Below are 139,806 nucleotides of genomic sequence, written 5' to 3'. Positions count from 1 at the left end.
CAGCCTCATTAAGATGGGAGAAGTCGTTTGGTTGCTGCCAGGTCTCGGTGAGGCAGAGAATGTCTAAGCTCTGGTCAACAATAAAGTCAGCTATCAGCAGGGCCTTATTACTGAGGGATCTGGTGTTGAGTAGACAGAGTTTCAGACAGGTGAGTGGAGTGTAACAGGTTGCTTTGAGCACAGGGGACAGCACACTGTGATTGACAGGACTGACAGGGCGGGCTGTACGAGGAGGGGGGCGGGCCCAGTGGACCAGAAAGAGCGGATGTTTGTGTTGCTGTTGTGAGTGACCTGAAAGTTCCGTCCAGAGCCTCGGTGGATGTATCTTGGTCGTTTCAGGATGTAGTGGTGGCAAGCTCAGGTGGGGGGGTCCTTGAGAAGATCCGGAGACGTAACATCTCCGTTGCCGAGTAACGGAGCGGCAGAGATGCGCTCGTGAGAGCCGAGCAGCGCGAGCCAGAGGAACAGGTTGAAACTCCACATGATGAGAAGTCGGCGGCGACGTAATCCAGCGCTAGATGATGATCCAGGTGGTGATGGTGAAGCCACAGAACCAGCACAGCGGAGGCAGAGGAGTGGAGCGTGCTGGTTGTAGCTTGTAGCGGTAGCGGTAGCTTGTAGCGGTGTAGCAGGGAGGCGGCGTCCTCCGCGTTGACAGCAATCCGCGGGCGCAGGTAAACGTCCGGGAGAGCTGGCAAGGTGGCGGCGGACCGGTCCGAACTGGCGTGCTTCGTGGGGCACACCGGCGCGGGCTATCCAGCCACAGAGTGCGGAGAGGAGCCCTGTGTCGGCGGAGTTAGCTTCTGGCTAGCGGAGCTAGCTTCCGGCTAGCGAGTCAGGCAGGCAGAGACTAAAACTGCTGTTTCAGTGTCGCAGAGTGGAAGATCGAGCGGGCCGAATCAAGCAGATGGGTTCGAGGACCAACATTCATAAAAGACTAAGCTTGATAAATCAATATGAAACGTCAAAATAGCGAAAATAACGAAGACCAGGGGAGGCGCGGCAGCAGCTTGCCAGCGGACCCTCCAACGGTTAAAACCTTAGCTCTTTAGTTTTAAATGATGGTTCCTCGCACACGGTCCAGGACCAGAGGAGAGAAATCCTTCCTGGCTGTTGCTCCTAAGCTTTGCTACGATCTTCCTCTCCTTTAACTGTGTATTGTTTTTGATTGTTAAAGCATTTTGTGACCCTGGTCTAGAAAGGCGTTTTATAAATAACTATTACTTACTTACTTACTTACTTATCAATAGCAAAACTCGGTTAGGGGGCTGTGCACCATTCCTAGAACCTGAATTATATTAGATGATACAAAGGTTTGGTTCGTATACGGATGGTTAAATTAGGTTAAAAATGTAACTTCCCTTAAGAGCAGACAGACCACTAGCATACTGGTTGTCCTCTTAAAGTAAATATAGCTTGCTGAAATAAGAAGATATTCATCAATTTCAGTAGATTTTCCTTATTGTAATATATCGTTGGGAAATTCCTAAATATTTGGTTTCTCCCAAGACATCGGCATGAATGCATGGGGTTGTGAGACAGGGAGAAGCTCTGAGGCTATCTTCTGGGCACGATGCCCTGCCTCCCTTCTCCCGGCCCCATGGCACTTAGACTGGCAGCAGCCTGCTGTATCTCCATCCCAGCAACAGTGTCACAGATTTTGGCCAACAAGCACACTTCTTCAGCCAATCGCTGTACAAGCCGTTCCAGATCACTGCAAATGTGGCCAATCGTCTAACAGTGTCATCCCTCCCAGATGTTTCCTTATAAACCCACCACGAGTGTATATCTGAGACAAATATGGCGTGTTGATGTTTCCACATGCAGCTGTATATGCATAACCCGAATTATACAAGGGTTGGTTTATTCCAGATGATAGTTGTGCTCAGTAGGATGGAAACGTGGAAAATGTCACACTCTTGTGGACAGTTATGACAATAACCGGTTGATGAATGTTTGATAGAAGCCATTATTTTAGCGCTGTCAAGCCCCACCCAGTGGGAGTCGACGAAATATGTCGTGCGCGCACACTTTTCTTATTACTGTAATTCCGACTCCTCCCAGATTCTCGTGCGTGAGCCCAAAATATAATGACAATTTTACACGAAATAACAACAGGTATTTACTATTTAACCAGAGTTTGCCATTCACGAAACTTGCAGTGACAAACCCGGGAAGTTCCATCAGATTATATACAAACTTTCATCATAAAGGTCATCTGAAAAGGCTAATATACATCGTAATTGGCGCTGTTTTACATATTTTTTTATATATATATAAATTCTAAAACAGAACACAAGAACACAAACTAAAACACATTAATGTTTATTGAAAATAACTTTAGTTGGGCAGATATTGACTAATAGTATTGTAGAAGTTATTATTTTCTCTAAAAATAGTAAATAATTCTTATTATGTTCATTTGACGGCCTTTGGAAAAGGCACTTTATAAATGTAAATTACTTAATTTCTTGTGATGATCAAAAATCCTGCTAGAACAGCTTTACCGTGATATTTAATGTATGTGCGCACGACATATTACTGCGTTATTATACTGACGGTTTAGCGCAGAGCGATTTTAACCCAACTTTGATGTACGATCGTCTTCCAAATCCTGATCCTTTCTTCCTGAGCCTTGGCTGGGACTTCATAATATAGAAATGTATTAGGATACCGACACTGTGTCTGGTGTCCCATAGTGGAGAACATTCCTGCAATTATTCTTACTAATACATTTAAATGTGGACCAACTAGGACACATACTTACTTACTTACTTACAATAAATCAATCATACTTGAATATTTGAAACAATTTATTTCTTATTCACAAGAAAATAGGACATCGTGCATATATCCAAAAAGACCTAAAACATACAGTAAGTCGAACATAATTACTATTATTTTTCACTCACTAATTTGATAAATATTGTAAACAAATTTAATTAAGTTAAACTTTATTCATACTGTTTATTTGTGTCATTAAAGTGTGTTTTCTCCTATAAAAAGTTCCTGTTTAACGTCCACTTTAATCAAACTTGTATTGACAATCATTTTGGATTTAATGATGTAATCATATGATCTGAAATAAAAAGAACACATTTATTTGTACGAAATAGTTAATAGGTTTTATAGTTTTAACAGGGAAAAATATAACAATGCAGATTTGTTGTCTTGTTCTTTGTTCAACATCAACAACATTGACTATAGTTTAGATTTAGCAGTTAACGCTAGATTGATGTCTGACCTTGATTAAAGTGGCAGAGGCCGCATAGATGATTGAAAGGATGAAAAGAATGAGGAAGGCAAGCGATGTGTACCAGGCTTCCCCTCCAAGGTCTTGGCTTACAACCACATTAACTAGGCCATCCATGAAATCACAGTCCTGCATGATCGCTGTGGACAATAAGATGTGTCAATGACTCATCTGACAATCTGACAATATAGTCGGTACAGGGTACCTGGTCTGGACACGTTCAGGATTGAGGTGCCGGTCACATGTTCCACCATACAGGTGTGGACAACCCCAGGCAGCCAGTGGGACGGTGAGAGGCGAAGCCGACTTTGGATGCTGTATTTTCCATCAAGGCCTCGGCTAGGTTTACTTGTGTTGAAATCTAGGAGCTCTTTGTTGCCGTCAAACATCCAAGTGAAGTTGATAGAGGCAGGACTGAAGCCAAACACCAAGCACACAAGTTCCCCAGAGCCCGCAAGCAGTGCAACTGTGGGCTTGGTGTGGCTAACTGAAGCTGAATAGTGCATAGTAAATATTTATCATTAAATCAAATTCTGCTTTTTAACACATTTTAGGTTATACACAATTTAAATAATGAAACATTAACCTGACCTTAATATATATTTACAGTACTCTGATCCAGTAGATAGAAGCATGTACAGTATATTGACATTATTGTGTCATGTAAACCTCTTTAATTAAAGTTTCTGTATGCAATTTTCAATTACGCCACTAGATGTCGGACTCTATTCACTCAACTTCCTTTTAAGGTTGACTAAAATGATCTTCCCTTAGTGCTTACGAATTGAATAAATATCTTCTCACCAAAAATATCCTTGATGGAGTTTTGGAAAGGCGTCCTGGATGAATCATGTCTGGCAACACATGAGTAGGTGGACGCCCGGTCTTCAGCTCTCGATACATTCATTCTACTGATCACAGTGTACTCTTCTCCGCCTGTGTACCTCCATGCTGGACTGTTGGTGAAGGCATTTGGTGGACATCTTCCATCATCTTTCTCCCAATACACCAGAATGTCAGCTGGGAAAAATTGAGAAACTTGGCAAACAAGCGGGATGAAGTCAGCGTGCTCGGAGGGGGAGGGTGGGATTATTACCACTGTGGGCGAAGACAGATCTTGGGAGGGATAGAAGGAACACACAGGTGATGTTAGTTTTATAGCTCAGTCTTTCAAGGGACCAATTCTGTGATCTTACCTTTACTTTTGCTGATATACTCCTCATGACCGTTAATGGAACAAATGTGTTTTGCTTTGCAGGAGACCAGTTTGTACGTGTCCCAGTCTAAACTGGACACATTGAGGAAGCTTTGACGAGTCTCTGTTCCATTTCTATGCTTCACTAGCGGCTCAAGGTAAGAGTTCATTGTTTGTTCACTTCCATCAATTTTCCAAGTGATGGAAAATCCATCAAGGTCAAAACCGGTTAAAAGGCAAGTGACTGTGATTGGTCCCTTATTCTTATGTTCCAGAAGTGACGGTCCCCAAACATACACACCAACATGCTGCCTCGATGGTGGCATTGCTGGGAAACATAAACAAATCTAGATCTTAGGCAGGTTACTTGAGTGTATAATAAAGGTTCTTTGGACTTGAGATTCTCAAGAGTGATCAACATACCTGAGCAGATGCTGATGGTGGATTTAACTGTTTTACTCAAAGATTTATCAGCCACCTCACAGGTGAAGCTCTCTCCTGATTCCCACTCTGTTTTGGTGATGTATAGCTCACTAGTCACTTTCAAGCGTCCGTCTGAGCCAATGCTGCTGTCAAAGGATGATGGTGTTTTTTCCTGTTCCAACCATTTGATGTGAGGGTTGAAGCCTTGTCCGATACAGAAGAGTCTCTGTGATCCTAAATCTCCACTGGGAACTAGAATCAGTTCCATGGATGGGTCCTCTGAAAGTGAGAAGAATTCTCTGATAGAAGTGGAAGTTGAATCATATGAGAGATAAGAAGGTCGGCTCACCAAAGAGTCTGCCTGTTGGTTCTGAACTAAAGCTGGCGGAGAAGCCTTGGTGCAGCACACAGCTGAACGTTGTGTTCCTTACCCAGTGCTTTTGTGGGATTTTAAAACGTCTAGTGATGGAATGAAGACTCTGTGACTTAGGAAGGTCAACAAACTGTTTGTCGGATATGTCAAGTTTGTTGGCCTTGAAATAGATGTATGAATCAATGGAGGAGAGGCCATACACCGCACACTCCAACACAGCTGCCTCCCCTTTTAGGAACTCGGAGAGGGATCGTCTGATCTCCACTGATGGAGCTGCAGCAGCAGCAGCACCTTCACAAACAACCAAAATGTTAATTCAAATCTACAAACACATCTTTTACCATCTGTTTCTACCGGCAACACTGATGCTCTCTTCCGTCCCAGGGAAGCACGGATGTTCTGCTCTACACTTTAACTGCTTCAACACTTTCCAGGCATCAGTGGACACATCCAGGCGACTTATGACGTAACTTGTGTTGCTTATCTGGCTCACTTGGCTGCTCGTGGGGTGCTTGTCATCCATCATCCAGGTCACAGAGATTGCAAAGATGGTCTGGACCAAACATGTGGCTGTCACTATAGAGTTCCCCATCATCACTGTCCGGAAGCTTGGAATGTGCACACGAACTGAAGGAGACATTCCTCCGTGCGCTGCAGAAAAATGGTTATACACAGTCCTTATTGCAGCTCTATTGATTCTTCATTGGTTTGTTATTTATAACTAGTTAGTTTTAAACATTCACAGTGAATGCATTCAAAGTAACAACAACTTAACTTACTGTTATTAGACACTTTTTTTATTTTAACCACTTTTAACCAAAGTTGTCACATGGTGACATCAGAGTAACTTTATTTTATAAGAGATACTTACCTTTACAAACACTTGCTGACTCAATGAATTCTTGGCCCTTATGGGTTGAATTGCACGTAAAGATGGAACCCTTCTTCCAATCTGACATATTTGGCTGAATTTCACTACTCAGGCTGAAGGTTTTGCTCTCAGCACCAACACTTTCAAACTTCCTGTGTGTCGCCTCAACATCGGAGATTACGCGGCCGTCTTTTTGCCACTGGAAACTCAGCGTGTCTGGAAAGAAGTCACTGAGTGTGCACAAGAGTCTGACAGTAGAGTTCTCCGGGCTTCCTGCCCAAACAGGAAGCAGTGTCATTTTTGGATGGACAACCCGTTCTTCTGTAGAAAAGAACATATTATCAGTATAATTGGCTCTGATCAGCTTTTCAAATGTTACCTCATACCTCGCTTTCTTTCTAAGTGTGATAGCTCAGTGTTTGTCCTAGATGGCGCTCTGACAATGCCACATTAAGTAGAGACAAGGCTGAAGCAAGTGATGTTGAAAGGAGAAGTGAAAGAGAAGGAGCAACAGTGCGTTACGAGCGGCAGGTGTGAGGCGTGTTACAAACACACATTTACATTTCATCTTATTTTAAATGACCACATTCATAACTCACTATGGCTGAAGGCTTTCACTTCAAGATTGATTCATTAAAAACAAACTCTTTTGCATTTTGGCTCACCTCGTTTATTCCAGCTGCATGTTCAGAGGGACACAGTACGCACACTCTCACACACACAGGCAGACCTGCTATTTGATACATAATATTTCACAGATTTTAAGCGAGATTAAAATATGGCAATGATCATAAGAGATTAACATCATACAGAAATATGTGCAAGAATAGGTTTTTCAAACGCAAAACCTTTTTACACCACATATGTAATACAACATTTATACACATTTAAATCTTTTAAATCCTATGATTCAGGGACTGATGGTGAAGTGATATACTTCTTCTAGTCATTGTGACGTGTCATTTAATCTGTGGAAAAAAGATACAAAATTAACATTTTAAAAATGCTAGTTATATAATTAGGCATTGAGCATGAATTGAACAAATAATGTTACTGCTATATTCACAGTGGAACATACCTTCACCACAATGGTTCCGATGCTGAACAGTAGGGTGATGAGGAAGAGGAGGATGAAGGTGAACGCAATCCGGCCTATGTGATCTTGCTCTGCCTCAATGAAATTGTTTCCGTGGCAACTGGTCTCAACAAGGAACTCTGGAGAGAAAAATGAACCGAGAATGAACATGTTGATTACAGGTGATCAATCTCCATTAAACCTAAAACAGGAAACTTTCTGTTAAAACTGAATCGCAGAAATGGGTCACAAAGTTCTACTTCTACAAAAATGTAACACACACACACACACACTATACATTTGAGCTAAAACATCAACGTGAAATTCACATGAAGGTAAAAAATACACCATTATTGGAATTCCAAATGAGGTATTACAGTTTGTATGCAATACATCCAACTTACAGATTTTAAATAACAATTAGTCACATGACAACAGAACTGGGAGTTTCATAAATAATAATTTGGCAACTTCAAAATGACATAAAACAAACAGTATGCCACTCATTTTTTTTTTAAAGTGAGAAAGTACTATTGAGAGAAAAATAATAAAAATATAATTATAATTGAATCTTTAATATCTAGCGAAGACAACAAATGTTGAGAAAATGGTAAATAATTAAACAAACATTTATTATAGCGAACTCGTTAACGATAACAATATTTATGAGATGATTTTTGTTTTTACAAAGCTCCATCGCTTGTTGAGACTGCCCTACTTGACCATGTCATTAAAAGTCCCTTTAAACTTCGGCCACATTACTATAAGTGTTTAAAGTGCTTGTTCTATGTAAACAAAATGATTCTTGATTGTGAGCTACTGTTAAGAAAATGTTATTTTTAAGAGAAAAATCAAAACCTGGTGATCCAACATTGCTTGTGAAAGATTCTGTTAAAAGTCAATTTGTATTTCAGTTGGGGAGTAATTGTGCGATTTTCAGTTTGGAGTAGGTGCAAGACTCAGTGGGGGAAACACAAAACAAGTGTACACAAATACGAATCACAGAAGCTGCCAAATCAATTTGTTTTAACTATAAGTGCTCTGTTTTCAGACAAAATGTTCGACTTCTTTTGACGGTGACGAAGCACAAGGAAGAGACAGGAAGCTCAGAATAAAGACTACACCAAGCAATATACATCTTATTTTTATTTTTATTTTTTTCATTAAAAAGATAAAGACAGTATCATGTCAAAAGCAGCGAACATGGAACAACAAACAGCAGACGGCAAAACAGAACATTTACTGGGACTTGCACTCATCGGGGAGGTCCATGTTCAGGTTGACCATGTTGACTTGCTCGTGGGATTTGGACACAATGGACCTGGAGATGGCTTTATTTGTGTTGACCACAGATTCGTGGTAAACAGTACAACTAAACTGAATTCCGCTAGTGTCCCATTGGTCAACACTGAACGATAACTGAGAGTAGGCTGAATACAGGTCATTGTTCAGCACTGGTTTGGTTGTGCTGGACCGGTAGTACATGGGCTCTGCTTTAACGTCATCAACCTGCCAAGTAACAACGAGGTCCTGAGGAAAGAAGTCTTTCACAAAGCAAGTCAGGGTCACCATGCCTTTTAGACTCTGCTTTACTGGAGGAAGCATGAAAATGGCTGGACGAATGGCTTTCTCTGAAAAATAACACGTTGCGACATTAGACGTTCAAGAAGCCAAGTTTAGAGCAATAATGACTTTTCTTACCAGCCATTCTTTTGTACTCCTTTGTCACTTCTGGCAGTTGAGAATGCTGAACGACACATGTTTGGTGGATGCCCTCGATCCATTCGTCCAAGGTTATGTCCATCAGTAGGGTTATTTTCCCGGTTTTATCTTCACCGGGGATCATAGTGGAGGCGGCCACGTTTTTCCAGGAAATGCTGGTGACCCCCGGAGTCTTGACATGGACCTCACAAGTTAAACTTCCTTTCTTATCAATAAACAGATCTTCTAGATTTGGCGGGATGATGTTGATGTATAGATCTCTCTGCTCCCTCTCAGGACAATCAGTCTCTGTGTGACGCATTTAAAAAGCTATTAAAACAATTACTTACACTTTGTTCAAGGTGTAATTTGGAGTTTGAAATCCAAAAAGGTGACTTGTTCAGTAATCCTGATTCCAGCAAACAAAGCTTAACAGAATTAAGTTAAGACATATTGGTCACCTAACAACAACCCTGCAATGATTTTTGATTGACGTCTGAACCATTGGAAACATTGCATAAATCAACATATTCCTATTGCCACATGGCCAGGCTCACTCAAAAGCCAATATCTTTATGAAAACACAATTATTATGCAATATATTCATAAACTCACCGTCAGCAATGGTGGCGTGAGTCAGTGACGCGTTCACGTATTGATCCCCTGTTGCACTTTTTCCTTTAAACTCGCAGGTGAACTTTGCATTGTCAGACCTCTCGGTGTCATTGACCTTAAGGAAACTGGCCGCACTGTACACCTTTCCCTCCGCAGTGTCTCTCTCCGTGGGCGCGGTGGTGATCTCCGATATTGAGGAGATGATTTCGTTGTCGTCCTTCAGCCAATTAAACTCGAATGTCTTTGGTGAAAAGTCATTGGCAAAGCAGACGAAGAAAGCCTCATGAGAGGAAGCCAACAGTTTAAGAGTTGGCAGTTTAGAGTACGTCTCTGAAAGACAAACAAAAGCAAAAGCAGTATTTATACCTACAAGCAGAAGCAAGACGAACACCATCCATGCGTTTGTTCAGGCACGCACACAGATGGAATAATCGTTGGTGTTTTATTCTAACACAAAGCGTCAGCAGAAAGACAACACATTTTGTGCAGGCTTAAAAGCAAACAGTTACCTCAGAGTTTCAAGGGTCAGAAAGCAGTCAGACGCTTATTGTCGGATATCATTTGATGATATAAACAGAAAATATCTATTATACCAACTGTAGGTTGTGTGAATGTTTATATGCTTTAAATGTTTATAGGTCTAAATTCAATATGAAACTAATTAAGCTTCACTCTATATAGATTGAATTGAACACATTATAATAGAATTCAACATTCATAACATGCACTCTAACGTTCTCATTTTGTTTTGAAAGACACTGTCAAATTATTTTCTGAATAATATTATCATGACTTTATTGTATCAGATGTCACATGTTTTGTTTTTTGTCTGAAACAATTTAACACTTTTCTGAAACTGTGTAAAACTTGTAATGAACACTTTCATTTCGTTACACTGCAAAAAAAATGTACGTTTAGTAATTATTAGGAATTTATCACAAATAGAAGTTAAATTATTGAGAATATCAGGAGAATTAATTGTTCAAAATATTTGAAACACATGAATGAGAATATATTTTCTTTAAATGAATTACATTTAATTAATGTGTATTAAATTATGTAAAAAAGTAAAAATAAAAACATTCTTAATACATGACTGACCATGATTATATAATTATCTTTCATGTTTTTATAATTAACTTACAAGTATATGAATTATAAAAAGGTATTTATTATAACAAGACAACTTCGATTTTTAACATGATTTAACATTGATAAAATTGAATTAAAAAGGCATTACCTTGTTCAACTTTTTGGAAAGAAGTTGGTCCATCACCATCACCTCCGCTGTGAACGGCTTTGCAGTGAAACTGCGCTTTGCTGTCCCAGTCCTGTCTGGACACTTGAACTTGACTGACCGCGGTGAAAACACTGTTCGTCTCGACCGATGGATACTGGAGGAAGTCCGAGATAACCGTTCCTTCTTTGGTCCATTCGAAGGCCAGTGTGGATGGAGTAAAATCTCTAGCGAGGCAGCTCAGTGTGACCATGTCTCCCGTGTCAGAGCCGCAAGGCAGCAGAGGAAACACAGTTGGTGCCACTAATGCAGCTGGAGGAAGAGAGAAAAAACTAAATTTGATATATCGTCAACAACTATAAGATGAATAAACACTAATACTTATTTTCATAGGCAGTAACACTGATCAACAGGTTGATAACATACAATCTGACTAAAAAGTACTTTTATATGAATTGGGTAATATAGCGAAATACATCAATAAACAGTTCCTGTAATTGGAAGAATATTCGTTTTACCTGATGTTACGGTCACAGACGTTCCTTGTCCCCAAAAGTCAAAGCCATAATAACACACTGATGTATGATAATTGACCTGATGTCCGAAAACCTGAATTCTCTTCTTTCTTTCACATTTTTATTAAATAAACAAATAAACAGGTTTTTTTTTCTTACCTGATGAAACGGTAACTTTTGTGCCTTGTCCCCAGTAGTCAAAGTAGTCACACAGTCACACAATTGAGTTCATCTACGTGGCAATATCTTTGCATTTTTTCCTGTCGTTTTTAATGAAACACGTATGGTGATCAACTACTGAGGATACGTCTGAATAACAACCACAGATAGCTCTAACCCATTAAGAAATGAGAAAATTGTGGATAGTTCCAATACTTGTCCTCCGCTCAGTTCCTTTCTCTGGTCTTGGTCTTGCTGCTGACGGTGTCTGGCAGCTTCCTCTTTGTTAAACCATGAAGGAAATGCAGCTGAACTGTTGAAAACAGCATTAGTATGGTGTTTCTGGATTCAAAACATTTTCTAATGTAAAGATTTCAATTAAAAGTTTTGTACAAACAGACACATACTGATGATTACAATAGAGGTCCAAGATCTATTTAAGAGACACTTAAATCATTTGTTGCTCTTTAATTACAATACAGATTTTCATCAGCTCTCTTTGAAGAAGTAGTTATGTGAAACTTAACAATGGATAATGTTATGTCTTACACATCCAAATCTGTCTTGAAATCCGGAAATCCCTCAAAGCCGTGAGCAGCTGCATCGCAACCATAGCAGGTTTTTGTACAAGCATTTATCAATGTGGTCCATACTCCCATATATACACAGTGTAACATGTCAACACAAAAACATGAGTCAAACGCTGACAACGGCTACACCCCTCAGAAGTATATTTTAGTTACAGATACAGTGACAAAGCACCACCAAATCATCATGCAGCAGCTTATTTAGGACATTTTCTTTTTGTAAATCTTATGTTATATGATGCATTTTCACTTCAATTTTAAGCTTTAAATTCTGTCATTCAGAATTTGATGCGCCTTGTGATGCAAGCACTGTTCCAAGAGCAAGAGCCTAGGTGCTAAATGGTCCACTATAACTTAACTTAATGAAAAGTATGCTTCAAGTAATGCATCTTGAAAATGATTTATATAGTTTTTTAACGTAGACATCATGAGGGCCATCTTTTAGAGTTGTTGTGGCACAGCTGTGAAGGTTATTGTTGAAATTATTTGATTTAAGTTTAGAATAGGTCAATTACATTTATTAATTGTTTATTTTCAGCTAAATTTGTTTGATAACTGTTAGCAATATAAAGGGACTTGGACAAAGTTTAAAAAAAATTGTTTTAGCAAAATTAGCAAAAAATGTGGAGAAAAGGCAGCGAAACCTAAAATCGGTCACTTTTATTGCCAGTGTAAAGAATATACTGTAGCTGTTGGAACATTATATGCTTGCCGTTAGGAACTTTGTCTTGCACCAATTGAGCAACTCTGAATACATCATTATAGGACCCGTTTAGAGGTGACAGAGAGATTAGATAACAAATGCTAAGGTGTCAGACAGGACTAGGCGTGACAGGAAACAGGCGCTTGATGCAAGGAGCTGGATGCAAGAACAATGGAGGCAAAGAGCCATGAGCTGCAAATGACAGGAAACCGTTAGCGAGGGTAGAGTGGAAAAGAACATTTATCATAAGTTCATTAAAACCACGATACATCTAGTTTTAAAATTATGTTGAAAAGGCAGGAAAGAGAGTTTCAACGTGCAACACCTTCAACAGAATGAAGTGTTGAAATCTAGAATGGAGAGTGAAGGGTTTGCACACCTGCTGAAGGAACGATAAGCCCTGAGGAAGCCAACCGTTGAGGAGGGGTCCAGAAAACCAGCATAAAGGGACAGAGCTCAGGGACAGTGCCTTTCTCGTTCGTGAGCTAAAGCAACCTTTGTCTGATTGATACGGAGAAATCGACCCAGAGCTCTGCATCCCCACGTTCAAACCAACTTGTAAGCTTTCTGTAACTGTTCTACTAATTCTACTACTACTTCTCATACACAATGGCCGTGTAAAACTTTACAAGCATTGTCTTGGCAGGTGCAATTTTCTTAGCCAACGCAGGAAGTACATCACCTTCTGTTAATCTCCCACTTCAGATCTCTAGTGAAGATGGATAAGTTGGGGGTGGATGGAACTCTCCTTAAGTACACGATTCACAGTTTTCTGAGAACTAAGCTGCAGGTTGTTCTCACTGCACCTGGCCACCAGTCGATCCACCTCCTATCTGTAGACTGACTAGTCTCCGTCTGAGATAAGTCCAATCAGAGTAGTGACTTCCGCAAAATTGAGGGGAACAGAAGAATGATTTGAGGTGCGGCTGTTGGAACAGGAATAATAGAAGTGTTACCAGCCTTAAAGGGTACCAGTCCTGATGATATGTCTGTGAACATTGGATAGTAAATTGTCAAATTTGCGACGCATCATCAGTAATGTTCCTCTGGCTCATTGGGTGGTTCGGTCTTTCACACTATACACCCTCACCAGAGGCGGCCAGCTACAGGCTGATCAGGCCCAAGCTTGCGTCCCATGTCCAATCAGGGAGCTTTGGTCATGTGGCAAACATCCCATGGGATGTATGGCTTGCTAGCTGGGCCCCTGCATCCAACCTTCACTGGGCGGACTTCTGTATTCCAGCCGCGATTTCGTTCTTCAGCGGCCAGCTCTGTATAGCGCACATGTTTTTGCTCATAGGCCTCGTCCACCTCTTAAGAGAAGGGGACCAGAGCACTGCGTCATGTCGTAGGGTGGTGGTGGCTACCTCTGGAGGGAAAAGTTCATTATTTGTGAGGGGTTAGATGTTGGCAGTGGTAAGGAGTTGGTGCTAGCTCGTTTTCTTTCCAGTGTATCCATGAGGTGCTTCAGTACTTGGTTGGGGCGCCAAGTATATCGCCCCTGAGATAGACTGGTCCTAAGCCCTGTGTGAATGTGCTAGTCTGGAAACAGACCAAACCCGGATTCTACTCCAAACCATTGATGGAGATTTGTTGGTGTTGGAGGGACGTTGTAGTTGTACCTGATGATGAAGCTCATATTCCTTGCTTCCATGGCCCACACATCCCTCTAGCTCAGTCTCCTCCTTTCAACCTTCTCCCACCATGTCCACTGCCCCTGTTTGCCAAGGGAGACTGCCTTGACTTCTTCCACCACCATCTTCTGCCGTTCCGGAGCAGTGGCCTTCTTCCAGACTGGGGTTCTAGTTGCCAGCCCAAGGCCTCCTCTTCCTTGCTGAACATTCCCCACAATTTCAGCATGTCTGAGAGCGGATGTTGCTTCTTCCACTGCCCTTGCTGGTTTCCACTTTCGTCAAGTGGCCAAGGTTGGAGCATTCTCCCTCATCACACTGTCTTTGGACTTTTAACCACTGAGATGCTACGAGACTTGGCTGGTTTGACCTTCATGCGGGCACAACTGATGTTCTCCTCCAGTTTCTTGAGCAGTCCCCTGGTTCATGGGAGGGCGGTAGTCAAGGTGGTGATATCATCCATATAGGCTCTGAGGGGAGGGAGGCGTAGACCAGAGCCAGCTCTTTGTCCACCTACAACCCATTTTGAGGCTCGAGTGATGATCTCCATCGCAATAGTCAATGCCAGGGGGGAGATGGTGCATCCAGCCATAATGCCAAACTCCAAGCACTGCCATGAGGGGATAAATTCAGGTGTTGATAAGCAGAAATGGCAGGTCTTGAAAGTAGGCTTTAACCAGGGTTTTGATGGTGTCCGGGATGTTAAAGAAGTTGATGGCGGTTTCAAATGAGCTCATGGGGCATAGAGGCGAAGGCGAAGCCAGATCCAGGAAGATCACATGAAGGTTATTTTTCTCCAGCTTTGGCTGTTTGGATCTGATGCCAGATCAGGCTGGCATTGACTTGTTGATTTCTGTCTGAAAGGAAGTCGAAGTAAAAACCTGCCAGGATGATTTAAGTGAACTTGCGAATTAAATAAAAGGGTCTGCAATTTAAAAAGAATAATTCTACAACCGGGGAACAGTGCTGTAGGATCACAGTCACACCTTTGTCCGGGACGTTCTTACACAACCAATGCTCTAATGCTTAATAAAAACAAAGTTTAACATGTTTGCGGTCAAAATTTCTAAAGACCTTTCCAGTGGAGTTACAAATAGAATAAATAAATCCTCAGAAGTTGTAGACCTGCTATTTATAAGCTCCTCTCTTGAATGTGACTCACAAAAAACAGTATTAACACAACAATAAATAATTAAAAATAGAACCAAGCCAATAAGTCTTCAGAGATTGGAAATAAAATGGCGCCCATTAAGGCAGGTGCCTAGGCAGGTAAATCAAGAGTCAATAACTGAATCTTTAGTGACAAAGATCGATCAATCAAGTTAATGTTATATCCTAAATCTACAATGAGCAGTGTGTCCTGATTTTGAACAGAAAGAGCTATTGTAAAGCTTGGTGTAGTGCAGTAAGTTGCTGTTCTAGCAGTCTGTGCTCTTGTGCTCTTATGGTGGCCTTTAACATGCCAGCCTCGGCATGATCCATGGTTAAAAGAATTGAACAAAATGATTTTCACAGAATGTGGAATCCAAAACAAACAAAGAAAAAAAACTAAAGAAAGAACACATACTAGTAATGATAGAAACAAAAAGATCTTCACAATATGTGGGATCAACACTATAAAAGCTTTTACAAAAACAATTAACTCATAAACGACGGAACAAAGGGTCGGCACGAGACATGGAATACACATTGGCGAAAGACAAGAGGCTTGGAGAGAATAAGAAGGAATCAGGATAACTAGCATCAATTGCAAACACTTGGGTAATCAAGGAAGACACAGATATAGCTGACAAAGAGACAAGAAACCCGCATTTTACCATAAAAAACGAATTAAAACAACAGACACAAACTGACCACAATTGACAATGGAACATTGAAGGTTTTATTTTAATTTTTGACACTGAAACTTCTGACACTCCTGGACTTAAACCAAAAACATTTTCAGGTAGATGAGCAACACACTGACATCAGCGACTTCAGCATTATTCCACTCACTCAGATTACAAATCACTTTGATTTGGGTATTTGTTCCTAATCTAAGTACATTTTCAACTCTATTTAGTGTTTCAAAGACCACTGCAATAAACTGATGAAATGTACATTCAGTGCAAGTCTTCAGAATAAACTTATGTCATGACAAAAATGCACATTGTTTATTGTGTTGTGTTGTGTTATATAATAAAAGAACTATGCATGAGAGTATCGACCCTATGACATCTTTTTTGGGAGCAACCAGCTAAGAAAACAACTTTTTCACTTCTCTTTTCTTCTGGTTGTGCTGTAAGTGTTTGTGAGTTAACAGTAAACATGGTTGTGGTGTTTTTGTCCAAGTGGGGAGGTGTTTGTGTTGCTGTGTACTTCTAGCACAGTAATAGACGGCAGAGTCTCCAGGCTGCATGTTCTGACCGGTCAAAGTCGCTGTATTGCTAGAAGATTTTAGATCAATGCTGAATTGGTTCTTCAGTGAGTCTTTATAATACGAAGTAGAAGAAGATTTCATTCCGATCCACTCCAGTGTTCCTGCTGCAGGCTGTCTGATCCAGGCTGTGTAGTAGCTGTCAAAAGAATATGACACCTGACAGGGAATGGTCAGACTCTGACCCGGCTGTATGTTCATTAAGGAAGGCTGGGTGAGCTGCTCACATTCGACCCCTGTGGAGGAAACAAAATGGTTAATAAACGTTAAGATCATGTTGTTTCTCAAAGAGACTCACAGGATCCAGCTGTAAACAGCAGCAGCACAGCAACAGAGAACATGGTGACGGTGGTCTGATGAGAGCTTCTGCTGCCCCCACAACATAACCCCGACCTTTTATAGCCATCTTCATTTGCATGAAAATGAACACCAGCAAATCAATTTGGAAATATAATTGATGAATTGTTTAGATATGGAAAGTTTTACGGCTGTAAAATGTTTTTACTATAGCATTTTTCAACAAAAGTGTCTTGATTGTATTTTCATATTGTTATTGTATAATTCATCCTAATCCACATATCCTCTCATTTAATGATTTTAAGATGTTCACAATGTTAAAAACACTTTTAGAATAAATATAAACAGTAAAATAGTGCCACCATTATTGGCTGAAAGTTTGGTATTGTCGAATGGGACTGTTTTATCTTATATTGAACATGATCATTGTTGTCATTGTTTACGGCTGTAAGATATCAATGACAAGAACACTTTTGGCTCAGCATGCCCAGAACATTTAATAAGGTCTTTAATCCGCTGGTCTTTAAATCCAATCCTTTCACTTCATCATATGAAAATATCCGAAGTTATCTTAATATCTAATCAGAGTCAGAAACTTTTACTTTTATGTAAATACAACACAGGATTTATTTTAACAATGAAATAAAAACAGATTATCGTAATGCAATAAATTCAAATAAAATCAAGATACATGTGGTGATGGGTAACAAACAAATAAAATAAAATACATTCAATTTAATTCAACAATATTCATGATCAGGACAGCAGACGGATAGAGAGAGTGAATCAAGACGTTCGGGTCCGTATTGATCTCGGTTTAATTTCGGATTTTAACAATTTATGTAATGTCATTTAGCCAGTTATTTTAACGATTTGTATCTTCAGAGAAAACTTTTTTTTAATTTTTTTTTAGAATCCCTTATTAGTCCCGCGAGGGGAAATCCAACCATTCACACATACTGATGGGAGTAGGCTGCACACTTGCGCCAAGTTCACCATCAGGAGCAATCAGGGTGAAGTGTCTTGCTCAGGGACACAACGACACAAGCTTGTCTGGAGCTGGTCTTGTCTTGGGAAATAATATAGAAATGAGTGTGAGCGTGTAAGATATGAGGCAGGGAGAAGGTAAGTAAGTAAGTAAGTAATTTATATTTATATTTTTTTAATAGCGCTTTTCTAGACCAGGGTCAGAAAGCACTTAAACAATTTAAAAAAAAAAATATATATACTGTATATATATATATATATATACTAAAAAGATCAGCGCTTTCCCAACTGCTTTGGTTCTAATGTTTGTTCTACTTGTACATCATCTTTTCACACCACTCCTGCCTCCAAACTCAGAATTAAACTATCTAATAGCACGAGGAATGAATGAGTCCCTGAGTCTATTAGTGTCGCATCTGGGAAGAAGCATTCGAGCTCAATCTGCTTCTCTGTTCACTTGTGACAGTGTTCAGAGGATGACTGTCATCATCCATGATGGACAGTAGTTTGTTGAGTGATGATCTCCTCTCTGCAACTGTCACCAGTGAGTCCATCAGTGGTCTTTTTCAGAGAAGTAACCGTTATCTCTGTATTTACGGTTATAGAGAGGAAGTTATCAACCACTACTGCAGCTGGTTCTCAGTATGAGTCTGGGTCTTTCCCTTCTTCACACTTGAAAGGTTCTGTGGTGAATGCAAAAATATACTTTATTGGACAGAAATGCAGATCTGATATGCAGCTTATGGGTGTTAAGTCAACTCATCATTTGGTGTCAACTACAGCCAGTTCAAATTGGAGTATTGTCATGTTGAAATGTTCTGTTCCCCTGCCGACCTTTGGTTATTGGGGCACCATCCCTGGAAAGATCTGGCTCACCTGAGGGGTAAGACAGGCATCAAGGACAGTCAACAAGACGTTATAATGTCCTTGGTTTGACCCCTGGGCCTACTCCATTCCAGGAAGAATTCTTCCTCCTTTAGCCTGCAAAAGTGATTGCTTCATTCATCTCACACAAACGATACTTTACCTAGCATGCCATGTGAGCGTACAGGCTTCTCCAAAGGTTACATAACGCAGTGATGAGGTTTAGTCTTCTTTAATGAATCACTTTGCAACTCTTCAAAGTGCTTCATAATCTCAACACACGCACAGACTAAGGACCCTCATAGTCTTTACTTTCATATATTATTCAAAAGGAAATCTAATTAAACAAGACTGAACTCCCTCATAAATCCAATAATTGTAATTGAAAGTAAGATAAACAGCAATAAACGGTGTCTTGAAGTAAAAAAAACATTTGTCATATATGTACATCTGTATACATATGCAGCATTAAGCCTATCTTTCTTTTCCACACCAAAGCTCTTTCTGCGAGGAGGAACCAGGAGACCAGTAAGTTCATCCTATAATATACTATACTATCTATATTTTAAGCATACTTTTTGTTCGTTTTTCAGTTGTTCAAACAATATGATGATTTTAGGCGGATTATAAAAGAGTGAGATTAAATGTTTGCTGTAGAAACAGCTGTTTTATTTTACTCGCTCCACATATTTAAAAATGGAATCAGAAGATCCAGTCAGTACCTTTTGTCATCTGTGGTATTCAAAACAAGACGTTAACGGAATAAGGTTTTATATCCTGAGGTCTCATATTTCATGATAAGATGTTTTTTGATCTCTTTTTTTTTAATAACTTACCACAGCGTTAAGTTATTATGTGACAAAAACTCTCAGGGAAGTGAAAAACCTCACATCGATGTCCTGCCCAACCTGCCGTGAAGTATAAAAATAATCCAGAAGTTTGAATAGAGCAGATGTTTGTGCTTTCATATGTGTGTCCACTTCCTCATTCCCATGCTTCACAAACCCCTGTTTTGTTTTAAATAAAAAATATATTTATTTATTAATAAGTGTGACGGTAGTTTTACTTTCTGTTTTTTTTATGTGATTGTCTACCCACAAATAAAGTTCATCATTATTTTTCATCGATTAAGATAGTTCTTCTTAAAAAAGGAAAATAGCCACAATATTTGGAGTCAAACTAGTAAAACTAGAATCTACAATGATGGCTTAATTAGAAAAAATGATTTTGAGTATAATAGCTTCAACAACACGTTCATTTCAGATACGATATCAGAATTTGAAGTAGTAACATTATTTCTCATTAAGTCATTAATTTGAACCCCTTTTCTATTAGATACTGGTATAGTCTTTCTAATCTAACAATTTTATTTTATCTTATTTACGATTTAATTTGTGTTTTGTATGTTTCTGTGTTTAACACTCTCTAACTTAACTTTTTTTTCATTATTCATTGTTACATATTTGGTTTGAGGTAAAAATAAATAAATAAATAAATTGTGCTACAGTGTTGTGGGCTACAGCCAACACCTTGGGTCTAACATTGTTCCAAATTTGACATTATATGATACTGCACTGAAGTTGCTTCAAGCGTCTTGTTTCTCTGACACTTGTGTGGTTGTGTTCTAGAGCTACGTGAAGCCTTTGTTGAGTTTGACAAGGACAAAGACGGCTTCATAAGCTGTAAAGAGTTGGGGAACCTGATCAGGACAATGGGCTACATGCCCACAGAGATGGAGCTCATAGAACTTAGCCAGAACATCAACATGAACTGTGAGTCGTCATGCATTTCAAACCAACCCCTTTAAATCGACCCCTGACCAACAGACCTCAAATAACATCACAGATTTAATATGGTTGTTAACTTTCTTTGACATTCCATCCACTTCATAAACATATCTTGTTCTGTCTTTATAGTATAATGTATTGTTCATCGTGATGGTTGGTCAACATCTACTAATGTTTGTTGGCTTGTAACCTCTGATGGCCCATTCATGAAGCTTTAACTCATGACGTTCTATGTTGTCTAGTTATCATCTCATTTTTCTCATATCAGTGGGAGGGCGAGTGGACTTTGAGGATTTTGTCGACCTGATGACGCCCAAACTTCTAGCCGAGACTGCAGGCATGATCGGCCTGAAGGAACTGAAGGAAGCTTTCAGAGAGGTTTGCCTTGTCTTTTGTTGCTCTTTTGCTCCCCTTGGTGGACATAAGATAAGAAAACATAGGTTGATGTTTCTAGATTTCTAACTAACCTCCCATCTCTCACTGCAAAAGCATGACACAGCTTTTCATATTTTGCTCTCTCATTGTCAGCACTGACTTTTGGTTAGAAACATTTGCATTAATAAGGTCTATTACCATCTTTCCCTTACCTCATGTTTGATGATCTCAAACTTAGTCCAGACATTAACACCACATAAGAATGTGGCAGACGGGTCTCCATTTCTGGGGTTCCCCTTTCCTTTCCGTGTTGTGACGCATTCACAACACGATCAGCTGGACTGAATTTGGCGCGAGTTTTGCCGCCATGAACACCAGCAAAGCGGCCGCTATAGTCCAATTCCGCATTCCAGCGTCAGAGCAGCATCACAGCTGATCCTCTCATTGAGCAAATGTACAACCTAGCCTAGCACGATGATTAGGAGTTATCGCTAAACACCTTAATGACTTGAGGAAATAAAAAGGTAGTTAAATATTTAATTTGTTAAAAATAAAAAATAACTTCTTCTTTTTACACCCTATTAGTTATAATGAAAGAAGTAGTTCACTATTATTATTAGCATACACAGCATACATCTATTAATAACGTCTTAAAGTGAACAAAGCTTGGTAATTACTCAAAAATAAGTATTTATAATTGTGTTCTATTAACACCATCCTATTGGTATTATTATATTATAGTATTTTTGTTATTGATAGATAGATAGAAACTTTCTGACAAAAAAACTAGTATATATTTTTACTTTTTTATTTTAAAAGAGACAGTATTACTTTAAGTTAATTTCTTATCTCACTGTACTTGCACCTAATAGGGGTAAATAGAGAGAATCATCTTTAAATACTTATTTATCAGAAATTAAGGTGTTTTCTTACTTGAACTCCTTTTTATCGTATATATATATTAAAGGTAGAATATATGTTGTGGTCACAGCAGTCTGCTGTGTTTTCCTCCCCCTGTCGTCTCACCTCACACCTGGTCCTCATCTTCAATCATGCTCACCTGGTCTTGATCCCAAATCAACCCCCTTCATAAACCCTTGGATTCCCCACGGTCGTACTACGCACAACCGTGGTAACTATACGTGCCTGGCTCAGTGTTATTTGCTACCTGGCTCCCTAACTCTAGTCTCTTGTTGTTTTTTGAACCACATCTAACCTTTTGTTCCTCTACCAGCAGTAACCCGATCACTCACTCCAGCTCGCCCACCTCGCTCTCCCTCCGGCTTCCTCATCCACCACCTGCTCCCCTCCTATTCAATAAACCCTTTTTGTATTCCCTTGAACATCGCCTCTGTCTACTCTTGGGTTCAGCATCGTTAAACGTAACAATATACAGTATACAGAGTGAACAAGGTGTGAGATAGTACTTTTATAATGGTTAATAAGTGGTTAGATTTCTGTGATAACAGATATAAATTGTTAGGCTGGGACACAAAACAGGACTCGGGCTCAGAGAAAGAATGTTAGGCAGTCTTTTAATCACCTTAAAAATACCAACAGAAAATAATTCCAACGGAGGAAACCTCAAAGACTACAGAACGGTTAACAAAGGCAAACTCGGCCCTCAAGGGCCGCAGAGGGTGCAGGTTTTTGTTCCAACCGATCGAGCATGCACAGTTTAACCAATGAGGTTTCAGCTAAAACAAGCAACACCAGACTGACCATAGACATATATACATAGACACAGCAACAACTGTAGACTGTATAAGGTGCCGCCATCTTGGTACAGTGCCATCAGAGGCAGCGGCGCATTAACAACTAAAGGGAAAGAGGTACTTCTCAATCTTAAAATACAATTATTCGCTGAATTCTAGACCAATTTTGAAGCGGTTTGGTCCGTATTTGATCTGAGGTTTAAAAATCCAACCCCGTGAAAAAAGCTTGACAAATGTGAGATTTATGATCACTTTTATAGTGTAAACATAGCATTCCTCTATAGATGTAATGCACTGTAGGAGCGAGTGGCACTGTACCAAGATGGCCGCCCTGTATACACACCTCTCTAGTGGGCGGCAGCAGTCGATGCAGTGTCTATGTATATAGATGTCTATGAGACTGACAGTCAACTGATTACACTCCTAAGACACCTGATTGGTCAAAAGGTGTCCTCTTGATAAGTTGGAACAAAAACCTGCACCCACAGTGGCCCTTTAGGATCGAGTTTGCCCACCTCTGAGCTAGAGAAATAACAAAAGCTAAAGGTTTCCAAACTTAACAATTCCAAAAAACAAAAATCACTCATACGTGGTCGAACAAAGCTGTGGCCGAGACAAGGAACGAACAAGAAAAAACACTCTGATACATGACAGGGGAGACAGAGACTATTTAAACACATGAGGTTAATGGGGTACAGATGGAAGCAACCTCACCACGATATGACATACATAATTGATTATTAATAGTTACTGTGTTCCTAATTCTGAAGTGTAGCATCATTTTCTTACAAATACATTCAAGAATTACTTAGGCTGCAGAGAGTCATGCTGTTTAACAAACATTTCTGTAAAGTCCCATATTGGCGATATTTGAGCGAAGGCAACAGAAACACGTCATGTGTCCCAGATAGTTGGCTCTTGTAGTCACAGGTGAGCGGTGCTTTACCCAGAAGTTTCTGCCCTGTACTTGATCGGGGACTTGCTTCGCGGCCGCACTGGCTTTTCCGTCAGCGGGTATTTGGCTTTTTTGTGAAACCTTGAAAAATATTATCCCATTTGGTGAATACAATGAGGTTTTTACTACAAAGATTGTTGTTAACGAGTTTAACCTGTTAAACCTTCAGAATAACAAGGAGAGGACAATAGCATTACTTGTAGAGAAAATTACATTCATAAAATCTTAATGGCCTGCATCGGGTACTGCTAGTTAATAAAATATGAATACTTTTTAAATGCTACAACCTTTACTGGAAACTTGGCGTAAAATGTTTAGGAATGGGGGGATTAGAGAAATTATTCAATCTTCTTGACAATTTCTAAACTTTTCTTTGATCATTGCCATTTGTTGAAAGAATATAGTGCTGATGATTGATGAGGTAGTTTGGGACAATGTGGCAAAAAGATATCACGCAATAAGCTTAACATACTTGTTCATGGAAGGACACAGTAAAGGTAAAGGGAGTAAAATATTAGTCATTTAACTACAAAATGACTAATGATAACTTTTTCTCCTCCTCTGCCCTTTTTCATGTTCAAATCAAGCTGAAATTCTATAAAACCTCAACAAGATTTCCTAAAATGTGGTTCAGTCGATCTTTTTCTTAGTGGTCATGATTTTTCTTTGACAGTTGTCAGTGATAAAATTCTATGTTGCTGGGTATTGATCTCTGCGAAGCTGTCATGGTGCTGATGGATTCTCTACTATTCTTATCAACAGAAAGTGGAAATGAGGCTTAAATGCTTTAACAGATTGTTGTTGAGACTGAAAACTGAAATCACACTGAGTCATAAGTAAGTAAGCAAGTAAGTAATATTTATTTATATAGCACTTTTCCAGACCAGGGTCACAAAGCGCTTAAACAAACAAAACAATACACTTTAAAGATCAAGATAATACTGAGAACAACACAGGAGTTCCAGAAAATCAAGGAAAAGCCTGAACAAATAGAAACGTCTTAAGATGTTTCTTAAAGGAGTCAGTAGACTCCATCAAGCGCAGAAAGAGAGGAAGATTGTTCCAAAGCTTAGGAGCAACAGCCTGAAAAGATTTCTCTCCTCTGGTCCTGAGTCGTGTGCGTGGAACCTTAAGTAGATTCTGATCCACAGACCTCAGGGCCCGAGCTGGGGTGTAAGGCTGGATCAGATCAGTGATGTAAGGAGGAGCCCGACCATGAATAGCTCTGAAAGTAAGAACCAGAATTTTAAAGTTGATCCTGAAAGAAACTGGAAGCCAGTGAAGAGTTTTAAGGATCGGAGAAATGTGAGTTCTTCTACTAGAGCGGGTTAGAATTCTTGCTGCAGAGTTCTGAATCAACTGCAGGCGAGACAGCTCCTTCTTGTTAAGACATGAAAACAAACTGTTACAATAGTCCAGACAAGAAGAAACAAACGCATGGATTACAAGCTCCAGATCATGTTCCGACAACATTTTCCTAAGTTTAGAGATTTTTCTCAGTTGAAGGAAACAGTTTCTGGTCAGTTTTCTGCATTGTTGAACAAGAGACATGTCTTTATCAAATACAACACCCAGGTTTCTCAGGCTCAGTTTGACAGACTGACCTAAGTCACCCAAGTACTGACTCAACCCTGGAACCTTATCATCAGGAGCAATCACCAGTGTTTCAGTTTTGTCCACATTTAGCTGTAGAGTGTTTTCACTCAACCATTGTTTGATTTCTATAATGATATGATAATAGTCATTATATGAATGTGAGAAACACATGGTAACAAACTTGAGGTGTCTCAAAAGTACAAATTGTAACACATTAAGAAACTATTTAACTACCTTAGTGAATGTCCAATGATCAGCAGTGTTGTCTTTTCATGAGTATTTTCTTTCTGTCTTTGGCAATGTCAATGCTTGAAAAGAGTCTAGCTATGATCACTGGTATAGTAAAGCTTTACACTTTGTTACATGAAGTTGGCTTTATTTCATTGACATCCTAAATGATGACATCAAATGAAGTCTGACTGTGTTTCCTTCATGATGAGACTGAGGGGCAGTGGTGTAATAGTCCACAAGATGAAAAAACAAATGAAGACAGACTGAGTAAGGAAGCTGTAATGAAAAGCCATCATTAGGAGCTCTGTGTTCTCATTAAATTACCAGAAATAATTAAATGTTCATGTTCTGACCTATATTAATGTCAGCGTTTATGTTGAACTAAGAAATTGATTTTATCTGTGAACATTCCAAAAATTAAAACTCTTATGTGAGAAGACGGGAATTTGATGGAAAGCAAGTGGGGGTTTTTGCGTCAAGAATAGTGCCTATTAAAATGTTCTGTAGAGAAGAGCAATGTGTGGAATCTACTTGGTTAAACAAACAGTATATAGGTCAGTCGAGTATAACAATCAGATTCATAATTCCTGTTAAAAGGGTTATAAACAGTTTGGTAAGTAATGAATGCAGCAATGAGTGCATAAAAGTGTTAGTATGCATGACATTCTAACTGATGGTTGCCTTGAGAAGTCAGAATTCCTTGCTAAACTAATCCCAACATTTGATGAAAATAGGTTCAAACTCATGGTGCTGTGCACTCTAACCAAGCTTCAGTTTTAGATAATCCTTGTTTCTATCTGTACATGTATTCTCCATGTGTTTACAGATTGTGTGGCCTGCGAAAGACTCCACCGGCCTTCTGAGTGCAGCGTAGAGTTTTTGAGGCCTGGCGAGCTGCGACATCCCTCAATAGTTTGTGGACTACGATGAGGAGGACTTTTATGACATGGAAGGGATGATTCCTTTGTGGTTTGGTGTGAGAGTGTTATTGGCAAAGGAGCACACAGCTTTCCGCCTGTGAGAGTCATTTATTCCCAAGCTTCGTTTGAGGCCATCTGGGTCGCTGTTTGCCTTCCCATCGCCATGACTCTTCCTTGACCTATTCAGAGCTTGAGGCAGGGGATCTGAAGGTGTTGTAGTGGCTCGTAATTCCTTGGGTCCCCTTCACTCCTAAAACTGCTGGGTTAAAAATAACCCAATTTATAACCCAACGCTGGGTCGCAAAGGTACCGAGCCAATGCTGGGTTTTTTACCCAACAAACTATTGACACGGGTTAAAACTACCCAGAATTGGGTTATTAGTATATTTCTGGTTAAATAACAACAACCTTGGTTTAAAAAGTTTTTATTAATTCCTAAACAATGTAAACTGTTTTTAACATAGAACAAACGGACACATACAATACAATAAAACTTTTAAAGTAATTTGTAATGTAAAACATGACAAAGTATGCAATATATACAAAGATGCCATTTTACCTAGAAAAGACACATTTTCTGACCAAAAACATTATTATATTGATAATGCACTCTGATCTGTTGGTCGTCGTGTAAACTTCACTCACTTTATCTTAAACAAGTCATTATATTAGTCTTATTAGTTGTTGATCAATGCTTACTACAGCAGATAATGCTAGCTGTCTCTATGCTAATGATACCTTTTTTGTATGCTAACACTAGCTGCATGTATGCTAATGAACAACACTTACAAAGCAGATATTTGGTTGTTAATATTGTGACTTTTATAAGAATTATAACGGAAACTAACAGACAAACAGTAAATTACAACACATGATGTCATGTTTCAACTGTAATGGCCATAACTTGCCACCAAACAGAAAGTGGGATGTAAACATAGGAATCCTTCCTCCTCCAGTCATTTGAGTAGTAGGAGAAGTTATCTGGTGTCTAATTCTAAACATTTTTGTTACCACTGTTTGGGTTTTATCTGTCTGCCTTGTCTAGTACTTTTCTCAAATAATTTATTTTTTAAAGGTTAATTTGGGAAAATTGACAATACACACAAGCACACAAATTAAAATCCCTCAACCCGCTATGCTGGGTGAAAAATTGTTGACCCAACCTAAGGTAAAAAAAATATAACCCAATCAGGTCAAAATCGACAGCAACCCAGCAAATGGGTTATGAAAATAACCTAGCATTTTTAAGAGTGTTCCTGATTCGGTGTTGATAGCGGTAGGGCATGTAGGTCATTCCTTGTTCTCCTGGTTGTGTATCATGCAGATGGAGCATCACCACCAAAACTAGGTTAACTGCTCAGGAAGTCATTTTTACACAAGCTGAGTGGTACCCTGGATCCAGGCGTTTGCTGGGGAATACCTAGGCTCTGTCTTCACAAAGGCTGAATGCCTCCAGGGGCGCTGTTTTGCTGGACTGCTCCTGTTCGGGCTCTATATCCTCTATTGGACCTCCTATCTGGTTAGTGGACGGTCTGTTGCCACACTGAGGGTGTTTGCTTTAGCCATGGTGGCGAGGCTGCTGGATTAAGGCGTCACGGATGTGTTAATACAGATGTCGACTTGAGCCTCAGTTGACTTGTGTCATGTGCTCAGGGCTCCATGTGATGCTGCTGTCAGGAGCAGTGTTCAGCTGAGGGTATAAGAATCCCTCTAACAGAGCTTTGCCTTTGGGTTAACCAATAGCAAAGCTCTGTTAGGGGGCGTAGCACCATGAAGTAGAACCCCTATTATCTAATATAGTACGGGTTCCATGCCATTCACGAAACTTGAAGTGACAAACCTGGGAAGTTCCATGAGATTATATACAAACTTTCATCATAAAGGTCATCTGAAAAGGGTAATATAAATCCTAATTGGCGCTGTTTTACATATTCTTTATATATATATATAAATTCTAAAACAGAACACAAGAACACAAACTAAAACACATTAATGTTTATTGAAAATAACTTTAGTTGGGCAGATATTGACTAATAGTATTGTATAAGTTATTATTTTCGCTAAAAATAGTAAATAATTCTTATTATGCTCATTTGATGGCCTTTGGAAAAGGCGCAATTAATCTTAAAAATACATTTAAATGAGGACCAACTAGGACACATACTTAATTACTTACTTACAATAAATCAATCATACTTGAATATTTGAAACAATTTATTTCTTATTCACAAGAAAATAGGACGGAATAATCGTGCATATATCCAAAAAGACCTAAAACATACAGTAAGTCGAACATAATTACTATTACTTTTCACTCACTAATTTGATAAATATTGTAAACAAATTTAATTAAGTTAAACTTTATTCATACTGTTTATTTGTGTCATTAAAGTGTGTTTTCTCCTATAAAAAGTTCCTGTTTAACGTCCACTTTAATCAAACTTGTATTGACAATCATTTTGTATTTAATGATGTAATCATATGATCTGAAATAAAAAGAACACATTTATTTGTACGAAATAGTTAATAGGTTTTATAGTTTTAACAGGGAAAAATATAACAATGCAGATTTGTTGTCTTGTTCTTTGTTCAACATCATCAACATTGACTATAGTTTAGATTTAGCAGTTAACGCTAGATTGATGTCTGACCTTGATTAAAGTGGCAGAGGCCGCATAGATGATTGAAAGGATGAAAAGAATGAGGAAGGCAAGTGATGTGTACCAGGCTTCCCCTCCAAGGTCTTGGCTTACAACCACATTAACTAGGCCATCCATGAAATCACAGTCCTGCATGATCGCTGTGGACAATAAGATGTGTCAATGACTCATCTGACAATCTGACAATATAGTCGGTACAGGGTACCTGGTCTGGACACGTTCAGGATTGAGGTGCCGGTCACATGTTCCACCATACAGGTGTGGACAACCCCAGGCAGCCAGTGGGACGGTGAGAGGCGAAGCCAACTTTGGATGCTGTATTTTCCATCAAGGCCTCGGCTAGGTTTACTTGTGTTGAAATCTAGGAGCTCTTTGTTGCCGTCAAACATCCAAGTGAAGTTGATAGAGGCAGGACTGAAGCCAAACACCAAGCACACAAGTTCCCCAGAGCCCACAAGCAGTGCAACTGTGGGCTTGGTGTGGCTAACTGAAGCTGAATAGTGCATAGTAAATATTTATCATTAAATCAAATTCTGCTTTTTAACACATTTTAGGTTATACACAATTTAAATAATGAAACATTAACCTGACCTTAATATATATTTACAGTACTCTGATCCAGTAGATAGAAGCATGTACAGTATATTGACATTATTGTGTCATGTAAACCTCTTTAATTAAAGTTTCTGTATGCAATTTTCAATTACGCCACTAGATGTCGGACTCTATTCACTCAACTTCCTTTTAGGGTTGACTAAAATGATCTTCCCTTAGTGCTTACGAATTGAATAAATATCTTCTCACCAAAAATATCCTTGATGGAGTTTTGGAAAGGCGTCCTGGATGAATCATGTCTGGCAACACATGAGTAGGTGGACGCCCGGTCTTCAGCTCTCGATACATTCATTCTACTGATCACAGTGTACTCTTCTCCGCCTGTGTACCTCCATGCTGGACTGTTGGTGAAGGCATTTGGTGGACATCTTCCATCATCTTTCTCCCAATACACCAGAATGTCAGCTGGGATAAATTGAGAAACTTGGCAAACAAGCGGGATGAAGTCAGCGTGCTCGGAGGGGGAGGGTGGGATTATTACCACTGTGGGCGAAGACAGATCTTGGGAGGGATAGAAGGAACACACAGGTGATGTTAGTTTTATAGCTCAGTCTTTCAAGAGACCAACTCTGTGATCTTACCTTTACTTTTGCTGATATACTCCTCATGACCGTTAATGGAACAAATGTGTTTTGCTTTGCAGGAGACCAGTTTGTACGTGTCCCAGTCTAAACTGGACACATTGAGGAAGCTTTGACGAGTCTCTGTTCCATTTCTATGCTTCACTAGCGGCTCAAGGTAAGAGTTCATTGTGTGTTCACCTCCATCAATTTTCCAAGTGATGGAAAATCCATCAAGGTCAAAACCGGTTAAAAGGCAAGTGACTGTGATTGGTCCCTTATTCTTATGTTCCAGAAGTGACGGTCCCCAAACATACACACCAACATGATGCCTCGATGGTGGCATTGCTGGGAAACATAAACAAATCTGGATCTTAGTAATAAGTAAGTAAGTAATATATATTTATATAGCGCTTTTCAAGACCAGGGTCACAAAGCGCTTTAACAATCAAAACAATACTCAAAACAGTACATACTTCAAAGATCAAGACAACACCGAGAACAACACAGGAGTTCGAGAAATTCAAGGAAAAGCCTGCACAAATAGAAACGTCTTAAGATGTTTCTTAAAGGAGTCAGTAGACTCCATCAAGCGCAAAGAGAGAGGAAGATTGTTCCAAAGCTTAGGAGCAACAGCCTGAAAAGATTTCTCTCCTCTGGTCCTGAGCCGTGTGCGTGGAACCATAAGTAGATTCTGATCCACAGACCTCAGAGCCCGAGCTGGGGTGTAAGGCTGGATCAGATCAGTGATGTAAGGAGGAGCCTGACCATGAATAGCTCTGAAAGTAAGAACCAGAATTTTAAAGTTGATCCTGAAAGAAACTGGAAGCCAGTGAAGAGTTTTAAGGACCGGAGAAATGTGAGTTCTTCTACTAGAGCGGGTCAGAATTCTCGCTGCAGAGTTCTGAATCAACTGCAGGCGAGACAGCTCCTTCTTGTTAAGACATGAAAACAAACTGTTACAATAGTCCAGACGAGAAGAAACAAACGCATGGATTACAAGCTCCAGATCATGTTGTGACAGCATTTTCCTAAGTTTAGAGATTTTTCTCAGTTGAAGGAAACAGTTTCTGGTCAGTTTTCTACAGTGTTGAACAAGAGACATGTCTTTATCAAATACAAGACCCAGGTTTCTCAGGCTCAGTTTGACAGACTGACCTAAGTCACCCAAGTACTGACTCAACCCTGGAATCGTATCATCAGGAGCAATCACCAGAGTTTCAGTTTTGTCCACATTAAGCTGTAAAGTGTTTTCACTCAGCCATTGTTTGATTTCTAGCAAACAATTGACTAAGCTGTTCAGCCTTTGGGGCTCAGTTGGGTCAAAAGAGCAGTAGAGCTGGATGTCATCAGCAAAAATGTGATAAGAAACATCTGGAAATCTCTGAATGATTTTACCAAGGGGAATCAAGTACAGCAAAAACAATAAAGGACCCAGAACAGAACCTTGAGGGACTCCACACAACAGATCTGCCGATTCAGACCTCATTTGATTGGCAGATACACTAAAACTGCGCCCAGAAAGGTAAGATGAGAACCATTCTAACACAGACCCAGACAGTCCCACTTCATCCCTTAGTCTTCTCAGCAGGATCTGGTGATCAACTGTGTCAAAGGCTGACGACAGATCCAAGAGAACCAGAACAGTGAATTTACCAGAGTCAGCCGACATCATGATGTCACTGGACACTTTCAGTAAAGCTGTCTCCGTAGAGTGATGTTTACGGAAGCCAGACTGAAACTTCTCATGGATGTCGCTCTGATCCAAGAACAAAGACAGCTGCTCGGACACCACCTTCTCCAAGATCTTGGACAAGAAAGGGAGCTTAGAAATAGGCCTGAAATTACTGAGGTCAGTTGGGTCTAAGCCTGGTTTTTTGAGCAGAGGCTCCACAATGGCATGTTTAAATGCATTGGGAAAAACCCCTGTGGAAAGGGAGAGGTTCACCATATTGGTAACCCAGGGGCCAATTACATCAAATACTTTGATAAAAAGCCTACAAGGAAGGACGTCATCTGAGCAAGAGGAGGGTTTCATCTTGTTCACTAGTGCTGAAATATCACCCAAAGATACAGCAGAGAAGGATGACCAAGAGGAGGAGATGGGCTCAGAGACAGTAGGGGTTCCCAACAAAGGGGGAGAGATTTTCTCTTTGATCAATTTAATTTTGTCAATGAAAAATCTCAACAATGCATTGCTGTCAGCTTCACAGAAGACCGGCGTGATTTGAGGAGCAGGAGACACGAGAGAATTAATCGTGTCAAACAAAACTTTGGGGTTTTTCCTATTTGCTGCTACCAGTTTTCTGATGTAATCAGATCTAGCAGTTTCTACCATCTCATTGTAAGAAGTCAACAGATCCCTGAGGTGAAGTCTGTGCACCTCAAGTTTAGTAGACTTCCAGAGACGCTCAGTCTTTCGACAAAGTCTCTTCAGACTCAGGAGATCTTCATTTGTCCAAGGGCACCGTTTTTTCTGAATTTTCAAGTTCGATTTAACAGGTGCCACTTGATCTAGTATTTCAACACAAAACTTAGGCAGGTTACTTGAGTGTATAATAAAGGTTCTTTGGACTTGAGATTCTCAAGAGTGATCAACATACCTGAGCAGATGCTGATGGTGGATTTAACTGTTTTACTCAAAGATTTATCAGCCACCTCACAGGTGAAGCTCTCTCCTGATTCCCACTCTGTTTTGGTGATGTATAGCTCACTAGTCACTTTCAAGCGTCCGTCTGAGCCAATGCTGCTGTCAAAGGATGATGGTGTTTTTTCCTGTTCCAACCATTTGATGTGAGGGTTGAAGCCTTGTCCGATACAGAAGAGTCTCTGTGATCCTAAATCTCCACTGGGAACTAGAATCAGTTCCATGGATGGGTCCTCTGAAAGTGAGAAGAATTCTCTGATAGAAGTGGAAGTTGAATCATATGAGAGATAAGAAGGTCGGCTCACCAAAGAGTCTGCCTGTTGGTTCTGAACCAAAGCTGGCGGAGAAGCCTTGGTGCAGCACACAGCTGAACGTTGTGTTCCTTACCCAGTGCTTTTGTGGGATTTTAAAACGTCTGGTGATGGAATGAAGACTCTGTGACTTAGGAAGGTAAACAAACTGTTTGTCGGATATGTCAAGTTTGTTGGCCTTGAAATAGATGTATGAATCAATGGAGGAGAGGCCATACACCGCACACTCCAACACAGCTGCCTCCCCTTTTAGGAACTCGGAGAGGGATCGTCTGATCTCCACTGATGGAGCTGCAGCAGCAGCAGCACCTTCACAAACAACCAAAATGTTAATTCAAATCTACAAACACATCTTTTACCATCTGTTTCTACCGGCAACACTGATGCTCTCTTCCGTCCCAGGGAAGCACGGATGTTCTGCTCTACACTTTAACTGCTTCAACACTTTCCAGGCATCAGTGGACACATCCAGGCGACTTATGACGTAACTTGTGTTGCTTATCTGGCTCACTTGGCTGCTCGTGGGGTGCTTGTCATCCATCATCCAGGTCACAGAGATTGCAAAGATGGTCTGGACCAAACATGTGGCTGTCACTATAGAGTTCCCCATCATCACTGTCCGGAAGCTTGGAATGTGCACACGAACTGAAGGAGACATTCCTCCGTGCGCTGCAGAAAAATGGTTATACACAGTCCTTATTGCAGCTCTATTGATTCTTCATTGGTTTGTTATTTATAACTAGTTAGTTTTAAACATTCACAGTGAATGCATTCAAAGTAACAACAACTTAACTTACTGTTATTAGACACTTTTTTTATTTTAACCACTTTTAACCAAAGTTGTCACATGGTGACATCAGAGTAACTTTATTTTATAAGAGATACTTACCTTTACAAACACTTGCTGACTCAATGAATTCTTGGCCCTTATGGGTTGAATTGCACGTAAAGATGGAACCCTTCTTCCAATCTGACATATTTGGCTGAATTTCACTACTCAGGCTGAAGGTTTTGCTCTCAGCACCAACACTTTCAAACTTCCTGTGTGTCGCCTCAACATCGGAGATTACGCGGCCGTCTTTTTGCCACTGGAAACTCAGCGTGTCTGGAAAGAAGTCACTGAGTGTGCACAAGAGTCTGACAGTAGAGTTCTCCGGGCTTCCTGCCCAAACAGGAAGCAGTGTCATTTTTGGATGGACAACCCGTTCTTCTGTAGAAAAGAACATATTATCAGTATAATTGGCTCTGATCAGCTTTTCAAATGTTACCTCATACCTCGCTTTCTTTCTAAGTGTGATAGCTCAGTGTTTGTCCTAGATGGCGCTCTGACAATGCCACATTAAGTAGAGACAAGGCTGAAGCAAGTGATGTTGAAAGGAGAAGTGAAAGAGAAGGAGCAACAGTGCGTTACGAGCGGCAGGTGTGAGGCGTGTTACAAACACACATTTACATTTCATCTTATTTTAAATGACCACATTCATAACTCACTATGGCTGAAGGCTTTCACTTCAAGATTGATTCATTAAAAACAAACTCTTTTGCATTTTGGCTCACCTCGTTTATTCCAGCTGCATGTTCAGAGGGACACAGTACGCACACTCTCACACACACAGGCAGACCTGCTATTTGATACATAATATTTCACAGATTTTAAGCGAGATTAAAATATGGCAATGATCATAAGAGATTAACATCATACAGAAATATGTGCAAGAATAGGTTTTTCAAACGCAAAACCTTTTTACACCACATATGTAATACAACATTTATAAACATTCAAATCTTTTAAATCCTATGATTCAGGGACTGATGGTGAAGTGATATACTTCTTCTAGTCATTGTGACGTGTCATTTAATCTGTGGAAAAAAGATACAAAATTAACATTTTAAAATTGCTTATATAATTAGGCATTGAGCATGGATTGAACAAATAATGTTACTGCTATATTCACAGTGGAACATACCTTCACCACAATGGTTCCGATGCTGAACAGTAGGGTGATGAGGAAGAGGAGGATGAAGGTGAACGCAATCCGGCCTATGTGATCTTGCTCTGCCTCAATGAAATTGTTTCCGTGGCAACTGGTCTCAACAAGGAACTCTGGAGAGAAAAATGAACCGAGAATGAACATGTTGATTACAGGTGATCAATCTCCATTAAACCTAAAACAGGAAACTTTCTGTTAAAACTGAATCGCAGAAATGGGTCACAAAGTTCTACTTCTACAAAAATGTAACACACACACACACACACACACACTATACATTTGAGCTAAAACATCAACGTGAAATTCACATGAAGGTAAAAAATACACCATTATTGGAATTCCAAATGAGGTATTACAGTTTGTATGCAATACATCCAACTTACAGATTTTAAATAACAATTAGTCACATGACAACAGAACTGGGAGTTTCATAAATAATAATTTGGCAACTTCAAAATGACATAAAACAAACAGTATGCCACTCATTTTTTTTTTAAAGTGAGAAAGTACTATTGAGAGAAAAATAATAAAAATATAATTATAATTGAATCTTTAATATCTAGCGAAGACAACAAATGTTGAGAAAATGGTAAATAATTAAACAAACATTTATTATAGCGAACTCGTTAACGATAACAATATTTATGAGATGATTTTTGTTTTTACAAAGCTCCATCGCTTGTTGAGACTGCCCTACTTGACCATGTCATTAAAAGTCCCTTTAAACTTCGGCCACATTACTATAAGTGTTTAAAGTGCTTGTTCTATGTAAACAAAATGATTCTTGATTGTGAGCTACTGTTAAGAAAATGTTATTTTTAAGAGAAAAATCAAAACCTGGTGATCCAACATTGCTTGTGAAAGATTCTGTTAAAAGTCAATTTGTATTTCAGTTGGGGAGTAATTGTGCGATTTTCAGTTTGGAGTAGGTGCAAGACTCAGTGGGGGAAACACAAAACAAGTGTACACAAATACGAATCACAGAAGCTGCCAAATCAATTTGTTTTAACTATAAGTGCTCTGTTTTCAGACAAAATGTTCGACTACTTTTGACGGTGACGAAGCACAAGGAAGAGACAGGAAGCTCAGAATAAAGACTACACCAAGCAATATACATCTTATTTTTATTTATATTTTTTTCATTAAAAAGATAAAGACAGTATCATGTCAAAAGCAGCGAACATGGAACAACAAACAGCAGACGGCAAAACAGAACATTTACTGGGACTTGCACTCATCGGGGAGGTCCATGTTCAGGTTGACCATGTTGACTTGCTCGTGGGATTTGGACACAATGGACCTGGAGATGGCTTTATTTGTGTTGACCACAGATTCGTGGTAAACAGTACAACTAAACTGAATTCCGCTAGTGTCCCATTGGTCAACACTGAACGATAACTGAGAGTAGGCTGAATACAGGTCATTGTTCAGCACTGGTTTGGTTGTGCTGGACCGGTAGTACATGGGCTCTGCTTTAACGTCATCAACCTGCCAAGTAACAACGAGGTCCTGAGGAAAGAAGTCTTTCACAAAGCAAGTCAGGGTCACCATGCCTTTTAGACTCTGCTTTACTGGAGGAAGCATGAAAATGGCTGGACGAATGGCTTTCTCTGAAAAATAACACGTTGCGACATTAGACGTTCAAGAAGCCAAGTTTAGAGCAATAATGACTTTTCTTACCAGCCATTCTTTTGTACTCCTTTGTCACTTCTGGCAGTTGAGAATGCTGAACGACACATGTTTGGTGGATGCCCTCGATCCATTCGTCCAAGGTTATGTCCATCAGTAGGGTTATTTTCCCGGTTTTATCTTCACCGGGGATCATAGTGGAGGCGGCCACGTTTTTCCAGGAAATGCTGGTGACCCCCGGAGTCTTGACATGGACCTCACAAGTTAAACTTCCTTTCTTATCAATAAACAGATCTTCTAGATTTGGCGGGATGATGTTGATGTATAGATCTCTCTGCTCCCTCTCAGGACAATCAGTCTCTGTGTGACGCATTTAAAAAGCTATTAAAACAATTACTTACACTTTGTTCAAGGTGTAATTTGGAGTTTGAAATCCAAAAAGTTGACTTGTTCAGTAATCCTGATTCCAGCAAACAAAGCTTAACAGAATTAAGTTAAGACATATTGGTCACCTAACAACAACCCTGCAATGATTTTTGATTGACGTCTGAACCATTGGAAACATTGCATAAATCAACATATTCCTATTGCCACATGGCCAGGCTCACTCAAAAGCCAATATCTTTATGAAAACACAATTATTATGCAATATATTCATAAACTCACCGTCAGCAATGGTGGCGTGAGTCAGTGACGCGTTCACGTATTGATCCCCTGTTGCACTTTTTCCTTTAAACTCGCAGGTGAACTTTGCATTGTCAGACCACTCGGTGTCATTGACCTTAAGGAAACTGGCCGCACTGTACACCTTTCCCTCCGCAGTGTCTCTCTCCGTGGGCGCGGTGGTGATCTCCGATATTGAGGAGATGATTTCGTTGTCGTCCTTCAGCCAATTAAACTCGAATGTCTTTGGTGAAAAGTCATTGGCAAAGCAGACGAAGAAAGCCTCATGAGAGGAAGCCAACAGTTTAAGAGTTGGCAGTTTAGAGTACGTCTCTGAAAGACAAACAAAAGCAAAAGCAGTATTTATACCTACAAGCAGAAGCAAGACGAACACCATCCATGCGTTTGTTCAGGCACGCACACAGATGGAATAATCGTTGGTGTTTTATTCTAACACAAAGCGTCAGCAGAAAGACAACACATTTTGTGCAGGCTTAAAAGCAAACAGTTACCTCAGAGTTTCAAGGGTCAGAAAGCAGTCAGACGCTTATTGTCGGATATCATTTGATGATATAAACAGAAAATATTTATTATACCAACTGTAGGTTGTGTGAATGTTTATATGCTTTAAATGTTTATAGGTCTAAATTCAATATGAAACTAATTAAGCTTCACTCTATATAGATTGAATTGAACACATTATAATATAATTCAACATTCATAACATGCACTCTAACTTTCTCATTTTGTTTTGAAAGACACTGTCAAATTATTTTCTGAATAATATTATCATGACTTTATTGTATCAGATGTCACATGTTTTGTTTTTTGTCTGAAACAATTTAACACTTTTCTGAAACTGTGTAAAACTTGTAATGAACACTTTCATTTCGTTACACTGCAAAAAAAATGTACGTTTAGTAATTATTAGGAATTTATCACAAATAGAAGTTAAATTATTGAGAATATCAGGAGAATTAATTGTTCAAAATATTTGAAACACATGAATGAGAATATATTTTCTTTAAATGAATTACATTTAATTAATGTGTATTAAATTATGTAAAAAAGTAAAAATAAAAACATTCTTAATACATGACTGACCATGATTATATAATTATCTTTCATGTTTTTATAATTAACTTACAAGTATATGAATTATAAAAAGGTATTTATTATAACAAGACAACTTCGATTTTTAACATGATTTAACATTGATAAAATTGAATTAAAAAGGCATTACCTTGTTCAACTTTTTGGAAAGAAGTTGGTCCATCACCATCACCTCCGCTGTGAACGGCTTTGCAGTGAAACTGCGCTTTGCTGTCCCAGTCCTGTCTGGACACTTGAACTTGACTGACCGCGGTGAAAACACTGTTCGTCTCGACCGATGGATACTGGAGGAAGTCCGAGATAACCGTTCCTTCTTTGGTCCATTCGAAGGCCAGTGTGGATGGAGTAAAATCTCTAGCGAGGCAGCTCAGTGTGACCATGTCTCCCGTGTCAGAGCCGCAAGGCAGCAGAGGAAACACAGTTGGTGCCACTAATGCAGCTGGAGGAAGAGAGAAAAAACTAAATTTGATATATCGTCAACAACTATAAGATGAATAAACACTAATACTTATTTTCATAGGCAGTAACACTGATCAACAGGTTGATAACATACAATCTGACTAAAAAGTACTTTTATATGAATTGGGTAATATAGCGAAATACATCAATAAACAGTTCCTGTAATTGGAAGAATATTCGTTTTACCTGATGTTACGGTCACAGACGTTCCTTGTCCCCAAAAGTCAAAGCCATAATAACACACTGATGTATGATAATTGACCTGATGTCCGAAAACCTGAATTCTCTTCTTTCTTTCACATTTTTATTAAATAAACAAATAAACAGGCTTTTTTTTCTTACCTGATGAAACGGTAACTTTTGTGCCTTGTCCCCAGTAGTCAAAGTAGTTACACAGTCACACAATTAAGTTCATCTACGTGGCAATATCTTTGCATTTTTTCCTGTCGTTTTTAATGAAACACGTATGGTGATCAACTACTGAGGATACGTCTGAATAACAACCCCAGATAGCTCTAACCCATTAAGAAATGAGAAAATTGTGGATAGTTCCAATACTTGTCCTCCGCTCAGTTCCTTTCTCTGGTCTTGGTCTTGCTGCTGACGGTGTCTGGCAGCTTCCTCTTTGTTAAACCATGAAGGAAATGCAGCTGAACTGTTGAAAACAGCATTAGTATGGTGTTTCTGGATTCAAAACATTTTCTAATGTAAAGATTTCAATTAAAAGTTTTGTACAAACAGACACATACTGATGATTACAATAGAGGTCCAAGATCTATTTAAGAGACACTTAAATCATTTGTTGCTCTTTAATTACAATACAGATTTTCATCAGCTCTCTTTGAAGAAGTAGTTATGTGAAACTTAACAATGGATAATGTTATGTCTTACACATCCAAATCTGTCTTGAAATCCGGAAATCCCTCAAAGCCGTGAGCAGCTGCATCGCAACCATAGCAGGTTTTTGTACAAGCATTTATCAATGTGGTCCATACCCCTGGATATACACAGTGTAACATGTCAACACAAAAACATGAGTCAAACGCTGACAACGGCTACACCCCTCAGAAGTATATTTTAGTTACAGATACAGTGACAAAGCACCACCAAATCATCATGCAGCAGCTTATTTAGGACATTTTCTTTTTGTAAATCTTATGTTATATGATGCATTTTCACTTCAATTTTAAGCTTTAAATTCTGTCATTCAGAATTTGATGTGCCTTGTAATGCAAGCACTGTTCCAAGAGCGAGAGCTTAGGTGCTAAATGGTCCACTATAACTTAACTTAATGAAAAGTATGCTTCAAGTAATGCATCTTGAAAATGATTTATATAGTTTTTTAACATAGACATCATGAGGGCCATCTTTTGGAGTTGTTGTGGCACAGCTGTGAAGGTTATTGTTGAAATTATTTGATTTAAGTTTAGAATAGGTCAATTACATTTATTAATTGTTTATTTTCAGCTAAATTTGTTTGATAACTGTTAGCAATATAAAGGGACTTGGACAAAGTTTAAAAAAAAATGTTTTAGCAAAATTAGCAAAAAATGTGGAGAAAAGGCAGCGAAACCTAAAATCGGTCACTTTTATTGCCAGTGGAAAGAATATACTGTAGCTGTTGGAACATTATATGCTTGCCGTTAGGAACTTTGTCTTGCACCAATTGAGCAACTCTGAATACATCATTATAGCACCCGTTTAGAGGTGACAGAGAGATTAGATAACAAATGCTAAGGTGTCAGACAGGACTAGGCGTGACAGGAAACAGGCGCTTGATGCAAGGAGCTGGATGCAAGAACAATGGAGGCAAAGAGCCATGAGCTGCAAATGACAGGAAACCGTTAGCGAGGGTAGAGTGGAAAAGAACATTTATCATAAGTTCATTAAAACCACGATACATCTAGTTTTAAAATGATGTTGAAAAGGCAGGAAAGAGAGTTTCAACGTGCAACACCTTCAACAGAAAGAAGTGTTGAAATCTAGAATGGAGAGTGAAGGGTTTGCACACCTGCTGAAGGAACGATAAGCCCTGAGGAAGCCAACCGTTGAGGAGGGGTCCAGAAAACCAGCATAAAGGGACAGAGCTCAGGGACAGTGCCTTTCTCGTTCGTGAGCTAAAGCAACCTTTGTCTGATTGATACGGAGAAATCGACCCAGAGCTCTGCATCCCCACGTTCAAACCAACTTGTAAGCTTTCTGTAACTGTTCTACTAATTCTACTACTACTTCTCATACACAATGGCCGTGTAAAACTTTACAAGCATTGTCTGGGCAGGTGCAATTTTCTTAGCCAACGCAGCTAAGCTGCAGGTTGTTCTCACTGCACCTGGCCACCAGTCGATCCACCTCCTATCTGTAGACTGACTAGTCTCCGTCTGAGATAAGTCCAATCAGAGTAGTGACTTCCGCAAAATTGAGGGGAACAGAAGAATGATTTGAGGTGCGGCTGTTGGAACAGGAATAATAGAAGTGTTACCAGCCTTAAAGGGTACCAGTCCTGATGATATGTCAGTGAACATTGGATAGTAAATTGTCAAATTTGCGACGCATCATCAGTAATGTTCCTCTGGCTCATTGGTTGGTTCGGTCTTTCACACTATACACCCTCACCAGAGGCGGCCAGCTACAGGCTGATCAGGCCCAAGCTTGCGTCCCATGTCCAATCAGGGAGCTTTGGTCATGTGGCAAACATCCCATGGGATGTATGGCTTGCTAGCTGGGTCCCTGCATCCAACCTTCACTGGGCGGACTTCTGTATTCCAGCCGCGATTTCGTTCTTCAGCGGCCAGCTCTGTATAGCGCACATGTTTTTGCTCATAGGCCTCGTCCATGGAGTCCTCCCAGGGTACGGTGAGCTCGATAATGTAGACCTCTTAAGAGAAGGGGACCAGAGCACTGCGTCATGTCGTAGGGTGGTGGTGGCTACCTCTGGAGGGAAAAGTTCATTATTTGTGAGGGGTTAGATGTTGGCAGTGGTAAGGAGTTGGTGCTAGCTCGTTTTCTTTCCAGTGTATCCATGACACTAGATAGACCAGATAGACTGGTCCTAAGCCCTGTGTGAATGTGCTAGTCTGGAAACAGACCAAACCAGGATTCTACTCCAAACCATTGATGGAGATTTGTTGGTGTTGGAGGGACGTTGTAGTTGTACCTGATGATGAAGCTCATATTCCTTGCTTCCATGGCCCACACATCCCTCTAGCTCAGTCTCCTCCTTTCAACATTCTCCCACCATGTCCACTGCCCCTGTTTGCCAAGGGAGACTGCTCTGACTTCTTCCACCACCATCTTCTGCCGTTCCGGAGCAGTGGCCTTCTTCCAGACTGGGGTTCTAGTTGCCAGCCCAAGGCCTCCTCTTCCTTGCTGAACATTCCCCACAATTTCAGCATGTCTGAGAGCGGATGTTGCTTCTTCCACTGCCCTTGCTGGTTTCCACTTTCATCAAGTGGCCAAGGTTGGAGCATTCTCCCTCATCACACTGTCTTTGGACTTTTAACCACTGAGATGCTACGAGACTTGGCTGGTTTGACCTTCATGCGGGCACAACTGATGTTCTCCTCCAGTTTCTTGAGCAGTCCCCTGGTTCATGGGAGGGCGGTAGTCAAGGTGGTGATATCATCCATATAGGCTCTGAGGGGAGGGAGGCGTAGACCAGAGCCAGCTCTTTGTCCACCTACAACCCATTTTGAGGCTCGAGTGATGATCTCCATCGCCATAGTCAATGCCAGGGGGGAGATGGTGCATCCAGCCATAATAACAAACTCCAAGCACTGCCATGAGGGGATAAATTCAGGTGTTGATAAGCAGGAATGGCAGGTCTTGAAAGTAGGCTTTAACCAGGGTTTTGATGGTGTCCGGGATGTTAAAGAAGTTGATGGTAGTTTCAAATGAGCTCATGGGGCACAGAGGTGAAGGCGTTAGCCAGATCCAGGAAGATCACATGAAGGTTATTTTTCTCCAGCTTTGCTGTTTGGATCTGATGCCAGATCATGCTGGCATTGACTTGTTGATTTCTGTCTGAAAGGAAGTCGAAGTAAAAACCTGACAGGATGATTTAAGTGAACTTGCGAATTAAATAAAAGGGTCTGCAATTTAAAAAGAATAATTCTACAACCGGGGAACAGTGCTGTAGGATCACAGTCACACCTTTGTCCGGGACGTTCTTACACAACCAATGCTCTAATGCTTAATAAAAACAAAGTTTAACATGTTTGCGGTCAAAATTTCTAAAGACCGTTCCAGTGGAGTTACAAATAGAATAAATAAATCCTCAGAAGTTGTAGACCTGCTATTTATAAGCTCCTCTCTTGAATGTGACTCACAAAAAACAGTATTAACACAATAATAAATAATAGAAAAATGGAACCAAGCCAATAAGTCTTCAGATATTGGAAATAAAATGGCGCCCATTAAGGCAGGTGCCTAGGCAGGTAAATCAAGAGTCAATAACTGAATCTTTAGTGACAAAGATCAATCAATCAAGTTAATGTTATATCCTAAATCTACAATGAGCAGTGTGTCCTGATTTTGAACAGAAAGAGCTATTGTAAAGCTTGGTGTAGTGCAGTAAGTTGCTGTTCTAGCAGTCTGTGCTCTTGTGCTCTTATGTTGGCCTTTAACATGCCAGCCTCGGCATGATCCATGGTTAAAAGAATTGAACAAAATGATCTTCACAGAATGTGGGATCAACACTATAAAAGCTTTTACAAAAACAATTTACTCATAAACGACGGAACAAAGGGTCGGCACGAGACATGGAATACAAGAGGCGAAAGACAAGAGGCTTGGAGAGAATAAGAAGGAATCAGGATAACTAGCATCAATTGCAAACACTTGGGTAATCAAGGAAGACACAGATATAGCTGACAAAGAGACAAGAAACCTGCATTTTACCATAAAAAACGAATTAAAACAACAGACACAAACTGACCACAATTGGAACATTTCAGGTTTGATTTTAATTTTTGACACTGAAACTTCTGACACTCAGCCTGGACTTAAACCAAAAACATTTTCAGGTAGATGAGCAACACACTGACATCAGCGACTTCAGCATTATTCCACTCACTCAGATTACAAATCACTTTGATTTGGGTATTTGTTCCTAATCTAAGTACATTTTCAACTCTATTTCCACTACGGGATTACAGAAAATTATGTTTGTGAAGGTCAAGCTGATTAGACCAGCCTGCTATGAAAATGAACCATTGGGCAGCTTATTATTTTTCTTTCTGTTAATTTAAACAGCTTAGTGTTTCAAAGACCACTGCAATAAACTGATGAAATGTACATTCAGTGCAAGTCTTGATGTCATGACAAAAATGCACATTGTTTATTGTGTTGTGTTGTGTTAAATAATAAAAGAACTATGCATGAGAGTATCGACCCTATGATATCTTTTTTGGGAGCAACCAGCAAAGAAAACAACTTTTTCACTTCTCTTTTCTTCTGGTCGTGCTGTAAGTGTTTGTGAGTTAACAGTAAACATGGTTGTGGTGTTTTTGTCCAAGTGGGGAGGTGTTTGTGTTGCTGTGTTCCTCTAGCACAGTAATAGACGGCAGAGTCTCCAGGCTGCATGTTCTGACCGGTCAAAGTCGCTGTTTTGCTAGAACGATTTAAATCAATGCTGAATTGGTTCTTCAGTGAGTCTTTATACGTTGAATCCGTTCCGATCCACTCCAGTGTTCCTGCTGCAGGCTGTCTGATCCAGGCTGTGTAGTAGCTGTCAAAAGAATATGACACCTGACAGGGAATGGTCAGACTCTGACCCGGCTGTATGTTCATTAAGGAAGGCTGGGTGAGCTGCTCACATTCGACCCCTGTGGAGGAAACAAAATGGTTAATAAACGTTAAGATCATGTTGTTTCTCAAAGAGACTCACAGGATCCAGCTGTAAACAGCAGCAGCACAGCAACAGAGAACATGGTGACGGTGGTCTGATGAGAGCTTCTGCTGCCCCCACAACATAACCCCGACCTTTTATAGCCATCTTCATTTGCATGAAAATGAACACCAGCAAATCAATTTGGAAATATAATTGATGAATTGTTTAGATATGGAAAGTTTTACGGCTGTAAAATGTTTTTACTATAGCATTTTTCAACAAAAGTGTCTTGATTGTATTTTCATATTGTTATTGTATAATTCATCCTAATCCACATATCCTCTCATTTAATGATTTTAAGATGTTCACAATGTTAAAAACACTTTTAGAATAAATATAAACAGTAAAATAGTGCCACCATTATTGGCTGAAAGTTTGGTATTGTCGAATGGGACTGTTTTATCTTATATTGAACATGATCATTGTTGTCATTGTTTACGGCTGTAAGATATCAATGACAAGAACACTTTTGGCTCAGCATGCCCAGAACATTTAATAAGGTCTTTAATCCGCTGGTCTTTAAATCCAATCCTTTCACTTTATCATATGAAAATATCCGAAGTTATCTTAATATCTAATCAGAGTCAGAAACTTTTACTTTTATGTAAATACAACACAGGATTTATTTTAACAATGAAATAAAAACAGATTATCGTAATGCAATAAATTCAAATAAAATCAAGATACATGTGGTGATGGGTAACAAACAAATAAAATAAAATACATTCAATTTAATTCAACAATATTCATGATCAGGACAGCAGACGGATAGAGAGAGTGAATCAAGACGTTCGGGTCCGTATTGATCTCGGTCTAATTTCGGATTTTAACAATTTATGTAATGTCATTTAGCCAGTTATTTTAACGATTTGTATCTTCAGAGAAAACTTTTTTTAAATTTTTTTTTAGAATCCCTTATTAGTCCCGCGAGGGGAAATCCAACCATTCACACATACTGATGTGAGTAGGCTGCACACTTGCGCCAAGTTCACCATCAGGAGCAATCAGGGTGAAGTGTCTTGCTCAGGGACACAACGACACAAGCTTGTCTGGAGCTGGTCTTGTCTTGGGAAATAATATAGAAATGAGTGTGAGCGTGTAAGATATGAGGCAGGGAGAAGGTAAGTAAGTAAGTAAGTAAGTAATTTATATTTATATTTTTTTAATAGCGCTTTTCTAGACCAGGGTCACAAAGCACTTAAACAATAAAAAAATAATATATATATATACTGTATACATATATATATATACTAAAAAGATCAGCGCTTTCACAACTGCTTTGGTTCTAATGTTTGTTCTACTTGTACATCATCTTTTCACACCACTCCTGCCTCCAAACTCAGAATTAAACTATCTAATAGTACGAGGAATATATGAGTCCCTGAGTCTATTAGTGTCGCATCTGGGAAGAAGCATTCGAGCTCAATCTGCTTCTCTGTTCACTTGTGACAGTGTTCAGAGGATGACTGTCATCATCCATGATGGACAGTAGTTTGTTGAGTGATGATCTCCTCTCTGCAACTGTCACCAGTGAGTCCATCAGTGGTCTTTTTCAGAGAAGTAACCGTTATCTCTGTATTTACGGTTATAGAGAGGAAGTTATCAACCACTACTGCAGCTGGTTCTCAGTATGAGTCTGGGTCTTTCCCTTCTTCACACTTGAAAGGTTCTGTGGTGAATGCAAAAATATACTTTATTGGACAGAAATGCAGATCTGATATGCAGCTTATGGGTGTTAAGTCAACTTATCATTTGGTATCAAATACAGCCAGTTCAAATTGGAGTATTGTCATGTTGAAATGTTCTGTTCCCCTGCCGACCTTTGGTTATTGGGGCATCATCCCTGGAAAGATCTGGCTCACCTGAGGGGTAAGACAGGCATCAAGGACAGTCAACAAGACATTTTAATGTCCTTGGTTTGACCCCTGGGCCTACTCCATTCCAGGAAGAATTCTTCCTCCCTTATTTGATCTTCTTATCACTGGAATTATCATCGACCTTTAACATTGATTTAATAATTTCAGAAACTAAGATTCTTGTGAACAATAATGACAGACTTAATTGATGAGGAAGTTAATGTTACATTGATTTATGCTTGTATATACATTGTATGTATACACATATTGTATCTACAGTAGAATAAGATTCTCCACTTATAGATTGGTATCATTTGTTCCGTATGGGACACAGATTCTTGATTCAGACCTAATCTGACGGAGAATGTGTTATGTACATTAGATAAATGCGGATATATGACGCTAATGATCCCACATCATAGTGATTACTTGTCTTTACATCTTTCCTTCCACGGCAGACATTTTCATTAGTTCTCTCTGACTATAGCCTGCAAAAGTGATTGCTTCATTCATCTCACACAAACGATACTTTACCTAGCATGCCATGTGAGCGTACAGGCTTCTCCAAAGGTTACATAACGCAGTGATGAGGTTTAGTCTTCTTTAATGAATCACTTTGCAACTCTTCAAAGTGCTTCATAATATCAACACACGCACAGACTAAGGACCCTCATAGTCTTTACTTTCTTCAGTTATAGAATATTATTCAAAAGGAAATCTAATTAAACAAGACTGAACTCCCTCATAAATCCAATAATTGTAATTGAAAGTAAGATAAACAGCAATAAACGGTGTCTTGAAGTAAAAAAAACATTTGTCATATATGTACATCTGTATACATATGCAGCATTAAGCCTATCTTTCTTTTCCACACCAAAGCTCTTTCTGCGAGGAGGAACCAGGAGACCAGTAAGTTCATCCTATAATATACTATACTATCTATATTTTAAGCATACTTTTTGTTCGTTTTTCAGTTGTTCAAACAATATGATGATTTTAGGCGGATTATAAAAGAGTGAGATTAAATGTTTGCTGTAGAAACAGCTGTTTTATTTTCGCTCCACATATTTAAAAATGGAATCAGAAGATCCAGTCAGTACCTTTTGTCATCTGTGGTATTCAAAACAAGACGTTAACGGAATAAGGTTTTATATCCTGAGGTCTCATATTTCATGATAAGATGTTTTTTGATCTCTTTTTTTTTAATAACTTACCACAGCGTTATGTTATTATATGACAAAAACTCTCAGGGAAGTGAAAAACCTCACATCGATGTCCTGCCCAACCTGCCGTGAAGTATAAAAATAATCCAGAAGTTTGAATAGAGCAGATGTTTGTGCTTTCATATGTGTGTCCACTTCCTCATTCCCATGCTTCACAAACCCCTGTTTTGTTTTAAATAAAAAATATATTTATTTATTAATAAGTGTGACGGTAGTTTTACTTTCTGTTTTTTTTATGTGATTGTCTACCCACAAATAAAGTTCATCATTATTTCATCGATTAAGATAGTTCTTCTTAAAAAAGGAAAATAGCCACAATATTTGGAGTCAAACTAGTAAAACTAGAATCTACAATGATGGCTTAATTAGAAAAAATGATTTTGAGTATAATAGCTTCAACAACACGTTCATTTCAGATACGATATCAGAATTTGAAGTAGTAACATTATTTCTCATTAAGTCATTAATTTGAACCCCTTTTCTATTAGATACTGGTATAGTCTTTCTAATCTAACAATTTTATTTTATCTTATTTACGATTTAATCTGTGTTTTGTATGTTTCTGTGTTTAACACTCTCTAACTTAACTTTTTTTTCATTATTCATTGTTACATATTTTGGTTTGAGGTATTGAGGACATTATATGATACTGCACTGAAGTTGCTTCAAGCGTCTTGTTTCTCTGACACTTGTGTGGTTGTGTTCTAGAGCTACGTGAAGCCTTTGTTGAGTTTGACAAGGACAAAGACGGCTTCATAAGCTGTAAAGAGTTGGGGAACCTGATCAGGACAATGGGCTACATGCCCACAGAGATGGAGCTCATAGAACTTAGCCAGAACATCAACATGAACTGTGAGTCGTCATGCATTTCAAACCAACCCCTTTAAATCGACCCCTGACCAACAGACCTCAAATAACATCACAGATTTAATATGGTTGTTAACTTTCTTTGACATTCCATCCACTTCATAAACATATCTTGTTCTGTCTTTATAGTATAATGTATTGTTCATCGTGATGGTTGGTCAACATCTACTAATGTTTGTTGGCTTGTAACCTCTGATGGCCCATTCATGAAGCTTTAACTCATGACGTTCTATGTTGTCTAGTTATCATCTCATTTTTCTCATATCAGTGGGAGGGCGAGTGGACTTTGAGGATTTTGTCGACCTGATGACGCCCAAACTTCTAGCCGAGACTGCAGGCATGATCGGCCTGAAGGAACTGTTGGAAGCTTTCAGAGAGGTTTGCCTTGTCTTTTGTTGCTCTTTTGCTCCCCTTGGTGGACATAAGATAAGAAAACATAGGTTGATGTTTCTAGATTTCTAACTAACCTCCCATCTCTCACTGCAAAAGCATGACACAGCTTTTCATATTTTGCTCTCTCATTGTCAGCACTGACTTTTGGTTAGAAACATTTGCATTAATAAGGTCTATTACCATCTTTCCCTTACCTCATGTTTGATGATCTCAAACTTAGTCCAGACATTAACACCACATAAGAATGTGGCAGACGGGTCTCCATTTCTGGGGTTCCCCTTTCCTTTCCGTGTTGTGACGCATTCACAACACGATCAGCTGGACTGAATTTGGCGCGAGTTTTGCCGCCATGAACACCAGCAAAGCGGCCGCTATAGTCCAATTCCGCATTCCAGCGTCAGAGCAGCATCACAGCTGATCCTCTCATTGAGCAAATGTACAACCTAGCCTAGCACGATGATTAGGAGTTATCGCTAAACACCTTAATGACTTGAGGAAATAAAAAGGTAGTTAAATATTTAATTTGTTAAAAATAAAAAATAACTTCTTCTTTTTACACCCTATTAGTTATAATGAAAGAAGTAGTTCACTATTATTATTAGCATACACAGCATACATCTATTAATAACGTCTTAAAGTGAACAAAGCTTGGTAATTACTCAAAAATAAGTATTTATAATTGTGAATATGTTCCCTATTCTAAAGTTGCTGCATATTCATACCTAATTCGCAAAAAATGTTTACACTTAACAGTTTTTTTCTACTTTCTATTAACACCATCCTATTGGTATTATTATATTATAGTATTTTTGTTATTGATAGATAGATAGAAACTTTCTGACAAAAAAACTAGTATATATTTTTACTTTTTTATTTTAAAAGAGACAGTATTACTTTAAGTTAATTTCTTATCTCACTGTACTTGCACCTAATAGGGGTAAATAGAGAGAATCATCTTTAAATACTTAATTATCAGAAATTAAGGTGTTTTCTTACTTGAACTCCTTTTTATCGTATATATATATTAAAGGTAGAATATATGTTGTGGTCACAGCAGTCTGCTGTGTTTTCCTCCCCCTGTCGTCTCACCTCACACCTGGTCCTCATCTTCAATCATGCTCACCTGGTCTTGATCCCAAATCAACCCCCTTCATAAACCCTTGGATTCCCCACGGTCGTACTACGCACAACCGTGGTAACTATACGTGCCTGGCTCAGTGTTATTTGCTACCTGGCTCCCTAACTCTAGTCTCTTGTTGTTTTTTGAACCACATCTAACCTTTTGTTCCTCTACCAGCAGTAACCCGATCACTCACTCCAGCTCGCCCACCTCGCTCTCCCTCCGGCTTCCTCATCCACCACCTGCTCCCCTCCTATTCAATAAACCCTTTTTGTATTCCCTTGAACATCGCCTCTGTCTGCTCTTGGGTTCAGCATCGTTAAACGTAACAATATACAGTATACAGAGTGAACAAGGTGTGAGATAGTACTTTTATAATGGTTAATAAGTGGTTAGATTTCCGTGATAACAGATATAAATTGTTAGGCTGGGACACAAAACAGGACTCGGGCTCAGAGAAAGAATGTTAGGCAGTCTTTTAATCACCTTAAAAATACCAACAGAAAATAATTCCAACGGAGGAAACCTCAAAGACTACAGAACAGTTAACAAAGGCAAACTCGGCCCTCAAGGGCCGCAGAGGGTGCAGGTTTTTGTTCCAACCGATCGAGCATGCACAGTTTAACCAATGAGGTTTCAGCTAAAACAAGCAACACCAGACTGACCATAGACATATATACATAGACACAGCAACAACTGTAGACTGTATAAGGTGCCGCCATCTTGGTACAGTGCCATCAGAGGCAGCGGCGCATTAACAACTAAAGGGAAAGAGGTACTTCTCAATCTTAAAATACAATTATTCGCTGAATTCTAGACCAATTTTGAAGCGGTTTGGTCCGTATTTGATCTGAGGTTTAAAAATCCAACCCCGTGAAAAAAGCTTGACAAATGTGAGATTTATGATCACTTTTATAGTGTAAACATAGCATTCCTCTATAGATGTAATGCACTGTAGGAGCGAGTGGCACTGTACCAAGATGGCCGCCCTGTATACACACCTCTCTAGTGGGCGGCAGCAGTCGATGCAGTGTCTATGTATATAGATGTCTATGAGACTGACAGTCAACTGATTACACTCCTAAGACACCTGATTGGTCAAAAGGTGTCCTCTTGATAAGTTGGAACAAAAACCTGCACCCACAGTGGCCCTTTAGGATCGAGTTTGCCCACCTCTGAGCTAGAGAAATAACAAAAGCTAAAGGTTTCCAAACTTAACAATTCCAAAAAACAAAAATCACTCATACGTGGTCGAACAAAGCTGTGGCCGAGACAAGGAACGAACAAGAAAAAACACTCTGATACATGACAGGGGAGACAGAGACTATTTAAACACATGAGGTTAATGGGGTACAGATGGAAGCAACCTCACCACGATATGACATACATAATTGATTATTAATAGTTACTGTGTTCCTAATTCTGAAGTGTAGCATCATTTTCTTACAAATACATTCAAGAATTACTTAGGCTGCAGAGAGTCATGCTGTTTAACAAACATTTCTGTAAAGTCCCATATTGGCGATATTTGAGCGAAGGCAACAGAAACACGTCATGTGTCCCAGATAGTTGGCTCTTGTAGTCACAGGTGAGCGGTGCTTTACCCAGAAGTTTCTGCCCTGTACTTGATCGGGGACTTGCTTCGCGGCCGCACTGGCTTTTCCGTCAGCGGGTATTTGGCTTTTTTGTGAAACCTTGAAAAATATTATCCCATTTGGTGAATACAATGAGGTTTTTACTACAAAGATTGTTGTTAACGAGTTTAACCTGTTAAACCTTCAGAATAACAAGGAGAGGACAATAGCATTACTTGTAGAGAAAATTACATTCATAAAATCTTAATGGCCTGCATCGGGTACTGCTAGTTAATAAAATATGAATACTTTTTAAATGCTACAACCTTTACTGGAAACTTGGCGTAAAATGTTTAGGAATGGGGGGATTAGAGAAATTATTCAATCTTCTTGACAATTTCTAAACTTTTCTTTGATCATTGCCATTTGTTGAAAGAATATAGTGCTGATGATTGATGAGGTAGTTTGGGACAATGTGGCAAAAAGATATCACGCAATAAGCTTAACATACTTGTTCATGGAAGGACACAGTAAAGGTAAAGGGAGTAAAATATTAGTCATTTAACTACAAAATGACTAATGATAACTTTTTCTCCTCCTCTGCCCTTTTTCATGTTCAAATCAAGCTGAAATTCTATAAAACCTCAACAAGATTTCCTAAAATGTGGTTCAGTCGATCTTTTTCTTAGTGGTCATGATTTTTCTTTGACAGTTGTCAGTGATAAAATTCTATGTTGCCGGGTATTGATCTCTGCGAAGCTGTCATGGTGCTGATGGATTCTCTACTATTCTTATCAACAGAAAGTGGAAATGAGGCTTAAATGCTTTAACAGATTGTTGTTGAGACTGAAAACTGAAATCACACTGAGTCATAAGTAAGTAAGTAAGTAAGTAATATTTATTTATATAGCACTTTTCCAGACCAGGGTCACAAAGCGCTTAAACAAACAAAACAATACACTTTAAAGATCAAGATAATACTGAGAACAACACAGGAGTTCCAGAAAATCAAGGAAAAGCCTGAACAAATAGAAACGTCTTAAGATGTTTCTTAAAGGAGTCAGTAGACTCCATCAAGCGCAGAAAGAGAGGAAGATTGTTCCAAAGCTTAGGAGCAACAGCCTGAAAAGATTTCTCTCCTCTGGTCCTGAGTCGTGTGCGTGGAACCTTAAGTAGATTCTGATCCACAGACCTCAGAGCCCGAGCTGGGGTGTAAGGCTGGATCAGATCAGTGATGTAAGGAGGAGCCCGACCATGAATAGCTCTGAAAGTAAGAACCAGAATTTTAAAGTTGATCCTGAAAGAAACTGGAAGCCAGTGAAGAGTTTTAAGGATCGGAGAAATGTGAGTTCTTCTACTAGAGCGGGTTAGAATTCTTGCTGCAGAGTTCTGAATCAACTGCAGGCGAGACAGCTCCTTCTTGTTAAGACATGAAAACAAACTGTTACAATAGTCCAGACAAGAAGAAACAAACGCATGGATTACAAGCTCCAGATCATGTTCCGACAACATTTTCCTAAGTTTAGAGATTTTTCTCAGTTGAAGGAAACAGTTTCTGGTCAGTTTTCTGCATTGTTGAACAAGAGACATGTCTTTATCAAATACAACACCCAGGTTTCTCAGGCTCAGTTTGACAGACTGACCTAAGTCACCCAAGTACTGACTCAACCCTGGAACCTTATCATCAGGAGCAATCACCAGTGTTTCAGTTTTGTCCACATTTAGCTGTAGAGTGTTTTCACTCAACCATTGTTTGATTTCTATAATGATATGATAATAGTCATTATATGAATGTGAGAAACACATGGTAATAAACTTGAGGTGTCTCAAAAGTACAAATTGTAACACATTAAGAAACTATTTAACTACCTTAGTGAATGTCCAATGATCAGCAGTGTTGTCTTTTCATGAGTATTTTCTTTCTGTCTTTGGCAATGTCAATGCTTGAAAAGAGTCTAGCTATGATCACTGGTATAGTAAAGCTTTACACTTTGTTACATGAAGTTGGCTTTATTTCATTGACATCCTAAATGATGACATCAAATGAAGTCTGACTGTGTTTCCTTCATGATGAGACTGAGGGGCAGTGGTGTAATAGTCCACAAGATGAAAAAACAAATGAAGACAGACTGAGTAAGGAAGCTGTAATGAAAAGCCATCATTAGGAGCTCTGTGTTCTCATTAAATTACCAGAAATAATTAAATGTTCATGTTCTGACCTTTATTAATGTCAGCGTTTATGTTGAACTAAGAAATTGATTTTATCTGTGAACATTCCAAAAATTAAAACTCTTATGTGAGAAGACGGGAATTTGATGGAAAGCAATTGGGGGTTTTTGCGTCAAGAATAGTGCCTATTAAAATGTTCTGTAGAGAAGAGCAATGTGTGGAATCTACTTGGTTAAACAAACAGTATATAGGTCAGTCGAGTATAACAATCAGATTCATAATTCCTGTTAAAAGGGTTATAAACAGTTTGGTAAGTAATGAATGCAGCAATGAGTGCATAAAAGTGTTAGTATGCATGACATTCTAACTGATGGTTGCCTTGAGAAGTCAGAATTCCTTGCTAAACTAATCCCAACATTTGATGAAAATAGGTTCAAACTCATGGTGCTGTGCACTCTAACCAAGCTTCAGTTTTAGATAATCCTTGTTTCTATCTGTACATGTATTCTCCATGTGTTTACAGATTGTGTGGCCTGCGAAAGACTCCACCGGCCTTCTGAGTGCAGCGTAGAGTTTTTGAGGCCTGGCGAGCTGCGACATCCCTCAATAGTTTGTGGACTACGATGAGGAGGACTTTTATGACATGGAAGGGATGATTCCTTTGTGGTTTGGTGTGAGAGTGTTATTGGCAAAGGAGCACACAGCTTTCCGCCTGTGAGAGTCATTTATTCCCAAGCTTCGTTTGAGGCCATCTGGGTCGCTGTTTGCCTTCCCATCGCCATGACTCTTCCTTGACCTATTCAGAGCTTGAGGCAGGGGATCTGAAGGTGTTGTAGTGGCTCGTAATTCCTTGGGTCCCCTTCACTCCTAAAACTGCTGGGTTAAAAATAACCCAATTTATAACCCAACGCTGGGTCGCAAAGGTACCGAGCCAATGCTGGGTTTTTTACCCAACAAACTATTGACACGGGTTAAAACTACCCAGAATTGGGTTATTAGTATATTTCTGGTTAAATAACAACAACCTTGGTTTAAAAAGTTTTTATTAATTCCTAAACAATGTAAACTGTTTTTAACATAGAACAAACGGACACATACAATACAATAAAACTTTTAAAGTAATTTGTAATGTAAAACATGACAAAGTATGCAATATATACAAAGATGCCATTTTACCTAGAAAAGACACATTTTCTGACCAAAAACATTATTATATTGATAATGCACTCTGATCTGTTGGTCGTCGTGTAAACTTCACTCACTTTATCTTAAACAAGTCATTATATTAGTCTTATTAGTTGTTGATCAATGCTTACTACAGCAGATAATGCTAGCTGTCTCTATGCTAATGATACCTTTTTTGTATGCTAACACTAGCTGCATGTATGCTAATGAACAACACTTACAAAGCAGATTTTTAGTTGTTAATATTGTGACTTTTATAAGAATTATAACGGAAACTAACAGACAAACAGTAAATTACAACACATGATGTCATGTTTCAACTGTAATGGCCATAACTTGCCACCAAACAGAAAGTGGGATGTAAACATAGGAATCCTTCCTCCTCCAGTCATTTGAGTAGTAGGAGAAGTTATCTGGTGTCTAATTCTAAACATTTTTGTTACCACTGTTTGGGTTTTATCTGTCTGCCTTGTCTAGTACTTTTCTCAAATAATTTATTTTTTAAAGGTTCATTTGGGAAAATTGACAATACACACAAGCACACAAATTAAAATCCCTCAACCCGCTATGCTGGGTGAAAAATTGTTGACCCAACCTAAGGTAAAAAAAATATAACCCAATCAGGTCAAAATCGACAGCAACCCAGCAAATGGGTTATGAAAATAACCTAGCATTTTTAAGAGTGTTCCTGATTCGGTGTTGATAGCGGTAGGGCATGTAGGTCATTCCTTGTTCTCCTGGTTGTGTATCATGCAGATGGAGCATCACCACCAAAACTAGGTTAACTGCTCAGGAAGTCATTTTTACACAAGCTGAGTGGTACCCTGGATCCAGGCGTTTGCTGGGGAATACCTAGGCTCTGTCTTCACAAAGGCTGAATGCCTCCAGGGGCGCTGTTTTGCTGGACTGCTGCTGTTCGGGCTCTATATCCTCTATTGGACCTCCTATCTGGTTAGTGGACGGTCTGTTGCCACACTGAGGGTGTTTGCTTTAGCCATGGTGGCGAGGCTGCTGGATTAAGGCGTCACGGATGTGTTAATACAGATGTCGACTTGAGCCTCAGTTGACTTGTGTCATGTGCTCAGGGCTCCATGTGATGCTGCTGTCAGGAGCAGTGTTCAGCTGAGGGTATAAGAATCCCTCTAATAGAGCTTTGCCTTTGGGTTAACCAATAGCAAAGCTCTGTTAGGGGGCGTAGCACCATGAAGTAGAACCCCTATTATCTAATATAGTACGGGTTCCATGCCATTCACGAAACTTGAAGTGACAAACCTGGGAAGTTCCATGAGATTATATACAAACTTTCATCATAAAGGTCATCTGAAAAGGGTAATATACATCCTAATTGGCGCTGTTTTACATATTTTTTATATATATATAAATTCTAAAACAGAACACAAGAACACAAACTAAAACACATTAATGTTTATTGAAAATAACTTTAGTTGGGCAGATATTGACTAATAGTATTGTATAAGTTATTATTTTCGCTAAAAATAGTAAATAATTCTTATTATGCTCATTTGATGGCCTTTGGAAAAGGCGCAATTAATCTTAAAAATACATTTAAATGAGGACCAACTAGGACACATACTTAATTACTTACTTACAATAAATCAATCATACTTGAATATTTGAAACAATTTATTTCTTATTCACAAGAAAATAGGACGGAATAATCGTGCATATATCCAAAAAGACCTAAAACATACAGTAAGTCGAACATAATTACTATTACTTTTCACTCACTAATTTGATAAATATTGTAAACAAATTTAATTAAGTTAAACTTTATTCATACTGTTTATTTGTGTCATTAAAGTGTGTTTTCTCCTATAAAAAGTTCCTGTTTAACGTCCACTTTAATCAAACTTGTATTGACAATCATTTTGTATTTAATGATGTAATCATATGATCTGAAATAAAAAGAACACATTTATTTGTACGAAATAGTTAATAGGTTTTATAGTTTTAACAGGGAAAAATATAACAATGCAGATTTGTTGTCTTGTTCTTTGTTCAACATCATCAACATTGACTATAGTTTAGATTTAGCAGTTAACGCTAGATTGATGTCTGACCTTGATTAAAGTGGCAGAGGCCGCATAGATGATTGAAAGGATGAAAAGAATGAGGAAGGCAAGTGATGTGTACCAGGCTTCCCCTCCAAGGTCTTGGCTTACAACCACATTAACTAGGCCATCCATGAAATCACAGTCCTGCATGATCGCTGTGGACAATAAGATGTGTCAACGACTCATCTGACAATCTGACAATATAGTCGGTACAGGGTACCTGGTCTGGACACGTTCAGGATTGAGGTGCCGGTCACATGTTCCACCATACAGGTGTGGACAACCCCAGGCAGCCAGTGGGACGGTGAGAGGCGAAGCCAACTTTGGATGCTGTATTTTCCATCAAGGCCTCGGCTAGGTTTACTTGTGTTGAAATCTAGGAGCTCTTTGTTGCCGTCAAACATCCAAGTGAAGTTGATAGAGGCAGGACTGAAGCCAAACACCAAGCACACAAGTTCCCCAGAGCCCACAAGCAGTGCAACTGTGGGCTTGGTGTGGCTAACTGAAGCTGAATAGTGCATAGTAAATATTTATCATTAAATCAAATTCTGCTTTTTAACACATTTTAGGTTATACACAATTTAAATAATGAAACATTAACCTGACCTTAATATATATTTACAGTACTCTGATCCAGTAGATAGAAGCATGTACAGTATATTGACATTATTGTGTCATGTAAACCTCTTTAATTAAAGTTTCTGTATGCAATTTTCAATTACGCCACTAGATGTCGGACTCTATTCACTCAACTTCCTTTTAGGGTTGACTAAAATGATCTTCCCTTAGTGCTTACGAATTGAATAAATATCTTCTCACCAAAAATATCCTTGATGGAGTTTTGGAAAGGCGTCCTGGATGAATCATGTCTGGCAACACATGAGTAGGTGGACGCCCGGTCTTCAGCTCTCGATACATTCATTCTACTGATCACAGTGTACTCTTCTCCGCCTGTGTACCTCCATGCTGGACTGTTGGTGAAGGCATTTGGTGGACATCTTCCATCATCTTTCTCCCAATACACCAGAATGTCAGCTGGGAAAAATTGAGAAACTTGGCAAACAAGCGGGATGAAGTCAGCGTGCTCGGAGGGGGAGGGTGGGATTATTACCACTGTGGGCGAAGACAGATCTTGGGAGGGATAGAAGGAACACACAGGTGATGTTAGTTTTATAGCTCAGTCTTTCAAGAGACCAATTCTGTGATCTTACCTTTACTTTTGCTGATATACTCCTCATGACCGTTAATGGAACAAATGTGTTTTGCTTTGCAGGAGACCAGTTTGTACGTGTCCCAGTCTAAACTGGACACATTGAGGAAGCTTTGACGAGTCTCTGTTCCATTTCTATGCTTCACTAGCGGCTCAAGGTAAGAGTTCATTGTTTGTTCACCTCCATCAATTTTCCAAGTGATGGAAAATCCATCAAGGTCAAAACCGGTTAAAAGGCAAGTGACTGTGATTGGTCCCTTATTCTTATGTTCCAGAAGTGACGGTCCCCAAACATACACACCAACATGATGCCTCGATGGTGGCATTGCTGGGAAACATAAACAAATCTGGATCTTAGGCAGGTTACTTGAGTGTATAATAAAGGTTCTTTGGACTTGAGATTCTCAAGAGTGATCAACATACCTGAGCAGATGCTGATGGTGGATTTAACTGTTTTACTCAAAGACTTATCAGCCACCTCACAGGTGAAGCTCTCTCCTGATTCCCACTCTGTTTTGGTGATGTATAGCTCACTAGTCACTTTCAAGCGTCCGTCTGAGCCAATGCTGGTGTCAAAGGATGATGGTGTTTTTTCCTGTTCCAACCATTTGATGTGAGGGTTGAAGCCTTGTCCGATACAGAAGAGTCTCTGTGATCCTAAATCTCCACTGGGAACTAGAATCAGTTCCATGGATGGGTCCTCTGAAAGTGAGAAGAATTCTCTGATAGAAGTGGAAGTTGAATCATATGAGAGATAAGAAGGTCGGCTCACCAAAGAGTCTGCCTGTTGGTTCTGAACTAAAGCTGGCGGAGAAGCCTTGGTGCAGCACACAGCTGAACGTTGTGTTCCTTACCCAGTGCTTTTGTGGGATTTTAAAACGTCTGGTGATGGAATGAAGACTCTGTGACTTAGGAAGGTAAACAAACTGTTTGTCGGATATGTCAAGTTTGTTGGCCTTGAAATAGATGTATGAATCAATGGAGGAGAGGCCATACACCGCACACTCCAACACAGCTGCCTCCCCTTTTAGGAACTCGGAGAGGGATCGTCTGATCTCCACTGATGGAGCTGCAGCAGCAGCAGCACCTTCACAAACAACCAAAATGTTAATTCAAATCTACAAACACATCTTTTACCATCTGTTTCTACCGGCAACACTGATGCTCTCTTCCGTCCCAGGGAAGCACGGATGTTCTGCTCTACACTTTAACTGCTTCAACACTTTCCAGGCATCAGTGGACACATCCAGGCGACTTATGACGTAACTTGTGTTGCTTATCTGGCTCACTTGGCTGCTCGTGGGGTGCTTGTCATCCATCATCCAGGTCACAGAGATTGCAAAGATGGTCTGGACCAAACATGTGGCTGTCACTATAGAGTTCCCCATCATCACTGTCCGGAAGCTTGGAATGTGCACACGAACTGAAGGAGACATTCCTCCGTGCGCTGCAGAAAAATGGTTATACACAGTCCTTATTGCAGCTCTATTGATTCTTCATTGGTTTGTAATTTATAACTAGTTCGTTTTAAACATTCACAGTGAATGCATTCAAAGAAACAACAACTTAACTTACTGTTATTAGACACTTTTTTTTATTTTAACCACTTTTAACCAAAGTTGTCACATGGTGACATCAGAGTAACTTTATTTTATAAGAGATACTTACCTTTACAAACACTTGCTGACTCAATGAATTCTTGGCCCTTATGGGTTGAATTGCACGTAAAGATGGAACCCTTCTTCCAATCTGACATATTTGGCTGAATTTCACTACTCAGGCTGAAGGTTTTGCTCTCAGCACCAACACTTTCAAACTTCCTGTGTGTCGCCTCAACATCGGAGATTACGCGGCCGTCTTTTTGCCACTGGAAACTCAGCGTGTCTGGAAAGAAGTCACTGAGTGTGCACAAGAGTCTGACAGTAGAGTTCTCCGGGCTTCCTGCCCAAACAGGAAGCAGTGTCATTTTTGGATGGACAACCCGTTCTTCTGTAGAAAAGAACATAATATCAGTATAATTGGCTCTGATCAGCTTTTCAAATGTTACCTCATACCTCGCTTTCTTTCTAAGTGTGATAGCTCAGTGTTTGTCCTAGATGGCGCTCTGACAATGCCACATTAAGTAGAGACAAGGCTGAAGCAAGTGATGTTGAAAGGAGAAGTGAAAGAGAAGGAGCAACAGTGCGTTACGAGCGGCAGGTGTGAGGCGTGTTACAAACACACATTTACATTTCATCTTATTTTAAATGACCACATTCATAACTCACTATGGCTGAAGGCTTTCACTTCAAGATTGATTCATTAAAAACAAACTCTTTTGCATTTTGGCTCACCTCGTTTATTCCAGCTGCATGTTCAGAGGGACACAGTACGCACACTCTCACACACACAGGCAGACCTGCTATTTGATACATAATATTTCACAGATTTTAAGCGAGATTAAAATATGGCAATGATCATAAGAGATTAACATCATACAGAAATATGTGCAAGAATAGGTTTTTCAAACGCAAAACCTTTTTACACCACATATGTAATACAACATTTATACACATTCAAATCTTTTAAATCCTATGATTCAGGGACTGATGGTGAACTGATATACTTCTTCTAGTCATTGTGACGTGTCATTTAATCTGTGGAAAAAAGATACAAAATTAACATTTTAAAAATGCTAGTTATATAATTAGGCATTGAGCATGAATTGAACAAATAATGTTACTGCTATATTCACAGTGGAACATACCTTCACCACAATGGTTCCGATGCTGAACAGTAGGGTGATGAGGAAGAGGAGGATGAAGGTGAACGCAATCCGGCCTATGTGATCTTGCTCTGCCTCAATGAAATTGTTTCCGTGGCAACTGGTCTCAACAAGGAACTCTGGAGAGAAAAATGAACCGAGAATGAACATGTTGATTACAGGGGATCAATCTCCATTAAACCTAAAACAGGAAACTTTCTGTTAAAACTGAATCGCAGAAATGGGTCACAAAGTTCTACTTCTACAAAAATGTAACACACACACACACACACACACACACACACTATACATTTGAGCTAAAACATCAACGTGAAATTCACATGAAGGTAAAAAATACACCATTATTGGAATTCCAAATGAGGTATTACAGTTTGTATGCAATACATCCAACTTACAGATTTTAAATAACAATTAGTCACATGATAACAGAACTGGGAGTTTCATAAATAATAATTTGGCAACTTCAAAATGACATAAAACAAACAGTATGCCACTCATTTTTTTTTTAAAGTGAGAAAGTACTATTGAGAGAAAAATAACAAAAATATAATTATAATTGAATCTTTAATATCTAGCGAAGACAACAAATGTTGAGAAAATGGTAAATAATTAAACAAACATTTATTATAGCGAACTCATTAACGATAACAATATTTACGAGATGATTTTTGTTTTTACAAAGCTCCATCGCTTGTTGAGACTGCCCTACTTGACCATGTCATTAAAAGTGCCTTTAAACTCCGGCCACATTACTATAAGTGTTTAAAGTGCTTGTTCTATGTAAACAAAATGATTCTTGATTGTGAGCTACTGTTAAGAAAATGTTATTTTTAAGAGAAAAATCAAAACCTGGTGATCCAACATTGCTTGTGAAAGATTCTGTTAAAAGTCAATTTGTATTTCAGTTGGGGAGTAATTGTGCGATTTTCAGTTTGGAGTAGGTGCAAGACTCAGTGGGGGAAACACAAAACAAGTGTACACAAATACGAATCACAGAAGCTGCCAAATCAATTTGTTTTAACTATAAGTGCTCTGTTTTCAGACAAAATGTTCGACTTCTTTTGACGGTGACGAAGCACAAGGAAGAGACAGGAAGCTCAGAATAAAGACTACACCAAGCAATATACATCTTATTTTTATTTTTATTTTTTTCATTAAAAAGATAAAGACAGTATCATGTCAAAAGCAGCGAACATGGAACAACAAACAGCAGACGGCAAAACAGAACATTTACTGGGACTTGCACTCATCGGGGAGGTCCATGTTCAGGTTGACCATGTTGACTTGCTCGTGGGATTTGGACACAATCGACCTGGAGATGGCTTTATTTGTGTTGACCACAGATTCGTGGTAAACAGTACAACTAAACTGAATTCCGCTAGTGTCCCATTGGTCAACACTGAACGATAACTGAGAGTAGGCTGAATACAGGTCATTGTTCAGCACTGGTTTGGTTGTGCTGGACCGGTAGTACATGGGCTCTGCTTTAACGTCATCAACCTGCCAAGTAACAACGAGGTCCTGAGGAAAGAAGTCTTTCACAAAGCAAGTCAGGGTCACCATGCCTTTTAGACTCTGCTTTACTGGAGGAAGCATGAAAATGGCTGGACGAATGGCTTTCTCTGAAAAATAACACGTTGCGACATTAGACGTTCAAGAAGCCAAGTTTAGAGCAATAATGACTTTTCTTACCAGCCATTCTTTTGTACTCCTTTGTCACTTCTGGCAGTTGAGAATGCTGAACGACACATGTTTGGTGGATGCCCTCGATCCATTCGTCCAAGGTTATGTCCATCAGTAGGGTTATTTTCCCGGTTTTATCTTCACCGGGGATCATAGTGGAGGCGGCCACGTTTTTCCAGGAAATGCTGGTGACCCCCGGAGTCTTGACATGGACCTCACAAGTTAAACTTCCTTTCTTATCAATAAACAGATCTTCTAGATTTGGCGGGATGATGTTGATGTATAGATCTCTCTGCTCCCTCTCAGGACAATCAGTCTCTGTGTGACGCATTTAAAAAGCTATTAAAACAATTACTTACACTTTGTTCAAGGTGTAATTTGGAGTTTGAAATCCAAAAAGGTGACTTGTTCAGTAATCCTGATTCCAGCAAACAAAGCTTAACAGAATTAAGTTAAGACATATTGGTCACCTAACAACAACCCTGCAAGGATTTTTGATTGACGTCTGAACCATTGGAAACATTGCATAAATCAACATATTCCTATTGCCACATGGCCAGGCTCACTCAAAAGCCAATATCTTTATGAAAACACAATTATTATGCAATATATTCATAAACTCACCGTCAGCAATGGTGGCGTGAGTCAGTGACGCGTTCACGTATTGATCCCCTGTTGCACTTTTTCCTTTAAACTCGCAGGTGAACTTTGCATTGTCAGACCTCTCGGTGTCATTGACCTTAAGGAAACTGGCCGCACTGTACACCTTTCCCTCCGCAGTGTCTCTCTCCGTGGGCGCGGTGGTGATCTCCGATATTGAGGAGATGATTTCGTTGTCGTCCTTCAGCCAATTAAACTCGAATGTCTTTGGTGAAAAGTCATTGGCAAAGCAGACGAAGAAAGCCTCATGAGAGGAAGCCAACAGTTTAAGAGTTGGCAGTTTAGAGTACGTCTCTGAAAGACAAACAAAAGCAAAAGCAGTATTTATACCTACAAGCAGAAGCAAGACGAACACCATCCATGCGTTTGTTCAGGCACGCACACAGATGGAATAATCGTTGGTGTTTTATTCTAACACAAAGCGTCAGCAGAAAGACAACACATTTTGTGCAGGCTTAAAAGCAAACAGTTACCTCAGAGTTTCAAGGGTCAGAAAGCAGTCAGACGCTTATTGTCGGATATCATTTGATGATATAAACAGAAAATATTTATTATACCAACTGTAGGTTGTGTGAATGTTTATATGCTTTAAATGTTTATAGGTCTAAATTCAATATGAAACTAATTAAGCTTCACTCTATATAGATTGAATTGAACACATTATAATAGAATTCAACATTCATAACATGCACTCTAACGTTCTCATTTTGTTTTGAAAGACACTGTCAAATTATTTTCTGAATAATATTATCATGACTTTATTGTATCAGATGTCACATGTTTTGTTTTTTGTCTGAAACAATTTAACACTTTTCTGAAACTGTGTAAAACTTGTAATGAACACTTTCATTTCGTTACACTGCAAAAAAAATGTACGTTTAGTAATTATTAGGAATTTATCACAAATAGAAGTTAAATTATTGAGAATATCAGGAGAATTAATTGTTCAAAATATTTGAAACACATGAATGAGAATATATTTTCTTTAAATGAATTACATTTAATTAATGTGTATTAAATTATGTAAAAAAGTAAAAATAAAAACATTCTTAATACATGACTGACCATGATTATATAATTATCTTTCATGTTTTTATAATTAACTTACAAGTATATGAATTATAAAAAGGTATTTATTATAACAAGACAACTTCGATTTTTAACATGATTTAACATTGATAAAATTGAATTAAAAAGGCATTACCTTGTTCAACTTTTTGGAAAGAAGTTGGTCCATCACCATCACCTCCGCTGTGAACGGCTTTGCAGTGAAACTGCGCTTTGCTGTCCCAGTCCTGTCTGGACACTTGAACTTGACTGACCGCGGTGAAAACACTGTTCGTCTCGACCGATGGATACTGGAGGAAGTCCGAGATAACCGTTCCTTCTTTGGTCCATTCGAAGGCCAGTGTGGATGGAGTAAAATCTCTAGCGAGGCAGCTCAGTGTGACCATGTCTCCCGTGTCAGAGCCGCAAGGCAGCAGAGGAAACACAGTTGGTGCCACTAATGCAGCTGGAGGAAGAGAGAAAAAACTAAATTTGATATATCGTCAACAACTATAAGATGAATAAACACTAATACTTATTTTCATAGGCAGTAACACTGATCAACAGGTTGATAACATACAATCTGACTAAAAAGTACTTTTATATGAATTGGGTAATATAGCGAAATACATCAATAAACAGTTCCTGTAATTGGAAGAATATTCGTTTTACCTGATGTTACGGTCACAGACGTTCCTTGTCCCCAAAAGTCAAAGCCATAATAACACACTGATGTATGATAATTGACCTGATGTCCGAAAACCTGAATTCTCTTCTTTCTTTCACATTTTTATTAAATAAACAAATAAACAGGCTTTTTTTTCTTACCTGATGAAACGGTAACTTTTGTGCCTTGTCCCCAGTAGTCAAAGTAGTTACACAGTCACACAATTAAGTTCATCTACGTGGCAATATCTTTGCATTTTTTCCTGTCGTTTTTAATGAAACACGTATGGTGATCAACTACTGAGGATACGTCTGAATAACAACCCCAGATAGCTCTAACCCATTAAGAAATGAGAAAATTGTGGATAGTTCCAATACTTGTCCTCCGCTCAGTTCCTTTCTCTGGTCTTGGTCTTGCTGCTGACGGTGTCTGGCAGCTTCCTCTTTGTTAAACCATGAAGGAAATGCAGCTGAACTGTTGAAAACAGCATTAGTATGGTGTTTCTGGATTCAAAACATTTTCTAATGTAAAGATTTCAATTAAAAGTTTTGTACAAACAGACACATACTGATGATTACAATAGAGGTCCAAGATCTATTTAAGAGACACTTAAATCATTTGTTGCTCTTTAATTACAATACAGATTTTCATCAGCTCTCTTTGAAGAAGTAGTTATGTGAAACTTAACAATGGATAATGTTATGTCTTACACATCCAAATCTGTCTTGAAATCCGGAAATCCCTCAAAGCCGTGAGCAGCTGCATCGCAACCATAGCAGGTTTTTGTACAAGCATTTATCAATGTGGTCCATACCCCTGTATATACACAGTGTAACATGTCAACACAAAAACATGAGTCAAACGCTGACAACGGCTACACCCCTCAGAAGTATATTTTAGTTACAGATACAGTGACAAAGCACCACCAAATCATCATGCAGCAGCTTATTTAGGACATTTTCTTTTTGTAAATCTTATGTTATATGATGCATTTTCACTTCAATTTTAAGCTTTAAATTCTGTCATTCAGAATTTGATGCGCCTTGTGATGCAAGCACTGTTCCAAGAGCAAGAGCCTAGGTGCTAAATGGTCCACTATAACTTTACTTAATGAAAAGTATGCTTCAAGTAATGCATCTTGAAAATGATTTATATAGTTTTTTAACGTAGACATCATGAGGGCCATCTTTTAGAGTTGTTGTGGCACAGCTGTGAAGGTTATTGTTGAAATGATTTGATTTAAGTTTAGAATAGGTCAATTACATTTATTAATTGTTTATTTTCAGCTAAATTTGTTTGATAACTGTTAGCAATATAAAGGGACTTGGACAAAGTTTAAAAAAAATTGTTTTAGCAAAATTAGCAAAAAATGTGGAGAAAAGGCAGCGAAACCTAAAATCGGTCACTTTTATTGCCAGTGTAAAGAATATACTGTAGCTGTTGGAACATTATATGCTTGCCGTTAGGAACTTTGTCTTGCACCAATTGAGCAACTCTGAATACATCATTATAGGACCCGTTTAGAGGTGACAGAGAGATTAGATAACAAATGCTAAGGTGTCAGACAGGACTAGGCGTGACAGGAAACAGGCGCTTGATGCAAGGAGCTGGATGCAAGAACAATGGAGGCAAAGAGCCATGAGCTGCAAATGACAGGAAACCGTTAGCGAGGGTAGAGTGGAAAAGAACATTTATCATAAGTTCATTAAAACCACGATACATCTAGTTTTAAAATTATGTTGAAAAGGCAGGAAAGAGAGTTTCAACGTGCAACACCTTCAACAGAATGAAGTGTTGAAATCTAGAATGGAGAGTGAAGGGTTTGCACACCTGCTGAAGGAACGATAAGCCCTGAGGAAGCCAACCGTTGAGGAGGGGTCCAGAAAACCAGCATAAAGGGACAGAGCTCAGGGACAGTGCCTTTCTCGTTCGTGAGCTAAAGCAACCTTTGTCTGATTGATACGGAGAAATCGACCCAGAGCTCTGCATCCCCACGTTCAAACCAACTTGTAAGCTTTCTGTAACTGTTCTACTAATTCTACTACTACTTCTCATACACAATGGCCGTGTAAAACTTTACAAGCATTGTCTTGGCAGGTGCAATTTTCTTAGCCAACGCAGGAAGTACATCACCTTCTGTTAATCTCCCACTTCAGATCTCTAGTGAAGATGGATAAGTTGGGGGTGGATGGAACTCTCCTTAAGTACACGATTCACAGTTTTCTGAGAACTAAGCTGCAGGTTGTTCTCACTGCACCTGGCCACCAGTCGATCCACCTCCTATCTGTAGACTGACTAGTCTCCGTCTGAGATAAGTCCAATCAGAGTAGTGACTTCCGCAAAATTGAGGGGCTTGACAGAAGAATGATTTGAGGTGCGGCTGTTGGAACAGGAATAATAGAAGTGTTACCAGCCTTAAAGGGTACCAGTCCTGATGATATGTCTGTGAACATTGGATAGTAAATTGTCAAATTTGCGACGCATCATCAGTAATGTTCCTCTGGCTCATTGGGTGGTTCGGTCTTTCACACTATACACCCTCACCAGAGGCGGCCAGCTACAGGCTGATCAGGCCCAAGCTTGCGTCCCATGTCCAATCAGGGAGCTTTGGTCATGTGGCAAACATCCCATGGGATGTATGGCTTGCTAGCTGGGCCCCTGCATCCAACCTTCACTGGGCGGACTTCTGTATTCCAGCCGCGATTTCGTTCTTCAGCGGCCAGCTCTGTATAGCGCACATGTTTTTGCTCATAGGCCTCGTCCACCTCTTAAGAGAAGGGGACCAGAGCACTGCGTCATGTCGTAGGGTGGTGGTGGCTACCTCTGGAGGGAAAAGTTCATTATTTGTGAGGGGTTAGATGTTGGCAGTGGTAAGGAGTTGGTGCTAGCTCGTTTTCTTTCCAGTGTATCCATGAGGTGCTTCAGTACTTGGTTGGGGCGCCAAGTATATCGCCCCTGAGATAGACTGGTCCTAAGCCCTGTGTGAATGTGCTAGTCTGGAAACAGACCAAACCCGGATTCTACTCCAAACCATTGATGGAGATTTGTTGGTGTTGGAGGGACGTTGTAGTTGTACCTGATGATGAAGCTCATATTCCTTGCTTCCATGGCCCACACATCCCTCTAGCTCAGTCTCCTCCTTTCAACATTCTCCCACCATGTCCACTGCCCCTGTTTGCCAAGGGAGACTGCCTTGACTTCTTCCACCACCATCTTCTGCCGTTCCGGAGCAGTGGCCTTCTTCCAGACTGGGGTTCTAGTTGCCAGCCCAAGGCCTCCTCTTCCTTGCTGAACATACCCCACAATTTCAGCATGTCTGAGAGCGGATGTTGCTTCTTCCACTGCCCTTGCTGGTTTCCACTTTCGTCAAGTGGCCAAGGTTGGAGCATTCTCCCTCATCACACTGTCTATGGACTTTTAACCACTGAGATGCTACGAGACATGGCTGGTTTGACCTTCATGCGGGCACAACTGATGTTCTCCTCCAGTTTCTTGAGCAGTCCCCTGGTTCATGGGAGGGCGGTAGTCAAGGTGGTGATATCATCCATATAGGCTCTGAGGGGAGGGAGGCGTAGACCAGAGCCAGCTCTTTGTCCACCTACAACCCATTTTGAGGCTCGAGTGATGATCTCCATTGCCATAGTCAATGCCAGGGGGGAGATGGTGCATCCAGCCATAATGCCAAACTCCAAGCACTGCCATGAGGGGATAAATTCAGGTGTTGATAAGCAGGAATGGCAGGTCTTGAAAGTAGGCTTTAACCAGGGTTTTGATGGTGTCCGGGATGTTAAAGAAGTTGATGGTAGTTTCAAATGAGCTCATGGGGCACAGAGGTGAAGGCGTTAGCCAGATCCAGGAAGATCACATGAAGGTTATTTTTCTCCAGCTTTGCTGTTTGGATCTGATGCCAGATCATGCTGGCATTGACTTGTTGATTTCTGTCTGAAAGGAAGTCGAAGTAAAAACCTGCCAGGATGATTTAAGTGAACTTGCGAATTAAATAAAAGGGTCTGCAATTTAAAAAGAATAATTCTACAACCGGGGAACAGTGCTGTAGGATCACAGTCACACCTTTGTCCGGGACGTTCTTACACAACCAATGCTCTAATGCTTAATAAAAACAAAGTTTAACATGTTTGCGGTCAACATTTCTAAAGACCTTTCCAGTGGAGTTACAAATAGAATAAATAAATCCTCAGAAGTTGTAGACCTGCTATTTATAAGCTCCTCTCTTGAATGTGACTCACAAAAAACAGTATTAACACAACAATAAATAATTAAAAATAGAACCAAGCCAATAAGTCTTCAGAGATTGGAAATAAAATGGCGCCCATTAAGGCAGGTGCCTAGGCAGGTAAATCAAGAGTCAATAACTGAATCTTTAGTGACAAAGATCGATCAATCAAGTTAATGTTATATCCTAAATCTACAATGAGCAGTGTGTCCTGATTTTGAACAGAAAGAGCTATTGTAAAGCTTGGTGTAGTGCAGTAAGTTGCTGTTCTAGCAGTCTGTGCTCTTGTGCTCTTATGGTGGCCTTTAACATGCCAGCCTCGGCACGATCCATGGTTAAAAGAATTGAACAAAATGATCTTCACAGAATGTGGAATCCAAAACAAACAAAGAAAAAAACTAAAGAAAGAACACATACTAGTAATGATAGAAACAAAAAGATCTTCACAATATGTGGGATCAACACTATAAAAGCTTTTACAAAAACAATGAACTCATAAACGACGGAACAAAGGGTCGGCACGAGACATGGAATACACATTGGCACAGATATAGCTGACAAAGAGACAAGAAACCTGCATTTTACCATAAAAAACGAATTAAAACAACAGACACAAACTGACAACAATTGACAATGGAACATTTCAGGTTTGATTTTAATTTTTGACACTGAAACTTCTGACACTCAGCCTGGACTTAAACCAAAAACATTTTCAGGTAGATGAGCAACACACTGACATCAGCGACTTCAGCATTATTCCACTCACTCAGATTACAAATCACTTTGATTTGGGTATTTGTTCCTAATCTAAGTACATTTTCAACTCTATTTCCACTACGGGATTACAGAAAATTATGTTTGTGAAGGTCAAGCTGATTAGACCAGCCTGCTATGAAAATGAACCATTGGGCAGCTTATTATTTTTCTTTCTGTTAATTTAAACAGCTTAGTGTTTCAAAGACCACTGCAATAAACTGATGAAATGTACATTCAGTGCAAGTCTTCAGAATAAACTTATGTCATGACAAAAATGCACATTGTTTATTGTGTTGTGTTGTGTTATATAATAAAAGAACTATGCATGAGAGTATCGACCCTATGAAATCTTTTTTGGGAGCAACCAGCAAAGAAAACAACTTTTTCACTTCTCTTTTCTTCTGGTCGTGCTGTAAGTGTTTGTGAGTTAACAGTAAACATGGTTGTGGTGTTTTTGTCCAAGTGGGGAGGTGTTTGTGTTGCTGTGTTCCTCTAGCACAGTAATAGACGGCAGAGTCTCCAGGCTGCATGTTCTGACCGGTCAAAGTCGCTGTTTTGCTAGAAGATTTTAGATCAATGCTGAATTGGTTCTTCAGTGAGTCTTTATAATACGAAGTAGAAGAATATTTCATTCCGATCCACTCCAGTGTTCCTGCTGCAGGCTGTCTGATCCAGGCTGTGTAGTAGCTGTCAACAGAATATGACACCTGACAGGGAATGGTCAGACTCTGACCCGGCTGTATGTTCATTAAGGAAGGCTGGGTGAGCTGCTCACATTCGACCCCTGTGGAGGAAACAAAATGGTTAATAAACGTTAAGATCATGTTGTTTCTCAAAGAGACTCACAGGATCCAGCTGTAAACAGCAGCAGCACAGCAACAGAGAACATGGTGACGGTGGTCTGATGAGAGCTTCTGCTGCCCCCACAACATAACCCCGACCTTTTATAGCCATCTTCATTTGCATGAAAATGAACACCAGCAAATCAATTTGGAAATATAATTGATGAATTGTTTAGATATGGAAAGTTTTACGGCTGTAAAATGTTTTTACTATAGCATTTTTCAACAAAAGTTTCTTGATTGTATTTTCATATTATTATTATTATTCATCCTAATCCACATATCCTCTCATTTAATTATTTTAAGATGTTCACAATGTTAAAAACACCTTTAGATCAAATATAAACAGTAAATAGTGCCACCATTATTGGCTGAAAGTTTGGTATTGTCGAATGGGACTGTTTTATCTTATATTGAACATGATCACTGTTGTCATTGTTTACTGCTGTAAGATATCAACGACAAGAACACTTTTGGCTCAGCATGCCCAGAACATTTAATAAGGTCTTTAATCCGCTGGTCTTTAAATCCAATCCTTTCACTTTATCGTATGAAAATATCCGAAGCTATCTTAATATCTAATCAGAGTCAGAAACTTTTACTTTTATGTAAATACAACACAGGATTTTTTTTAACAGAATAAAATAATAAAATAATACAAATGAAATAAAAACAGATTATCGTAATACAATAAATTCAAATAAAATCAAGATACATGTGGTGATGGGTAACACAAATAAAATAAAATACATCCAATTTAATTCAACAATATTCATGATCCTGACAGCAGACGGATAGAGAGAGTGAATCAAGACTTTCGGGTCCGTATTGATCTCGTCGAATGCCGTATCTGAGCAGTTGGAACAGGGGGTGTCCCGGGTGAGAGGGGTCAGCTACAATCCTGCCTGCTCGCCTCAATGTCCAGGTGACGTACAGTTCCTGCAGAGATGGAAGATGGCAGCCAATCAACTTCTCAGCAGAACAGATAATCCGCTGCAGTCTTTTTTGTCCGCAGCAACCGAAATGTCTTCAATAGAATTCCTTCAAAGACTGTTAATGCTACTTTGATTTTAACAATTTAAATTAAACTATTGTCTTGTAATGTCATTCAGCCAGTTATTTTAACGATAGTTATCTTCAGAGAAAACTCTAACTTGTACCTGAAGGTAAATGTTTTTTTGTCAATTAATTATTACTGTGGTCTTGTTCATATATGGGTCTGTGTGTACATCTGAACATTGTTCTGAATAACCATCTGGATCCTCATCACTCTCCCTGGTACAAAAGACTTTTGATATTTCAATTGCTAAGAAAAATGTGTCAAATGACAAGATCCAATACGTTGGGAAATGATATAGAAATGAGTGTTGCGTGTAAGATATGAGGCAGGGAGAAGGTAAGTAAGTAAGTAAGTAATTTATATTTATATTTATATAGCGCTTTTCTAGACCAGGGTCACAAAGCACTTAAACGATAAAAAAATTAAAATAAATATTTATATATACTAAAAAGAACAGCGCTTTCCCAACTGCTTTGGTTCTAATGTTTATTCTACTTGTACAGACACTCCTTGATTTCCATCAATGCAGCTCTTTACTGCTAATAACTGGTGTCCACACCTACAGGCTGGTTTCTCTCACCTTCCTTCAACTGACTCATATGTTCTTTGGTTGAGGTGACCTTTTGCATCTTGTGTTTTTTCGGATTATTAAGTACTCAAAGCGCTCTTGAGCAGTTCTTCCTATTAAGATGGATAGATAAACTTTATTGATCCCTCTGGAGGTCTCAGGGAAAAGTGCAAGATGACACAATCTTAACCTAAAGATAAAGAAAATAGATCAAAGAAAAATAACAAAGACAAAGGATACAAAGATTAACATGGAATATCATCTTTTCACACCACTCTTGCCCCCAAACTCAGAATTAAACTATCTAATAGCACGAGGAATGAATGAGTCCCTGAGTCTATTAGTGTCGCATCTGGGAAGAAGCATTCGAGCTCAATCTGCTTCTCTGTTCACTTGTGACAGTGTTCAGAGGATGACTGTCAACATCCATGATGGACAGTAGTTTGTTGAGTGATCTTCTCTCTGCAACTGTCACCAGTGAGTCCATCAGTGGTCTTTTTCAGAGAAGTAACCGTTATCTCTGTATTTACGGTTATAGAGAGGAAGTTATCAACCACTACTCCAGCTGGTTCTCAGTATGAGTCTGGGTCTTTCCCTTCTTCACACTTGAAAGGTTCTGTGGTGAATGCAAAAATATACTTTATTGGACAGTAATGCAGATCTGATATGCAGCTTATGGGTGTTAAGTCAACTCATCATTTGGTATCAACTACAGCCAGTTCAAATTGGAGTATTGTCATGTTGAAATGTTCTGTTCCCCTGCCGACCTTTGGTTATTGGGGCACCATCCCTGGAAAGATCTGGCTCACCTGAGGGGTAAGACAGGCATCGAGGACAGTCAACAAGAAATTATAATGTCCTTGGTTTGACTCCTGGGGCTCCTCCAATTCAGGAAGAATTGTTCCTCCCTTATTTGATCTTCTTATCACTGGAATTATCATCGACCTTTAACATTGATTTAATAATTTCAGAAACTAAGATTCTTGTGAACAATAATGACAGACTTAATTGATCAGGAAGTTATTGTTACATTTATTTATGCTTGCATATACATTGTATGTATACACATTGTATCTACAGTAGAATAAGATTCTCCACTTATAGATTGGTATCATTTGTTCCGTATGGGACACAGATTCTTGATTCAGACCTAAACTGACGGAGAATGTGTTATGTACATTAGATAAATGCGGATATTTGACGCTAATGATCCCACATCATAGTTATTACTTGTCTTTACATCTTTCCTTCCAAGGCAGACATTTTCATTAGTTCTCTCTGGCTTTAGCCTGCAAAAGTGATTGCTTCATTCATCTCACACAAACGATACATTACCTAGCATGCCATGTGAGCATACAGGCTTCTCCAAAGGTTACATAACGCAGTGATGAGGTTTAGTCTTCTTTAATGAATCACTGTGCAACTCTTCAAAGTGCTTCATAATCTCAACACACGCACAGACTAAGGACACTCATAGTCTTTACTTTCTTCAGTTATAGAATATTATTAAAAAGGAAATCTAATTTAACAAGACTGAACTCCCTCAGAAATCCAATAATTGTAATTGAACGTAAGATAAACAACAATAAACGGTGTCTTGAAGTAAAAAAAACATTTGTCATATATGTACATCTGTATACATATGCAGCATTAAGCCTATCTTTCTTTTCCACACCAAAGCTGGAGAGATAATCCAGGACGGACCTCATCCCTCCTCTCCGTCTATCACCACTGGTCACTTACTACACAAACACACACATTCTTGAAATACACATAGAGCTAAAAGCTAACTCTTTATTTGGGGTGATTTGAGTAAAGAGCAAGAAATCCTGTCATGAGTTTGAAGCAAGCCTGCATCTTTCTGCGAGGAGGAACCAGGAGACCAGTAAGTTCATCCTATAATATACTATACTATCTATATTTTAAGCATACTTTTTGTTCGTTTTTCAGTTGTTCAAACAATATGATGATTTTAGGCGGATTATAAAAGAGTGAGATTAAATGTTTGCTGTAGAAACAGCTGTTTTATTTTACTCGCTCCACATATTTAAAAATGGAATCAGAAGATCCAGTCAGTACCTTTTGTCATCTGTGGTATTCAAAACAAGACGTTAACGGAATAAGGTTTTATATCCTGAGGTCTCATATTTCATGATAAGATGTTTTTTGATCTCTTTTTTTTTAATAACTTACCACAGCGTTATGTTATTATATGACAAAAACTCTCAGGGAAGTGAAAAACCTCACATCGATGTCCTGCCCAACCTGCCGTGAAGTATAAAAATAATCCAGAAGTTTGAATAGAGCAGATGTTTGTGCTTTCATATGTGTGTCCACTTCCTCATTCCCATGCTTCACAAACACCTTTTGTTTTAAATAAAAAATATATTTATTTGTTAATAAGTGTGACATCTTTTTATGTTATTTTGCAGGTAAGAACGTTAACAGATGACGAGATAGACGGTAGTTTTACTTTCTGTTTTTTTTATGTGATTGTCTACCCACAAATAAAGTTCATCATTATTTCATCGATTAAGATAGTTCTTCTTAAAAAAGGAAAATAGTCACAATATTTGGAGTCAAACTAGTAAAACTAGAATCTACAATGATGGCTTAATTAGAAAAAAGATTTTGAGTTTAATAGCTTCAACAACACGTTCATTTCAGATACGATATCAGAATTTGAAGTAGTAACATTATTTCTCATTAAGTCATTAATTTGAACCCCTTTTCTATTAGATACTGGTATCGTCTTTCTAATCTAACAATTTTATTTTATCTTATTTACTTTGTGTTTTGTATGTTTCTGTGTTTAACACTCTTTAACTTAACTTGTATGTATTGATTTTTTTTTTCATTATTCATTGTTACATATTTGGTTTGAGGTAAAAATAAATAAATAAATTGTGCTACAGTGTTGTGGGCTACAGCCAACACCTTGGGTCTAACATTGTTCCAAATTTGACATTATATGATACTGCACTAAAGTTGCTTCAAGCGTCTTGTTTCTCTGACACTTGTGTGGTTGTGTTCTAGAGCTACGTGAAGCCTTTGTTGAGTTTGACAAGGACAAAGACGGCTTCATAAGCTGTAAAGATTTGGGGAACCTGATGAGGACAATGGGCTACATGCCCACAGAGATGGAGCTCATAGAACTTAGCCAGAACATCAACATGAACTGTGAGTCGTCATGCATTTCAAACCAACCCCTTTAAATCGACCCCTGACCAACAGACCTCAAATTAACATCAGAGATTTAATATGGTTGTTAGCTTTCATTGACATTCCATCCACTTCATAAACATATCTTGTTCTGTCTTTATAGTATAATGTGTTGTTCATCGTGATGGTTGGTCAACATCTACTAATGTTTGTTGGCTTGTAACCTCTGATGGCCCATTCATGAAGCTTTAACTCATGACGTTCTATGTTGTCTAGTTATCATCTCATTTTTCTCATATCAGTGGGAGGGCGAGTGGACTTTGAGGATTTTGTCGACCTGATGACGCCCAAACTTTTAGCCGAGACTGCAGGCATGATCGGCCTGAAGGAACTGAAGGAAGCTTTCAGAGAGGTTTGCCTTGTCTTTTGTTGCTCTTGTGCTCCTCTTGGTGGACATAAGATGAACTTTCTGATAACAAAAAATGCTTTTACAAAAACTGGTCATGATTGTGGCTCATTCATTTGTTATGACAAATGGTAGCTAACAGTTGGCTAGCTGTCGTGCTTGCTGTTTTGAATGTTTTCACCTTGAAATCTCACCAATATGAGAAACTTTCTGATTTGGAGTTAGTTTTATTTCCAGGAACAAGAGTTTCTAGAATTCTGACAGGCATTATTTAGATAAGCGATGTGCACAGGATTAAATTAAGTTAGCTTAGCCTATCAATCTGATGTAATCTTAACTTGTGATTCATTTTTAAAACATGTGTAACAGTGTCTTCAGTAGGTCAGTAAAACATGATGCACTGTGTAACTCACACCGAATGAGTGATTTGTCTGATTATGATTAGAGAGGGGAATTGCTGTCTCAGTGTCATAAACAGTACAAAAGTAGTTTATTTTGTGATATAAACTGTTTTAATAGTTTGACATCGATGGTGATGGTTCAATTACGTCGGAGGAGCTGCGACTGGCCATGGTGAAACTGTTGGGTGAAAAAACCTGCCAGAGCGAGATTGAGGCCGTCGTGAAAGAAGCTGACAACAATGGCGACGGAACTGTGGACTTTGAAGGTGAGAGGACTCACCTGGCATTGAGAACAAATTCATCTCCTCAATCTTACCTGCCATTAACCTTACAGAATTTGTCAAGATGATGTCAATGAAATGAGGATGGGATCACAGGACCACACCACGGACTGATGGGACCTGATTCAACTGCTCTTTCAATTTTGTTTATGTATCTGTGAGAGTTTTATCAATGTAACCTTTATGCTAATCTGAGGTCCAATTTAGCAGTTAATAGTCCCTTTCCCCTACAAGTGTTGTTAACTGTAGATGCTGTTGAGTAAAACCTGCTTTACTTGTTTCATTCCATATGGGAGGTTATACTACTACCAGCTACATATTTACATACGCAGTTTAAAATGATATGATGGCAACTGAACTGAGCAGAATAAGGGTACAATAGTACCAAGTCCGAGTATACATGTTTCTGGACTAGAGTTCAGACAGAAAGGACAGAAGCACATCTGTGGATGGGGTCAAAATGTTTAGCCAGTACATGTCCTTCGAATATATTTACCGTACTGACTATAATTACACAAAAAAAATGTGTTATATTACTTGGTTAACTTGGCAGCGTTGTCACCACAGTTGTGCTACCAGCGTTGGACCAAATGTTAGCTTCTTTGTAGCTTCCTGGTGTTGTAGAACCCAATTGAGCATCTGTTTGCATCTGTTACAGTTAAATCTCTTGACTTTTAAAATGTAACAGTTGATGCTGCCATATGTTTTGATTTGGACTGGGACGTTCTACCATCTGTTATCCCATGGTCACACTGATGCTTAAATGAAATGCGAGGATGACAATTTGGATGATTAAAATATGTATCAAAAGATGACCTTTGGATTAATCTTTTGTGGTATTAAACTTTAATTTACATGATTTCTCTGTGAGTTTTTGTTAGTGGCTGTTAGTATTTCAGTGGTCTCTTGATTGTGTAAATATATGAGTGTGTTTTGCTGACCAGTGAAGATTTTAGGGACAAAAGCTTGATGATAGTTCATCAAAAATACGATGATTTATCGCAAAAACTGAAGTAATTTGAAAACAGCGTGAGAAGCCCTGCAGTAGAATTGAAGACCTGTGCTCTAAATGGGATGTTTGGTCCTTCCAAGTAGACGCAAGTCTCCTCTGATCTACCATCTTAAATCATCAATTGTTACTATTTCTTTCCTTCTTAATCTGGGTCCCTCAGCCGATATGTAAATCAGTGGTGAATAATCCTGAGTTGATAAACGCCAGATGACCCAGATGATAGTGGTTTGCTTTGTGTTTGGATTAACCCTAATATATCTCTTATTTAAGAAAACAAAAAAAGCTAACTATTGTTCATTTACTCTATTTCGTTCTCTTTTCTGGTGACAGGGATAGTTCGATCCTAACCTATCAGGAGGCTTTTTGCTAAAATGTCAAAGGTTGACCATCATAAAACAACAACGTATACAGAACCTCAAGAATAATCTGTCTCTCTGGTGTGGATTAGATCTGTAATCCTCATCACAGGACCCTCGGATGAACAGATGGCAGTGAAGACAAAATCACAACGCTAATCTACTGTCTGACGGAGCCAAAAAAGAGCGCTAGAGATTAATGAAGCGGATTGTGATCCACCATCATGTTTACCGAACATACGAGAGTGAAAATACTTGTGGCCACCTTTAAAATGAAAAGAGCGAGTCAATATCTATTTATTGTCACAGTGAAACAGTGAAGTCATTAGACATGTAGGATTTTGGTAAGGCAGCATTACAACTCATGCACAGGCTTTGGAAATAAAAGTGTGGCATTCAAGACATTCTACTGCTCACACTTGGAACCTCAGAATATTGAGGAACACTCAAAAATCAGAAGAGGAACCTGCTGAGTTGTAACACATCAACTTTTTTCACTTGAAAGCTGAGTCACAAACTACAACGGTATAGGTGCTTTGAGGTCACTTTTTGGAGCGAGAATTCACTGTGTAGGTATTTTGATCGGACTGTGTCTGCTGCTCTGCAACTTCAGATGTGAATCAGAGGTCTGGGCTGAACATGAAGTCCAAAGCTTGCCTCTCTGCAGCAGCCACATTTGGGTGCCAGAGGTCCACGCTGAAGATGACTCGGGATGCAGCATCCGGAGGACCTTCACAATCAGATTTTTTATTAACCATTTGTTGTCTATTTGTTAAAAAAAAAAAAGTCAGATGCAAACCTTTGTGAGAGACAGTATGAAGGAAGGAGTCGTCCACCAGGAGGCAGTGACCCTTTGACCAGCACTGGGGCTCCCCACCAACAACCAACTCACACTGGAGGGGCGTTTGCAACCCTGCAGAGAAAGAAGAGTAGTTTTAATTTGACAAGTAGTTATCAGGAGATTATAAAACAGATAGATAACAGCGACAGAGGAATTTAACCTCCAGATGCTGAACTCGCATTAGCCAGTTGTTTTTTGGGTCTTAAGTGGATTATGTTATCAGGCTAAGGTCTGTCACGCTAACTCTGGATTTCGAATTTGCTGACTGAAATAAAAAATTGAGTCAACATTCTTCTTGACCTTTGCCCTTGTTATGTAACATACCTTATCATGAGTTACTTACAGGACACACATAGATAAAAGACCTATCAAAAATTGACGAGTAATCAAAAGACATCTGTTTGATCTGGGATAAATCCAGTGATGAGTTGTTGAGTGCTTGCCAACTTGCTTTTGTAATAATTATTGTGCTGTAATATAAGTTGCATGTCCACTTACAATTTAACATTGATTTGGAGTCAACTCTTGAAAGGAAAAACACTGTATCTCGCCAGCCTGATGGAAACTAAGGAGCCATGGTCCTGGCCAGGATAAAAACCAGGAAGAGATGGAAGCTGCATATATGTTCTTCTACAGAATACAGAAGAAAAAAGGACAGCGGAAACTAATCCACTCCTTGATAACGGATGATGGCAAAGAACTGTCCGAACCTGTCCAGATCCAACAGCGACCCAAGAACTCTACAAGGGTAAGTACCTGATACTAAAAGCAACTTTTTAAATGACTTTTGTAATAGTCTGTCCAAAGTCTCAGCTGATGCCAACCAAAGAAAGGTGCAGCCACTCACTACAGCAAAACGTCACAACGCTCTTGCCATTGTGCCTGCTAGTGCACTGGCTGGTAAGACTTTAGGTTTAGCTTATTTACAGCCTTTAGGGATATTATTTTGTTTCTACCTGATGCGCATGTTAGGGGCGACATAGCTCAGATGGTAGAGTGGTTGCCTGCAGTCCTAAAGGTTGCAGGTTCAATCCCAGCTCCAGACAAGCTTGTGTCGTTGTGTCCCTGAGCAAGACACTTCACCCTGATTGCTCCTGATGGTGAACTTGGCGCAAGTGTGCATGCCTACTCCCATCAGTATGTGTGAATGGTTGAATTTCCCCTCGTGGGACTAATAAGGGATTCTAAAAAAAAAAAAATAAAAAAAATAAAAATGTTTGCCTGGTTCAAATAGTTTATGTTTATGTTGTTACTCCGGACACTAGAGGGCGTTGTGAGTCTGTGACCAGAGCAAGTTAAGTTGGACATGTTTGACTGTTCGTGTTTACGTGCTGCCGAATACTCCTGATAATAAAGTACCTTCAAGAAAGAGTGTTTTTTTTAAGAATCCACAACGGAGAACAGCACATGGTTTCAGAAGACGGTCTTGAAAAAAAGGTGACGCACGGCCATTAATATCGAACACAGCTAACGCATCAGCTAAGTAAACTCCTGAGTTTATACCTCACCACAGAAGTGAGAGAAATATCGACAACAACATGGAAGGTCTCACATCAACCATCCGCTCTTCAGCTTACGGGGAATGTTGCTGAAACTTTTGCTGTTCTGTATCTGTCAGCAATGGGACTCGACGAGGCAAGTGACAAGAAGCAAATGGATGTGTTTCTACACGTGGTCGGGGGGGATGCCTCCAAAGTATATAATAACTTCATGTTTGCTGATGGAGACGAAATGAAGCTGGATACGACTATTCCGACCACATCATCTGTTACGTTTTGATGAATGGGATTTACGATTCGGACCTACGCCGCGACATACTGGGGACACCTGATATTCTGATAAGACCATTGAATGAGGTGGTCGCACTTGTTGAAAAAAAAGAAATGGCCCTCAATGCACTCCCATCGTCCACCCTATCAGCTGTGTCATCATTCCAGCACCTGAAGAAAGTCCACAAGTGAACCCCCGACCCGGTCCAAGCCCCTAAAGACAAGGCTAAACGTGCCTCATGCCCAGACTGCAGAGGCACCTTTAAGGTCTTCACAGAGGGGCCTTGTGGAAGGAATACCAAGCCTCACCAAGTTTGTGTTGACTGCTATAGGGCCCGCCGGCGAAAGAGGCAGGGACAGCCATCAACTGACAGTCAACAGGCCGCCATTTCATCAGTTCAATCTGGAGCCTGCCCTGGCCCACGCTACAGGAGTCATCGTTGGAGGGCTCTAAGGGAGAATGGAGGCGAGCCAAGCTTAGGGACCACCCCTGTGTGTCAATCTCTGTATCGGTCGACGAGCCTGTAGGACTGGGAGGCGGAGTCAACTCCCAAGGCCCTGTCCATGGGGCAAAAATATCTGCCATTGCGGACACCAGGACACAGCCAGACCTCTGGTCTCTGGAGAAGTCTGTGCCCAGTCAGACTCAGCTTGTCAGCCGCAAACCACTCCCCCATAGCCATTGTGGGAGCGTTCTTTGTTAAGCTCTCGACAGTCCCCAGCAGTGGTGGCATGAAATCCTGCCGCTCCATGGTGTATGTGAGAACCGGATGAGGGTTTGGCTACTTGAGAGATACGCGTCATCTACATTTAACACTTGCCCTCATCAAGCTTTGCATCATGCATTTAAGGACCTCCCATTGAAATACATGTGGACCCCAAAGCCACACCCAAGAGGTGGAGAGGTGCGTCGATTTTGCTGGTTTCCGGGTGTCGGACACTACCATCAAACCACTTCCGAAGTACTTGGATGCCATCCGTGATTTCCTCACTCTACGACGGATATCAGAAGCTGGTCGGCCTTGTCAACCAGGTGGCCAACTATGCCCAGTTGCGTGACACGATGGCACCCTCCAAACTGTTCCTGAGCCCTCGCTGTAAGTTCTCATGGTACCCTGAATTGAAGGAGGCCTTTCTTACCTCCAAACTTGCCATAGTTGAAGCCACCCATGTTGGCGTGGAGATTCAAAACATGCAGAGGCGCACATGCCTCCGCATGGACTGGTCCAGGCGCGGCCTGGTTCACGTTTCCTATCCTCGGCATAGCAATGCTACACGGCCACAGAAGGAGAGGCCCTGGCTGTGGCCTGGTGCTTGGAGAAAACCTGGTACTTCACACAGGGATGTGACAACTTTGTCATACTCACCGACCATAATACCCGATGAAGATTTTTGGTAATCAAACGCCGGACTCACCCCTGTACAGACTTAAACAGCATACCCTCCCTTCAACATTGTGCACTTGCCTGGCAAAAGTAACCATGCCGCTGATGCAACTCCGAGACATCCCCCCTCTCAGACTCAGCAAATGCCTTCAAATGCTTCCATCCGTGATGATGCGCAGGACCTTGGGGCTATCTAGTGTTCCCTTCTGGCACAAGAGACATCAGCAGACGCATGCCTAGGCCACCTTTCAGCACCTGATCGAGGACGGAGGCAGGATTGACATGAATGACCCTGCTCTGATGGGTCTGTCACAAGTCTGCGAGTCCGTCTATGCACAGGACGGCGTCCTACTTTTTCGCGACCGTGTTGTGGTCCCTCCATCGCTAAGGGAAAGGGTCCTTGCCACCTTCATGCCGCCCACCAACGAACTTCTACAATGGAGCAGCAGGCTCGTGCCATAGTCTTCTGGCCTGGGATGTCGAAGGACATCCAATCCACCAGGCACGGATGTGCCGACTGTAACTGCAATGCTGCATCACAGGCAGCCACATCCCCCCTACTGTCATTGCCACCATCAACCCCATTCAAGGCAGTGTTTGCTGACTTCTTTGACTGCGAGGGCCGGCACTACCTGGTTGTTGGGGACCAATTCTCAGGTTGGGTAGAGGTCTTGAGCCCCACAGCGAGCACCGATCTCAGGCTTAGCTGTTCTGGTTCGCCACCTGTGTACATTCTTCGCCACCATTTGGCGTACCGGAGAGGCTCTCAAGCAAAGGTGGCCCGGAATACAAGGCAAGCCTTACTGAGGACTTCCTCCGCCTATGGCATGTCAAGCATCGTGTCTAATAGTAGGGCAGAAGTTGCTTTGAACGCTGCCAAGCGCGTCCTGATGTCCAACACTGGCCCGACAGGCTGTCTTGATAGTGACCACTTCCTGTGCGCCATGTTGCGGTTGCGAAACACGCCCGACCCCGACTGCAACCTCTCACCAGCGCAGATCATCTTTGGTCGACCTCTTCCAGACTCTTTCTTGTTGTCCTTAGCTAACAGACACAAAAAGTTCTCGAACCCACATGGTCGGCGAAGGAGGATGCCCTTCGGACCTGGATATCACGCACCACAGTGTCTTTAAGAGCTCAATCAAGGCCTCTCCGCCCATAGGTGCTTGGTGAGAAGGTGATCATACAGAACCAGCAGGTCCAAGCCCTTGCAAGTGGGACAGGTCAGGTGTGGTAGTGGAGTCGCTGGGTCACGATCACTACTGGATTAAAGTCGACGGGTCAGGGCACCCGACCCTGCGCAACCAGTGATTCCTCCGTGCATACACTCCAGCCGCCATAATCTGATATCGAAGAGTGTTTTCTTCAACGTGTATACAGAGGAAGGAGAGACAATCGATCAGAAGTTGAAGAAGAACTGACAGACTCTTTGATAAAGGACATACTGGTGTGTGGGATTCCTAATAATGGTCTAAGAAAACGAAAATCTAGTAACAAATCTGTAACAAAAATAACAATTATGCTCGGTGCTGCAGAAATCCAACCCCAAAACAAAGAAAAGTCCTTACAGTAGTTCAAGATGACAGAGGAATTCTATATAGATGCTGTGACAAAAAACAAAATGGTAAAAAAGGATTTGAAGTTGAAACGCAAAGTAAATGACACGTACATGGAGGTTAAACTTGATAATGGTGCCCAAGCGACATCATTTCAGAAGCAGAGTTCAAGAAAATCAGACCCAGACCGAAAATAAATGAAATTAAAGTGAAAGTAAGTGGCTACAGAAATACCTGTGAAAGGATAATGTGTGGTTAAAGTGACACACAAGACAAAGAACATACACTAACATTCATTGTAGTGCCAAAGAATGTGCAGCCCATATTAGGTTTAAATGCCTGTGAGAGACTGCACCTGGTTAAGAGAGTTCTAGTTGTGGAAACTGAGGATGGACTGGACTATGATGAGATGATGAAAAAGTACAGTGACCTGTTTCAGGGTCTTGGCTGCCTGTCAGGAGGACACACCAAAGTGCAACAGTGTTCCACCAGTCATTCATCCATGTCCAAGTAACATTTGCTCTTCAAAAGCCGCTGAAAGATGAGCTGGACAGGATGGAAGAGCTGAACATGATAGAGAAGATTGATGAACCAACAGACTGGGTGAGTTATCTTGTTGTTGTAGAGAAAAAAATATGAAAAGCTCATAGTTTGCATGGATCCTCGAGATCTGATGGAGCCATAAAGAGATATCATTTCAAACTGCCTAAAAGAGAGGAAATAATGTCACAGTTTGCAAATGCACACTTCTTTAGCAAGTTAGACGCTTCATCAGGATTTTGGCAACTAAAATGAGACTATGCTTTTAACAGTCCATTTGCACATATATATGTTCAAAAGATGCTTCAGCATCTTCTGCTATCTATCAGCACCTGGAAGGAGTGGACACATCAATGGATGTCATCATTGTGAAGGAAAGCACAAAAGTTAACGTGACATGAGACTGAAAAACGTTCTTGAAGCAACCAGAAATGCAAATCTGAAGCTTAATAAAAAGAAATGCCAGCTTGGAGTGAAGGAACTGACATTTTTGGGTAAACATCCTGAGCACTAAAGGCATCAGACTGGATCCAAGAAAAGTGACATTATGCCAAGGCAAAAATGTAAGAAATATGTCAAGATTAGACTCAACGTGATATACACCCTTGGTAAAGTGATGCACTGTATACAGCAGACACTTTGTCAAGAGCAGTTGACCCAAAAGAGCCTGCGCACACCAAAATTCACAATGATGTAACGGCATATGTCAACATGGTTACGGGTGAAGGGAGCTAATAAGAACTGAGACAATCAAAGATGACACGTTGGTAACACTGTTTAAAACTGTCATATATGGTTGGCTTAACTACAAGCAAGTAGTTATCATGGACTGATATCCAAGGGTACTAGAGCAGCAGAGCACAACTGTCGGTGGTAGAAGACATCTATGAAAGAAAGCAAAATAGTCATTCCAAAGAGTCTTTGTGAAGATATGCTCAATCAGGACGTGACAAATGAGGTTTCAAACTGCTCAATATGTTTGAAATATCAAACCAGCAATCCTGCAGAGCCACTAAAGCCACACCCTGTGCCAGACCGACCTTATCAGAAGGTGGGTTTCTGGAGGAAAGGATTACATTGTGGTCACAGACTTTAATTCACTGTTTTCAGAGGTTTGCAAATTGAACAACTGCTGAGACTGTGATTACATCCATGGAAACCATATTTTCGAGACACAGTGTTTTCACAGGCAATGGACCATAATTATCCAACCTCAAGTTTAGACAGTTTGCGACAGCATGAGACTTTGTTCATACAACTTTGAGTCCTCATTATCCACAGTCTAACAGTCTAGTGGATCGGGGAAAATCGGTTCAAACAGTGAAAAGACTGATCAAGGCACGAGGCAGTGAAACTGACTTCTACCAGAGTCTACTGTAATACCGCACAACTCCACTGGAGTGTGGTGTGTTACCAGCTCAGCTCCTTGTGGAAAGACTCCTAAGTTAAACCTGCCCATTCAGGATGATTAACTCAAAAGAAAGGAGGGAAACAAGGTAAAGACGTTCAAGGAGAAGCAGAAATCAATTAAAATCGAATTATCTATTATGACAGAAGAGCAAAGGATCTACCGGAACTGGATGCTGGGGACCAAGTGAGGCTTAAAGATAAGACATACACATGGTCACAGAAAGCTGATGTTCTAAGTTAGGCAACCAACAAGATTGAGGAACCAAGGATAAGAAAGTCTTCAAGGAATATACAACAACCCGAGAGACTAATTGAACAAATTGAAATGTTGTATTTGTTAATTATAAGGTTATAATGTTATAATTTACGTTTAAGTTTGAATTACAGTTATGTTATTGTGTAGCACAGACTGAAGTTGTTTACTTCTTGTTTTTTAAAATAAGAACAACTGTAAGTTAGTTATTTGGATCTAATATTGTTGTTGATGTTCGGGATGTGTTGTCTTGAACTGAGGAAAAAGTGATCGTATCTTTAAATGGATGGCGGGATGGTCACCCTATCTTACCCCAAAACCCCCCAAAAAATGTAAAACCCTCTTCCTAGCCTGTAGTCAGTCTTGTTTTCACGTCATGGATAAGTGGGGCAGGGCCTAGTCCAACTGGCCAGTAAAACTAACACTTTTAGATTATAATTTGTACGGAAGTATTTGAACAGTCCCTCAGGCTTGGTGTGGAAGCAAGTGATCCGTATTTTGTAAAAGGTTAACAAATGATTTTAATCTTTTAAAGCTAAGTAGCTTAACTTCTTTTTATCAGGGAGTTTTGATATCGTGGGCACTTTTTAAGTGGAGCCACAATTATAAAGGCATTTTAAAACCTGGGTTTTGTGTGCAGCCAACCAGAGAAAGTGATTCATAATTTAAAAAATTGTGGGAGGCTGTTGTTTTAACTTTGTGTAACCTGTCCCAGTTGTTATAGGTGGAGTCAGATACACCAAGAATCACAAAGAGAGATGCCAGACCCTGAAATAGCTAAAAATTAGTGGAGTGTATGGGGACCAGCTGCAGTAGCAGAACATTAAATCCAGACTGAGACTGGAATTCTGCTTCTACAGAGTCACTGGGGAAACGTTTTTTTTAAATTAAAATGGTGGGGAAAGAGCCTTTCTAGTTGTCTTTCATTTTTTTTTGTTGCACCTGAGATTACTGTGTGGGTTTTGCTTGCGATTGGGTCTTTGTATTAGCCACAACAGTGATGTTACCTTTGAAAGAACCTCTAGTTCTTACCTAGGTGACAGCGCAGACGTGCGTTCGTGGGTCCGTAAGAGCTACCAAGAGTAGAACCAGGTCCAAGCAGCCAGAATCCGGCTGATCCAAGCGAGTTGCTGCTGATGAATGTGCGCAGGGAGAGGAGAGTCCTGTAGGTGCATGGACATGAGAGACAGTTTCTTGCAACACAGACGCCAGAGCTGTAGAGGGGGAACACAGTCTGACCCTGGCGGAGACCAGCAAGATAAACTTTAGAACGTCATTCCATAACCTCATTGAAAAACGCCTTTATTTGTAAGTACCTTGGATGTCAGACTTGTCCAACCATTTTTTGTGTCAGTTCCTCGTTGATACACGGCCTGAAACTCCTTTAAGATGTTGGGGTAGTTAGCCTCCAAGACCTCAATGTCATGACGATGAGCATCACGAGGGAAGAAGGGAACGCTTGGGATGTCAGGCAGGAAGAAGAGATGAGGCTTTTGTATGGCTGAGTGTTCGTTCAGTCTGGTCTGAAGAGACAAGACTGATGGATTAGTAATCAGAAGACGAAAGAATGACATCACAGATCAACTACTACCTGCTCCCTAAGACCTTTGTGAATGCGACCCATGCCCACCCAGCTGTAACGCTTGGCATACTCCTGCAGTGCTGCGTACAGTTTCTTAGCATCTGCAGAGGCCTGAGCTGGAAACAAAGCATGACTCAGCACCGGGGTGAGGTAGTCCTGTCCTAGCTCCTCATCCTCCTCCGATTCCATTAACAGGTCACTACCAGATCTCCCATCAGCTCCACCGCAGATTCCACCAAGGGAAATTGTGGACCTTTTAGACCCTGGCTTCCCGGCTTGAGAGTGGCCGGGTATAGGCAGATCGGAACCCATTCTGTAACAGTGCCACAGGAACAAGAGTAGAATAGTCCAGAAAAGACTGCTGAGAGAGTGAACACCCAGCTCCAAGTATGGAGGTAGGACTAGGCTGCTCATCCACCAGTCCATCATCAGGATTCTGGACCGCTGAAGCATAAGGAAAAAAGGGAAAGAATGGTTATTATAAAATGTGTTAAATCATAAAATATAATTTGTTGTCTCAAAATTGTTCATTGTATATTTATTCATTTTGCCTCTATGCTTCGTCAGTTCCAAATAAGCTGGTCTGAGAAGCCACTATATATCCTGGTAAGGTCAGAGAAGAAACAATAGGGGGAGTTGGTGTCAACATGTGGATCTTAGAATCCCATCAGGGTGCTAGGAACAGTGAGGACCGTTCGCGCCTAAAGAAGAGCATTGTCGATGTTTGGGGAATTTCCTAGGGAAAAAGCTCAGCACGGCTGAGAGATTATGCCATAAGTAATACTTATCTTAGGTTGAGAAAAGTTTCACTGCTGTGTTTATTGAACAGATTTTACTGAGAAGAGATTATATTTGGACTCTTTGGAATGACTATTATTGCATTTATTTCATTCATCTCATTCTTTTTGTAAATTGTCTTTGTGTGTCCCAAAAAGTGCTAAATAAATACGATGTTTATTATTTATGATAGTAATACCCTATATTGCTGAAGTATCAGGGGAAATTAAGAAGCAAACATGATAATTCCATAAGAAGGCCTAGTAGGTAAGTAATTCTTATTTGTATAGTGCTTTTCCAGACCAGGGTCACAAAGCGCTTAAACAATCAAAACAAAATTCAATAAAGTATATATTTTAAAGATCAAGAAAAAACTGATAACACAACAGGAGTTCCAGAAAATCAAGGAAAAGCCTAAAAAAATAGAAACATCTTAAGATGTTAAATATGAACTTTTAAAGTATATATTTTAACTGTGTATTGTTTTTGATTGTTAAAGCACTATGTGACCCTGGTCTAGAAAGGGCGCTTTACAAATAACATTTACTTACTTACTTACTTATTTACTTAGTTGTCTAATAGTGTCTCTGTCTGTCTTAACGTATTGACCACTGTACAGAGAGATATTACAAAAGTGCAACTGTGGGAATATATGCAGTATATATACCTGTATATATATATATTTATATATATATTTATATATATATTTATATATATATTTATATATATATTTATATATATATTGGTTTGTATATATAATTAATATACAATTATGATAATGTTAAAATATGTAAAAGAAAGAAATTGGAGGAAACAAATAATTATATGGAGGACAATATATAGAATTAAAAGAGGATGATTAAAAAGCTCCCAGAGTGCATATATATGCCAAGATTCACAATCAAAAATAAATAAATACAATTATAATCCAATAACGTTTGTTTCAGTTAGGCGTAATGCTGATATGACGTCACTTATTTGCGCGATCAGTGACGTCAGACCATTATTACACTTGCTGATTCAAAGTCCTGTTAAATGGACAGTTAATTTAAGTGTTGAAGCACGAAAGGCGAAATCTTTGGGACAGATTTGGATCCCTGTTGATCTCTCCAGCGCTCGTGTTCATTTTGATCCGCGTCGGCTCGTCACCATTTTAATTGCGCAACAGCAACGCATCAGAAGAACGATAAATAACAAAATCCTAATAAAATAATTTGAGATCAATTGCAGGGGGAACAGGGAGTAGACCCATCATCCCAGAGATTACCTTGTCGGACTTCAGTCCAGCTGCAGTCGCTGCTCCACCACTGCCTATGAGTCGCTTTTGAACGAATAGTTTCATTGAACGGGTCTTTAGAGGGAACCTAAAATCTAGATTTCGATTAAACGCACAAAAAACGACACATTCGATTGATCGTGTTTATTTATCATATAATGATTTTTGAAAGATTTTGGAAATATATAAATGTAGGTGAAAAATAAATAAAGAAGTGGCCTTGCGTTTCTGGAGTTGAGCTGCACGCACCGACTCACTCGCAGGAGTTGTTCTGCCCACGCCAGTCCTCAGCGCTTCCATCCAAAAATGCCTATTTACCTCTGCAGTTCCGGAGCAGGCCGCTAGGGTGCACCTGACTCTCCCGCTCGGATGCCCTCACACACCAGAGCTGAATGCGTCAGTAATCAGAACCACTCCAGCACCGACCTCAACGGGGCCCGAAGCAACAGGACACGGTTCCGGACCCACAGTGGACGCGGCCTTGGAGGACGAAGGTAAGACTGCGCCCATCATCTCCGCTCTCGTTGTGTCATTGTGGCCATGATTGATGCCAAGAACGCTGCTCCGCACAAAGAGGGCCGAAGGAGGTGTGAGGCTGCGTTTCACATCACAGCCAGTGAGAAAGCATCACCTGCTAAGGTGCAGGGGGTGAAGCCGCGATGAACATTTCCCTTCAAATGATAAGGAAAGGCGATCATTTTGGTTGCCATTTTGTCTCTTGTTGTAAAATTATGTTTCTATGGGCAGCGATGGCCTGTCGACATATAAACACGCGCGTCCCCGAGCATATCATCTTTATGACTAATGCCTTTTACTGTGTTTATTTTCTTGCTGCCCGTTAATATGTATTCTTTTTTCATCTCTCAGGTCTGTCTGCAAAACCATGAGGTTCACACGGCTCTCAGTAATATTGTCCTTCACCTTCATCCACCTGGCTACAGGTAAGTCACTGTATTACAACTTAAAAAATAGTCTTTTGCCTCTCAATTTATATGGTCAAGATAACTAGTGAAGTGAAATGTATAACCGCACACCTGTACACAAAGATCGAGGATACGTAAATCATTATTGTCAATCTGCTTTCAAATAATCCTCCCAAAAGCAGGATTGAGATCTAGACAAAAGTGTCCAGATAGCTAAACAAGAGGGTCTGAATGTTTTAGGCTATGGCCATTCATGGAGTGATGTCGTGGCTCATGAGGAGGTTCTTCTTAATAAGCGTGGAGTGTGTTGATGGATGACAAATACGACATTAAGAAACTAAGAAATGTTGGTTCATTTGGCAGAGACTCACACTAGAGTCTACTTGTCAGGTTTGTTGATGACTTCACCTCTTTATGTTTCATGATTGAATGTGATGAACTTGTTTGTTTTTTTTTAATCAGGTATGAGCTTCATGACTCCCAAATCGGATCCAGCTCCAACATCCTCCCCGGAATCCTACGTAAAAGGTGAACAGAATCAAACATCCAAGATGATCCTCTGCTCCTGTGTGATGCTGAACTTCTATTCTCTGCAGGAACCACCTCCAACCCGACCCAGGCTGTACCTGGTTTTAGACAGACTGAGTCGACAGCGTCTTTTCTCTCACCTGGACTGCTCACCACGGCGTTCGGGTCTTCATCTGCAGACCGTCAGCCCAGACTGAGGAACACCATGTCCTCCCTTTCTTTAGAGGAGGAGACCACGACCACTCTTATTACGACCACCACCATCACCACCATGCACATGCCAGGTAACACAAGACTCAAACTGAGATACCAGACACCATCCAGGTCTTCCTCGACATCTTATGTGTTGCAGCGTTAGCTATGACAGTCACTACAATATCAAAATGACTTAATCAGAATAAAATACATATTTAAGTGAGCTTCTTGTTCACTATGTGAAGTAGCAAAGCCAAAGCTGAGAGCAACTTTTTTTAAGATGGAAGAGAAGAGGTGATCCACTTTCCAGAAGGAAGAAGGAATGACAGGAGGAACGTGAAACTGTCCTGAAATATTCATGTTGAAAATGACCTGCTGACAGAATGTCAGCTGTAAATACACTCATGTTTAAAGAAGTGGATTTATTTCCCTTACATTCATTCCTGATGTTGTTTCTGCGCTAGCATGGGGTTTCTGTCTATACATATTTCAGTCTTCTGCTTATGTGAGTGCAAATAATTCATCATTAGGGGCCACAGAGCAGCGAGTGTCCATGGATTTAAGATGATATTCTGTCTGTTCTTTAGGCTCAAAGCAATAGACAGGCCAGAAGCAGCTCGTCAAGTATGGGTGTTTGTGCCAAAGGGGATGCTGCCGTGTTCCTTACCCAAGTAGAAACAAGGCCAAAAAATAAGTACGAAGTTCGGACTAAAACAAAAAACTCAAGATCATTCTTCGTTGTTCCCACAACGAAGAATGATCTTGAGTTTTTAGCTGTACCTTCATTACTCGTCAAATGAAGAAGAAATAAACACTAGTTTAACTCGTGCTCCGACAACAGATGAAGAATTAACTGTACAAATCCTCAGTCAACTCACTCTAACCAAAATACAAACTAGGAGTGACCTGGCAGAAGTGTCAGGGATGCTCTTGAGTGGGAACATCACACAGGTGATGGAATTGCAGCTGATCATTCTGGTCACAAGTTTTTGGATTTTCTTGCCTCACATTACATCCCATTGTTTGGAATCATTAGATGTTAAAATATATTCTTATATATTTAAGTAGATTTACACTTGTTTTTCTATTTTCTTTAAGAACTATTATAAATTTAAGTTTTTTTTTTTTTTTCTGGAGTTAGAATAGACACCCATGCTCCTGCAACCTTTTGGGAACCCTGAGAACAAAGTCTCTGGCTTGCAGAGCCACATGTTTGGAGGTCTGTGTTCATTGGCACCTCCTTTATAATTATTTCATGAGAACCTTTTTGTGAGGAAATGAAAAAAGACACATGAGCGCAACATTTAAGAGGGAGACCTCAGGAGTCACCAGATTAGTCTAACTGCTGCCCACGTAAACAATGCTGAGCTCTTGAGTTGCGGCGTGTCACACATTAGTGAAACATCAGTTAAATAAATGTCTCACTGACTACAGAGACATCTTCACAACACATGTATTGATCAGCAAATCAATGTGATTAAAGACATCTTTGCTTCCTCAACAATATTTTTCTCTTGTTTCATCAGTACAATGTAACGCAACCTTGTCAGCGATGGAAGATGTTGTTGAGTCGCCAGATTCTGCCTCGTCCTCATCCCCCCTCTCCCCGCTGGAGTGCACATACAGTGTCACTGTGTATTCTGGCTATGGAGTGGAGATCCAGGTGATGTCTTTTACTACTTAAACAGTTTTGAAGGGCCTGTTGTTGGACATGTTTCATGTTTCTTATAACCAGAGGTACAAACAAACTAAACAAGGGTTCCAAAATGGAGGTGGTTGCCAGAACCCTAATGCTAACCACTGAAGAAGAAAAAAAATAGATAAACAGTAACACAAAGTGCTGATAAAATACTGTCAGGAAGATCTCAAAGTCAAGAAAAAAAAATGGCTGATCCTGCTGATTGATCTGTTGTGTGTCTCCAACAAACCTATGTCATCTGGCAGCAAAACAGAAAGTAGCCATACAAAAGAAATTACTTAAGAGGCGATGTATGTAATGAGTAAAAATTAAGTGGCTGTAAATGTTAATAAATGCTACAAATCTTTTTTTGTAAATACTTAAATGTATAAATATTTAGATAAAAACTAAAAATATACATGAAAATTGAAAAATGTGTCAATATTTGAAAATTGTGATAAATAAACAAATTAATTAATTAATAAAAATTAAATTAAAATAATAAACTAAAAGATGATTAATCAAAGACTTATAAATTAATAATAAATGTCGTTTTTTGGAAAAAACATGGAAAAAGTTAAAAACGGGGATTGCCCTTTTAATTTGCCTTCCAGGTGAGGAAGCTTAATCTGTCGAAGGAAGAGTCTCTCTCAGTCATGGGAGTCGGACGCTCTGGACCGGAACTGTTAGCCAACGAAACCCTGATGAGAGAGGGTCAGGTGATCCGCAGCAGCTCCAACCAGGTGTACATCTACTATCGCAGCCTCAGACAGAGCAACCACGGAACCTTCAGCCTCCACTATCAAGGTGTGTGGAAACCTTTGTTGACCTCAAAACTTTAGAAGATACTTTCTCTGGTAGAAACCGTGAAACTCCTCTGTGTGTTCCACGAGAGAGAAAGGTTCCAGTGAAGTCTGCAACTTCAACTCCCTTCTGCTTCACCAGCTTTTCTGCTGTCTTGCACTTTCCCGCGCTCCCCTGAGAACGGCGGAGTGACAGTGACAGACATCCACCCCGGAGGTCAGGCACACTTTCATTGCGATCCTGGTTTTCAAGTCCGAGGTCACGAGGTGGCAACATGTGTCAACACAACACAACCTCACTGGAGCACCTCAGAGCCACAGTGTGTCGGTGAGCGTCGATCTCTCTCATCGGAGACGGTGCAGCCGTGAAGCTGATCTGTGTTTTTCCAGCGGTGTCTTGCGGCGGGTGGGTCCGCAACGCAACGGTGGGCCGGATCCTGTCCCCCTCTCCTCCGTCGGTCGGCAACCACAGTAACGGAAACAACCTGAGCTGCCATTGGTTGATTGAATCCAAGGAGGGGCACCGACTCCACCTGCACTTCGAGAGAATTGCACTGGACGAAGATGACGACAAGTATGTCAGAGGAAGGACACTCAACTTAATGACATCATCCTCGTTCAATGTCTTCTACTTCCTCTCAGATTAATTGTGCGCAGTGGCAACAGCTCTTTGTCTCCCCTCCTCTTTGACTCGGACCTGGATGACGTACCGGAGCGGGGACTGCTGAGCGAGAGCTCCTCCCTGTACCTGGAGCTCACCGCCGACTCGTCTTCCATCCCTCTGCTGCTGGCTCTGCGATATGAAGGTGAGAGCTGACATCCAGTACTACATCCGGCACTGCAAAAACTGAGCTTTTAGCAAGTGTTCATGGCTTATTTTAAGTAAGAAATATCTTATTTGACTGAATGATGAGCCAGATTCACCTGAAAAGTTCACTAAAAATGTCTTATTTATAGATATCAAGATCAAAGATTAGACTTTAATCACTAGCTTTTCCTAAAGGCCAATTAATGTGGAAATAACTATCCTGACTCAATTACTTAAAATAAAATGTTAAAGTCCTCCTCTCCAGATGCAGTAAGTCCCTCATTTAATTTATTACTTTACAGTTTTCCCACGTCTGAATTCTTGATAAACAAGAGGTTACGAGAACGTCGCCCAATTAGATGTTATAATGGTCTTCACTCCTCCTCCAGCCAGCTGTAATCATATCTTAGTCCATACAACAAGTCTCTTGGAGGTGGGGACTTCTGGGATTGATTCCGCGCAATGAGAATTATTGACTCTTGACCAATCACAGCAGAGTGGGGGTGGTTATGGTAAACAAGATTTCATGGCCAAAAAAAAACGAACAAGCATGTTTTTCTCAGCTTATTGGCAAATTGTATTTATTGTTTACAAGCAGTTTAGGTCTTGTGTCTGTATTTAAATATCTTGGACATAAGACATTTAGCCAGACTTCTCAGGTAAATGTGATTTAGATCTAATCAGATACTACTAAAGTGATCTGGCAGCTAAAGTGTTACATTAGTTACTCGTGATCACATGTTTAAGGCATGAATCTATTAATCGCTGCAGCAGCCTTAGTGGACCAACTTCAGCTTTTTTAAGCTTTTTCTGACATGTTTAAGAAAGAGGATGTTATTAAATGGTATGACCGTGTGTGTCCTTCTGATTGACTTTTTAAATTTCTCTGCCCAGCGTTCGACGACGAGCACTGCTGGGAGCCGTACATGCCGCACGGGAACTTCAGCAGCAGCGACATCTCGTACCAACTGGGCACCGTTGTCACCTTCAACTGTTCTCCTGGATTCGTCATGGAACAAGGATCAGGGACCATCGAGTGTATCGACCCCAGCAACCCTCACTGGAACGACAGTGAACCAGTGTGCAAGGGTGCTTATCACACGTTTGGAAATCATCATATTCTTAAAGTGAAAATGTAGCAAAAAAAAGTGGTAGGACGTTCTGCAGCTTCAAAAAAAAACTTGAACTTGAACCTGAACTTAACTTCCTGTTCTCTTGTGCTCTGGTTTGTGTGCGAGTTGTAGTTTGTCTTTGTGTTCCATGACTGGTTGACTGGTTAGCCATCCAGGCTGCCCCCTACCTCCCAACTGTACTATATAAGATCCAAGACAGGTGGACAGGCAGAGTTCTCTCTCAATACATGCACATTATTTCTTCTTGGTAGATGGGAGAGACAACAGTGAGGAACGCTAAGTCATTCTCAGATTGTTTTTCTCTGTTGCTGCTCCAGCTTTGTGTGGAGGTGAACTGACGGAACCGTCTGGTACTATCCTCTCGCCTGACTGGCCACAGAGCTACTCCAAAGGACTCGACTGTGTTTGGCAGATTCATGGAAACGAGGAGAAACGCATCGAACTGGACATCCACATGTGAGCGCGACACATCTATGTTTGTCTTCATTTATAAAGTGTCACTTCCTTACTTGTTACCCAAAGTGGTATGTATGAGTTAGAAATGTGAATCATTTGAGATTTTATTTTCTCAATCTTGTCTATATCTCATCTGACACCTATAAGGAGGGCTACATGGGGCCTACAGAGATCTTCTTGTGACAGCCATGACCTGCTCTGTGTCTGGACTGAACCCGCTTTTCAGTTTTTGGCCTGATTTGTCGAATGTAAATAACATTCCTTTGAATGAGACGACTATTTAGTTTAAAACCTTCATCTTAGTTTAAGGTTTTAAACTAAATTAGAGCTCTGAAGTTTAAATATTTGAACTACAGAGCTCAAAAACAAACTACAGCCCTTTAAAAACATTTTTTTTTTTTTTTTAGCAGCTTCTTTGTGATTTTTCGTAATCACACACGATCTGCCCAAAAATATTACACTTTAAAGTCCATGTAAGCATGTTAAAGGGACAATACAATATTTCAAACTAAATGAAATGACCTTTGCATTTTTCATTTTTGATATTTTTCGCCCTTTTTGTCTTATAAAAATCTAATATACATATACTTATATTGATACAAACTTTCAAATTCTTTTGTGCATCAACTTAAGCAAAGACAGAATTTTGGGAACCAAAACTGAAGTGAAATTATCCGGTTAACCTTGTGTTATCTCTGGGTCAAGGTGACCCGAAGGCCCGAAAAACAAATGTAATTATAATTTACCTTGACCCAGAAGCAACACAAGGTTTAAAACGTTGTTACCAACATAGAAATAAAGCAACCGATATTAAAATAACGTTTTACTTCATCAGTGCAACAAGGGAAATAATAAAAGGTGTTGATGCGTGTGCATGTAAATAACAGCACCTTCAACACTGTCATATTTTTTTACTTTTCAAGATTAAATATCCGCCAAACTGACGTGCTGACAGTTTTTGACGGACGAGACCTCATGTCCCATGTGATTGGCCAGTACTTGGGGTCTAAAGAGCGCTTCCAGGTGGTGTCTGGTGGGTCAGAGGTCACCATTCAGTTTCAGAGTGACCCGGAAGATTCCAGCTTCATCCTCAGTCAGGGATTCCTGATCCATTACCGGGGTGAGCATGTCAAGGTCAATGTAGCCCGACAGGAGGGGTCCTGATGAACTTTTGTCTGACGGACAGAGGTGGAGCCGAACGACACCTGCCCCACACTCCCCCAGATTGAGTTTGGATGGATCAGCTCGTCCCACTCTTCACTGGTGAGAGGCAGCGTGCTGACGTACCAGTGCCAGCCGGGATACGACATCAGCGGCTCCGACATCATCACCTGTCAGTGGGACCTTTCCTGGAGCAGCAGCGCACCCATCTGTGTCAAAGGTGAGACCGCCACTTTTCCTGCACTTTCACATTTCCAACTCATCCCTCCTCTACTACAGTCCAGCAGTGTCCAGATCCAGGAGAGGTGGTTAATGGCGCTCGCTACGTACGGCCTGAGGGAGGTTTTTCTGTGGGAACCGTGGTTTGCTTCTCTTGCAACCAGGGTTATCAACTGGAAGGTCCCAGCCAGATTTCCTGCCATGGACGAGACACGGGAACTCCGAAATGGAGTGACCGCAGCCCAAAGTGTGTCTGTAAGTTGACCGTCTCCCCTTGAGTTGTCAGCTTGTAAGTCAATGTACAAAACTGATTTTTTTTTTTTTATTACCAATGGAAGTTTCAAGACATTCATGTAACTGATGCACCAAAAAGTGTTATGTGGCGTTACATTTCTTGCAAATAGAGCATTCAGTTTAAAATTTATTTCACATATATTACATTATAATTATATATATATATATATATATATATATATTAACATCCAGATTTTTTTCATGATTTTGAATTATTAATGTAAATCGAATAAAATAAATAAATAATAATAATAATAGAATGTAATAATGTAGGCTAAGAAAAAAGAGGTCTAACAATCATTAGGTATATTTCCGGACTTAGAAGTTTACTCAATAATGTTCTCATATTTGCCTCTAGTTTCATCTCAAACATTCACATCTTATCTGGTAAATGTTCTATGTTCTACAGAAGCAAGATTAACAGACTGTGTTAAAGTAAATTTGATGTTGAATATCATCTCCGGTACTAGTCTTCTTCCGCTACATGCTCAAAGTCTGTCACTGACCACGACCGGTCGAACTTCCAAATGCTTTGAATACATAGAGTCTGTTAGGGCTCTGATGGATTTTGTATATATCAATCATCTGATATGACAATTATTTTAGGATTATTCACGGTATCTGTCACATTCCTGTGCTTTGACTGTCACAACTCTGCACCTTACTTATATGGTCATTGATGGGTGGGGATTTATGATATACTCAAATACTCAGAGTAATATGTGTTTGCGTTCAGATCTTAGTGTTCTGCGTCCTTCATGAATCTAGAGTAGGTTTTTCTTGCGCTTCATGATTGAGACCCAGTCTGTGTTTGTTAGATTTTCTTGGTGAAGAAGTGCAAGATCTTTATTTACTCTTAAATTAAAAGTTTTGATCCACTTTCAAATACATTTTTGTTTTGTAGAAAGACTCTGTAATGTAATCTGTGTTTGAGCAGTGAAATATGACCCCTGCCCGAACCCCGGGGTGCCCGACAATGGCTACCAAACGCTGTACAAACACAACTACCAGGCTGGAGAAACTCTGCGATTCTTCTGCTACGAGGGTTATGAACTGATCGGGGAGGTCATCATCAACTGCATCCCAGGACATCCGTCACAGTGGAGCAGCCCGCCGCCCTTCTGTAAAGGTGATCTGACTGTGATTCTATCTCACTCCTCTATGATCCAAACTAATCCACAAATATGTTCCCTGTTAAACTTTAACTGAACTTCTCTCTCAGTTGCATACGAGGAACTTCTGGAAGATCACAAATTAGAAGGTGATTTGTATTTCTTAGTTTGTGAATAATTCTCTTAAAGAACGGTAGTTAAATAATGTAAACAAATTAACTATTCATTGCAGTGTCTCAGCCTTTCGAGCCGTCCCACCAGATCCTGAGCGAGAACATTGCTCTGGCTATTATTCTGCCTATCATCCTCGTCATCCTGCTGATCGGAGGGATCTACATGTACTACACGAAGTGAGCGCACTTGTAATGACGAAGACTATTTATGGGGCCTATTACTAAGCCAAATATATCATTATGAGCCTTGTATATCACATTTCTGTCGTATCATTTTATCATGCGACAATTAACCTGCCCAGCGCCTGCTCCTGTTCTCATAAGTTATTTCTCACCATTGTGCTTCTGCAGCATCTGCAGACTAGAGTGGAAGCCGCTCTTCTGGAAGACTCTGTCTCACACACACTCGTACAGCCCCATCACCGTCGAGTCGGATTTTAATAACCCTCTTTATGAGGCGGGGGTGAGTGGAAAAAACTTTTTTTGTTTGTCGATGTTTTCTTGTTGTAAGACACTTGATGAATCAGCAATATGAGTCATTTTAAACAACTAATCTCTGTGCATCTTCTGCTTCTTCACAGGACACGCGGGAGTATGAAGTTTCCATTTAAATATTCGCACCACAGAATGAATTTCATATGTAACTGAATCGCTATTTTAGGCCTCAGTCCCCCTTTCATATACAAATTGAATTGACTTAATATCACTAAAGTGATAATGTGATAATCATTTTATTACTACACTCCATTTATATATTTACAACAATTTAAATATACCGTTATTCTGACTGGTGCCTTGTAAGGAAATTGAAAACATTGTGACAACAACAAACAAAAGCTATCTAAATATATTGAGGCCAAATACATCAAAGAAATCTTTGGGTTTTATAACAATCAGAACGACAGTTATAAGCTGTATTGGTTGAATGTTTTTTTTCTTCACTTCATGTGGCCAGCATCATGTTTAAGAAAAAAGGTCAAGGGAAAAAGATCTTAACAATAATGTTTTCTCACTTTGTCTCTGTGTTACACACACAAATTGAATGTAAATACTGAGTTTATATGTATATGTTGAGGTTGATATACATGCATAGGAACTCTATTTAGAAGCCTCACAGACATATATACACTTTACATGGCGGTGGAAGGTGAAATATTTTCATTAAATGTAATGGAAATTCAGTGCCAAAATATAATGTTGAAGAATATAATGTCCCTACGTGTTTCATCTGTTGTTGAAAAGTGTTTACAAAGGCAGTTTCTTTTTCAGTTAATGGAGTGCACTAGCACAGTGTGTCACGTGAAATGAAAGGCGAGGACATGAATGTCATTATGCTTAGAGCATGCACTGATTGTAAATTATATTGCTTCTGCTCAAACTTGCCATCATAATTCTAGTTATTCAGAGTTAAACATTGTTATCAGGTTTGATGTTGTATGCACTATGTTGATGACAAATTAGAAACTTGGCTGCTTGCTGTGATGCATCATGTATCTTTATTTATTACTGATTGTTTCACCGGTGAATGTAGTCGCATTCACGTGCCAAACTAAAGGATGTTAAAGGTTGTTGCTTTGTAGATTTAACTCATTTTATCAGTAGCATTTCTTTGCTTCATGTAAGACTACAAATACACTCTTTTAAAGGCAGTAAGGTATTTGCTGAACTGGAAATAAAGTATCTTAAATGTAAATGTGTCTTTTGTTAACTTGTGTCTGTGGAAATATTTTTCTGTATGTATTTATTTAAATTTGGAGGAGAGTAGCAAATATGATCTCAACAGTGTGTCAATAGTCTTCGAGTGCAGCTCTTAATAAGGTAGAAATAGGTTGCGGCATAACTTGTTTATTAGACGCAGCCTGACGTGTGAGGAGGATGATTGTAAGAAATACATTTATGTGGCACGTAAAGCCTGTTTTCGTAGCTGCATCTGTCCAGTAGGGGGCAGTCAAATCCAGCTTGACGTGTTTAACTGACCAGAAGAAGAAGCGACGGAAGCAGTGTTTTTTTCGCTTCCGTGTGACCTATTTAGCTCCCAACATCACCATTTACGGATGTTTATCTCCTTAAATTGCACACCGTTCATCTTTAAAAAATGCGTTCAGATTATCTCGGTTTAATATCACTTATCCAGACGTTAAGTGGAGAAAAGACATGTAAAGAGGAAATTGAAGGTAGCGGTTAAGGTGTAGCTACGCTAACGTAGTTCATAATGAGTTGTCAAACGATCAATGCGTTGAATTCCATTGTTTTTTATTTACTAGACCTTTAGACTTCGCTTATTTCATTTTGGCTATTATTGATCAAATTCCAGTTAAAGCTCATCTTGAATGTTCAGACCGGTAAGTTATTTCGTGAATTCTGATTTTTGTTCTGACATCTCTGTTTCAATACAAACATGTTTCATTTGTAGCTAGTTAATTTTGTTTCAGACCTATTGTTTTTTCAGAGTAATGTGTTAGGTAAAACGTACATCACGATCACTAATGAATGATTTGTCAATAACACCTTAATAGAGATGTTGTTATGATTGGCATTGCAGTCACTAAAGTAAATGTTGATCTCTGCCCTCTCTGTGAAGACAGGTAAAAACCTTTTGGCTTCATGTCTGCTGAGGCGTCGGTTGGCAATCATGCGGACGACTCTGCCCGGAACGCAGTCACCAGCCAGAGCTCAGAGGAGCACAGAAGTCGGGGTCTGCTGGGCAGCAAATACGTCAAATTGAACGTCGGCGGCTCGCTACATTACACAACTGTCCAGACTCTGAGTAAGGAAGAAAGTCTGCTGCAAAGTATTTGTAATGGAGCCACAGAAGTCAACATTGACTCCGAAGGTGAGAGGAGACTGTTCATATTATTATCAGCCGTTTTGAATGATTTTTATTCGAGTCCAGAATTTGAAAAATGTAAAAACTGATTCTTAATTCCAGGTTGGGTGGTTTTGGATCGATCCGGCCGACATTTCTCACTGGTATTAAACTTCTTGCGTGATGGTTCGGTTCCCCTGCCAGAGGATCATCGAGAGCTGGACGAAGTTCTGAAGGAGGCCCAGTACTACAGGGTCCAGGGCCTTGTTCAACAATGTGTCAATGCCATGCAGGTAAAGTCATTTTACACAGTACTCGCATACATGAGGTAAAGATTATGTTAATTCATCTTGACGATCTTTCAGGGCCTTAAAAGACGAGCTAATGATTGAAATCTAACGATGAGTTGAAACTATTTTAAATCAAGTTTATGCTCTTCTACAGAAACAAAAGGATGTTTTTGAAACGGTGTGCCGGATCCCCATGATAACGTCAGCCAAAGAAGAACAGAGAATGATCGCAACCTGCAGAAAGGTCAATATGAAAAATGTAATGTTTATTCTGAGTGAAATAAAAAAAACATGAAGAAAAGCATTCTTAATGTCATCAAAGGTCCCCTTTGTTTATCGAATTCATATTAATTGCTGGGATCTGTTTTTCCTTTCTCCACTATAGCACTTACTTCAACTGTAAAGTGTCTTGAGATAACTTAGTTATGATAAGACACTTTAAATAAAATTGAATTGAATATATAATTGTGATTAGAATAGATTCATTTTAAAAGTCCTCAGAAGCAAAAGCACCACAAGTTGACATTTCTGCTGTGTTGGCCACAATCCATGTCATAACGCATGTTCTTATTCCTGATAGCAGCTGCAAATTTAGATTTTTTAATTTTTTATAATTCTACTAGGAATTCTCTTCAAACTTCAAGTGCCTAAAAACATTTCTATATTAAATCTGTATGTGGTATTTTGCTTATGTTAGCATATCGCAGATCCTTATCCCCCTACAAACTGACTCTTTACATAACTTTACATTTCAGATTCTCCACTTGACTTTCACACCTTTGTAAGACTTGAGAAGAAAATAATTGTGTTTGTGTTCAGCTCCTCTGAAATGAATAACTTGAAAATAACGGTTTTTTTATTCCAAAGCCGGTGGTGAAGTTGCAGAATAATCGAGGAAACAACAAATATTCGTACACAAGGTAAACAAACTTTCAAATCAATTTTGTCTTTTTCTGCACTTGCTCTTTAATTTAAATCACATTGTGTGCTTTAGCAACTCTGATGACAACCTGCTGAAAAACATTGAACTGTTCGACAAACTGGTCCTGCGGTTCAACGGCCGTGTGCTTTTCGTCAAAGACGTCCTTGGAGACGAGATCTGCTGCTGGTCGTTTTATGGCGAAGGACGAAAGATTGCAGAAGTTTGCTGCACCTCCATTGTCTACGCCACGGAAAAGAAGCAAACCAAAGTAAATAATCCACCAAATGGAGTCTCAACCAGCCCTCTCGTTTGGGAAAATCAAAGTCAGAAACTGTAGTTTCAATTTATTGTGTCTTTTCAGGTGGAATTTCCAGAAGCTCGGATCTTTGAAGAAACACTCAACATCCTCATTTATGAGAACAGTCAGGTTCCGGGGGGGCTTCACCTTTTGGACTCCGGAGGTGCAGGATCACGTCTGGGCTCAGAGGACGAGGGCGCAGCGGTCGGGGAAAGACGCGTGCGGCGGATTCATGTGAGGAGGCACATCATGCATGATGAGCGAGGCCACGGCCAGCAGACTGTCTACAAAGACTAAATGATAATGTGAAGTTTGACACTCTAGCTGCTGAAAAGGTGGTCCGGTACAGAGGACTGAAGGGTCAACAAATTCTTCTGTTTACATTCAATCTTTAAATTTTGAATTATTAACCCATCGAACCTGCATGAATAATACTTCTTAATGAACCTCTGTCTCGTGATGATAATGATATGCACTGTCACTCCGGCCTGTATTGTTTTGATGCAGCGTGGGCCTTTTTTTTGGTATGTGAAATCTTCTTTCATGAACTGAGATGTTTCGAACTGTGAAAGCAGGACTGGAAGAGAAACTGAGAAGCCATGTTTTTGTCTCTTTCCCACCAATGAGCAGCTAAATTTGCTTTAAATTATTTCTGCTGTCGCTTTAAGATGTTTTATATTAATTTATAACCTTAATTTATTGTTTTTGGTATTTAACTTTTGTATTGTACTCAATCTGTGGTCTAAATGAGGAGACCGTTTATGTGTTGCACTCTCTTGCACCTGATTTATAATTGTTTTTTACCCTGTTAGTGTCGAGATGCATTTCAGTTGAATGTTTGAGTGAGAACCCGAGTGTGTTCTTCACTCTGAGCCAATAACTTTCCTTTTGTGTCTTAAACCAAACCACTGAGTCATACCCCGTCCAAATTTCTTCTTCAGACCAAACCACTATGTTTCAGAGCAAAAATATGAAAGCAAAGCAATATGCTCCCTTTAAGGAAAGTCTTGAATATTAAACTGTTGTAACTTGCAGCCATTCAGCACTCCTAATAAATCACTAAAAAAAACTTCAGTCAATGTTTTGTTTTATTGAACACCACAACTCGTAATGCAAATGTAACGTGTTCGCTTTCTATCGTTTCCTCAAGCAAATGGCAGGAGTCCATTATAGTCCTTGGTCACCGATCATGACGTCGGAATAGTGAGGGTCGGAGGAATATCCATGATATGTAAAAATAAAGAACAAAAAATAAATAATTACTCATTGAAAACATTTGTAAAAAACAGTCATTGAAAGACGCCTACTGGGAGAGAACAACGTCCTCCCAGGAATCATGAGTGATATCTAGAAAAGTTTCAAAGGGGCTGTGAAGTGAAGAGACTTTCAGGGTCAATTCTCAGTATAATTACATTCATATTTATTATCCTCCCAGTCAGGCCATATGTAATGGGAAAGAAAGATCTGCAAAATGTGGTGGTAAACATAGTTGAGGAATGTGGGGGAAATGTACAGAATAAATGTCGTACCTGCGGTGGGGAACACAGGGAGACTAGAGGATTTTAGGTCGGGAAAAGAGGAATTGAAATTCAACAGGTTAAAACACTCATTAAAGTCACATAAAAAAAGGGAAGGAAAAGTATTCAAACGAATAGGTTGGAATCTACTCAAAGAATGCAAACAAACCTAGAACTAACTGTAGAGAATCTGAGTTTATTTATGGAACATGTCCTAAATTGTACAGACCAGGTCAAGCAAAAAACTTATAAAATCAAAAATAAATGTAAGAGGGCACTGAAAGATTGTTAATGGGAACTAGTAAGCTAAAGGTTTGAGGAGGAGGGAAAACCAGGACTTCCTGGAGATAGAACTTAATGCAGGTTCATTATTTAAAGGATTTTTAGAAAAAAAAACAGAAATAATACGCATTCAGGAAACATGGCTGAAGCCTGAATTACATTTTGTGATTAACGGTAATAATAGCATACGAAGAGATGGAATTAATTTGATTGAAGTGGCGACAAAAGATTGAAATATAAAAATTGTTGAAGAGACTGCACACCCCAGGGAGACTAACCACCTCAGGCCAGTGACACCTGCGGCCTCCAGAAGTTCTCAGATGACACAGCCATATTTGACGTGGGTCTGCGGGGATACGGAGAGGTCATCGCCAACTTCGTCGCCTGGTGTGAGAAGAACCATCTGCGTATCAATGCCAGCAAGATGAAGGAGGTGCTGATTGACTTCAGCAGGAAGGCTCTCACAACAGCACCTGTGAACATCCAGGGGTTGGACTTTGAGAAGGTGGAGTAGTAGAAATACCTGGGTGTTCACCTCAACAATAAGCTGAACTGGACTCATAACACTGATGCCCTGTACAAGATGGGTCAAAGTCCTTTCTATTTACCGAGGAGACTGAGTTCCTTTGGCTTGTGCAGGGAACTACTGATCCACTGAGAAAAATCTCTAAATTTAGGAAAATGTTGTCGGAACATGATCCGGAGTTTGTAATCCATGCGTTTGTTTCTTCTCTTCTGGACTATTGTAACAGTTTGTTTTCATGTCTTAACAAGAAGGATCTGTCTCGGCTGCAGTTGAGTCAGAACTCTGCAGCGAGAATTCTAACCCGCTCCACTAGAAGAACTCACATTTCTCCAATCCTTAAAACTCTTCACTGGCTTCCAGTTTCTTTCAGGATCTACTTTAAAATTCTGTTTCTTACTTTCAGAGATATTCATGGTCAGGCTCCTCCTTACATCACTGATCTGAACCAGCCTTACACCCCAGCTCGGGCTCTGAGGTCTGTGGATCAGAATCTACTGATGGTTCCTCGCACACGGTTCAGGACCAGAGGAGAGAAATCTTTTCAGGCTGTTGCTCCTAAGCTTTGGAACGATCTTCCTCTCTCTCTGCGCTTGATGGATCTACTGACTCCTTCAAGAAACATCTTAAGCAATTTCTATTTGTTCAGGCTTTTTCTTGATTTTCTGGAACTCCTGTTGTGTTTTCAGTTTTATCTTGATCTTTAAAGTATATACTTTATTGAATATTGTTTTGATTGTTTAAGCGCTTTGTGACCCTGGTCTGGAAAAGCGCTATACAAATAAAAATTACTTACTTACTTACTTCTCTGAAAAAGACCACTGATGGACTCACTGGTGACAGTTGCTGAGAGGAGATCACTTAACAAACTACTACTACTTACTTACTTACCTTCTATGTCTCTGTGGTGACTTGTGCTATCTTTTATACCGTGGTCTTCTGGGGCTGTGGAAGCTCAGAGAGGGAGTCTCTGTACTCCATAGAGGTGGTGGGTGAGAGGAGGATGTTATCCAAACTAACATCTATCATGGACAACACCTCTCACCCCCTCCACGTTACACTGGAAACCTTAAGCAGCTCCTTTAGCCACAGAATGCTGCACCCTAGGGACAAAAAAAATGCCTACGAAACATCTATTCATTTATTTTATTTTTTAATTGTTTGTTTCTTTAAGTCTTCTCTTCTGTCCTCGTTACATGCATGTTACTGCACAAGTGAATTTCCCCGCTGTGGGATAAATAAAGTTCAATCTAATCTAATCTCATTTTATTGCTATAAGAGATGATAAAAAAGTAGACATGTTGGCTCAAACCTTTGTCAAAGTACACAGTTCCAATGGTAAGTAAAACTAAGCGGACAGCACCAGGTAAGGACAAAGTATGTAACTGTATGATTAACCAACTCACTGAATCAGCAAAAAAATATATATAACTGAAATGACATAACAAAGTTTTAGAGAGCGGACAATAACCACATATTTTGAAAAATGCACTAGTGGTACCAATCAAGGAAAAGAAAAAATGAATCAAATTAATTTTAGGCCTATAGCAGTAGCATCAAACGTCTGCAAAGTGATGGAAAGGATGATAAATGATAGACTAGCATATATTATAGAAAGTAACAAATATTTAGCTAGATACCAACCAGGATTTAGGAAAGGCAGAAATACAATGGACCCAGTAAAATGTCTGGAACACGAAATAAAGAAAGCACAAGTAAACAAGGAAAGCTAGTAGTGGTATTGTTTGATATCGAAAAGGCATATTACATTATGTGGAGAGGAGGGCTTTTAATTAAGTTGAATAAAATCGGTGTAACAAATAATTGGTGTAACAAATAATTAATGTTTGTTCAGTTAAATACATGGGAAAAATAGATTCTATCCACACTCCACACCAGTAGATGGCAGTAATGCACCTTTAGGTTGTTCGCCAACTGCCATAAAACAAAAGGAAGAAGAATCATGTCAAATTCAAGCGCTCTCTGCAGGCGGGAAAAGTAGTGACAATTCTGACGGATCAAAACAAGTCTTGCCCAAGTGTTTTAGAGGTCAAAATACGACTCAAAGTAAGTAAGGCCATATTTTTTCTTATATGTGTAACCTCTGGTTCATCCCACTTCTGGTACACTCAATGAAACTGCGGGTGATGATGCGTAAATACACTGTTTAAGGATGGATTGTTTTCGCTCTCATTGCAGTCCTCCAGACAATTTGGATATCCTGCAATTTAATGAATAACATTAACAGAGAGTGATCGTAAAGTGATATACATTTTTAAACGTGTTAATAAAATAAAAAGAATAACACGCATACCTGCACATGTTTAAGGATGGATCGCTCACACAGACACTCGTTCTCGCTCTAGAAACACCACACAAAATGTATATAAGTCACACGATAGACTATTAAAATAACTTGTAAAATAAAACGTTAACCCATTTTAGTGATTTAAAGAACACCTTGTTACATGTGTACTTCAGTATAACATCACGATGTCGTTGTTCCTGCTGTTGACAGCTAATGTCCTACAAAACGATGTAGTTAAAGTAATGACAGCTTGTTGTTTACCCCTGAATTGACGGATTACTTAGCCATTTTTGTAGTTACCAATGAAATATGCAGTGTTTTTTCTCCAACCTCTTTTTGTGGAAAGTTTCCCCCAGCGAAAAGTAAATCGGTGAAATACTTCCTCACCATGACAGTAAGAAAATTAAAGAGAGAGTAACATATTGTCTGTTTGATTCAACTTTTATGCATGTTGCTGATCTTTATTTTAGGACACTGACCATAGTGATAGTGAGCTGGAGAGGATGCAGCCAGAGAACAAGAGGAAGAGAAAAGCTGTGTTTAATGGAGACTCCAGTCAGAGTGATGAAGAGTCCAGTTCAAAGAAACGGCATCGTCGTTTGAGTTCATCGGGTAAAAACTTTATTAAAGAACGTCAGTAACTGAGCTTGGATGAAAATGGATACTTTATATTTATCCTCACATTATACACACAACCCGAATATGTTAAACCTTCTTTACTTCCTCAGAATTGGTGCACAAAGAAGACTGCAGCAGTGAAAAGAGTGATGAGGAGACAGTTGACTCTGAAAAACTACACAAAGAAAAAAAGACCAAAACAAGTTTGGACCTATCGTCGGATGACGGCGATGATGATGAAAAAATTGATCTCAAAGTGGACGCTCAAAGTGGGGGAGAAGATGAAGGAGACCAAGATGACAAGTCCCAAGAGAAAACTATTCTGAAGACGGATGATGATGAGGGTGATTCTCACATTAATAAAAATGTATAAAACTTTCAACTTGACACGATAAAACAAGCCTTTCTTTTCTGATCAGAAGAGGATTCTGACTCATCATCTCTTCCTTCTTTGGATGATGAACAAGAAGTCAAACCAAAGAAAATAACCCAAAATAAAAGCGAGGGGAAAGAGTTAAAGAAGGATGTAAAGGATAAAAAGGTGAGGTTTGTTTCAATACATTTTTAATTTATCTTGAAATGTAGTTGATATTTTTTGAAAAGTCCCTTCCCTGTACTTCTTCAATTAAAAAAAGGTAACTTCATATTATCTTTTAAGGGAGATTCAGCGAGTGAGACTTCTTCCGACAGTGAAAGCGGTGAGAATTGTTCTTTTAACTTAAAAAAAAAAAAGGTCTTTGCCGCTTTATATTAGGGAGCTCAAAGGTAAAAGTATCATTTCTTTGTTCCTTTAGGGGATAAGAATGACAGCCAGTCAAAGAAAAAGAAAAGTAAAAAAGAAGAGGAAACTAAAAAGTCTAAGGTCAGCTTGAAAAAAGCAGAAAGACAAAACTTTTAACGATTAATCTTTGGAGCATAAATCTTTTCTCTGCAGGAAGATGACAAATCTGTTGTGAGGCTGAAGCGCTACATTTCCCTCTGTGGTGCGAGACGGAATTACAAGAAGCTTCTGGGAGACTGTCGATCTGTTCGGGCCATGGTGGCAGTTCTAAGGAAAGAGCTTGAAGATCTGGGTGTCAAAGGTTACTTTGAAAACCTCTTAGAGAGACATACTTCTTTTTAGCATGTCAGCTTACTCACTGGTCATCATGTTCCTCTGTTACAGGAACACCCTCAATCAAAAAATGCAGAAAGGCCAAGAAGAAAAGGGAAGAAGCTCAAGAACTTGCAGAGCTCAATATTGACAATATAATTCGTACTGAAGGTAACCTTTTTTTTCTTGAAACAATAGTGTCAAAAGTAGAGTCAATGATATCTCGTTTGTTGGTTTTAGTAAAAATCCTTTTTTTTTTCTTAAGGGCGTCTGAGTCGAAGGGGAGCAGCAACCCTTCGAAAACAGGAAGAATCCTTGTACAAGCGAGCAGTGAACTCGTCATCGGACAGTGATCGAGAAAACAAAGCAAATGCTGGTTGCAGAAGAACGGATTGGGGCAACCTACAGGGGATCATCAGTGATGATGGTGACAGTGCATGATGGTGCCTTATAGAGGTCTTCATTTTGTTTACTCATCTCTTCAACGTATTGCTTTTTAATTGTGAATAAAGTTTTTGTATTTTATTGAATAAAAATCAATTGCATCACTGTTTTTATTTCTTGCTTTTATGCAATGAAAATGGGAAATATTCTCAATGTCATGAAAATGCTTGTACAGTTACACTTTCATTTTTTAAATCTAGACAGTTTTGATGTACTCGTGAACCATTGATGCATAAACCCCAACAAATCTATCTAAAGGAAATTATAGTAACACTGAATGAGGCTTCCATGAAGAAAGCTAAAAAGTACATTAGCCGAGCAGCACATTAGCCATAACCCACGGTATTCATGGGATACACTTAAAATTAGATTAATCATGTAGTGGGACTTTTCACAACCGGCACAGTATTTTAAGAGCGTTGACGTATTTTTGAATGACTACATAGTCATTTACAAATGTAATTTTTCATACGAATAATTCAGCTTCATCTTGACCGGAACTAATGTTTCGTCACTGAGGAGAGGGACTTCCGCCTGACGGACCGGGTCGGTTATTTTCTGTGACCCAAACTCCTTCACAGGTAGTTCCGTTGATTCTCGCTAATGTTTTGCAAGTTATTTGTGTTTGTTATATTTTAGCAGTTGATATACAAACGGCATGTTTAACCATCACCTCTTACACTGGAAATACCTAATGCACGATTATGTTAGGTTGTTTTTTTAATCGTTGATCAAAGATAATTCATTAAATAAAGCATAGATTTCCCCATTTGTTAATTTAATTTAAATGTAAGTTGACGCCTCTTCCCAAGTACTGCGTAAATGAAACCATGTAATAACCTTGCACACAACAAAGAATATCCACAGACACTTAAAATATATATTTATTGATTTTAGGCTAAATAATGTTTAACTTGTCAACATATTTTCATCCTAAATAGTAGATTGTGTTTTGTTGTTGTTAAATTAAACTGTTAAAATAATTCTTTCATTCTAGGAGTGAATCGTCTGGTCACATGAAAAGGGTCGAATAAAGTCCTCCAAGACAAGTATGTATTTTATTATTATGACATTAATCTATAGTGTTTGTTTTCTAGTTGACGCTGAAGATTAATTATATTTTTGCAGCGATGGATGATAATACACCGGACGAAATTTTTGCAGAGCTCAAGCCTGAAGAGCTTAGGTTTTGGGATGTTGCTCAGATAGCTGTTAGTTCAGGACTGGCTGTCTATGCCATTTGGGCAGGGATACTACAACCAGGATTTCGAAAAGTGCCCCTGAGACTTCAGGTCTAATTTAACTTTCTATTTATGTATTTAAATATTAAATCTGCTTTTTAAACCCCATTTGTGTCAACCTTTCTCTCAGGTCCCGTATGTACCTGCCAGCAAAGCCCAAGTACAAAATGTCATGACATTATTGAAAGGCAGGAAAGGAAATCTGGTGGATCTTGGTTCTGGTGATGGCCGCATTGTATGTTTTTCTTTCATTTCTGTCTTTTAGGATACTAAGATTTATTATCCATGTTTTTTTATCCTAAAGGTTTTAGAAGGTCAACGGCTTGGCTTCACTCCAGCTGTTGGTTATGAGCTCAACCCCTGGCTTGTCCGCTTGGCTCGCTTCTATGCATGGAGAGCAGGACAACATGATAATGTGTCTTATCGAAAGGAAGATCTCTGGAAGGTGAGTTATTAAAAAATATATATATTACTGAAACTTTCTGATGTTTGACTGAGCTTCTCAATAGGGAAACGTTGTTGTTTGTATCCTTGTAATACAAATTGACCTATCCTCTGAATAAAACTGTAAAATTAAAATGCTGTAAATCAAAACTATAAACTGCACCAAAATATATTTTTTAGAATCAACAGTGTTGTTTAATTTGCAAAGAAAATTACAGGTATTATTAAAATTATTTTGTGATCATTTCTGCTGTTACTTTAGGTGGACTTAACAGAATGCAAGAACATAACAGTCTTTTTAGCTCCAAGTGTGGTGGGTATTTCTCAAATCTTACTCCCAGCCTGTTCATGTGTTAAATGTTTTTGCTGAGAAATAAAAATGGCTTTTTATGTTTTTCTAGCTTACATTACTACAGAAGAAGTTACACGATGAACTTCCTGATGATGCTGTTGTTGTGGCTGGCCGTTTCCCTTTTCCTGACTGGAAGCCCTGCAGGATAGAGGGAGAAGGTGTGAACAGAGCTTGGTCATACACGATGCAGGCGCAGAGACATGTAAAGTCCAAGACATGAGAAGACAAAAAATAATTAATTTGAACATGCATCAGTCCTTTTCTTTTTTGTATAACACACGATGTTATAAGGTCATTACGCTTATTCATTGTACTTTTTAATGGTATTATTTATATACCTATTTATCAATTTATCCATGTTATAATTATTTATTAGGGTTATTAGCATCATAAAGTATTAACAAACTGGAAAATACAGTGATATCAGAGTGCTTCTTGTTTTAAAAACTGTCACCTCCTCACAAGTGCCATATTGCCTTTTGGCTACCAGGTACAAGAAGTGTCTCTGACAAACTACCTCTAGCTGTTATGCTAAAATTTGACTTCACTAAATGCTGCTAAACTCAAGTCTAAACTCTAAAGTCTAAAAATCGAAACATTTTTTTTTCTTTTTAAGTTGCTGTTATATTATTTTCATCTGATGGTTGCTGTTTGAGTTTTGGTGTATAGTTCTGGTCATGTCACACTGTGCTGTTGTTTTATGAAGACTAGTTTTCCCTTATGTTCAGTTCTTTTATTATCATGCAGTGAAGAACAAAGAAAAATATGAAGGTTATCATTTTAAGCTCTTTCACTTAGAATTGTGTTTTAATGCAAATATCAATTTAAAAATCTGAAAAATCTGTTTGTTTTTTTTAAACATGTCAACAAATATATATTTCTCTCCTGGTTTCAATTTTTTGTAAAATTAACTATCACTGTCTCATTCCCACTGAAAAGGTGAATACTATTTTTGGTTAAATTTACTCAGTAAAGACAACGTTCCTGCTGAGAAGGTTGAGGTCCAGGGAATGCTCCAATGGACCTTCTGTAGATCCACTGGTCAGGAAACATCACAGGAAGAGGCTGGACAGACAGGTGAGGAGGGCCAGCTCTGTCCTCTTCTTCTCTCTGGTCTCAGTGGAGGAGGTGGGAAACAGGAGGACTCTGGACAAGCTGATGTCCCAAATGGCGAACTTGTCACAATTCTCCAGGGAGCTATGTTGCCACTGAACAGCACCTTCAGTGCCGGACTTTTACACCTGCTATAAGGTAAGGTAAGGTAAGGTAAAACTGTATTGATCCCTCAGGAGGTCTCCTTTGGGAAATTGTTTTTTTTCCAATAGCCACAGAAAATACAGCAATTTTTCATAAAAAATTAAAAAGAAAAATAACAAAGACAAAGGATACAAAGACTAACATAGAACAGAACATTCAGATACTTTCACTCCACTCCTGCCCCCGAACTCAGAATTTTACAATCTAATAGCCCGAGGAATGAATGAGTCCTTGAGTCTATTAGTGTTGCACCTGGGAAGGAGCATTCATGCACTCATTCTGCTTCTCTGCTCACTGATGACAGTGTTGAGAGGATGACTGTCATCATCTATGATGGACAGTAGTTTATTCAATAATCTCCTCTCTGCAACTGTCACCAGTGAGTCCAGCTTCATTCCAACCACAGAGCCAGCCCTCCTGATCAACCTGTCCAACCTGTTGACTCTCCTCTTGGACACATTTCCACCCCAACACACCACAGCATAGAACAGGACACTAGACTGGTAGAACATGCAGATGAGCTTCTTGCAGATGTTAAATGATCGAAGCCTCCTCAGAAAGTACAGTCTACTCTGAACCTTCTTATATACATGGTCTGTGTTGCAGGACAATTCCAGTTTACTATCCAGCCACACGCCGAGGTACTTATAGTTCCTCTCACTCCAGTCCCCAAAGTCACGTATCAGACTCCTATACTCGTCTTCGTTGTTGTCCCTGATGCATCCAACAATGGCAGTGTCGTCAGCATACTTCTGGACGAGATTCAGCTCTGAGTTGTAGCAGAAGTCTGAAGTGTAGATGGTGAAGAGGAGAGGGTCCACTACTGTCCCCTGAGGTGCTCCTGTACTGCACACCACAGTGTCAGACGTGATGTCCTTCAGCCTGACATACTGTGGTATGAGCTATGAGGGAAGGTAAGAATTGGCTGCTCTGTCCTGCCAGCTACATTCATACTATTTAATAAATAGTGCTTTTCTTTTTTGGTAGTTTGTGGGCTTATATATATATATATATATATATATATATATATATATATATATAATTATGGTTTTTTTTAATATGTGTACTGTATGTAATATAGTGTGTAAGTATTTGTGAATTACTGTGACTAACCAAATGTTCCCGATGTGGGACGAATAAAGGTGTATCAATCAATCAATACATACACTTTTTATATAAACGTAAAACTAATCTTTGGTATAAAATTGACAAGAAATTTTAAAATTTGGGTTTCATTAATTGCGAGTTTTAGTCATTTGTCCAAGTGTTTCTGTTAACATCTACAGTATGTATATACTAGGCATCTGTTGCACATGTTGTGATAGTTTTATAAATACAAAAAAAAGGTCAATGTTTTTATGGCTCGTCTTTATTTCTTAAACTTTCAAAAATATCATTGTGATCTGCAAAAAGGAAACCGAAAAAAATAACTTTAACAAGATGAGTTGAACAGGAGTTGACTTTGGTTGGTGGACCTTCGCCGCAAAAGAGGAAGTTGCGAAGTGAGCGGTGTAAGCAGCTGCTGAGCCGCCCGAGCACTGGATCAAGCAGCACCAGGCACAAGATCGCTCCTCAGATCACACTTACTGCTGCCTTTAAGAAGACAACAACATATTCCGGATGTGCAAATGTTCCGGTTCCTATATAGAAAACGATCGATGCAACGGAAGGTGAAAGCACAACTATATTTGACAGCAACACTGGCTTCACCTTTTTAGAAAGCTAGCGCATTAGCCATCCGCTGTTAGCATCGGTGTAACACCAGCTAGCTTCTGAACACTTTGCTAAGAGAGCCCTGGTTATTACTGCAAACGTCTCCGCTTCTGGATCCAGTATCACTTATGGGTGACACAATATGTGCGTAAACGTTTTTTATTGGCAGACCCACGACAGTTTAAAGGGATTTTTAAACGGTTAATTTAATTTTAAAGTAACCCCACGCTTACAGGGACTGCGTGCAAGGTTGACTCGGGTTGTTGTTTTTTTTACAGTCACATGCTCAGAATGTTTTTAAGCGTTTCTTTCGTGTGGCCCGACCGACTGGGAGACCATGAAAAAAACTATTAGTTGTTTTAATAGCCAGTAATACATGAGCTAACGGTAGCCTCAGACCTGGCTAGCCAGCTAACTGTTTCCGAGGCTAATCCAGAGACCAAGAAGTTCAACCTCTGACCATGGTGAGTACACTTGTTTTGTCCTAAACATACATTAAATGTCCACCTTCGTGTACCAAGTAATCGTGTTCTACAACGTAATGTTTCTGCCTGTTAAATGTGTATGTGCCAATGTGATGTATAACGGTTTGTTTCAGTTGCTTTAGCTGTTTTATTACGACGCCCATCTTGCCTCACTGAATATTTCCTCCCAGTTGTGTTCATTCTCAGCATGTTGTGGCTCATTTGAGGAATTCAGACCCGCCTGCTACAGGGGAGGCTCTTTAGATGCTTTGCTTTTAACCGTATCAGTCAAAAATACTTTGCCATTGTAGCTTCTGGTCGATACAACTTACTGGGGGTCATAGTGAGTCCATTATGTTTGCTCAACGGCAGCAGTCAGCCTCCAACGTCAAACATTTCTGTTTTTAAACATAAATGGTTTTCTGTGGACCTTACCTTTTATTGTTGAATGTTCTTTAGGCTTCTGAGGAGTCGTCTTTGCGTGCTTTGGAAGGTCTGATGACTGAATTCTTCCATGGCTACACCACAAATGAACGGAAGAAAGAAATAGGTTTGTCTGTCCAATACAAAATGATCACCGTCTTATTGTTTTTTCAAATTTATTTAACCGATAATGATCAGGTTTAATGATTTGTAAGCAGTGTCACCAAGTACCGTTTAGTAGTTAAACTTGTGTTTAATAACCATAATGGAAAATACATGTTTATTTTTAATATATACTTTTGTTTACCTTTCAAATAAATCATCTTCCTGTATTCAACTGTATCACCTTAGTTATGTGATCTAACATACTTCCTTGTTTGTGCAGAGGAAGTGCTGAATAATTTTGCACAGCAGACTGGAGCGTGGCGCCACTGCTTGTTTTTCCTCTCCAACACTCAGAATGAGTATGTCATGATGTACAGCCTCACGGTATTTGAAGTAAGTAATTCTGTGTTGAGAACTTGTATTTGTAGAAATTCTGTCTTTCTAATTGGTAGGTCTGTGTCAAATTTTAAAATAAGCTATTGAGAAGTAAGTGATCATCAATGGATGATGTATTATGTATTTTTTTTAAATGGTGTTGTAGTTTCATACCCATTAAACTATTGCATATACTGTACAAAGTTTACCAAAATCTAATGTAATTACCACAATTGTACACTTGATATCTTCTGTCCTACCTATAGAACTTGGTGAACAAGATGTGGATTGGCCTTGCTTCTCAAGACAAGATGGAAATTCGTAACTGTTTGCCCAAACTTCTGCTTGCTCAGCACAAGTCTATGCCCTATTTCATCCGCAACAAACTCTGCAAGGTCATTGTTGACATTGGTCGCATAGACTGGCCAATGTTTTATCATGATTTCTTCTCAAATACACTTCAGGTAGGTCCCAAATGTGACTTTGTTCATGGAAAATGAATTGGATTCCATTAGAATTCTATCACGTCTCTTCTGTCTTGTCCTACTTATTTTGCTACTCAAAATCTTTGACCTGGGGAAGACATTTGAGGATGATAATTCCTTCATTTGGTTACTTGTTTTCTTCCAAGCCCTTATCTTGCACCACACAATGTTTATATCCTTCATCTTGAAGATAAATCATTAGCATGAAGAAGCCAAAACAACATTTTCTCTAAGTGGGAGATAATCTTTTTCAACAATGTTGATGTATTGGTTAATATATTGTGTTCCCCTTAATCTCTGCAGTTGATCCAGTCTCCTGTGCTGCGTCCACTTGGTCTTGTTATGCTGAAAACCACTTCAGAGGAGCTAGCATGTCCCCGTGAAGACTTGAGCGTTGCCAGGAAAGATGAGCTGCGCAAACTACTGCTAGATCAAGTACCAACTGTACTTGGACTGCTAACAGGTGAGACCTGAGTGCCAATAAGAAGAAATGTTGAATTCAAAAATGGTTACAGATTTATGCCTTTGCATTATTCTCACCTGAAGGTATTCTGGAAACGTACTTGGACAAGCACAGCATTATAGCATCCACTCCTCCGCCCTCACCCACCTCCGGCCAAAGTCGTAAGTCACTTAATCTGCATCTATTTTCACTGTATAATCGAATCAAAATGTTAAATTAAGGATGCATGTGACATGACATTAGATGTTGCAAATGGTCAAACAATTGCTTAAAATTATTTCTGTGTGTTTATCTACCAGTGGAACTACTTGGCAGCTTGTTTCAGGGCAGCCAGTACTCAAAGCTTCTCTGCCAGCCAATGGCGTCTCTGGACAATGACAGCCATCAGCTCTGTTGTCTGGTTCTGGAGTGTTTGGCCCACTTGTTTAGCTGGATCCCACTCTCCACCAGCATCACGCCCTCCCTGCTAGCCTCCATTTTTCACTTTGCTCGTTTCGGATGCGACCAGCGAACCAAGTCTAAGACTGGATCCTTTATCACTTCCACTTCTTCTAACGGACATCTCATCCCGGGCACAGTTCCACCAGCGTCAAATGGACGGCATGAACAGCAGAGCGAGGGCAGCAATGTGGATCGTGCCAAGCTGGGTGTGCTCGCCATGACGTGTGTCAACGAACTAGTGTCTAAAAACTGTGTGCCAATGGACTTTGAGGAGTATCTTTTGCGGATGTTCCAGCAGACTTTCTTTCTCCTTCAGAGGTTAACTCGGGAGAATAACGCTCACACTGTCAAGACTTGGCTGCAGGAGCTTGATGAAAGGTTTGACAGCTTATCTAATTCCTCAGTTTTTAAAATTATAATGCACATTATTTGTGACTAAAATTATATAATATATATATAATGGCATGTTATTGTAAAGTCTTGATACTTCATGAATATTTTCCTGTAAATTATTTAAATAACTGAATTAACAACAATCAATTAAGGTTTGTATATTGAATCTTCTAGATATTTTTGCTCTTGTATCATCTATACATTTTTCGTAATAGAATATTATTTAACAAAAGATTCAAATTAACTCAGTTAAAAAGTAATTTCCTTGAATTGCCTTTAATTTCACTTCAGTTCTATTTCTCAGACAAATACTGTATTTATTTCCAAAATTCAATAAGCATCAATGCAAATAAATAGCTCACCACTACTTTTTTGATGTAAGAGAACTTTAAACCTCAACATTTAATTTATTTTAGATTATTGAGGATTATTTTCGGTAGCTATAAGGAGCCCAAGCCTCCTGTGACAATTCTATGGCAATTATGATAGTATTATTAACATGACTGATTAATTCTTAGCAAACTTCTAATCTTAAATGTTCAACTTTCCATGGCCTCAATGGTTAGCTGGTTAGATCCAAAAAAATGGATCTGTGTTTACTTGCTGAAAAAAACATGTTATTAAGCAACATGTTTTTTTATTTCCTCGGCAAATGCCATTACCTCAGGGCACGACAATAGGCCCTAAGAAGCCTCGGTGTTTAACGGCTGCAGACAGTCGAGCGTCATTGCCTTTACTTTCACGTTTATTTAATTAAACTTGAAAGTGGAGTAAATTATAAGAATAGTTTTATCCAACCGTATTCCTCAGTTTAAATGATTATTTCTGAATCTAGTCATATGCGCTTGTAAAGGTCAAATGCTAACATAAATGAGTCAACACTTTTTTTGCCACGTGTCTTACAGTATATCTTGCTCTTTATTGTCATAGCTCACGTGATGCAACCTTTGACACTGGTCATATCCTGCCTGTTAACATTGTTAGTACAGTCTTGAATTGAGTTAAGTTGTCCTTATTCATCTTCCTTGACAAAAGGCAATATTCTTTGATCTTGAGATGCCCTAGGTTGTCTGAAACATTTTCAAATATCTGATCTGAATTCTCTTGTTGTATAAAATGTGTTTCTGTAATTTTTCAGCTACTTGGAAAAGTTCACCGACTTCATGCGCCTATTTGTTAGCGTTCACTTGAGGCGGATTGAATCCAGTCCTCAGTTTCCAATCGTTGAATTTCTCGCCCTCCTCTTCAAGTACACCTTTAACCAAGTGAGTTTTTATCAATTGTAATTTAGAAGATTTTTCCTTCAGAAGGAAGTTGTACTTCTACCTACTACCTAAAAATCCCATAAATGTCTTCTAGCCAACGCACGAGGGCTACTTTGCCTGTTTGGACATATGGAGTGTTTTCTTGGACTTTCTAACAACCAAAATCAAAAGTAGACTGGCAGATAGAGAAAGTGTTCTCAATAGGTAAGTCACTGACTCTGTCTTAATGTTTTTGATATGTATGTGGGAAATACAATTGTGTTCAATGTGTCTTACACTCAAGCAGATTATTGTGAAAAAACAAGTCTTCTAGAGTTTATTTAAAATTAAGCACTAACCGAATAAAAAAGCGTCTCCATGTGGTTGTTTTTAGCAACTGCTACATTTTCAACCACTAAATGTATTAAATTTGATTGGCAGGCAAACGTTAGATGTGAAAATCAAAGCTCAACTTAATGACAAGTGTTTTATGATGTTCCTTTGTAAGCTTGTTGCCATCTGTCTTTCTTAAATGCATGTTGTTTTGTGGTATTTAATAACATTATGATTCTTACAGGTACAGGGATGCCTTGGTACTTCTGCTGAGGGAAGTTCTGAGTCGTATTCAGTTCCGTTTCAACCAGGCTCAATTGGAAGAGCTGGACGATGAAACTCTGGATGACGATGTAAGAAAACTTTAATTTGAGTTGCTCAATACATGACCCCGATTTTGTATCTTCAAGTAATTCAGCATATGACAGACTCGACCTCAAAGCAGATGTTCATTTGATATCTCTGCTTGTCATCTGGTCACTATAGCAACAGACCGAGTGGCAAAGGTACCTACGACAGAGTCTGGAGGTTGTTGCCAAAGTGATGGAGTTGCTGCCGTCACATGCGTTTACAACACTGGTGAGGCATGAATGTATTTTGTTTGTTTTTAAACAAAGCCAAGCAGCAACAAAACTGTTACAACATTTGTCATTTTAATAAATTACATTGAATTAGTTGAAATTCTACATCAAATATATTAGAACTTCATTTATTGCTGTAACAAAGTTAATGATGACAATAATGTATTTCATATGCTCCAGTTTCCAATTCTCCAAGAGAACCTGGATGTGTATTTAGGTCTGCAGCAGTTTATCGTCACCACTAGTACAAGTAAGTTAAGCTTAATTATAAATTTGTCATCATATATTCTAGTCATCAGGATATTGTTTTCTGAATGTTCTCCTAGGTCGCAGGCTTAACATCACAGCAGAGAATGATTGCCGCCGACTCCACTGCTCTCTCAGGGATCTCAGTTCTTTATTTCAAGCTGTCGGACGCTTGGCGGAGCATTTTATTGGAGAAGTCTTTGCCGCACGATTCAGTGACACTCTAGCAGTGGTGGAGAGGTGTGTTCACTTTTCAATGAAAGAAATGTTGAACCTTTTTTTAACACAAGTGGATTATGTTTTTGTCATGCTTAATTTTTCATATAATTTCTAGGTTGGTTGAAGTGACTTGCTACGCCTCACAGACCAGCCTTTATGACCTGGAGACCGCTGTGCCTTCTGTGCTCAAGCCAGACCTCATTGATGTGTAAGTTAATCATATTTAAGCAAGAATGATGGAAATTAACTGTCTCGGACCCACTTTTGTAAAGCAGTTTAGTTTCTATTGTCCCAGCAAAGCTGGGTAGTAGTTGGCACCATTAAAATAAATCCTGTTGGAATCCTGCCTGTTAAAAAAAAAAAAAAATCATCAAGGAAACAATACAAAATGTCAAGTTGCTTTATCAGGAAATCTTGTTGCACCACCTGTAGTCAGATATTGCTTTGTTTGATTGCCTATCGTTTGTCATTCTTGCAGACATGCCCAGGCCCTTGCTGCACTTCAGGCCTATTGTCATTGGCTCGCCCAGTTCTACAGTGAAGTCCACGGTCAAAACCAGAGCCAGTTCAATAACTTGATTACATCTGCAATTAACGCTAGTTGTCCACTTGTCACTGCCAAGGTAGTGTCCTCAATTAGAATCATTCTGTGATTTGATTCAGTAAAACTGTTTAAAAAAGCCATTAGTATGAAAAACAAAAACAAAATATGTTCTCATATCATCACAGGTACCAGAAAAATTGCAACTATCAACATGCCATTTAATAGTTTCCATCACGTCAACGGTGCGACCCGTTTTCTTGGTAACTCTGCCAGCAGTTCAGAACATCTTCAACGTCATTACTGGGAGTCAGCCCCACAGACTCCCCCAAGAGGTCTGAGCATAATGCTTTTTTAACAATACAAATCATAAAAAATGCTTTCAGTATCTTTTGTAACAATTTTTGCTTTTGTGTTTTTCCTTTGAAGGCTCATCTGCTGGTGTGTCGTGCTTTGTCCAACATGTTCCTGCTCCCATGGCCAAACTTACCAGAGAACGAGCAGCAGTGGCAAAGTCGCTCCAGCAACCATGGCAGCCTTCTTTCATCTCTCACCCGAGAGTACCGTCTTTTGAGAGGAACTGTTACCATGACGATGAGACGCCATGATTTAAGTCAATGTCAGTTTCAATGCCCTTTTTTTTTTTTACCATGTTAAAGGTCTAAAATTTTGTTTCATCATCTTTTTCTCCAGTTAAAGCAGTCATCCAACAAACCCTTCCTGTGCTCAGAGACATTGTTAACAGCATCTCCGGGGAATCCACCAAATCCCGGCAGATCTGCTATCAAAGTCTCCAAGAGTCGGTCCAGGTGTCGCTTAGCCTTTTCCCCCTCTTCATTCAGCAGCCAGGTCAGTCCCTCTTCCTTTTCTGCCGTCACCCAAAGATGTGCTTGTTTCTTGAACTCTGTTTCTCCCCAGATGTGACGGATGAGATGCTGTCCTTCTTTCTCACACTTTTTCAAGCGCTGAGAGTACAGATGGGCGTGGCCTTCACTGGTCAGATCATCCAAACTTTTCTCAGCATGTTTACCAGGTAACCAACCTTTATTGCGCTAAGATAGAGAGAAATTGAATTTCAGTAGTGGTATTATATACTTGCTAGTTTGAGTATCTATCAGGGAAAAAGATCAAGGGAGAGAAGAAATAGTGCTGGCAGGGTAGATCTGTGACAGATGACTACAAGCAGGAGTGACAGAAAAACTGACACATTTAATAAAGTATACATGCTTTAATGTGTTTATCTTTTAGAGAACAGTTGGCAGCTAGCATTTTAAATGAGGGAAGTGCCGGCTGCCGAGTGGTTCAGAAGTTTCTGAAGATCCTGCAGGTGGTGGTGCAAGAACCTGGTCAAGCATTCAAGCCTTTCCTCCCCAACATCCTTTCTTTGTGCATGGAGCAAGTTTATCCTGTTCTAGCAGAGGTCAGTCACCCTACATGTATTTCGTTGTCATAAACCATTATTTCTGGAATGTAGACGCAGGATTTGTACATGCATCTCGTTTTTATCACATCACCGTCACCGTCTTGTCTTTTTTCTGGTTTTGGACAGTCTTCCCCCGACGTCAAGGCTGAGTTGTTTGAGCTGTTGTATCAAATTCTCCACCAAAACTGGAGGTACTTCTTTAAAGCCTCTGTCTTATCAAGTGTCCAAAGAAGCGTCGCAGAAGAAGCCATGGAGAATGAAGCTCAGTTCACAGCCGCTATGCAGGTCAGCCATTCCTCGCCTGAAGAAAAGCTACATGCTAATGCTGCGTTTTTTATGATAACCTTGTGACCATTAAAATAAATGCACATATGATGTATTATTGCAAATATGTTGTTAAGATATAGTTGTCATCACACTATAACCATCCAATGTTTTCTTAAACACTTACTGGAGGTGAAAGGATGTTTTGGTCGTAATACTTTATGTATTATTACTTCAGTTTGACTAAATGCGTAATGCAATATGTAACTTATTTGTCACTCGTTTGTTCTCCTCAGGCTTTCGGACAGTCATTCCTGCAGCCCGACATCCACATCTTTAGACAAAACATTTCCTACTTGGAGTCACTCAACACCAAGCACAAGTTGTACCACAGGGTGAGTTCCAGTTTTAATAACGCGTTTTAACAGTCTTTTAATAACTTGGCTAAAAGCGACTTTTCTTGGCGTCTTTCAGAAGCTTTTCCGGACCTCAATGCTCTTCCACTTCATCAACGTGCTGTTACAAGTCCTTCTTCACAAGAGTCACGACCTTCTGCAGGAGGAGATCACTGTTGCAATTTACAACATGGCCTCTGTGGACTTTGATGCCTTTTACTCAGCCTTCATGCCAGAGTTCCTCAATGGCTGTCAGGAAGTGGACAGCAACCAGCGAGCTGTTCTTGCCCGCAACTTCAAGCTTGAACAGGTGCGGATGACAAAGTCTTAATTTTCCCTTTGGTTTTTAACATCTCCCTTTTTTTCCAGGATCTGCCTTCATTCACTCAGAGTGTGCAGCGACTAGTGAATGACCTGCGCTATTACAGACTGTGCAACAGCAGTCTACCCACTGGCACTATTAAACTATAGCACGACGACTGTGTGAACCGTTTTCAAACCGACTATGATGTTCATGAACTGCCTGTGCTGACCACTTGCCCAACACTCCTTTACCAAACTCAAATGTTTATTCATATGTAAAAGATGGAGTCAATGGGGTTTAAGATGCTGCTGATGTTTTTCTACTGTAGGATGATGCCGCTATTTAAGGAACCCAGAAGCAGAGCCCTCTTTGTTCGTTTCAAGTATTTGGCAGACCCAGAGCAGTCTGAGCCAGGCCTTCTATCTCACAACCCTGCATCAATGCTGGGCTGGGACTGAGCACTTTCAACTCTTTCTGAGTTTTTAAAATGTCTGCTTTTATTGATTTCTGCCTTCATTTTTGAATCTCCGAAGGAGACATGACTATGAAATATCATTCCATTGTGAAAAGGACTTCTTGATTAATAAAGTAAATTAAAACTTTTTTTAGTAAAATCTAAAATCGTCTTGTTTTTGTTTTTTTCAACAATTGTGCGTACATGTCTGTTTTAAAATACTACTTGATGTGAAAGTCCAGATCAAACTTTACCGACGTTTAATTATTTGTGAAAGCCTGGTGAAATATTCTCAATGTCGGTTCAGTAAAAAAAAGAAAAGATAAAATTTTCATTTACCCTTAATATTCATCTTAGAGGATCTGTTTGACTAAGCGATGTTCCTGCTTTAGTAAACATCACTCGTGTTTACCCTGTTGGTCAACCATTTCTGGATTTTTTTTTTAAAGACAAAGTGTTTTAAAATTACACGAATGTTTAAACCTTTGACAAATCTATATCATTATATGCTACAACCAAACGACACCGAATCTGACCTGCGTTTGTTTACTTACTTTGTTAGTCGAAGAAACTTTTTCAGTAAATCAAATTTAAGATTTTGTTTTTTAGATTTAATGTTCATGAGAAAAATGTTTATTTCTTAAATCTCGGGGGATGAGTGAAGTAGAATGTATTCTTCAAGGTATTCTCTAAATTATTTTTATTATATTTATTTTATTGTGTTGAAATATAGTTCTTTGTTTTTTCATTGTATCTAAATATAACTTTAATGCATATGTTTTTTTTAATAGGTGTATGTTTTAAGAATTAAATGGCTTAGCAATTTTAGGTCGGTGTCCAAATGTGACTTAAAACTGTCCAACCTTTCAATTGCATACGTCTTTGATCACACGCATCCACCTTGGAATACTTTATTTAAGCTCATCCGACGCTCAGCTGGAGATCAAAGTCGTCGTTTGTTGTTGACGGTTATTTAAATGGAGGTTCAAGAACAAATCTTTGGATTCCCGGTGAAAGTGTCTTGTTGCACAAATGAAACACGCACCTTTGCTATCACATGCTTCGGCATAACAGTCGAAAGGGAGGGGGCGTGGCTAAATCGCGGACTACTTTAATGGCTTTTTTTCATTGAGTGGAGCTGAAGTGACGAGTGAGGCGTGATGCTGCAGCGATGCTTGTTTCGATCTCTGGTGTCATCGTGGGACCAGGGAGCCAAGAGAAGACTTCTACTCAGATCTCCTTCTTCAGAGTTCGCTGGACACCGACATAAATCAGGTGACATTTAAACAGATGTTGCGTTGACTTCAACAAAGCAAATACTTTTAACAAATATGCAGAGATGAGGATTTTGTACTCTAATGTTTTTGTTAATAATGACCATTTCTTCTTCAAAAAACAAAACACCACGGGATTGTTGAATGTTGCTGAACTCAGTAGGTCATAGACTGAGCTGGTTCAGAGGCACACAGATGTTGACAGTGAAAGGTATACAAACATGTTTGTTTTTGGACCTCAATCTGAGTAATAGCTCTACGTGTTGCTTAGTCCATTGCCCTGTTGTACACAGAGATACTCAGAAAATAGAAAAGGACAATTCATTTTTGATTCAAAATGATCGAGCAGAAGTGGGCCATCCTCTTGTGGTGGTCACATGTAAGTTCCATTGACTACATGCAGTCAGTCATTACAGCCAGTCTGTTCAGAGATTCCCAGTTGAACATGTCAGAGAGGTAGATGTTTGTATGTTGTCAGCTGATAGAGCAGCGTTCAAATGGGTTCTCATAACTAAACCCTCTGCATTATCTGATATTTAAAAAAAAATCCATATATTTAAAGACATTTTAGTACCGCTTCTTTCTTAAATCTTGATGTGAACAATTTGGAGAATCATTTTTTTAAGTGTAGGGAACTTTGACCTTCTCTCAGATGCAGGGGAACGCACCCTTGTGGCAGTGAAACCAGATGGAGTTCAACGACGACTGGTCGGGCAAATAATCCGACGGTTTGAGCAGCGAGGTTTCAAGCTGGTTGGTTTGAAGATGTTACAGGTATCAGATCCTGCGTTAAATACAAATGAATTGATTAGCTACTGAAATGTTACAAATGTTATGTTTTGCGAAGGTGTCCGATGATCTGCTGTCTCAGCACTACTGTGAGTTGAGAAAGAAGCCCTTTTATCCGAACCTGCTGGAGTACATGACCTCTGGTCCCGTGGTAGTCATGGTAATAATTTGTTTTGATTAAGGATTTTAATCTATTTTTGTCAGCACTTTTATAATCACAACGCCTCCTCTCAGTCTACTGTAGTTTTGTATCCATAGAGTTGCTTTTATTCCACACACCAGCCCTTGTCATAGTTAGTCTTTTGTCCAGGTCTGGGAAGGACTCGATGTGGTGCAGACGACTCGTGCAATGGTTGGTTCAACCAATCCTGTCCAGGCTCAAGCCGGCACTGTCCGCGGAGACTTCAGCCAGCATGTCAGCAGGTGAGCACTTAACTTAACTTAAAGTTATGGGAAGATCAGTGTTGACATTCAATCACTTGTCGATTTAAGAAATGTGGTCCATGCCAGTGACTCTCTGGAGGGAGCCAAGAGGGAAATCCACTTGTGGTTTCATGGACAAGAGCTCCACAACTGGGACTGCTGGGACCAAACCCTCACCTGTGAGACCTGAGAAGAACAGCACAGCGAGAGTCAGAAACCTGTGGTTGTCGACTACTTGCTTGTCTCTGAAAGAAAACACTGTTATCAAGTTATTTAGCTCAACAAAGGGCACTTAAATTTATGATGTTTTAAGCTTCAGTCTGAATTATTATTGGGTGCTGCTTTATTCTCAATTATAAAAATATAGCTTATCTTTTCTCATCCAATATTGAAATTGAATATGCCTCAAACAACTATATGAGTGACTAATAAGTTCCCCCTCTTTAAACAAAGCATAAAGCCCCTTCAATTATTAATATGCAATATACATTTTTGGAACTTCTTCCTTCTTTTTATTATTTAAAAATGGTAGCTATTACATAAAATATCCCTATTTTAATTATGTATTAAGAAAATGTGGTAAAATGTAAAGACATATGTCTGTACAATCGCAGAATAAATTACGCTTGAACTATTTTGTTATTTAATGTAAAAATAATCTTTTACACAATTGTAATGCTAAGATATTGTATATAATTGAAGATAGCTTACACATTTGGAGACTATTTGTATTTTTCTTAGGCAGGTTCATACCAATACATCCGGTTTTTACCTCTGTCAAGAAGGTTATGTGATTGTTGGGATTTTTTGCTGAAATAAATCACTTGAAATAAAGATAATCAAAATAGGAACAGGTGTCTACACTTTGGTGGTGTTTGGAATTATACTATTTTTATAATCTGATTATAATCAGTTGAATATGATCACAATCGGAATCAGAATCTTTTATTGCCAGTGTTGTAAACACCACAAAGGTATTTTGCTACTGTGATTTAAATACAGAACAAAAGAATGAATAACACAACACACATAGAAAAAGTACCAACAAAGCTATTTTATTAGCAATGTAATTTAGTTTTTTTAATGCTTAAAAAAAAGGGATAAACTTTTACAGATAAAAGTGCAAAAACAATCACATTATTGTGGGAAATGATAGGCATTAGTCTGCTACCTCAGTGCTTCTCTAGTTAAGCAAGCTATTTTAGATTGTTACTCTAACACATCAATTCAATAACATGACAGGTGTGTGTGTGTGTGTGAGTGTGTACACATGACAGCACATTTACTCATTTAGGAGGTCCTTTAATGTGCAGCGTTCAGAAGAAATGACTGACAACCTTTAAGGTGGTTTTAAAACAATAACAATTTTGTCAGTTCTGGTATGTTCAAAATTAGATCGTCCAGATTCTTGTCGCATCAAACTACTGTCACAAGGAAACTTGTTCTTTTTTATAACTCATCGGGGTATCTACACAATGACAGCAGTAGCTAACTGTTTATATTTACTTTATATATAGAATCAGACCAGGTCTTCTCATTCCAGAATGATCTTCTGCTTCTGCTTCTCCATCGCCTTCTCCAGTTCAGTGGTCCTGCGCTCGTCCTGCAGGTAATGAACAGGGATGTCAACATATGAGGAAGGGCAGCAGATGAACGACACAAATAGGAAAAGTCAACAAAGTAGGTTAGGTTAGGTAAGTCGGTGCCGAAGGTCAAGGTCGAGCAAACAGACAGAGAAAACATAAACACCTCCAGCAGGGCTTTCTGCATCATAATCTGGCTGTAGACCTTCACTCCCTCCTGCGGTGACACCCTTCGGAGTTCGTCTTTCTTCAGGGAAAACAGTTGTGCTGCGCTTAAGATCCCCAAACTCTGCACGGTTCTGAAGGAGAGAGGTCGTTATTGTTTTTGACTTAGAAAGCTGAGGTCATGGTAAACTGACTCATGGTGGAGCTGTTGGGTCACCAAATGACAACATCAATTTAACTAATTTAAAATACATTTTTAAAAGGTTAAACAATTATTTTGATATAACGAAAACTTTACTTTGGTTTTAAGACAGATTGAGCCAAATATCTTTCGTTATAAAAAAGTCAAGCAACAGAAAAAGTTAATTACAAAAAACTTATTGTAAAAAGTAGAAATTATATTTTCACAAGCCGCATGATACAAATGTTTAAATTAATTAAATAGGAATGTGTTTGGCTAATACAGATTCTGATCTTGTTTCGTCAGGAAAAATAGTTCCAAACCCACTGTGGACTGAAGCCCTTGCTGCTGAGCCAGGTCTCCACCTCTGATGCAGGTGAGTGGTAGTTCAGGGGAGTTGTGGTCTCTGCAGAGCGAGGGACAACCAGAGGACGTGATGAGTCCTTCTTTCCTGCCAGTCGTTCCAGAAGCTCATCGTTCATAATGAGAACTAAAAAAAACAAACACAAATGTCATATTTTTATGCACTTTGACCAAATTTTGCCTCAGTTTAAAGTTTAAAACTGTGGTTCATTGAACTATATTAACCCTTGTGTTGTCTCTGGGTCAAGGTGAACGACCTCCACCCCTGCATATGTATTTCTGGATATATAGAGGTCATTAACAAGGGACAACTTAAAGAATACCACAAAAACTTTTGTTTTCAGGTCACCGGGTCACCTTGACCCAGAGATAACGCAAGGGTTAATAGCTGCAGTTAATCTGTAATAGAGACCGTGAAGCAGATTCTAAACAGTCAAAACATTCTGATTTTGACTTTGACATTATATAGTTCAAGTTTATCTTTCTTTCTCTTATTGTGACTTTGCTCCTTTTGGTTTGTACTTGTACACTATTTTTTATTTTGTTATAAAAAACAATATTTCGTATCTTGTATGAGTGCAAATATGACTTTATCAGATTGTCATCAGGGCATTATTTAAGAAAAACTCTGACACAAATGGCTTATTTATGATAATTTCTGCTAATACTGGCCAATTAATACCTCAATTTATATACTTTGTTTTGTTTTTGTCACTAGCTACTTCATAAATCTGTTATAGTTACAATTTTGTTACTCGTTTGCATTTATATGACTATCTTAAACAAATATTATGACCATTTTCTTCTCTTTTAAAGTCCTCAATTGAGTTTGATGTATGAATTATGATTACATTTTTTACAATTTTAGCATTTGGTCACCATGTAGTCGGAAGTGTCTGTGTTAGAGGTTAAAACATTTTAGAGCTTATACAACTAACAGTCAAGAACAGGAATCGAACCACCACAAAACAGGTCAGTGTTTTCTACAGTATCGTGTCACCTTTATTGCTCGTGTCTCCGTACAGCGGGGATGAAGGTAAGACCATGCTCTGGGGTCTTAACGGCGGGCTTGTGGCAATTGGACTGGTCCCACCTGAGCTGGGTGCAGCATATGAAAAGTACTTTGCTCTCTGTGGCGCTTTCTGTGGATTGAAGCAAACATAAAAAGAATGTATTCTTGTTGGACTTAACAGGAAAAGTCGACAGTTATGTTAACCATTGACTCTCTGCGCAGCACTTCACTGCCTCGCTCTGTGCTACTGAGGGCGGACAGTGGCTCCAGTAGGTTGGAGGAGACGAAACCAATCTGGTCAAAACGATTCCGACACTTCCACCAGCGCTTCGACGACTCCAGGACCTGATGAAAGAAAATGGAATATTCTACTCAGGCCGTAAACATTCAAATACTTTTCTACGCTTCTTCACCTCCAGAGTTTCTCCTTGCATCACCGAAAGCTCACTGCTGTTCCTCGCCACAAAATCGTAACTGCAGCAGTAGAGGCGCTCACCTTCCGGAGGGACACCATTCCCGTCTCTAGAACCATTCAAAACAAAACACACACTGGTCAGTGTTGGTGCTCATAAGTTAGTCAGTGTGTTAGTCAAGGCTGATGACTCACAAATATTTCTGTCACCTCTAGTTCCTGCTCGGTTTTTAAGTAAATATACACAGCTTAATTTTTTTTTTTAAACACTTTTGTGTTGCTAGCTTTTTAAGGCAACTGTTGGTCTAATGTGCTCTAAGGTCGAAGGTCGTCAAAGCTAAATTAGCTGTACATCTGGTTGTTCCACTTGTGTCTCCTGACTATGACTCTTCCGCAGACCAAACCGGTATTAGAAATATATATTTTTTTATTCCTGGGTTTACAACTTTTTTTTTTCTCTTATTTCTTTCTTTAGTTCATTTCTCCTTTAAGTGAGTATTGCATGCTTTCAGGAATAGAATACAATATTATCAAGTAAAGTGCTTATATATTCAATTAAACGTTTTATCGTCCTTTTCATTTCTTTTTTTTATTTAAGTATTTAAATAAATAATTTCCCCATTCCATCAAAACTATTTTTCTTTGTCCCCTATTTCTTTTAGCTCACTGTTCATAATGTCGATTTTCTTTTTTTTTTTAGGGAGGGGGGAATTTGACCAAGAAAAGAACTTTGTCTGTTATTTATTCATTGTCTCTGGTGAGAAAAAAGAAACCTGCATCTGCTCAGGTTTCATCAAAAGTAAAGCAAGGAGATCCTGCTCCTGAACTTTGAAGTTCTGCTTTTTTTTAGAAAGCAGATTTAATGACTTACACTTGATCTGCATGGTCACCATGAACAGTTTGTATTTCCTTCTTTCCATCCTGCTTGTGTTGGGACTCAACAGGGTCTTCCCAATTTTGTCCAGAAGGAGGCTCCCATCCATCCAGGAACACAGGGGAAAATACAGGTACAGAAACACCCAGTTGAGACCTGGAAGTGTTGAGTGAGTCAATGTCCAGAAAGCCACCAAAAAGACAGAAGGACGAACCTAGTGGAATTCCAGTTTGGCCCCAGCGAGGTCCACAGCTGTTTTTCATCTTCAGTCAGATTTTCCTGGAGGAACGAGACTGCACCTTTGGTCATTGCTGGACTGACTGCTGATGCAGCCATCGTTGGACCGCCAGTTGTCTTTACCATCTGAGACAAAAACAGCCAACTCTTACAAGGAAGCAACTTTCAACAATGTCAAAGACTCACCAGTCCAAGAGGGACAACGATATGGTGTAGCAGCTCTGGTGCATCAGGTTGAGATATCAATAACTTGAGACGATCCTGAAGAAGAGATACACCAAAACGCTTTCACACAAGCACTAAATAAAATATACTGGATAGTCAAGATATACCAGAAGACAGACGGAGTACTTGATCTTCTGGAAGATGTCCATAAATTCTTCCTCAGATGGAGGACAAGCCTTCATGGTCAGTAGGTCATCTGTCAATCAACAAGATGAGAATTAAAAAAATTAATCACCATCTTTTATTAACACTCCTTGAAGTCAGCAGTGTACACAAAAGGTCCAGTGAAAGACGAATGTGAATGAAGAAACAAGATGATTTTGTATCAACATGGGTACCCTTGTTGATACAGGAGATGAACTCCACCTAGTTTTAAAGGGAGAGTAATGTATTGATTCAAGTGTAACTTAAATAGACCATCGACCTCTTTGTACTCATCAGTATGTGTCTCTTTTTTCATTGAAATATGTACAAGAGAAAATGCTTAAGCCTCGCCGTCTGTAACAATAATATGCTGGAGATGAAATCTCGATTGGTCAAATATCAAGGTTTGTTACCGTGTGTTTCAGAGACCCGTTGTATAAACAAAGTGGGGTTTGATTACAGCTTGCTGGAGGAGGAGTGAATGCCATCATCGGCTCCGCTCTCCTAACCTCTCTTTCGCCGAGATTTCAAATGGGGAAGAAATTTATAAAGTAATAACTTCAAAGCTTTGTCATGATGAGGGACTAACTGCAGAAGAAGACTTTTGAAACATGTAAGTCAGGAGAGTTGGGTTCAAAAATGACCTCAATGACATTTGTCAGCACATGTTGTTTCTACTGAAGACTAACCCGTTTTATGTTTGACTTTTTTTAGTTTACATCCGTCTCTTTGGATTGTTTAATTCAGTCACAGCACCATCGATCAATTGCTCAAGTCTTTTTTTTCCTGATGATACATAAATCAGCAGACAGCTGATGTGCGAGTGCCAAGGGTGTTAGTGTCTCTGACTTTTTTTGGTTTACATGTCACAGCACGAGATTAGATTACTCCCGACAAATATCTAATGAATCACCCAAAAAGTGGAATGTTCATTGTCAACTGCCCAGCCCATTTTTCATCTGAGCCCATCCCATAGTGATGACACAAGTATTTATTTTAAATGATGAACTTCATTAGAGTGTTTTAGTCATGTTTAATCAAAATAACACAATCAAAATTATTTATCTATTTTCCACCACAACTCAATTGATAGAGGTTTCTTGTGATGAACCATTCTTACCATCGTGATCATCTTTCTTCTTGCTCTTCCTGCTTCTCTTCTTCCTCTGGTTCAGAACACTCTGGGCATCAGCCGTCTGCTGCAGACGCATCATAAACCGCTCTATGTCGGCGAAGCAGTGGTTGATAACCTCCTGATCAGGACAGAATATTTATGACAAGGAAGAGACAGAAACGAATATGTGTAGCTTTGACATTCAATCCAAAGTAAATTGAATGTCTATGTTTGTGTACAGTATATGTTTATATGATAACTCACCACTTCTCTCTCTGCATCCTGACATGATGTTTTATTTGATTCCACAACATTTTCTGAAGAAGAGGGAATATTAAAGACGCGCAACACTAGCAGGAAGCGCATTTATAAGATAAATCACACAAACAAATATACCTTTTGCAGTGAAGACAGGGTCTCTATAGATAAAATTACCTCTATTTCCTGGTATGACTCTTACACCTGAAGGCTTTCGGGCTACAACTGGTGGCTCAGACATCTACGAGAGTATTGCAAAAGATAATAAAGCACAAAAAAGTTTTACCAACAAGGTTTATTGAAGAGAGTTGAGAGAAGCAAATCAATTCCGTTTAACTCACAATAAACAACTGAAATTTAGGTTTGAAATCTAAACGGTCTTATAGAAACTTTCATGAACATGAAAGTTGTTTAACTCCACATGTCGATTAAGGAATGAATGGCATTTGCTGGCGCAGATATACGTTTGTGCATTTTGTCATTGACAGATAATACAGGAAAAACCACTGACACCTGGTATGCAGATGATACAAGCAGCACAACTTAAAATAACAAACTGCAAAAAGTCAACAGTTAAGTTTACAACTTACACAAATACAAAGTGTAAGATAAACTTCATACTGTGTTTGTGCAGGTGACACAGCAGCAGTCGGCCACCATCACACGCACTCACAAACACTATTCGACACAAAAGAAAGACACGGAGCAGCCATACATCACTGTACCTTTTGTTGCGCTTTGAGTTCAAATCAATCCAAGTGACAGAAGCAAACGCTTGTGCTGAGCTCTCTGTGCACTGAGCCTCAGCCCGGCTCCGTCCGCCTCCCAAAGCTATGCACAACAAGTAAAACGAGTCTTCTCTTTGCTTGTTAATCTGCTTTCACTCTTCTCAGACTGTGACACAGAAACACACACACACTCACACACTCAGCTTCAACTAACCTGTCACTGGTATTTTAGCCCAGCCTGTGGCTCGTGCTAAAGGGTTAATGACATCATCTTCACATTCCACTCCAAAAAAATGTTCCTTTAAGTTCCAGACTGCCAGGTTTCGATTGAGACTAGTATTTCAACTATTTTATTTTCAAATCTACTTTTCTTCTACTAGATTTTGAGGTTTAGTGCAGCATGTTACTTACAAAAGATGGAGAATGTTCAATATGAAAATGTTTCTTTTCATAATCAGAGTTTTAGAAGGGAGCGGTTGGTCAGTTGAGATTTCAACCAAATAATCCGATAAATTCAGAGATTGCTGTCTGATTGAGGTGTCGATAACATATTTACCCTTAATGAAACAATTGTCTTTAACTTCACAATGGATAATCATTCATCCTTAACAGTTTTATGGGGAAATGAACTGCACCTTGTAGTCCTGGAGGCACAGTAGTCAAGAAAACAATTAACAATGAAGTCTTGTAATGTCTCCTGCAAGGAACCAATCAACGGTTTACTTGTAATGTTTTTTAAATGAATTTCTTCGAATATTAAGCAAACTTGTCCAGTCCAGTTTTAAATATATTCTTAAACTAAATAGGGAAATCTCATTTGTTAAATTGCACTCTGAGTTTACTTCATAACTAAATATTTCATATTAGCAATCATTAACGAACAAAATAATGTAGGTTAAGGATCAAGTTACTACTATTTTCAGTGAAATACAAAAGTACGAATAACGGGCAGAAATAATAAGTAAGTAAGTAAGTAATTTTTATTTGTATAGCGCTTTTCCAGACCAGGGTCACAAAGCGCTTAAACAATCAAAACAATATTCAATAAAGTATATACTTTAAAGATCAAGATAAAACTGATAACAGAACAGGAGCCTGAACAAATAAAAACGTCTTAAGATGTTTCTTGAAGGAGTCAGTAGACTCCATCAAGCGCAAAGAGAGAGGAAGATCATTCCAAAGCTTAGGAGCAACAGCATGGAGGGATTTCTCTCCTCTGGTCCTGAACTGTGTGCGTGGAACCATCAGCAGATTCTGATCCACAGACCTCAGAGCCCGAGCTGTGGTGTAAGGCTGGATCAGATCAGTGATGTAACAACTGTTCTTCTAGTCGCTCCTGTTAAATCTGTTTTTTCTGGTTGATAACCTCCTGATCAATTTAGAATATTTATTACAAGGAAGAGACAGAAACGAATAAATACAGCTTTGACATTTAATCCAAAGTGAATTGAATGTCTATGTATGTGTGCAGTATATGTTTATATCAAAAAGTAACTTGTTTGATCAGCTGAAAATTGTTTAATTAACGTTTTTAATTGGTTGATTACATTTGAAATGTTGGATTGTAGTTCTATATTCAATTCTTTTGGATTGTAAATATATGATGTGCAGCAGTGGCAGCAGGCCTATAGAGGGCGCTGCGCCGCCGCAGATGTCCGTCTCGTGAACAGTCGTTGGCCTTTTTGTCATTAAATGGGCGGGCCTAACGTCTTTCTGAAGCAGTGATTGGTTAGACAATCCAAACAAACTAAACAAGTATACTAAACTAAAGCATGCACGAAGAGTGGAAGAACCTTTTCTGAAATCTTAGCAAAAGTCTCACGAAAGAAGTCCGTGGATCTACTACTTAAAACGGTCTAACACTTTTAATGTATCATTGGCGGTTTATCAATTTTACCAAAACCTCTAATGGCTCATAGATAGAACTTTGACCTCTGAATCCAGAACTCCGAGTTCTGACACCCGTTACTGATTATATTTTTTAAGCGATATATTTGTTTTAATTGTGAAGCAGCTATTTATATATTTTGACATTAGCAACAATTAGAGACATTGTATAATAATAAATAATTTAACATTGAATAATAGGCTAACTCTCTTTTTTCTTTTTGTTAACGTTCTCACATAATTAACACCAGAGAGTTTATTCTAAACAATATACTTCCTGAGTATTAAACTTAAATGCGGTAAACCTAACACAATATACAGAATATTTGCTGGATTTGGATCCAATTGTGATCTAATTGAATTCTACATCTTTATCAGCATGATCGATCTTCCCAGGATTATACAAAGTTAGCGGTGAAGCTATGAAGAACTACTCTAACAGCTTCGCTATTGGTTTATCCTCGAGGCCCTGCCTCATCTCTGAGAAAGCTTTATGAACTCGCCGCCCAGCTGGGTTCAGCCCACGTCCTGTAAGATGAGGGGAATACCCACTGCACTCACTTTAACTGAAACTTAGCAGAGAAAATGCGTCAGCTGGGCGACAAGTTTGGAGGGGTTCCTACCAATTGTAGAACCTGAGATTATGAATATATAACTCGGGTTTTGCTTCTTGGTGCTACACCCTCTAACATTTTCGCTATTGGTTTAAACTAAGGCGAAGCATGACAGGATAATTGTACACCCAGCTGGACACCGGTCCTGACAGCAGCATCGCTAGGGCCCTGCCGGCCCAGGATCCAAATCCACTGGAGCTGCGGGGCTCAGGGTCCACTGATTGAACAGTGTAAGCTACTGATCCTGAAGGTTCTAGCAAAGGTTAAGGTGGACGCCCAAGAAGCGGCCGAGCAGATGTCCTCTGTTGCAACACCCTGCAAAAGAGCCACTGAGGCTGCCACACTGCGGGTGGAATGTGCCCTCATTCCGCTAGGAGCAGATCCACCTGCTGCCTGGTAGGCCCAGATAATGTCCCATCTCATTCAAAGAAGAAACCACACAGGAGAACCATGTTTTTTGAGATGAGCTCCAGGATCGAGGGCAGCAAATACCGCATCCTGGACCCTTGGCCGCCAGTCCACCCCGTCTACATGACAGTAGGGTCTGTACGTTGCTACGAACTGGGTGCTCGGATCCGTCCCATAATACCACCGGTTGTCCTTGTGTTCTTGATCGGCGAATGATCTCGTTGGACGAGGCGACGTGGGTGGACAAGCCTTGAACGATTCCCGTTCCTGTCGGATCTCCAAGGGAAACGATCGGCATGACATGAGCCTAGACAGAAAAAACAGAGAACATGTGTGTGTCCCCTCTCCAGGGGGGCATCGCTCATCATGCAAACACATTTGTCGACTTCAATGTTCATAATTTCAGGATTTAATGTCAGGAGCTTTTTTTGCTGAGTTTTAAAGGTGGAAGTGGGGTGTGTATTCCCCACCTCTTATAGGAAGCGGGCTGCTCCCAGCTAAAGTATCAGGGGCTTGAATCCTCCAGGTCCCGGAGCCAGCGCTTTATCTAAGAGCCAAATAAGCTGGTGATGTAAGCCGATAAAGCATCAATCAAAAATCAAAGTTGTTCGACCGTTTTAAGTGGGAGATCATTAGGCTCCTGGTTGTTCAATCAGTCTCATGCACATGAACACTGGCAACTTATCAAGTTGGTTTACTAAGATTTCAGAAAAGATTCTTCCACTCTTCGTGCAGCGTTGATTCTATAGACCAGTTGCTGCAGGAGCAATAGTTTCGAGATCAACATCGATTTCTATAGTTTTTTTTGCCTGTCTAACCAATCACAGCCTACTTAATTTGCATACTGACAACAAAATGTATAAATACATGAATAAATAAAAGACGAAATGTATAAATACATAAATAAATAAAAGACAAAAATGTATAAATAAATAAAAGAAGAAATGTATAAATACATGAATAAATAAAAGACAAAATATAGTTTGATGGCTGTCTTTAATTTGCAGTGTCTTTGTGTCTGCTTGTGGTAAGTGGTTAGATAGTTTCTCCAATGTCCAGGTGCAAGGTTGTTAATAGCTTCTTTTGGTGTTTTAATAATGTGGTTTATTATGTATGATATATGTCAAATTATAATTGAAATGTGTTTGTAATTTCTATCTAAACAAGCAGCATAGTAAACATTATTACTATTCATCATTAGCTGTCAAAATGTTGAATTCTACATAAAATGTATGTCAGAAGTTTCTTTATTGGTATAGGCAGATTAATGTACTGCCCCACCTCGAATATATTTCACCAACTGCCACTGATGTACAGTATATAAAATAAAATGATGTATGATTTGAATTGTATGCTAGTATAAAACTGACAAACATACTTTTGACAAGATGGACAAGGGGAGATTGAAATACATAAATAATTCATTTTGGCTTTAGCATCCAGACAACATAACTTCTACTATGCTTGGACGGCACATTTTTTCCCCATTGGTGTGTGACTTGAGTCAATCTCGAGGGTCAGAGGTTAGTCTTGGTGCCAAGTTTCTATTTTTGACTGGGCCAAGGGTTACCAACCTTTTGATACTGTGAGCTACTGCAAGGGCACTGAGTGACCCAAAGAGCTACTTCCAGTTTGATACTCACTTACTCACTTTACTTGACAAGATATTATGAATGCTAAATTAAGTTTTTCAAAGATGCTCATCATGATATCGGTTGTTTACTAAATGATGTTTCCTATCAAAAACAGTATTATCAGAGGATTAACTCAAAACAAAACTATATAGAGCATATACTAGAACAGGCCTGTGGGCTACTGTAACAAATGACACCTCACTGCACAACTTAATTTGAGTTGAACATGCTGGACACCTGCTGGACACACTACTGACTTCAATAAAAATGAAAAACATGTTGATGAATTGAGCCCTTATTGATAAAGCACAAAGTACGCTACTACTGCAGCCCCCATTTGTTTCTTAAGTAATACAATTGAGAGAACCTCTGAGGGGAGACCGCCTCACCCAGCCGACATCTTCTGTGACAGATGAATAAGGCATCAGAGCATCCTTCCTCAGTGTTCAGCAGCACCCCCAGGTACACCAACTGCTAAATTGGAGTCAGAGCGCTCTTGCTGAGGTTCACCATGAACCCCAGGGTGGCAATGTGGTTCAACACCTTGTGTGTGTGAGTGTGACTCTCTGACCTGGCCAGGATAAACCAGCCGTCCAGATAGGTAAATTCTAATTGACCCCAGTGCTGCCTCTACACACTTTGTGTAGGTCCTGGGCACCAGGGAGTTGCCGAACGGGAGTCCTGTGTATTGAAACACTTAATCCTCTAGGGTAAAACGCAGGTACTTATGATGTCTCTTGACTATAGGGACTTGAAAGTACGCA

The 139,806-nt window shown here is 39.5% G+C and overlaps 13 protein-coding genes, 1 long non-coding RNA gene and 2 gene segments (V, D, J or C); 9 read left to right on the top strand and 7 right to left on the bottom strand.

The window, feature by feature from the left end:
- Window positions 1–2,800: 2,800 nt before the first annotated feature.
- Window positions 2,801–17,118, bottom strand: LOC148065563 (uncharacterized). Its single transcript, XM_087808395.1, has 16 exons — window positions 17,053–17,118; window positions 16,697–16,990; window positions 11,262–11,318; window positions 10,747–11,055; window positions 9,507–9,836; window positions 8,892–9,200; window positions 8,431–8,821; window positions 6,781–6,794; window positions 6,116–6,436; window positions 5,599–5,895; window positions 5,221–5,535; window positions 4,872–5,150; window positions 4,450–4,776; window positions 4,058–4,369; window positions 3,459–3,746; window positions 2,801–3,393 (listed from the first exon to the last, which is right to left on the bottom strand). The coding sequence occupies exons 1-16, from the start codon at window positions 17,093–17,095 to the stop codon at window positions 3,215–3,217; spliced, it is 4,065 nt and encodes a 1,354-aa protein (XP_087664521.1). The 5' UTR covers window positions 17,096–17,118; the 3' UTR covers window positions 2,801–3,214.
- A 1,728-nt stretch (window positions 17,119–18,846) lies between these two features.
- LOC148065562 (calcium-binding protein 5-like) lies at window positions 18,847–22,407 on the top strand. Its single transcript, XM_087810204.1, has 5 exons — window positions 18,847–18,921; window positions 19,401–19,430; window positions 20,531–20,674; window positions 20,958–21,067; window positions 22,299–22,407. The coding sequence occupies exons 1-5, from the start codon at window positions 18,852–18,854 to the stop codon at window positions 22,302–22,304; spliced, it is 360 nt and encodes a 119-aa protein (XP_087666330.1). The 5' UTR covers window positions 18,847–18,851; the 3' UTR covers window positions 22,305–22,407.
- Window positions 22,408–24,571: 2,164 nt separating this feature from the next.
- Window positions 24,572–25,642, bottom strand: LOC148065561 (uncharacterized). The gene is made up of 2 exons (XR_015713466.1): window positions 25,565–25,642; window positions 24,572–24,959 (listed from the first exon to the last, which is right to left on the bottom strand). It is a non-coding gene; the product is annotated as an uncharacterized LOC148065561 (long non-coding RNA).
- A 1,248-nt stretch (window positions 25,643–26,890) lies between these two features.
- On the bottom strand, window positions 26,891–45,076 carry LOC148065560 (uncharacterized). Its single transcript, XM_087808394.1, has 16 exons — window positions 45,011–45,076; window positions 44,669–44,948; window positions 39,313–39,374; window positions 38,798–39,106; window positions 37,558–37,887; window positions 36,943–37,251; window positions 36,482–36,872; window positions 34,829–34,842; window positions 34,164–34,484; window positions 33,647–33,943; window positions 33,269–33,583; window positions 32,920–33,198; window positions 30,338–30,664; window positions 29,946–30,257; window positions 29,347–29,634; window positions 26,891–29,281 (listed from the first exon to the last, which is right to left on the bottom strand). Exons 1-16 carry the CDS (start codon window positions 45,051–45,053, stop codon window positions 29,103–29,105), a joined length of 4,056 nt encoding a protein of 1,351 aa, XP_087664520.1. The 5' UTR covers window positions 45,054–45,076; the 3' UTR covers window positions 26,891–29,102.
- Window positions 45,077–46,790: 1,714 nt separating this feature from the next.
- Window positions 46,791–50,758, top strand: LOC148065559 (calcium-binding protein 5-like). The gene is made up of 5 exons (XM_087810203.1): window positions 46,791–46,882; window positions 47,749–47,778; window positions 48,801–48,944; window positions 49,228–49,337; window positions 50,407–50,758. The coding sequence occupies exons 1-5, from the start codon at window positions 46,813–46,815 to the stop codon at window positions 50,506–50,508; spliced, it is 456 nt and encodes a 151-aa protein (XP_087666329.1). The 5' UTR covers window positions 46,791–46,812; the 3' UTR covers window positions 50,509–50,758.
- A 4,483-nt stretch (window positions 50,759–55,241) lies between these two features.
- LOC148065558 (Ig heavy chain C region-like) lies at window positions 55,242–59,797 on the bottom strand (the record flags this gene model as incomplete). The annotated part of the segment is given in 6 exon segments: window positions 55,242–57,630; window positions 57,696–57,983; window positions 58,295–58,606; window positions 58,687–59,013; window positions 59,109–59,387; window positions 59,458–59,797. Coding segments are annotated over 6 exon segments (1,725 nt in total), but the record flags the coding sequence as incomplete, so codon positions are not given.
- Window positions 59,798–62,573: 2,776 nt separating this feature from the next.
- On the bottom strand, window positions 62,574–71,408 carry LOC148065557 (Ig mu chain C region membrane-bound form-like). The segment is given in 7 exon segments: window positions 62,574–63,071; window positions 63,142–63,450; window positions 63,757–64,086; window positions 64,997–65,305; window positions 65,668–65,712; window positions 70,969–71,280; window positions 71,343–71,408. Coding segments are annotated over 7 exon segments (1,740 nt in total).
- Window positions 71,409–74,800: 3,392 nt separating this feature from the next.
- Window positions 74,801–78,072, top strand: LOC148065556 (calcium-binding protein 5-like). The gene is made up of 6 exons (XM_087810202.1): window positions 74,801–74,851; window positions 75,399–75,429; window positions 76,003–76,146; window positions 76,431–76,540; window positions 77,054–77,201; window positions 77,270–78,072. The coding sequence occupies exons 1-6, from the start codon at window positions 74,801–74,803 to the stop codon at window positions 77,296–77,298; spliced, it is 513 nt and encodes a 170-aa protein (XP_087666328.1). The 3' UTR covers window positions 77,299–78,072.
- Window positions 78,073–78,850: 778 nt separating this feature from the next.
- On the bottom strand, window positions 78,851–90,400 carry asphd1 (aspartate beta-hydroxylase domain containing 1). Of its 2 annotated transcripts, none has more exons than XM_087810201.1 (6): window positions 90,292–90,400; window positions 87,930–88,364; window positions 87,655–87,861; window positions 87,371–87,578; window positions 79,384–79,497; window positions 78,851–79,314 (listed from the first exon to the last, which is right to left on the bottom strand). In XM_087810201.1, exons 2-6 carry the CDS (start codon window positions 88,347–88,349, stop codon window positions 79,205–79,207), a joined length of 1,059 nt encoding a protein of 352 aa, XP_087666327.1. In that variant the 5' UTR covers window positions 88,350–88,364; window positions 90,292–90,400; the 3' UTR covers window positions 78,851–79,204. The 2 variants fall into 2 exon arrangements, with proteins under 2 accessions (XP_087666327.1, XP_087666326.1); XM_087810200.1 differs by lacking the exon at window positions 90,292–90,400 and adding an exon at window positions 89,965–90,045.
- sez6l2 (seizure related 6 homolog (mouse)-like 2) lies at window positions 90,311–101,149 on the top strand. The gene is made up of 19 exons (XM_087810199.1): window positions 90,311–90,467; window positions 90,841–90,914; window positions 91,359–91,424; window positions 91,493–91,708; window positions 93,146–93,282; window positions 93,912–94,104; window positions 94,243–94,428; window positions 94,491–94,674; window positions 94,743–94,906; window positions 95,803–95,997; window positions 96,359–96,497; window positions 97,421–97,617; window positions 97,684–97,878; window positions 97,938–98,132; window positions 99,109–99,300; window positions 99,394–99,432; window positions 99,516–99,633; window positions 99,808–99,919; window positions 100,038–101,149. Exons 1-19 carry the CDS (start codon window positions 90,343–90,345, stop codon window positions 100,065–100,067), a joined length of 2,757 nt encoding a protein of 918 aa, XP_087666325.1. The 5' UTR covers window positions 90,311–90,342; the 3' UTR covers window positions 100,068–101,149.
- A 315-nt stretch (window positions 101,150–101,464) lies between these two features.
- Window positions 101,465–104,846, top strand: kctd13 (potassium channel tetramerization domain containing 13). 2 transcript variants are annotated; one of them, XM_087809909.1, is made up of 7 exons: window positions 101,465–101,798; window positions 102,042–102,289; window positions 102,386–102,555; window positions 102,707–102,796; window positions 103,420–103,472; window positions 103,547–103,742; window positions 103,836–104,846. In XM_087809909.1, exons 2-7 carry the CDS (start codon window positions 102,061–102,063, stop codon window positions 104,067–104,069), a joined length of 972 nt encoding a protein of 323 aa, XP_087666035.1. In that variant the 5' UTR covers window positions 101,465–101,798; window positions 102,042–102,060; the 3' UTR covers window positions 104,070–104,846. The 2 variants fall into 2 exon arrangements, with proteins under 2 accessions (XP_087666035.1, XP_087666033.1); XM_087809907.1 differs by having other exon boundaries at window positions 102,038–102,289.
- Window positions 104,847–108,093: 3,247 nt separating this feature from the next.
- On the top strand, window positions 108,094–110,624 carry hirip3 (HIRA interacting protein 3). Its single transcript, XM_087809352.1, has 10 exons — window positions 108,094–108,161; window positions 108,749–108,796; window positions 108,873–109,014; window positions 109,131–109,364; window positions 109,440–109,561; window positions 109,679–109,718; window positions 109,815–109,882; window positions 109,955–110,102; window positions 110,186–110,284; window positions 110,379–110,624. The coding sequence occupies exons 2-10, from the start codon at window positions 108,791–108,793 to the stop codon at window positions 110,552–110,554; spliced, it is 1,035 nt and encodes a 344-aa protein (XP_087665478.1). The 5' UTR covers window positions 108,094–108,161; window positions 108,749–108,790; the 3' UTR covers window positions 110,555–110,624.
- Window positions 110,625–111,080: 456 nt separating this feature from the next.
- Window positions 111,081–113,448, top strand: antkmt (adenine nucleotide translocase lysine methyltransferase). Its single transcript, XM_087809259.1, has 7 exons — window positions 111,081–111,138; window positions 111,555–111,606; window positions 111,686–111,849; window positions 111,929–112,033; window positions 112,103–112,243; window positions 112,505–112,555; window positions 112,644–113,448. The coding sequence occupies exons 3-7, from the start codon at window positions 111,688–111,690 to the stop codon at window positions 112,812–112,814; spliced, it is 630 nt and encodes a 209-aa protein (XP_087665385.1). The 5' UTR covers window positions 111,081–111,138; window positions 111,555–111,606; window positions 111,686–111,687; the 3' UTR covers window positions 112,815–113,448.
- A 1,944-nt stretch (window positions 113,449–115,392) lies between these two features.
- Window positions 115,393–124,866, top strand: xpo6 (exportin 6). Its single transcript, XM_087808810.1, has 25 exons — window positions 115,393–115,521; window positions 115,843–116,028; window positions 116,488–116,578; window positions 116,837–116,949; window positions 117,198–117,395; window positions 117,720–117,879; window positions 117,963–118,040; window positions 118,179–118,698; window positions 119,852–119,978; window positions 120,073–120,182; window positions 120,535–120,643; window positions 120,777–120,869; window positions 121,052–121,121; window positions 121,198–121,357; window positions 121,452–121,544; window positions 121,815–121,959; window positions 122,066–122,212; window positions 122,307–122,496; window positions 122,571–122,726; window positions 122,796–122,910; window positions 123,126–123,297; window positions 123,427–123,585; window positions 123,861–123,959; window positions 124,039–124,269; window positions 124,329–124,866. The coding sequence occupies exons 2-25, from the start codon at window positions 116,026–116,028 to the stop codon at window positions 124,428–124,430; spliced, it is 3,441 nt and encodes a 1,146-aa protein (XP_087664936.1). The 5' UTR covers window positions 115,393–115,521; window positions 115,843–116,025; the 3' UTR covers window positions 124,431–124,866.
- An 884-nt stretch (window positions 124,867–125,750) lies between these two features.
- nme4 (NME/NM23 nucleoside diphosphate kinase 4) lies at window positions 125,751–128,054 on the top strand. The gene is made up of 5 exons (XM_087808743.1): window positions 125,751–125,992; window positions 126,644–126,765; window positions 126,839–126,940; window positions 127,091–127,203; window positions 127,273–128,054. The coding sequence occupies exons 1-5, from the start codon at window positions 125,878–125,880 to the stop codon at window positions 127,391–127,393; spliced, it is 573 nt and encodes a 190-aa protein (XP_087664869.1). The 5' UTR covers window positions 125,751–125,877; the 3' UTR covers window positions 127,394–128,054.
- Window positions 128,055–128,242: 188 nt separating this feature from the next.
- Window positions 128,243–134,637, bottom strand: eps8l1a (EPS8 signaling adaptor L1a). 2 transcript variants are annotated; one of them, XM_087808877.1, is made up of 14 exons: window positions 134,497–134,637; window positions 133,910–134,012; window positions 133,778–133,830; window positions 133,520–133,652; window positions 132,363–132,451; window positions 132,217–132,291; window positions 132,008–132,156; window positions 131,791–131,949; window positions 130,921–131,029; window positions 130,712–130,852; window positions 130,496–130,637; window positions 129,460–129,622; window positions 128,953–129,085; window positions 128,243–128,806 (listed from the first exon to the last, which is right to left on the bottom strand). In XM_087808877.1, the coding sequence occupies exons 2-14, from the start codon at window positions 134,010–134,012 to the stop codon at window positions 128,738–128,740; spliced, it is 1,518 nt and encodes a 505-aa protein (XP_087665003.1). In that variant the 5' UTR covers window positions 134,497–134,637; the 3' UTR covers window positions 128,243–128,737. The 2 variants fall into 2 exon arrangements, with proteins under 2 accessions (XP_087665003.1, XP_087665004.1); XM_087808878.1 differs by having other exon boundaries at window positions 133,949–134,012.
- Window positions 134,638–139,806: the final 5,169 nt, after the last annotated feature.

The sequence above is a fragment of the Callionymus lyra genome, chromosome 15 (genome assembly GCF_982586985.1).
Source record: "Callionymus lyra chromosome 15, fCalLyr1.hap1.1, whole genome shotgun sequence".
NCBI lineage: Eukaryota > Metazoa > Chordata > Actinopteri > Syngnathiformes > Callionymidae > Callionymus > Callionymus lyra.
This window is presented reverse-complemented; position numbering and strand designations above follow the sequence as displayed.

Bases quoted from the DNA above. Each gene is read 5' to 3' on its own strand.
- LOC148065556 (XM_087810202.1), top strand. From the start codon at position 74,801: ATGAGTTTGAAGCAAGCCTGCATCTTTCTGCGAGGAGGAACCAGGAGA. The intron at 74,852-75,398 runs GTAAGTTCATCC...GTTATTTTGCAG, and splicing joins GAGGAGGAACCAGGAGACCA to GTAAGAACGTTAACAGATGA. The intron at 76,147-76,430 runs GTGAGTCGTCAT...TTCTCATATCAG, and splicing joins CCAGAACATCAACATGAACT to TGGGAGGGCGAGTGGACTTT.
- hirip3 (XM_087809352.1), top strand. The intron at 109,562-109,678 runs GTGAGGTTTGTT...TTATCTTTTAAG, and splicing joins AGGATGTAAAGGATAAAAAG to GGAGATTCAGCGAGTGAGAC. The intron at 110,103-110,185 runs GTTACTTTGAAA...CCTCTGTTACAG, and splicing joins TGAAGATCTGGGTGTCAAAG to GAACACCCTCAATCAAAAAA.
- antkmt (XM_087809259.1), top strand. From the start codon at position 111,688: ATGGATGATAATACACCGGACGAAATTTTTGCAGAGCTCAAGCCTGAA. The intron at 111,850-111,928 runs GTCTAATTTAAC...CCTTTCTCTCAG, and splicing joins AAGTGCCCCTGAGACTTCAG to GTCCCGTATGTACCTGCCAG. The intron at 112,556-112,643 runs GTGGGTATTTCT...ATGTTTTTCTAG, and splicing joins TCTTTTTAGCTCCAAGTGTG to CTTACATTACTACAGAAGAA.
- sez6l2 (XM_087810199.1), top strand. From the start codon at position 90,343: ATGCCCTCACACACCAGAGCTGAATGCGTCAGTAATCAGAACCACTCC. The intron at 93,283-93,911 runs GTGATGTCTTTT...TTTGCCTTCCAG, and splicing joins GCTATGGAGTGGAGATCCAG to GTGAGGAAGCTTAATCTGTC. The intron at 99,634-99,807 runs GTGAGCGCACTT...GTGCTTCTGCAG, and splicing joins ATCTACATGTACTACACGAA to CATCTGCAGACTAGAGTGGA.
- LOC148065560 (XM_087808394.1), bottom strand. From the start codon at position 45,053: ATGTTCTCTGTTGCTGTGCTGCTGCTGTTTACAGCTGGATCCT. The intron at 36,873-36,942 runs GTAAGAAAAGTC...GTTATTTTTCAG, and splicing joins GGAGTACAAAAGAATGGCTG to AGAAAGCCATTCGTCCAGCC. The intron at 29,282-29,346 runs GTACCCTGTACC...TATTGTCCACAG, and splicing joins CCTGAACGTGTCCAGACCAG to CGATCATGCAGGACTGTGAT.
- xpo6 (XM_087808810.1), top strand. The intron at 117,396-117,719 runs GTAGGTCCCAAA...TAATCTCTGCAG, and splicing joins TCTTCTCAAATACACTTCAG to TTGATCCAGTCTCCTGTGCT. The intron at 123,586-123,860 runs GTCAGCCATTCC...TGTTCTCCTCAG, and splicing joins AGTTCACAGCCGCTATGCAG to GCTTTCGGACAGTCATTCCT.
- eps8l1a (XM_087808877.1), bottom strand. From the start codon at position 134,012: ATGTCTGAGCCACCAGTTGTAGCCCGAAAGCCTTCAGGTGTAAGAGTC. The intron at 129,086-129,459 runs GTGGGTTTGGAA...TCTCTCCTTCAG, and splicing joins AGCAAGGGCTTCAGTCCACA to AACCGTGCAGAGTTTGGGGA. The intron at 128,807-128,952 runs GTGTTTATGTTT...CATTACCTGCAG, and splicing joins TGCAGAAAGCCCTGCTGGAG to GACGAGCGCAGGACCACTGA.
- LOC148065563 (XM_087808395.1), bottom strand. From the start codon at position 17,095: ATGTTCTCTGTTGCTGTGCTGCTGCTGTTTACAGCTGGATCCT. The intron at 5,896-6,115 runs GTAAGTATCTCT...ATTTTTCTGCAG, and splicing joins GTCAGCAAGTGTTTGTAAAG to CGCACGGAGGAATGTCTCCT. The intron at 3,747-4,057 runs GTGAGAAGATAT...TGCACTATTCAG, and splicing joins CTCCATCAAGGATATTTTTG to CTTCAGTTAGCCACACCAAG.
- LOC148065559 (XM_087810203.1), top strand. From the start codon at position 46,813: ATGTTCTGTTCCCCTGCCGACCTTTGGTTATTGGGGCATCATCCCTGG. The intron at 47,779-48,800 runs GTAAGTTCATCC...GTTGTGTTCTAG, and splicing joins GAGGAGGAACCAGGAGACCA to AGCTACGTGAAGCCTTTGTT. The intron at 49,338-50,406 runs GTTTGCCTTGTC...TTGTGGTCACAG, and splicing joins TGTTGGAAGCTTTCAGAGAG to CAGTCTGCTGTGTTTTCCTC.
- LOC148065562 (XM_087810204.1), top strand. From the start codon at position 18,852: ATGTTCTGTTCCCCTGCCGACCTTTGGTTATTGGGGCACCATCCCTGG. The intron at 18,922-19,400 runs GTAAGACAGGCA...TCCACACCAAAG, and splicing joins AGATCTGGCTCACCTGAGGG to CTCTTTCTGCGAGGAGGAAC. The intron at 20,675-20,957 runs GTGAGTCGTCAT...TTCTCATATCAG, and splicing joins CCAGAACATCAACATGAACT to TGGGAGGGCGAGTGGACTTT.
- kctd13 (XM_087809909.1), top strand. From the start codon at position 102,061: ATGTCTGCTGAGGCGTCGGTTGGCAATCATGCGGACGACTCTGCCCGG. The intron at 102,290-102,385 runs GTGAGAGGAGAC...TCTTAATTCCAG, and splicing joins AGTCAACATTGACTCCGAAG to GTTGGGTGGTTTTGGATCGA. The intron at 103,473-103,546 runs GTAAACAAACTT...TGTGTGCTTTAG, and splicing joins AACAAATATTCGTACACAAG to CAACTCTGATGACAACCTGC.
- asphd1 (XM_087810200.1), bottom strand. From the start codon at position 90,039: ATGAAACTATTCGTTCAAAAGCGACTCATAGGCAGTGGTGGAGCAGCG. The intron at 87,579-87,654 runs GTACTTACAAAT...GGTCTCCGCCAG, and splicing joins GGACAAGTCTGACATCCAAG to GGTCAGACTGTGTTCCCCCT. The intron at 79,498-87,370 runs GTAAGAACTAGA...CTTTCTCTGCAG, and splicing joins ACGTCTGCGCTGTCACCTAG to GGTTGCAAACGCCCCTCCAG.
- nme4 (XM_087808743.1), top strand. From the start codon at position 125,878: ATGCTGCAGCGATGCTTGTTTCGATCTCTGGTGTCATCGTGGGACCAG. The intron at 126,941-127,090 runs GTAATAATTTGT...TCTTTTGTCCAG, and splicing joins CTGGTCCCGTGGTAGTCATG to GTCTGGGAAGGACTCGATGT. The intron at 127,204-127,272 runs GTGAGCACTTAA...TGTCGATTTAAG, and splicing joins TTCAGCCAGCATGTCAGCAG to AAATGTGGTCCATGCCAGTG.